The sequence below is a fragment of the Symphalangus syndactylus genome, chromosome 24 (assembly GCF_028878055.3).
Source record: "Symphalangus syndactylus isolate Jambi chromosome 24, NHGRI_mSymSyn1-v2.1_pri, whole genome shotgun sequence".
In the NCBI taxonomy this organism is placed as follows: Eukaryota; Metazoa; Chordata; class Mammalia; order Primates; family Hylobatidae; genus Symphalangus; species Symphalangus syndactylus.
In genome coordinates, this window is record NC_072446.2 from 39,772,184 (window position 1) to 39,913,754 (window position 141,571).

The 141,571-nt window shown below is 50.3% G+C and overlaps 3 protein-coding genes across 19 annotated transcripts in view; 2 read left to right on the forward strand and 1 right to left on the reverse strand.

The window, feature by feature from the left end:
* The first annotated feature begins 336 nt into the window (after positions 1-336).
* COMMD7 (COMM domain containing 7) lies at positions 337-95,409 on the forward strand. Of its 17 annotated transcripts, XR_010119415.1 has the most exons (10): positions 403-641; positions 13,854-13,907; positions 14,003-14,105; positions 34,658-34,714; positions 34,798-34,835; positions 36,553-36,643; positions 36,967-37,016; positions 37,386-37,434; positions 92,834-93,082; positions 93,646-95,409. XR_010119415.1 is itself a non-coding variant. In XM_055266780.2 (9 exons), exons 1-9 carry the CDS (start codon positions 558-560, stop codon positions 38,064-38,066), a joined length of 603 nt encoding a protein of 200 aa, XP_055122755.1. In that variant the 5' UTR covers positions 337-557; the 3' UTR covers positions 38,067-38,752. The 17 variants fall into 17 exon arrangements, 16 of the variants coding, with proteins under 16 accessions (XP_055122755.1, XP_063489895.1, XP_063489899.1 ...); XM_055266780.2 differs by lacking the exons at positions 92,834-93,082; positions 93,646-95,409 and adding an exon at positions 37,990-38,752 and having other exon boundaries at positions 337-641; XM_055266781.2 differs by lacking the exons at positions 92,834-93,082; positions 93,646-95,409 and adding an exon at positions 37,990-38,752 and having other exon boundaries at positions 355-641; positions 13,857-13,907.
* LOC129474910 (uncharacterized protein C20orf203) lies at positions 93,660-95,409 on the forward strand. Its single transcript, XM_055266784.2, is given in 3 exon segments — positions 93,660-93,794; positions 93,931-94,101; positions 94,103-95,409. Coding segments are annotated over 3 exon segments (588 nt in total). The 3' UTR covers positions 94,385-95,409.
* A 41,369-nt stretch (positions 95,410-136,778) lies between these two features.
* Positions 136,779-141,571, reverse strand: part of LOC129474449 (putative uncharacterized protein MGC163334) — a 6,812-nt gene continuing 2,019 nt past the window's right edge. The window contains 2 exon segments of the mRNA XM_055265756.1: positions 136,779-136,924; positions 136,927-137,170. Of these exon segments, the coding sequence (XP_055121731.1) occupies positions 136,779-136,924; positions 136,927-137,170 (390 nt within the window).

Consider the following 141,571-nt stretch of genomic DNA (forward strand, 5'->3'; position numbering starts at 1 on the left):
ATGTCAGCTCTCCGAGAGACACTCTAGCCTGCTTTGTTCCCTTCCCTGTCCCCAGTGTCTGGCATCGAGTAGGCGTGCCATAAATATCTGTGGAGTGCATAATAACAGCGATGATGATAATAGCAGCTAGCCATTGATTGAAGACCTCTTGTGTGCCCGTCTCTGCGTTAAACATTTCTGGAGGCTTAACTCATTTAAGGAGCTACCCCAGCCATCATTTTCTCAGATGGTGAAACTGAGGTTCAGAGAGGCCAAGCGCCGTACCCAAAGGTCACTCAGCAGGAGAGCCGGCAGGAAACCTCGCGTCTGCCGGTGCCGGCGCCGCCCCCGCCCCTCCCCGGAGCCCGGCGGCCGCGCGTGTCCGCGGCCCTGCGAGGGCTCCCCGGCTCCGGACAGCCCAGGGCGGCCGGGGGAGGAGCGCGCTGCAACGGCCGTGGCGAAAGTGCGGTTGTGGATGCGCGGAGAGGCCGGCGGCAGCGGCAGCGGCAGCGGCAGCGGAGGAGGAAGCTGAGCAGGGCGGCGGCGGCGGCGGAACCTGCGGGGCTGGGGCGCGAGCCATGGGCCGCCTGCACTGCACTGAGGACCCGGTGCCCGAGGCCGTGGGCGGCGACATGCAGCAGCTGAACCAGCTGGGCGCGCAGGTGGGCCTGGCGGCAGGGCGTGGGGCGCGGGGCCCAGGTGATTCCAGGAGCGGGGCCTGGGGGCGGGGGACGTCCGGGGGGTGCGCGGGAGTTGGGAGAGACTAGACAGAGCGGCGTCTGGTGGGCGTTTGGGGTGTGTGAGGTCGGTTCGGGGCGAGGCTAAGGGGAGCTGGGGTCTGAGGAGAGTGTGGGGAGCCAAGGGATCTCCGGAGGCCTAAGGGCCAGCTGAGGGGTCCGAAAGGCTTTGTGGGGTCTCAGAGATGGGACTACGGGACCTCTGCGGGGTCCTGGGGCCGAAGAGAGCTTTTGGGGTCCTAAAAGAAGGATGGAGGGGAGTCTAGATGAGGCTGAAGGAGTTTGGGGAACTGAAGGAACAGACCAAGGGCGTGGGGAGTTTTGGGGAGCAGTGGGGTCCAAAGGGAGATAGATGTTTGGCAGGGAGGCCGAGGAAGCCTGAGGGGAGTGGGAGGGCCCGAGAATCCGAGGGGGCCCGGGGAAGCGCGGCCTGGGCTGCCGTCTTACATCTCAGTGTGACATGAGTGTCAGTAATAGCCAGGCCCCACTGGGGCTCTGTGGGCCTGAGGGGCTCGATCTGGGACAAGGCTGATGACACCTTCCACCTCCACCCAGTTAAGGAGAGTCACTGGGATTCACATGGAAAGAAACCTTATACACTGTGTACAGTGAGGGTCCTCATCCTTGATGGTAAGGGAGCTAGCAAAGCCCTTTTCTCCCCCTTCAGGCTGCAGGTGCCAACTAAGGCAGCCTTGGAGGCATCCTGCTTCTGTGCTGGTTGGGATGCCTTTTCATACCACCAAGGCTGCTGAAATAGGTGAGAATGACACTTCTCACCCCCACTGGGAAGATACATCTATTTCCCCCACTAGGTTGTCACTTTCCAGGAGGTAGCGCCCCTCTCTTTCATCTCCATACCCCCCACAACTTTCCACACAGTAGTGCTGCTTTCCAGATAAAAACCAAACTTAGAACTTGTAACAACAGGGAGGTTCTAAGTTTGAGCTATGCAATAGAAAAATTTGCAAGCCACATTTCTAACTTTGCATTTTGTAGTAGCCATATTTAAAAATTAAATAGAAATGGAAATTCTTTTTTTTTTTTTTTTTTGAGACATAGTCTCATTCTGTCACCCAGGCTGGAGTGCAGTGGTGCGATCTCGGGTCACTGCAACCTCCGCCTCCCAGGTGCAACCAGTTCTCTGTCTCAGCCTCCCGAGTAACTGGGACTACAGGCACACGCTACCATGCCCAGCTAATTTTTGTATTTTTAGTAGAGATGGGGTTTGACCATGTTGGCCAGGCTGGTCTTGAATACTTGACCTCAGGTGATCTGCCGGCCCCAGCCTCCCAGAGTGTTGGGATTACAGGCATGAGCCACTGTGCCCAGCCCTCAGTTCATCTTATGCAAGCATCCTGAAGTTTATTTACACAAACCTACTACACACTAGGATATATGGTATAGCCCATTGCTCCTAGGGTACAAACCTATACAGCTTGTGACTGTACTGAATACCATAGGCAACTGCAACATAATGGTAAATATTTGTGTGTTTAGACAAATCTAAATAGAAAAGGTACAGTACAAATACAGTATAAAAGATAAAAAATAGGCCAGGCACGGTGGCTCACACCTACCCTAGGACTTTGGGAGGCCAAGGTGGGCAGATCACAAGGTCAGGAGATCAAGACGATCCTGGCCAACATGATGAAACCCCGTCTCTACTAAAAATACAAAAATTTGCTGGGTGTGGTGGCACACCCCTGTAGTCGCAGCTACTCGGGAGGCTGAGGCAGGAGAATTGTTTGAACCTGGGAGGCGGAGGTTGCAGTGAGTCGAGATCATGCCACTGCACTCTAGTCTAGACAGAGTGAGACTCCAACTCAAAAAAAAAAAAAAAAAAAGAGATAAAAAAAATAACACACCCCTATAGGGTACTTACTATGAACGACACTTGCAGGATTGGAAGTTGCTCTGGGTGAGGCAATGAGTGAGTGTGAAGGCCTAGGACATTACTGTACAGTATTGTAGACTTTATAAACCCTGTGTACTTAAGTTACACTAAATTTATGAAAAATACTTTCTAGGCCAGGCACCATGGCTCACACCTGTAATCCTAGCACTTTGGGAGCCTGAGGCAGGTGGATCACAAGGTCAGGAGTTTGACACCAGCCTGGCCAGTATGGTGAAACCCCGTCTCTACTAAAAATACAAAAATTAGCTGGATGTGGTGGTGGGCACTTATAGTCCCAGCTACTCTGGAGGCTGAGGCAGGAATCGCTTGAACCTGAGAGGTGGAAGTTGCAGTGAGCCGCGATTGCACCACTGCATTCCAGCCTGGGCAATAGAGCGAGACTTCGTCTCAAAAAAAAAACAAAACTTTTTTTTTTTTTTTTTTTTTTTTATGAGACGGAGTCTTGCTCTGTCATCCAGGCTGGAGTGCAGTGGCGCGATCCCGGCTCACTGCAAGCTCCGCCTCCCGGGTTCACGCCATTCTCCTGCCTCAGCCTCGCCGAGTAGCTGGGACTACAGGTGCCCGCCACCATGCCCGGCTAATTTTTTGTATTTTTTTTAGTAGAGACGGGGTTTCACCGTGGTCTCGATCTCCTGACCTCGTGATCCGCCCGCCATGGCCTCCCAAAGTGCTGGGATTACAAGCGTGAGCCACCACGCCCGGCCAGAAAACTTTCTAGTTGGGTATGGTGGCACAGCTACCACAGTAGTCCCAGCTACTTGGGAGGCTGAGACAGGAGGATCACTTGAGCCCAGGATTCCAAGGCTGTAGTAGTGCACGATGATTCCACCTGTGAATAGCCATTGCACTCCAGCCTGGGCAGCATAGTGAGACCCCCATCTCTAAAAAACAATTTTTTTTTTTCTGTTTTTGATAAGTTGACCTTAGCCTACTGTCAGTTTTTTGTTTGTTTGTTTGTTTGTTTGTTTTAGACGTAGTCTTCCTCTGTCACCCAGGCTGGAGTGCAGTGGCGTGATCTTGGCTCACTGCAACCTTCACCTCCTGGGCTCAAGTGATTCTTTTGCCTCAGACTCCCAAGTAGCTGGGACTACAGGCGTGCACCACCATGCCTGGCTAATTTTTGTATTTTTAGTAGAGATGGTTTCACCATGTTGGCCAGGCTGGTCACGAACTCCTGACCTCAAGTGATCTGCCTGCCTCGACCTCCCAAAGTGCTGGGATTACAGGCCTGAGCTGTGCACCTGGCCAACTGTAACTTTTTACTTTATGAATGCTTACCTTTTTTTTTTTTTTTTTTTTTTTTTTTTGAGGCAGGGTCTCACTCTGTCACCCATTGCTCACTGTAGCCTCGATCTCCTGGGCTCAAGCAATCCTCCCACCTCAGCCTCCCAAATAGCTGGGACTATAGGCACGTGCCACCACACCTGGCTAATTTTTGTATTTTTTGTAGAGACAGAGTTTTGCCATGTTGCCCAGGCTGGTTTTGTTAAACTTTTTGGCACTTTTGTAGTAACACATAGCTTAAAACACAAACGTGGCTGGGTGTGGATTTCTGTGACAATCACTAGGTAACAGGGATAATATTTCACTTCCATTATAATGTTATGGGACCATCATTTTTTTTTTTTTTTTGAGATGGAGTCTCGCTTTGTTGCCCAGGCTGGAGTGCAGTGGCTCAATCTCGGCTCACTGCAAGCTCCGCCTCCCTGGTTCACGCCATTCTCCTGCCTCAGCCTCTCCTAGTAGCTGGGACTACAGGCGCCCGCCACTACGCCCAGCTAATTTTTTTGTATTTTTAGTAGAGACGGGGTTTCACCGTGGTCTCGATCTCCTGACCTCGTGATCCGCCCGCCTCGGCCTCCCAAAGTGCTGGGATTACAAGCGTGAGCCACCGCGCCTGGCCTTGGACCATCATTTTATATATAGTTCATCATTGATCAAAATGCCATGCTTAAATCTACAATATCAAAATATTTTTCAATATCTAACCCATATACAAATATCAATGACATTTTACTTTTTGGTACAAAGTTTTCTAAATCTGGTGTTTTACACTTACAGCACATCTTAAAGTAGATTAGCCCTTTTCTTTTTTTTTTTTTTTTGAGATGGAGTCTGGCCCTGTCGCCCAGGCTGGAGTGCAGTGGGGTGATCTCCGCTCACTCAAGCTCCGCCTCCCGGGTTCATGCCACTTTCCTGCCTCAGCCTCCGGAGTAGCTGGGACTACAGGTGCCTGCAGCCATGCCCGGCTGATTTTTTATATTTTTAGTAGAGATGGGGTTTCACCGTGTTAGCCAGGATGGTCTCGATCTCCTGACTTCATGATCTGCCCACGTCGGCCTCCCAAAGTGTTGGGATTACAGGCGTGAGCCACCGCATCCGGCCAGCCCTTTTCTTTTTAAAGACAGTCTCGCTTTGTTGCCCAGGCTAGAGTGCAGGGATGTGATCTCGGCTCACTGAAACCTCTGCCTACAGGGTTCAAGTGATTCTCATGCTGCAGCCACTCAAGTAGCTGAGATTACAGGCGTGCACCACCATGCCCGGCTAATTTTTTCTTGTATTTTTAGTAGAGATGGGATTTCGCCATGTTGGTCAGGGTAGTCTCGAACTTCTGACCTCAAGTGATCCACCCACCTTGGCCCCCCAAAGTGCTGGGATTACAGGAGTGAGCCACTACCCCTGGCCAGATTAGCCCTTTTCAAGTGCTTATGTGGCAAGTGGCCACTGGACAATAGGGATCTAAGTGCTTTTATGTTTTTTTGTTTGTTTGTTTGTTTGTTTTTTGAGAAGGAGTCTTGCTCTGTCACCCAGGCTGGAGTGCAGTGGTGCAGTCTCGGCTCACTGCAAGCTCCACCTCCCGGGTTCACGCCATTCTCCTGCCTCAGCCTCCTGAGTAGCTGGGACTACAAGCACCCGCCACTACACCCGGCTAATTTTTTGTATTTTTAGTAGAGATGGGGTTTCACCGCATTAGTGAGGATGGTCTCTATCTCCTGACCTCGTGATCTGCCCACCTCAGCCTCCCAAAGTGCTGGGATTACAAGCGTGAGCCACCGTGCCCAGCTTATGTATGTTAACTCATTGAGTCCTTGCAATCACTTTTATAGGTAGTTGCTGTTATTATTTTAAATTGAGACAGGGTCTCCCTATGTTGTCTAGGCTTGTCTTGAACTCATGGTCTCTGGTAATCCATCTTGGCCTCCCAAAGTGATGGAATTACAGGCATGAACCACTGCATCCAGCCACTTATTATTATTCGCATTTTACAGACAAAGAAACTGAATCACAGAGCAGTTAAATGAACATAGCTATTATATGATATTAATATATTGAGCATGCACCATGTGGCCAGGCACCATTTTAAATGTATGCATAACAACTCTAAAAGGAAGGCACTATTATTATTCCCATTTTACAGTTAGGAAAGATGGTTCAGAGAAATAAATTGACCTGTTTAAAGTCATGTAGACAGGAGTTCAAGACCAGCCTAGGCAATGTAGCAAGACTCCGTCTCTACAATAAGATAAAAAATTAGCCAGGCATGGTGGCACACACCTGTAGTCCCAGCTACTCCAGAGGCTTAAGTGGGAGAATCACTTGAGTCAGAAATTGGAGGCTGCAGTTAGCTATGATCATGCCACTGTACTCCAGCCCAGAGAACAGACTAGACCCTGTTTCAAATAAATAAATAAAATCATGCAGAAAGCCAGGCAAGGTGGCTCATGCCTGTGATCAAGCACTTTGGGAGGCAGAGGTAGGGAGATCACTTGAGGCCAGGAGTTCAAGACTAGCCTGGGCAACACAGCAAGACCCCATCTCTACGAAAACATTTTTTTTTTCTTTGAGATAGTCTCAATATTGCCCAGGCTGTAGTCCAATGGCATGATCTTGGCTTACTGCAACCTCCGCCTCTCAGGTTCAAGTGATCTCCTGCCTCAGCCTCCCAAGTAGCTGGGACTACAGGCGTGCACCACCATGCCCGGCTCATGTTTGTATTTTTAGTAGCGATGAGGTTTCACCATGTTGGCTAGGCTGGTCTCGAACTCCTGACCTCATAACCCGCCCACCTCGGCCTCCCAAAGTGCCGGGATTACAGGTATGAGCCACTGCGCCTGGCCAACGGTTTTAAAAATTAGCTGAGAGTGGTGGTATGTGCCTGTAGTTCTAGAGACTTAAGTGGCTGAGGCAGGAGAATCCCTTAAGCCCAGAAGTTTGAGGCTGCAGTGAGCTATGACCATGGCATTGCACTCCAGCGTGGGTGAGAAAATGAGACCCTGTCTCAAGAAAATAAATAAATAATGTCGGGCAGCCAGGAAGTGATGGAGTCAGGAATTTAGGATCACGTGTTTGGCTTCAAAGCTTATGGAGGTAGCTTAGCTTTTACTTGTTAATGTATCAGTGTTCTCTGGAAGATATCTATTTGGAGAATAAAAAAAGATTCTGCTACTAACAAAGTTTTTTTCTTTTTTTTTAAGATACTGGATTGTATGATCTGTAAAATTACCTCCAGCTTGGTATTCGTAGAAAATACAAACCACTTCCTTTGAGATCAGCACTTGACTCATTTTCTTTTCTTTTTTTTTTTTTTTTAAGACAGGATCTCACTCTGTTGCCAAGGCTGGAGAGCAGTGTTACAATAATGGCTCACTGCAGTCTTGAACTCCTGGGCTCAAGGAGTCCTCCTGCCTCAGCCTCTTGAGTAGCTGGAACCACAGGCATGTGCCACCACACCAGGCTAATTTTTTATTTTTTAATTTTTTTATAGCAACACGGTCGCTGTATGTTGCCTAGGTTGGTCTGGGCCTCCTGGCCTTAAGGGATCCTCCCACCTCAGCCTCCCGAAGTGCTGGGATTATAGGTGTGAGCCACAAAACCCAGAGTTGACTCATTTTCTTTTCTTTCTTTCCTTTTTTAAAATTTGAGACAGGGTCTCATTCTGTCACTTAGGCTGGAGTGCAGCCTCGACCTCCCAGGCTCAAGTGATCCTCCTACCTCGGCCTTTCTAGTAGCTGGAACTATAGGCATGTGCCACCATGCCTGGCTAATCTTTTTTTTTTTTTTTTTTGAGACGGAGTCTTGCTCTGTTGCCCAGGCTGGAGTGGAATGGCACGATCTCGGCTCACTGCAACCTCTGTCTCCCAGGTTCAAGCAATTCTCTGCCTCAGCCTCCCGAGTAGCTGGGATTACAGGCACGTGCCACCATGCCCGGCTAATTTTTGTATTTTTAGTAGAAACGAGGTTTCATCATCTTGGCCAAGCTGGTCTTGAACTCCTGACCTTGTCCTCCACCCGCCTTGGATTCCCAAAGTGCTGGGATTACAAGCGTGAGGCACGGCACTTTTTTTTTTTTTTTTTTTTTTTTTTGAGGCAGAGTCTCGCTCTGTTGCCCAGGCTGGAGTGCATTGGCTCGATCTGGGCTCACCATAAGCTCTGAACTCCCGGGTTCACGCCCTTCCCCTGCCTCAGCCTCCCCTGTAGCTGGGACTATAGGCGCCCCCTACCACGCTTGGCTAATTTTTTTTTTTTTTTTTTTTGTATTTTTAGTAGAGATGGGGTTTCACCGTAGCCAGGGTGGTGGTCTCCATTTCCTGACCTTGTGCTCTGCGTGCCTCGGCGTCCCAAAGTATTGGGATTACAGGTGTGAGCCAGCCACCGCGCTCAGCATTTTTTTTTTTTTTTTTTTTTTTTTTGAGAGGAGTTCCACTCGTCTCCCAGGCTGGAGTACCATGGTGCGATCTCAGCTCACTGCAACCTCTGCCTCCCAAGTTCAAGCGATTCTCCTGCCTCAGCCTCCTGAGTAGCTGGGATTATAGACACACACCACCACGCCTGGCTAATATTTATTTATTTATTTATTTATTTATTTATTTTTGAGATGGAGTCTTGCCCTGTCGCCCAGGTTGGAGTGCAATGGTGCAGTCTCAGCTCACTGCAACCTCCATCTCCCAGGTTCAAGCAGTTCTCCTGCCTCAGCCTCCCAAGTAGCTGGGATTATAGGTGTGTGCCACCACACTCGGCTAATTTTTTGTTTCTTTAGTCGAAACGGGGTTTCACCATGTTAGCTAGGCTGGTCTCAAACTCCTGACCACAGGTGATCTGCCCGCCTTGGCCTCCCAAAGTGCTGGGATTACAGGCGTGAGCCACCACGCCAGGCCATTTTTGAATTTTTAGTAGAGACGGGGTTTCGCCAAGTTGGCCAGGCTGGTCTCAAACTCCTGACCTCTGGTTATCCCCCCACCTCAACCTCCCAAAGTGCTGGGATTACAGGCGTGAGTCACCACGCCAGACCATTTTTGAATTTTTAGTAGAGACGGGGTTTCACCAAGTTGGCCAGGCTGGTCTCAAACTCCTGACCTCTGGTTATCCCCCAACCTCAACCTCCCAAAGTGCTGGGATTACAGGCGTGAGCCACCGCGCCTGGCCTGTTTTTTTGTTGTTGTTTTTTAAACTGAACAATGTATCCTGACTATTTTCTCCCTTCAATACGAACAGATCTACTGCATTCTTTTTTTTTGAGATGAAGTCTCACTCTGTCGCCCAGGCTGGAGTGCAGTGGCACGATCTCGGCTCACTGCAAGCTCCACCTCCCGGGTTCACGCCATTCTCCTGCCTCAGCCTCCCGAGTAGCTGGGACTACAGGCACCCCCTACCAAGACTGGCTAATTTTTTTATATTTTTAGTAGAGGGTTTTGAGACAGGGTTTCACCGTTTTAGCCAGGGTGGTCTAGATCTCATGACCTCATGATCCGCCCGTCTCGGCTTCCCAAAGTGCTGGGATTACAGGCTTGAGCCACCGCGCCAGGCCCCTTTTTTCTTTTTAAGTTTAAATGTATTATTATGATTTGTAGAGATGGACTCTCACTATGCTGTCTGAACATAATGCTTGTCTCCTGGGCTCAAGCGGTCCTCCTGCCTCAGCCTCCCAAAGTGCTGGCATTACAGGCATGAGCCACTGTGACTTGCCAAAATAATTACTTTTTGGAACATACCTAAAGGATATACTTCACGGAATGGAATTACTAGGTCAAGGGGTATAATCATTTAAAAATTTGATGCCGGTTGGCTGTGGTCGGTCATACCTATAATCCCAGTTCTTAGGGAGGGTGAGGCAGGAGGATTGCTTGAGCCCAGGAGTTCCAGATGAGCTGGGGCAACATTGTGAGACCCTGTCTCTACAAAATATAAAAAAATTGGCCCAGTGTGGATGTGGTGGTGTGTGCCTGTAATCTCAGCTACTCAGGAGACTGAGGTGGGAGGATTGCTTTGAACCCAAGAGGTTGTAGGCTCCAGTGAGTCGTGATTGCGCCACTGCACTCCAGTCTGGGCGACAGAGCCAGATTCTGCCTCAAAAAAAATACAAGTTAGATGCACATTGTGAAATTGCCCTCTAGAAAGGTCACCCCAGTGTATCCTATCATCAGTCATGCAGGAACCTGTCTGCTTCCTTGTACTTTCACCAGCACTGGTGTCCTAGTCAAACTTTTGGGTTTGCAGATCTGATAAGTGAAAAATAGTATCTTCTGGTTTTACTGATTTGCATTTCTCTAGTCTGGAATGACCTTGTGCATCTCTTCCTAAGTTTACTGGGGAGAATCCTTAAGATTTTGAGATGCATGCATAGATAGCCATGGGTGGGTGAGCATTCCAGAGGGAGGCACCTATGCAATTGCAAAGGCAAAGCATGGGGGGAGTGTTTAGGAAAGATTTATTCAGCAAATACTTACTGTGCACTTACAATATTTAAGTTGCTTTGAAGCTGCAATGCCATATAAGGAAGCTTCTCTTCTAAGACATGTTTGTGTTCCTTATCAGAGTTGAAAATTCTAGGTGGCCCCAGGGAGCCTCACAAGTTGAGAATCTGGGTAGGTCCCTTTCTTGTTGGGAGTGTCATGGTTTCTTGGCAGGGCTTTGGAGGATAAGGAGGGCTTGGGAAGAGAGAGATAGGGATGAGGGATCAGTAAGACATTCTTGCATTGTCGCTCAGGCTGGATTGCAGTGGCGCAATCATAGTTTGCTGCAGCCTCAAGCTCCTGGGCTCAAGCAATCCTTCCACCTCAGCCTCCAGAGTAGCTAGAACTACAGGTGCATACCACAACGCCTGACTAATTTATTTTTATTTTTTGAGCTAGGATCTTGTTCTGTCACGCAGGCTGGAGTTCAGTGGTGTGATCATAACTCACTGCAGCTTGGAATGCCTGGGCTGAAGCAATCCTCCTGCCTCAGCCTCCTGAGTAGCTAGGACTACAGGAGCATGCCACCTTGCCTGCCTAATTTTTAAATTTTTTTATGCAGATTGCCCAAGCTGGTCTCGAACTGCTGGCCTCAAGCAATCCTCTCACCTTGGCCTCCCAGAGTGCTGGGATTACAGGCACGAGCCACCACACCCAGTTTCATTTTCTTTTAAAATAGAATACATTTTTGAATAAAACAATACAGAGGCCTGACAGATGTGTAGAGTTTAATGTGTCGTAGCAGAAGGGATAGGTGCATTTAACATACTACACATACAACTTTGGGGGTTTTAAGCTGAAGTATCTGCCTATAATCTTTTTCTTTTTTTATATATTGCTTCTAGAAGGTGGATCAAATGGTATAGTGACTCTACTTATGGCTCTAACTGTACCTACCATTTGTTTAGCATCCAGCTTCGCTCTGTGCTAGAGGCTCTGCATGTGTTTCTGTTAGTATTGGAAGCTGTGTATTCTTACCTTTGTTTTCCTTGTGGGGACTGGGACACAGATGCTAAATGGCTTGACCAAATTCACAAGAGTAGTCAACGGAGAACACTGATTGAACTGGGTCTTTTAAACCCTGGCATCCTGGTTTTCCCCACTATGCCATACACAATGGGCTTTTTGTTGTTGTTGTTGTTTTTTGAAACGGAGTCTCGCTCTGTCACCCAGGCTGGAGTGCAGTGGCACGATCTCCGCTCACTGCAACCTCCGCCTCCCGGGTTCAAGCAATTCTTCTGCCTCAGCCTCCTGAGTAGCTAGGATTACAGGCACGAACCACCACGCCTGGCTAATTTTTGTATTCTTAGTAGAGACGAGGTTTCACCATGTTGGCCAGGCTGGTCTTGAACTCCCGACCTCAAATGATCCGCCAACCTCGGCCTCTCAAAGTGCTGAGATTACATGCGTGAGCCACCGCGTCCAGCCCATACACCCTGTTCACAGGGAGGGACATGAGAAAGTAATGATCTGTGTCTCAGTCAGCTCAGGCTGCCATAACAAAATACCTGGGCAGCTGGTATTTTGTTAAGGCAAAATATCATAGACTGTTTGGCTCCAATAGCAGACATTTCTTTCATTCTTTCCCTCCTTCCTTCTTTCCTTCCTTCCTTCCTTCCTTCCTTCCTTCCTTCCTTCCTTTCTTTTGAGACAGAGTCTCGATCTGTCATCCAGGCTGGTGTGCAGTGGCATGATCACAGCTCACTGCAACCCCTGCCTCCTGGGTTCAAGTGAGTCTCCTGCCACAGCCTCCCGAGTAGCTGGGATTACAAGTACACGTCACCACGCCTGGCTAATTTTTTTTGTTTTTTGTTTTAGTAGAGACGGGGTTTCACTATGCTGGCCAGGCTGGTCTCAAACTCCTGACCTCGTGATCTGCTCACTTCAGCCTCCCAAAGTGCTGGGATTACAGGCGTGAGCCACTATGCCCAGCCCAGACATTTATTTCTAACAGTTCTGCTTGCTCGGAAGTACAAGATCAAGTGCTAGCCAGTGTGATTCCTGGCTGGTAGATGACTCCCTCCTTCCTTTTTTTTTTTTTTTTTTTTAAGAGATGGGGTCTTGCTATGTTGCCCAGGCAGATTTCAAACTCACAGCCTCAAGCAATCCTCCCATCTTGGCCTCCCAAAATGCTGGGATTACAGGCGTGAGCCACTGCACCTGGCCTCTTCCTCTTCTTATAAGGGCCCCAGCCCTAGGCTGGGTGCGGTGGGTCATACTTATAATCCCAGCACTTTGGGAGGCCAAGGCAGATGGATCACTTGAGGTGAAGAGTTCGAGACCAGCCTGGCCAATATGGTGAAACCCGTCTCTACTAAAAATACAAAAATTATCCAGGTGTGGTGGAGCACCTGTAATCCCAGCTGCTCGGGAGGCTGAGGCAGGAGAATTGCTTGAACTTGGGAGGTGGAGGTTGCAGTGAGCCAACATCACACCACTGCACTCCAGCCTGGGCAACAGAGTGAGACTCCATCTAAAAAAATAAAATAAAATAAGGGCCCCCAGCCCTATGGGGCTACGGTCTCACTCTTATGACCTCATTTAACCTTTATCATCTAACAGGCCCTGTCTTCTAATATTGTCACAACGGAAGTTAGGGCTTCAATATATGAATTTTGGGGAGACACAAACATTCAGTTCCTAACAACACATTACCAGTAAAGAGAAAAGATTAAGACACACAAAACTGTAAGCGTCTGTTCTAGGTGCATAATAAAGTATTACAATTTATTGTTATCTTACACAAGTAATGAGATATTTATGGGTGGGGGGAACCCAAGAAAATATGAGGCCAGGTGCATGGCTTATGCCTGTAATTCCAGCACTTTGGGAGGCTAACGTGGGTAGATCACTTGAGCCCAGGAGTTTGAGACCATCCTGGGCAACAAAGTGAGACCCTGTCTCTACATTAAAAAAAAAAATTAGCCGGGTATGGTGGCATGTGCCTGTAGTCCCAGCTACTCTGGAGGCTGAGGTGGGAGGATTGCTTGAGCCCAGGAGGCAGAGGTTACAGTGAGCCGAGATTGCATCACTGCATTCCAGCCTGGGCGACAGAGAGACCCTGTCTCAGGGAAAGAAAAAAAAAAGAAAGAAAGAAAATATGGATAGGTAAAACAGAAGAAAATAAAAATCATACAAAGTGGTAACTGCTTTTAATTTTCTGACGATTTTCCCTTTGTGCGTGCGTGTGTGTGTGTGTGTGTGTCTGTGTCCTAGAGATATATGTGTGCATCTGAGTGTGTATGCTTACGGTCTCTCAATACATGTCTGCTAAGTATCCCAATAAACGTGTTTTTCAGATGATGTAGTGACACAGGTATATTGACACTGGTCGTGGGTATTGTGAACATTTGTAACTGTAGGATGATCAGAACAGGCATAGCACCTGGCTGTTACTGTTCTTCCCTCTCAAGGCTCTGCAGTTGCCTGGGGTGGGGCAGGCTGACCCAGGAGTAGAAATTGTACTGAGGTTCTGTGTTGTTTTCTTCACAGCAGTTCTCAGCCCTGACAGAGGTGCTTTTCCACTTCCTAACTGAGCCAAAAGAGGTAAATAAAACATTCTGTGTTAGGGAGAGTGGGTCCGTGGTCCCTGAGATGCTTAGAAAGTGAAGGCCCGGGTTTTCACTGTTCTCTCTCTGCAGGTGGAAAGGTTTCTGGCTCAGCTCTCTGAATTTGCCACCACCAATCAGATGAGTCTTGGCTCCCTCAGAAGCATCGTGAAAAGCCTCCTTGTGGTTCCAAATGGTGAGTAACCTCTCTTAGCAGCTGTGGCCAGAGACATTAACTTGAACATTCCTTTAGTCCATGGAATCACTGAAGCATGCTCCATGGACCAAGCCAGAGCATTCGGTAATGAGCCAGACGTGGGTGGGACTCTGTCTCCAGAGGGAGCCCACGTAACAGGTGAACATAGTATAGTGGAATAGTAGTGCGCTGTGGTGCAGCACAGCTCAAAAGTTCAGTCTGCATCTTGAGTTATGTCCCCAGAATGTCCTCTTGTCCTCTCTATAATAAGGACAGAAATTGAGAATAAGCATTTGGAAGCTTTTATAGCAATTTGACAACGTCCCTTGAATCTAATACTTTTTTTTTTTCTTTTTGAGACAGAGTCTCTCTCTGTCACCAGGCTGAAGTGCAGTGGCACAATCTTGGCTCACTGTAACCTCTGCCATTCGAGTTCAAGTGATTCTCCTACTCAGCCTCCCGAGTAGCTGGGATTACAGGCATGCGCCACCATGCCCAGCTAATTTTTTTATTTTTAGTAGAGACCGTGTTGGCCAGGATGGTCATGATCCCTTGACCTCATGATCTGCCCGCCTCGGCCTCCCATAGTGCTGGGATTACAAGCGTGAGCCACTGCGCCCGGCCCGAATCTAATAATTTTTTTAAATGGAGCATTTTTTTTTTGACAGGGTCTTGCCCTGTTGCCCAAGCTGGAATACAGTGGTACAGTCATAGCTCATTTCAGCCTCAAACTCCTAGGCTCAAGTGATCCTCCTGCCTCAACTCCCCAAGTAGCTGGGACCACAGGTGTGCACCACCCTGCCCGGCTAATGTTTTTTGTGTGTAGAAATAGAGTCTCTCTATGTTACCCAGGCTAGTCTCAAACTCCTAGCTTCATCTGTCCTCTTGCCTTGGCGTCCCAAAGTGCTGGGATTGTAGGTATAAGCCACCATGCCCAGCTTCAGTTCAAGTGTATTAGAAGTTGGGGGTTTAATTTGTTTGCTTCTGTTCAGCACCTTCCTATATCTTAGTAAAAGTTCTTTCCTTTGCCCTGTACTGTGCTCCTGAGGTTCTGGGGGCTTGAACTAGAACATTCCAGAGATTTTCAACTGTGAAATTTTCTGAGCCTCGTGTTTTTGTGATTCTTGCCTTCTTTGCTGTCATGACTTGATAAGAATTTGAGGGTTTTTTTGTTTTGTTTTGCTTTTGAGACGGAGTTTCAATCTTTTTGCCCAGGCTGGAGTGCAATGGCGTTGTCTTGGCTCACCGCAACCTCCGCTTCCTGGGTTCAAGTGATTCTCCTGCCTCAGCCTCCCAAGTAGCTGGGATTACAGGTGCCCGCCACCACACCCAGCTAATTTTTTGTATTTTTAGTAGAGACAGGGTTTCACCATGTTGGACAGACTGGTCTCAAACTCCTGACCTTAGGTGATCCACCCACCTCAGCCTCCCAAAGTGTTAGGATTACAGGAGTGAGTCCCTGTGTCTGGCCTTGAAGTCTGTTGTTTGTTTTTTTGAAACAGAGTCTCGCTCTGTCGCCTAGGCTGGAGTGCAGTGCGGAATCTTGGCTCATTGCAACCTCCGCCTCCCAGGTTCAAGCGATTCTCCTGCCTCAGCCTCCTGAGTAGCTGGGATTACAGGCACAGGCAAGCGCCACCATGCCTGGATAATTTTTGTATTTTTAGTAGAGATGGGGTTTCACTATGTTGGCCAGGCTGGTCTTGAACTCCTGACCTCATGATCCACCCGCCTCGGCTCCCCAAAGTGCTGGATTACAGACATGAGCCACTGTACTCAGCCAAAGTCTTTTTTTTTTTTTTTTTTTTTGAGATGGAGTCTCGCTCTGTCGCCCAGGCTGGAGTGCAGTGGCGCAATCTCGGCTCACTGCAACTTCTGCCTCCCAGGTTCACGCCATTCTCCTGCCTCAGCCTCTCCGAGTAGCTGGGACTACAGGCGCCCGCCACCACGCCCGGCTAATTTTTTGTATTTTTAGTAGAGACAGGGTTTCACCATGGTCTCAATCTCCTGACCTCGTGATCGGCCCGCCTCGGCCTCCCAAAGTGCTGGGATTACAAGTGTGAGCCACCGCGCCTGGCCAACCAAAGTCTTTTTATATAGGAATACATTTTTTTTTTTTTTTTGAGACAGGCTTTTGCTCTGTTGCTCACACTGGAGTGCAGTGGCATGATCTCAGCTTACTGCAACCTCCGCCTCCTGGGCTTAAGTGATCCTCCCACATCAGCCTCTGGAGTAGCTGGGACTACAGGCATGCACCACCGCCTGGCTATTTTTTGTATTATTATTATTATTTGTAGAGATGGGGTTTTGCCATGCTGGCCAGGCTGGTTTCAAATTCCTGAGCTCAAGCGATCTGCCCTCCTCAGCCTCCCAAAGTGTTAGGAGTACAGGTGTGAGCCATTGCACCAGCAGGAATAAATTTTCATTTTAAACTTTCAAAAACAGTACAGAGCGGCCAGGTGTGGTGGCTCACGCCTGTAATCCCAGCACTTTGGGAAGCCAAGACGGGCAGATCACGAGGTCAGGAGATCAAGACCATCTTGGCTAACACGGTGAAACCCCGTCTCTACTAAAAATACAAAAAATTAGCTGGGCGTGGTGGTGGGCGCCTGTAGTCCCAGCTACTCAGGAGGCTGAGGCAGGAGAACGGCGTGATCTCGGGAGGCAGAGCTTGCAGTGAGCTGAGATCGCGCCACTGCACTCCAGCCTGGGCGACAGAGTGAGACTCCGTCTCAAAAAAAAAAAAAGGCGGTATAGTGCTATAGAGAGTCAAAAGTAAAAATCCTCTTTTACTCTCCTCCTACTTTTGTCCCTAGGGATAATCACAATATAATTTTGGACTATGGCATTTTATATTTTTATGTACACTAATGAACATATTCATGTAGCTTTGTTTTTCATAAATGGTAGCAAACCGTAAAAAGTGTCCTGGAACTCACATTTTTTCGTCATACCTGGTATATCATGGAGCTCTTTCCATATCACCTTCATTCTTTAGATGGACATAATATCCCATAGACTGAATATATCTCCTTTTAGTTAATCTATATCCTGTTGTTGGATATTTCTGTTGTTCCCATATCTCACCCTTACAAACAATGCCACAGTGAACATCCTTACAACCACTTCTTACTCACAAATATGAGTATTTTGAGACCAGCCTGACCAACATGGTGCCTAAAGTGCAGAACCGCAAGTCTTTATTATTATTATTATTTATTTATTTTTGAGATGGAGTCTCGCTCTGTCACGCAGTCACAGTCTTGCCCTGTCTGTGCAGCGGCGTGATCTCAGCTCACTGCAAGCTCTGCCTACCAGGTTCACACCATTCTGCCTCAGCCTCCTGAGTAGCTGGGACTACAGGTGCCCACAACCACGCCCAGCTAATTTTTTATATTTTTTAGTAGAGATGGGGTTTCACCGTGTTAGCCAGGATGGTCTCAATCTCTTGACCTCATGATCCACCTTCCTCAGCCTCCCAAAGTGCTCAGATTACAGGTGTGAGCCACTGCACCCGGCCAAGTCTTTTTTTTTTTTTTTCTGAGTCTCACTCTGTCAGTCAGGCTGGAGTGCAGTGGCGCGATCTCGGCTCACTGCAACCTCCACTTCCCGGGTTCAAGTGATTCTTCTGACTCAGCCTTCTGAGTAGCTGGGATTACAGGCGCCCACCACCATGCCTGGCTAATTTTTGTATTTCTAGTAGAGACCAAGTTTCACCATGTTGGCCAGGCTGGTCTTGAACTCCTGACCTCAGGTGATCTGCCGGCCACGCCTCCCACAGTGCTGGGATTACAGGCATGAGCCATCACACCCGGCCAGAACCATAAGTCATTATTCTCATTCTCTGGCCTTCATCTTTGGAAATGGGTTTATCTGAGGGCTGAGACCTGTCTACCAAACACCTGTTATGGGCACTAATTTTCAGGAGACCTCTGTCTAGTGTCCCTGCCCCCAGTCTTCCCTGTCTTCCTCACCCCACCACACTGTATCCTTTTTTTTTTTTCGAGACAGAGTTTTGCTCTTGTCACCCAGGCTGGAGTACAGTGGCAAGATCTCGGCTCACTGCAAACTCCGTCGACAAGGTTCAAGCAATTCTCCTTCCTCAGCCTCCCGAGTAGCTGGAACTACAGGCATGCACCACCACACCTGGCTAATTTTTTGTAGTTGTATTTTTATTTTTATTATTTATTATTTCTTTTCTTTTTTTTTTTTTTTTTTGAGATGGATTCTCACTCCGTTGCCCAGGCTGGAGTGCAGTGACGTGATCTCGGCTCACTGCAACCTCCATCTCCTGGGTTCAAGCGATTCTCCTGCCTCAGCCTCCCAAATAGCTGGGAATACAGATGCATGCCACTACACTCAGCTAATTTTTTTTTTTTTTTTTTTTTTTTTTTTTTTGAGACAACGTCTTGCTCTGTCTCCCAGGCTGGAGTGCAGTGGCATGATTTCGGCTCACTGCAAACCTCCGTCTCCCGGGTTCAAGCAATTCTCCTGCCTTAGCCTCCCGAGTAGCTGGCATTACAGGCGCCCACCACCATGCCTGCCTAATTGTTTTTTATTTTTTGTATTTTTAGTAGAGATGATGTTTCTCCATGTTGGTCAGGCTGGTCTCGAACTCCTGACCTCAGGTGATCTGCCTGCCTTGACCTCCCAAAGTGCTGGGATTACAGGCGTGAGCCACTGTGCCCAGCTAATTTTTTTTTTTTTTTTTTTTTTGGAGACGGAGTCTCGCTTTGTCACCCAGGCTGGAGTGCAGTGGCGCAATCTTGGCTCACTGCAAGCTCCGCCTCCCGGGTTCACGCCATTCTCCTGCCTCAGCCTCTCCGAGTAGCTGGGACTACAGGCGCCCGCCACCACGCCCGGCTAATTTTTTTTTGTATTTTTAGTAGAGACGGGGTTTCACCGTGGTCTCGATCTCCTGACCTCATGATCCGCCCGCCTCGGCCTCCCAAAGTGCTGGGATTACAAGCATGAGTCACTGCGCCCGGCTAATTTTTTATTTTTAGTAGAGATGGAGTTTCGCCATGTTGGCCAGGCTGGTCTTGAACTTTTGACCCCAAGTGATCCGCCCACCTCAGCCTCCCAAAGTGCTGGGATTATAGGCATGAGCCGCCCTGCTCAGCAATTTTTTGTACTTTTAGTAGAGATGGGGTTTCACCATGTTGGCCTGGCTGGTCTCGAACTCCTGACCTCAGGTGATCCGCCTGCCTTGACCTCCCAAAGTCCTGAGATTATAGATGTGAGCCACTGTGCCCGGCCTATTATTTTAAAAATAAATAGAGTCAGGATCTTCCTATGTTGCCCAGGCTGGTCTCCAGCGATCCTGGGCCCAAGCGATCCTCCTGCCTTAGAGTCTGAAAGTGCTGGGATTACAGGCATGAGCCACCGCACCTGGCCCCCCACTGTGTCCTGGTAGATTGCCTTCAGCCTTGAGCTCCAGCCCTGTGCTGCCTCAGAAAGCCTTCCCAAATCACTTGAATTCACAGTGACCTCCCCTTCTAGCATCTGAGATATGTTTTTTATCTGTAACTATCATTTTGGTCAGTACTAATTTACAGGTTTCTATTGTTCCTGCTGTTTTGTTTGTATCTGATGTATCTGTCTCATGGCTCTAATAGATAGTTCCTCAAACTCGGGGGTGAGTCTTGTTCTTTCCTAAGCCATGGTTAGAAGCAAGGTAATGGCATAAAGCAGGTGCTCAGTACATGCAGAGCGAATTGAATAGAATTTAGGAGATGCTGTGACCCTCCCAAGGGACGTTGAGTCTATATTTTCCTTCTTTTTATTTATTTATTTATTTTGGGACAAGGTCTCACCCAGACTGATCATCATAGCTCACTGCAACCTCCACCTCCAGGGCTTAAGTGATTCTTCTGCTTTAGCCTCCTGAGTAGCTGGGGACTACGGTGCACCAACATACCTGGCTAATTTTTGTATTTTTTGTAGAGACGACGTTTTACCATGTTGCCCTGGCTGGTCTTGATTCTTGGGCTCAAGCGATCTGTCTGCCTTGGCCTCCCAAAATGCTGGGATTACAGGCATGAACCACCATGCCCAGCCTAGTCTATATTTTTCTTTCTTTTTCTTTTTCTGAGACAGAGTTTCACTCTTGTCTTCCAGGCTGGAGTGCAATGGCTCGATCTCGGCTCACTGCAATCTCTACTTCCCAGGTTCAAGTGATTCTCCTGCCTCAGCTTCCTGAGAAGCTGGGATTACAGGCATGTGCCACCATGCCCGGCTACTTTTTGTATTTTTAGTACAGACAGGGTTTCACCATGTTGGCCAGGCTGGTCTTGAACTCCTGATCTCAGGTGATCTGCCCACCTCAGCCTCCCAAAGTGCTGGGGTTACAGGCGTGAGCCACTGTTCCCGGCCTATAGCAGATCATTTTCTATAGATACAGAGAAAATTGAGGAACTCAGCATACCAGTGAAGAGATGGGCTTTTCAGGCTCACTCTGATTTGAGTTTTGGTCCCATCACTGAATGTAGCCATTTGGTTCTGGACAAATCAGCCTTGTAGAACCTCAGTTTCTTATCTGAAAAGTAGAATAATAATAGCAGCTTATTTCGGTGTTAGGAATGAATAGATGAATGCCTGTAAAGTACTTAACCCAGTGCTTGCTCAACTGTAACCTTTGTTTTGTTGAGGCTTTTGTTGAGCCAGGGTCTTGCTATGTTGCCCAGGCTGGTCTGGAAGTCCTTGGCTGAAATGATTCTCCTGTCTTAACCTCCCAAGTAGCTGGGAGTATAGGCATGTTACTGTGCCCAGCTGTTATGGCCTTTATTTATTGATAGAGCAGCTAGTGTTCAGTCCTATTCCTTTATGTCAAATTATGGGATAAAACTTTTACCTAATAATGAGTATGTGAATGTATGTCTGGGCTAGTTAATGCCCCAAAGCCTTCTAAGTTTTATTATTTTATTATATATTTTTTGAGATGGAGTTTTGCTGTTGTTGCCCAGGCTGGAGTGCAAAGACGCCATCTTGGCTCACTGCAAGCTCCGCCTCCCAGGTTCAAGCAATTCTCCTGCCTCAGCCTCCTGAGTAGCTGGGATTACAGGCACCCGCCACCACACCTGGCTAATTTTTTGTATTTTTATTAGAGATGGAGTTTCACCTTGTTGGCCAGGCTGGTCTCGAACTCCTGACCTCAGGTGATCCACCCCACCTTGGCCTCCCAAAGTGCTGGGATTATAGGTCTGAGCCACTGCTCCCGGCCTTCCTGGCCCTTTCTTTTTTTTTTTTTTTTTTGAGTCGGAGTCTCACTCTTTCACCCAGGCTGGAGTGCAGTGGCGCAATCTCGGCTCACTGCAAGCTCCGCCTCCTGGGTTCACGCCATTCTCCTGCCTCAGCCTCCCGAGTAGCTGGGACTACAGGCGCCTGCCACCACGCCCGGCTAATTTTTTATATTTTTAGTAGAGACGGGGTTTCACTGTGTTAACCAGGATGGTCTCGATCTCCTGACCTCGTGATCCACCCGCCTCGGCCTCCCAAAGTGCTGGGATTACAGGCGTGAGCCACCACGCCCGGCCTCCTGGCCCTTTCTTATCCTTTGTCCTTGTGCATCCCTTCTTTCTAGTCCCAAAGGCTGCCATCCCAGAACAGTTTCTTAGCCTTTCGTGCCTAGTTATGGCAGTTACATCTCCACCTCCATTCTCCCATCCAGACTCCAATTTGCCCTGGAGCACGCTTACTACAGCACAACTTATATCATGCTGCTCCTGTCAACTGTTTACCTTGCGTAATGAAGTCTGTAGGCCTCAGTTTGGCATTCAAGGCCTTTCCTAATCTAATCTGCAATGTAAGAGCCTCCAGGCCCTCATCAGTGTCCTCTTCCTTTGGCCTGGTCCTGCCTATGCAAGAAGCTCTTATTGTAGAAGTACAGTTTGTTAGAGCTGAAGTGACCTCAAGAAACCACCAGATCAGTCTTCCTCAAATTCGTGTGTCCAGAGTCAGAAATACTCTCCCCCCAACCCCAGCCTCGGAACCCTGGAGATTCAAGCACACATTGACACATCTCAGGTTCTGAAAAGTCCTGCAGTAAAGAAACTTGCTTAACCAGTATCTGTGAAGCACAGTTAATGATGGAACTTTTTGGTTTCTTTTTTCCTTTTTGGCAGGGGGAGAGTCAAGTAAAAGCTTTGTAAAGTACTGATCTTTTTTGCCATTTTACTTTATTTTATTTGTGTATTTATTTGAGACAGAGTCTCGCTCTGTTGCCCAGGCTGGAGTGCAGTGGCACAGTCTCTGCTCACTGCAACCTGCGCCTCCTGAGTTCAAGCGATTCTCCTGTCTCAGCCTCCCAAGTAGCTGGGATTACAGGCCCATGCCGTCATGCCCAGCTAATTTTTTGTATTTTATTAGAGACGGGGTTTCACTGTGTTGCCCAGGCTGGTCTGGAACTCCTGAGCTCAGGCAGTCCACCTGCCTTGGCCTCTCAAAGTGCTGATTACAGGCATGAGCCACTGCGTCCGGTCCCTTTTTATTTTATTGATTTATTTTTTCTGAGAGGCAGTCTTGCTCTGTCGCCGAGGCTCAAGTGCAGTGGCACGATCTCGGCTCACTGCAACCTCCACCTCCTGAGTTCAAGTGATTCTCCTGCCTCAGCCTCCTGAGTAGCTGGGATTACAGGCACACACTACTACGCCAGGCTTTTTTTGTTTGTTTGTTTGTTTGGTCGGTCAAGAGGGGGTTTTACCATGTTGGCCAGGGTAGTCTCAAACTCCTGACCTCAGGTGATCCACTCACCTCAGCCTCCCAAAGTGCTGAGATTACAAGCATGAGCCACTGTGCCCAGCCTTTTTTGCCATTTTTTTTTTTTTTTTTTTTTTGTAGAGATGGAGTCTCGCTCTGTCGCCAAGGCTGGAGTGCAGTGGCGCGATCTCGGCTCACTGCAAGCTCTGCCTCTCGGGTTCACGCCATTCTCCTGCCTCAGCCTCTCCGAGTAGCTGGGACTACAGGCGCCTGCCACCACGCCCGGCTAATTTTTTTGTATTTTTAGTAGAGACGGGGTTTCATCGTGGTCTCGATCTCCTGACCTCGTGATCCGCCCGCCTCGGCCTCCCAAAGTGCTGGGATTACAAGCGTGAGCCACTGTGCCCCGCCCTTTTTTGCCTTTTTTAAAAAATGTTTTTCTTGTACTATTTAGTATGTAATTCTTTAAAATACCTGACTTCAGCCAGGCACAATGACTCATGCCTGTAATCCCAGCACTTTGGGAAGTCAAAGGGGGAGAATCTGTTGAGGCCAGGAGTTGAAGAACAGCCTGGGCAACATGGTGAGACACTACCTCTACAAAAAATGAAAAAAATTGGCCAGGTATGGTGGCTCACACCTGTAATCCCAGCACTTTGGGAGGCTGAGGCAGGCGGATCACTTGAGGTCAAGAGTTTGAGACCAGCCTGGTCAACATGGCAAAACCCTGTCTCTACTAAAAATACAAAAATGAACTGGGCGTGGTGGCACATGCCTGTAATCCCAGCTACTTGGGAGGATGAGGCGTGAAAATCACTTGAACCTGGGAGGCGGAGGTTGCAGTGAGCTGAGATTACACCACTGCACTCCAGCCTGGGTGACAGAGTGAGACTCTGACTTAAAAAAAAAAATAAAATAAAAAAATAACTGGGCATGGTGGTGCACACCTGTAGTCTCAACTACTTCAGAGGCTGAGACAGGAAGATACTTTGAGCCCAGGAGTCCAGGCTGCAGTGATCCATGATTGCACCACTGCCCTCCAGTTTGCACAATGGAGGAAGATCCTGTCTCTAAAAAACAAACCAAAGAAAATCCTTCAAAAGTTATTAACCCGGGCTGGGCGCGGTGGCTCACGCCTGTAATCCCAGCACTTTGGGAGGCCGAGGCGTGTGGATCACGAGGTCAGGTGATCGAGACCATTCTGGCTGATACGGTGAAACCACGTCTCTACTAAAAATACAAAAAATTAGCCGAGCATGTTGGTGGGCGCCTGTAGTGCCAGCTACATCGGAGGCTGAATCCAGGAGGTGGAGAGCAGAGTTCCCAACACTGCACTCCGGCCTGGACGACAGAGCTGGAGTCCATATTACGAAAAAAATAAAAGTTACTAACCCATGGCCAGATTGATTCATGTGGACCCCACCCATGGCATCTTACTGCTCTCTGAACTGGATTACTTTAGTTTAGTTTAGTTTTAGAGATGTGGGGGTCTTGCTTTGTTGCTTGAGCTAGTCTCAAACTCCTGGCCTCAAGCAGTCCTCCCACCTCAGCCTGCTGAGTAGCTGGGATTACAGGTGTGAGCAACATGCCTAGTGCAAACTGGATTATGTTTTTTTTTTTTTTGAGACGGAGTCTGGCTCTGTCACCCAGGCTGGAGTGCAGTGGTGCGATCTTGGCTCACTGCAAGCTCCGCCACCCGGGTTCATGCCGTTCTCCTGCCTCAGCCTCCCGAGTAGCTGGGACTACAGGCGCCTGCCACCACGCCTGGCTAATTTTTTGTATTTTTAGTAGAGACAGGGTTTCACCGTGTTAGCCAGGATGGTCTAGATCTCCTGACCTCATGATCCGCTCGCCTCAGCCTCCCAAAGTGCTGGGATTACAGGTGTGAGCCACTGCGCCTGGCCCAAACTGGATTATGTTAAAGGCAGTATCAGACATACTTTATTCCTGAATACCTAGTTGTCTATCTCTAAAAGAAAAAAAGGAATTTCCCCCTTATCAAACTACAATGCCATTATCATATCTAAAAGGAAAATACAAGGTCAGTATTAATTTCCTCATTGTCTCTTGTATTTTGTTTGTTTGGAATGGGTTCCCATCAGGATCTAGATAGGACTCCAGTCTGGCATGGCTGCTGGGTGGCCCTCCTGTGCTTGCTTACTCACCAGGGATTTAACAGCTCTGAGACCCAATGGTACCTGAGAACTAATAGTAGACTCATACTTTTATTATAAGGATAAAGATAATAAATGTAATAAGGTGCTCACTTCACTAAGTGGTAGCACATTGCTGCTAATATTATGATTGTCATTATTAGTATGTGTTATCTCCTAGCTGAGATTATGGATAACTTGGCAGTAGGGCCACTATTTAAGCCTGTTTTTAATTAATTAATTTATTTATTTATTTTTGATTAATTTATTTTTTTTGAGACAGAATCTTGCTCTGTCACCCAGGTTGGAGTGCAGTGGCGTGATCACAGTTCACTGCAGCCTTGACTACCTGAGCTCCAGCAAGCCTCTGACCTCAGCCTCCCGAGTAGCTGGGACCACAGGTACATGCCACCACTCCTGGCTGATTTTTGTATTTTTGGTAGAGACAGGGTTTCGCCATGTTTCCTAGGCTGGTCTTGAACTCCTGAGTTCAAGCAGTCCACCTGCCTCAGCCTCCCAAAGTGCTGGGATATAGGCATGAGCCATCACGCCTGGCCGCCTGTTTTTTTATTTTATTTTATTCTTTTTGTTTGTTTGTTTTTTTGTGACTGGGTCTGGCTGTGTTGCCCAGGCTGGAGTGCAGTGGCACAGTCTCTGCTCACTGTAGCCTTGACTTCCTGAGCTTCAGTGAGCCTCCCACCTCAGCCTCCCGAGTAGCTGGGACCACAAGCGCATGCCACCACTCCCGGCTAATTTTTGTATTTTTGGTAGAGACAGGGTTTTGCCATGTTTCCTAGGCTGGTCTTGAACTCCTGAGTTCAAGCAGTCCAACTGCCTCAGCCTCCCAAAGTGCTGGGATATAGGCATGAGCCACCTAGCCTGGCTGCCTGTTTTGTTATTATTATTATTATTATTTTTTGAGACTGGGTCTGGCTGTGTTGCCCAGGCTGGAGTTCAGTGGTGCAATCTCTTTTTTTTTTTTTGAGGCAGAGTCTCGGTCTGTCGCCCAGGCTGGAGTGCAGTGGCGCAATCTCGGCTCACTGCAAGCTCCACCTCCCGGGTTCACGCCATTCTCCTGCCTCAGCCTCTCCGAGCAGCTGGGACTACAGGCGCCCGCCACCACGCCCGGCTAATTTTTTTGTATTTTTAGTAGAGACGGGGTTTCACCGTGGTCTCGATCTCCTGACCTCGTGATCCGCCCGCCTCGGCCTCCCAAAGTGCTGGGATTACAAGCGTGAGCCACCGCGCCCGGCCAGTGGCACAATCTCTTACTGCAGCCTCAACCTCCTCAGGCTCAGCCACCCCGCTTGGTCGCCTGTTTTTATTTCATTTATTTATTTTTTTTTTTTTTTGAGACAGAGTCCCACTCTGTCATCAAGGCTGGAGTGCAGTGGCACGATCTCAGCTCACTGCAACCACTGCCTCCCGGGTTCAAGCGATTCTCCTGCCTCAGCCTCCTGAGTAGCTGGGATTACAGGCATGCACCACCACACCCGGCTAATTTTTGTTTTTGTTGTTTTTTGAGATGGAGTCTTGCTCTGTTGCCCAGGCTGGAGTGCAGTGGTGCGGTCTCGGCTCACTACAGCCTCCACCTCCCGGGTTCAAGCAATTATTCTACCTCAGCCGCCTGAGTAGCTGGGACTACAGCCATGCACCACCGTGCCCAGCTAATTTTTGTATTTTTAGTAGAGACAAGGTTTCACCATATTGGCCAGGCTGGCCTTGAACTCCTGACCTTGTGATCCGCCCACCTCAGCCTCCCAAAGTGCTGGGACTACAGGTGTGAGCCACCGTGCCTGGCCTTAATTTTTTGTATTATTAGTAGAGACGGGGTTTCACCATATTGGCCAGGCTGGTCTCGAACTCCTGACCTCAAGTGATACGCTTGCCTCGGCCTCCCAAAGTGCTGGGATTACAACCACCGTGCCCGGCCCTATTTTTATTTTAATACTTAGCAAGATATCTGGCCCCTGTGGGTGATCTGTAACTGATTTTTATTTTATTTTATTTTATTTATTTTATTTTATTTTTTATGAAAAGGAGGTAACTCCCCTTCCCCGCTCCCCAACGAGTTCTTTCTAGCAACACACACACAAAAAAGAATAATTGGCAATGAAGTGTAGTCATAAGTGGTATTTAATCAAACATTGAACTAAATTCCCCAGGACTGCCAGCCTCATGTGCCACCCTACTATTTTTCTCCATGACACTTTGCCCCTTCTTTTTTTGGGTTGTTTGTTTTTGTTTTTGTTTTTGTTTTTGAGACAGAGTCACACTCTACTGCCCAGGCTGGAGTGCAATGGCACGATCTCGGCTCACTGCAACCTTCACCTCCCGGGTTCAAGTGATTCTCCTGCCTCAGCCTCCCAGGTAGCTGCAATTACAGGCGCTCACCACCACGCTCGGCTAATTTTTGTATTTTAGTAGAGATGGGGTTTCACCATGTTGGCCAGGCTGGTCTTGAACTCCTGACCTTGAGATCCACCTGCCTCAGCCTCCCAAAGTGCTGGGATTACAGGCGTGAGCCACCACGCCCAGCCTCCCACTTCTTATACCCTGTAGGGCTTATGTTTTACGTTATTGCTGTGGTCTTTCTCCTGCCAGTAGAATGGAAGCCTCATAAGAGCAGAGATTGTTGTCTGTTCGGTTCATTGATGTTTCCCAGCATCTAGCACAGTGCGGGCACATGGCAGCGCTCAGTAAATGTGCATGTGTGACTGCGGACCTCTGTTGTCTGTGAGCCTCACAGGGTGGCTTCAGCTGGTCAGCCTTCCGGGTCAGTAATGACTGGATGAAAGCAGCTCTCCATCCTCTCCCATCTGCTTCCTCCTCCAGGAGTTTTCACCAAGCCTGTATCCATTCCTTGGGCTCCCATTTGTACAATCAATAAGAACAATGTTTGCTGTTTTTCCAACCGTCTTGGCAAAACTGAAATCGTCACCCTCACTTCCCTTTGTTTTATCCTTCATATTGTTTGACAGCTTTGAGGGTTTGGCTAAGGCTGCAGTTCTGGTGAAAATTGGTGCCTGTTGCCGGGCACATTGGCGCATGCCTGTAGTCCCAGCACTTTAGGAGGCCGAGGTGGGTGGATCACCTGAGGTCAGGAGTTTGCAACCAGCCTGACTAACATGGTGAAAACCTGTCTCTAGTAAACACACAAAAAAAATAGCCGGGCATGGTGGCGCATGCCTGTAATCCCAGCTATTTGGGAGGCCGAGACAGGAAAATCTCTTGTACCTGGGAGGTGGAGGTTGCAGTGAGCTGAGATTGCGCCATTGCACTCCAGCCTGGGCAACAAAAGTGAAACTGTGTCTCAAAAAAAAAAAAAAAGAAAAGAAAAAAGAGGCCAGGCACAGTAGCTCACGCCTGTAATCTCAGCACTTTGAGAGGCCAAGGCAGGCGGATTGCGAGGTCAGGAGATCGAGACCATCCTGGTTTCTACTAAAAATACAAAAAATTAGCGGGGCTTGGTAGTGCGCGCCTATAGTCCCAGCTACTTGGGAGGGTGAGGCAGGAGAATCGCTTGAACCTGGGAGGCGGAGGTTGCAGTGAGCCAAGATTGCACCACTGCACTCCAGTCTGGGGGACAGAGTGAGACTCCATCTCAAATAAAAAAAAAGGACCATCTCAAAGTTATCTGTGTTTGAAGAAGGATGTTCTTAAATTTCCCCACATATCATGTTTTGCTGACTGCAGCTGTTGGAGTTTACACAATTTTCTTTTTTTTTTTTTTAAGCTCTGGGGTACATGTGCAGGGTGTGCAGGTTTGTTACATAGGATGCCATGGTGGTTTGCTGCACCTGTCAACCCATCACCTAGGGTTTTTTTGTTGTTGTTGTTGTTTGTTTGTTTTTTTGAGATGGAGTCTTGCTCTGTCGCCAGGCTGGAGTGCAGTGGCACGATCTTGGCTCACTTCAACCTCTGCCTCCTGGGTTCAAGTGATTCTCCTGCCTCAGCCTCCTGAGTAGCTGGGACTACAGACGCATGCCACCATGCCCAGCTAATTTTTATACTTTTTAGTAGATACGGAGTTTCACCACATTGTCCAGGATGATCTCAATCTCTTTTTTTTTTTTTTTGAGACGGAGTCTTGCTCTGTGGCCCAGGCTGGAGTGCAATGGCACGATCTCGGCTCACTGCAACCTCCGCCTCCCGGGTTCAAGCAATTCTCCTGTCTCAGCCTCCTGAGTAGCTGGGATTACAGGTGCCCGCCATCACACCTGGCTAATTTTTGTATTTTTAATAGAGATGGGGTTTCATCATGTTGGTCAGGCTGGTCTTGAACTCCTGACCTTGTGATCCACCCGCCTTGGCCTCCCAAAGTGCTGGGATTACAGGCATGAGCCATCGCACCCAGCCGTCAGTCTCGATCTCTTGACCTCACGATCTACCTGCTTCGGCCTCCGAAAGTGCTGGGATTACAGGCATGAGCCACTGCGCCCGGCCCATCACCTAGGTATTAAGCCCAGCATGGATTAACTATTTTTCCTAATGCTATCCCTTCCCCCACCCCACCCCCCAAGAGGCCCCAACACAATTTTCATTCTGTCTGACATAGGGTCAAATGTTGCAGGTCTGTCTTGTGGCTGGCATTTGCTTAGGACAAAGGAATCACCACAGGAAAAAGCTGAAAAAGAAGTTAAGAGCTTGAGGCCTAGCATGATGCCAATCCATGTTTCAAGTCTGGCCTCTGCTCTCCCGAGGTAACTTCAGGATGGAGAGCTTGCTCTTCGGTCCCTGCAGCTTGGTTGCCTTCATTGTCAGCAACTGTCGAGGCATTGCTTGATACCGCAGCACCAAGATAGCGTCTGAGAGTGACCTAGTGTAGAAAGAACTTGGTGTGGGGACCCTCTGGCCTATAAGCCACTTAGCTCTGTCATTTGCTGACTGTTGTGGCCTTGTTCCTTTAACTGTTTCCTTTTTTTTTTTTTTAAGTAACAATTTTTTTTTTTTTTTTTTTTTTTTAAGACAGAGTTGTCCAGGCTGGAGTGCAGTGGTGTGATCTCAGCTCACTGCAACCTCTGCCTCCCAGATTCAAGCGATTCTCCTGCCTCAGCCTCCCAAGTAGCTGGGACTACAGGCATGTACCATCACGCCCAGCTAATTTTTGTATTTTTAGTGGAGACAGGGTTTCACCATGTTGACCAGGCTGGTCTCAAACTCCTGACCTCAAGTGATCCACCCGCCTCAGCCTCCCAAAGTGCTGGGATTACAAGCGTGAGCCACCGCGCCCGGCCTTTTTTTTTTTTTTCTTTTTTTTTGAGATGAGGTCTCACCCTGTTACATAGGCTGGAGTGCAGTGATGCAATTATGGCTCACTGTAGCCTCAACCTCCTGGGCTCAAGCCATCCTCCCACTTCAGCCTCCTGAGTAGCTGGGACCACAGGCCTGTGCCACCTTGCTGATTTTTTTATTTTGTAGAGATGGGGTCTCCCTGTATTGCTCAGACTGGTCTTGAACCCCTGGGCTCAAGTATCCTCCCACCTCAGCCTCCCAAAGTGCTGGGATGACAGCACTTGGCCTTACATAATTGTTTTAAAGCCTGGATAGCAATCCATTGTAAGGATTCTTGCATTCAACGTGTTTTTATTGAGTGCCAACCAATATACTTTGCCAGGCATTTCTCTCAGAGCTTGGGGACACAGCAGTAGACAAAATGAGCCTAGTCTTTGTTCTTATCAAGCTGGTCTTCTAGTGGAAAAATTGATAATGAATATATCACATAAAGTTGGGTAGTTATAAATGCACTGCAGAATATCCCACAGCATTATACGAGTATAAGTAAAGGGCAGTGCTGTTTAAATTGGAATGAGGCTGGGATTGGCAGCTCACGCCTGTAATCCCAGCATTTTGAGAGGCCAAGGTGGGAGTATTGCTTGAGGGCAGGAGTTCGAGACTGGCAAAATAGTGAGACTCTATCTCTAGAAAAAAAATTAAAAATTAGTCAAGCATTGTGGAGCATGCCTGCAGTCCCAGCTACTTAGGAGCCTGAGGTGGGAGGATCCATTAAGCCCAGGAGGTCAAGGCTGTAATGAGCCGTGATTACACCACCGCACTCCAGCCTGGGTGACAGAATGAGATTTAAAAAAAAAAAAAAAAAAGTAAAAAAAGAAAAAATGTGAAATAGAATGGTCGGGAATCCTTTCTGAGGAGGTAAGAGTCAGGCAGAACCCTGAATGAAGCGAAGGGATGAGCTATGTGCAGAGAACTGCAAGGGCAAATGGCCAGGGGTAGAAAGCTACCTGGCATATTCTAAAAATAGCAGAGTAAGCAAGGGAGAGAGCCTAGGGGTTCTAAGAGGAGGCCAGAGCATGCAGGGTATTGTACAACCTTTGGATTTTACTGTGAGTGAAATAGGAGATAGTAGAGGGTTTTGAGCAGAAAAAAAAGCATGGTCTGACCTGAGGTTTTTGTTTGTCGTTTTTGTCGTTTATTTTTAAGATGGAGTCTCGCTCTGTCTCCCAGGCTTGAGTGCAGTGACGGATCTCAGCTCACAGCAACCTCCACCTCCCAGGCTCAGATGATTCTCCTGCCTCACCCTCCTGGCTAATTTTGTAACAGGCGCCCAGCCTGTTTTTTTTGTTTTTTTGTTTTTTTTTTGAGACAGAGTCTCGCTCTGTCGCCAGGCTGTAATGCTGTAATGCAGTGGCGCCATCTCAGCTCACTGCACCCTCAGCCTCCCGAGTAGCTGGGACTACAGGCGCGTGCCACCACACCCGGCTAATTTTTGTACTTTTAGTAGAGACGGGGTTTTGCCATGTTGGCCAGGCTGGTCTCGAACTACTGACCTCAAGTGATCCACCCACCTCAGCCTTCCAAAGTGCTGGGATTACAGGCATGAGCCACCGTGCCTGGTGTCTCCATGACCTTTCATCCCTACCATCCACCTTGCTAAAGAGCTTCCCCTGTATGTCTCAGTGTGCTTTTGGGTGCAGCTTGGTTGGGTGAATTCTTGGCAGTACAATTCTTGACTATCTGCATTTGCCAAATATTCTCCCAAAAATGCTTAATCTTTTCCTGGTAAATTAAGTTAAAATAATAGCTGGGCATGGTGGCTCATGTCTGTAATCCCAGCACTTTGGGAGGCCAGGGTGGGTCGATTGCTTGAGTTCAGGAGTTTGAGACCAGCCTGGGCAACATGGCAAGACTCTGTCCCTACAAAAATTCAAAAAATTAGCTGGGCGTCGTGGCACATGCCTGTAGTCCCAGCTATATGGGAGGCTGAGGTGGGAGGATTGCTTGAGCCCCACCCACCCACCCCAGGGTGGTAGGAGGTGAGCTGAGATTGCCCAACTGCACTCCAGCCTGGGCAATAGAGTGAAACCCTGTCTCACTGTCTCAAAAAAAAAAAAAAAAAAGTTACAATAATAAAGCCCAGTGTTTGGGGATTGTCAAATAAAGCATTGTGTTTGAACTGGATATAAACTAAGATGCTGTATTCATGGTAGTTAGGAGTTAATTGGATTGGCTGGGAAGTAGCCACCTTCTCAGAGGGCCTTTATGGCTAAGGTTTCCTGGGGTCTTGCCTTTTTTATTCCGTGTGGCTTCCTTGCTCAGTCTGATTTTGGAGATAAAAGATTTCCTCCCTTTGTTTATATGGTTGATTTTACCGGTACAACAGCCTTTAGGATTGTTTTTCTGGAGTGAGGTGGGGGTGGGGACTTGGGTTTAGCGTATAGGTTCAGGGCCTTCCCTTGATGGTGGTGGGCATCTTCCTATTCTTTAATTAGTCATTTTCTGGTGACCTAAAAAGTGGAAAATTTGAGAGTGGTTGCCAAATTGTGACTGGGGATGTAGCCTGCAGGTTAAACATTGAGAAGCCCAGATTGCTGGCTTTGTTTTCAGGAATTGGAGCCTAGCAAAACAAGGTGGCCACCACAGGGGGTGTTCCTAGGGCTTCTGAGAAGTTTTGACAGCCCTTCTAGAAGTGACTTGTGAATTGTAGAGGTTAGTCTGTTTAGTCCATCCTGGCATACTGCGTGAAAGCTAATTTCCTAGGACAACACCATCCAATAGAACTTTCTCTGCAGATGTAAATGGTCTGTAATCTTCAATGTTCAGTACAATGGTCCCTGGCCTTGTGTGACAGTTTGACACAGGAAAGAGCTAGTGAGACTGAGGAATGGAATTTTAAATTTTATTTAATTAAAATTTGCATAACCACATGCAATAGTGGCTACATAATGCATTGTGGAGCTCTAGGTGGTTGCCCCCTATGCCCAACCTGACATTACACTCCCCTGACTCTTGCTCCAGGAATTCGTAGCCTTACTCATTCCTCAGACCAGTTGCTCCATCCCCAAGTCCGTGAAGTCTTTTCTGTTGTCTCTGACTTCTCTCACACTTGCTGGAGGGATAAATAATTGTGTTGTACAATTAAAAAAAAATATGTGCCAGGCATGGTGGCTCTCACCCCTTTAATCCTAGCACTTTGGGAGGCCGAGGTGGGCAGATCACTTGAGGTCAATAGTTCGAGACCAGCCTGGTCAACATGGTAAAACCCAATCTCTACTAAAAATACAAAAATTGGTTGGGTGTGGTGGCGCATGCCTGTAGTCCCAGCTGTTCAGGAGGCTGAGGCATGAAAATCACTTGAGGCCGGGCGCTGTGGCTCACGCTTGTAATCCCAGCACTTTGGGAGGCCGAGGCGGGCGGATCACAAGGTCAGGAGATAGAGACCACGGTGAAGCCCCATCTCTACTAAAAATACAAAAAAATTAGCTGGGCGTGGTGGTGGACGCCTGTAGTCCCAGCTACTCAGAGAGGCTGACGCAGGAGAATGGCGTGAACCTGGGAGGCGGAGCTTGCAGTGAGCTGAGATTGCACCACTGCACTCCAGCCTGGGTGACAGAGCGAGACTCCGTCTCAAAAAAAAAAAAAAAAAAAAAAGAAAATCACTTGAACCCAGGAGGTGTAGGTTGCAGTGAGCCGAGATCGCGCCATTGCACTCCAGCCTGGGCGACAGAGCAAGACTCCATCTCAAAAAATATATATATATATTTTGAGATATATATATATATTTTGAGATAAATATATATATTTTGATATTTTGAGATAAATATATATATTTTTTGAGATAAATATATATTTTGAGATAAATATATATCTATTTTGAGATAAATATATATAGAGAGATAAATATATATCTATTTTGAGATATATATATAGAGAGAGAGAGAGACAGAGAGACAGAGTCTCGCCCTGTCACCCAGGCTGGAGTGCAGTGGCGCGATCTTGGCTCACTGCAAGCTCCGCCTCCCAGGTTCGGACCATTCTCCTGCCTCAGCCTCCGGAGTAGCTGGGGCTACAGATGCCTGCCACCACGCCCGGCTAATTTTTTTTTTTGTATTTTTAATAGAGACAGGGTTTCACCATGTTAGCCAGGATGGTCTCGATCTCCTGATGTCGTGATCCGCCTGCCTCGGCCTCCCAAAGTGCTGGGATTACAGGCTTGAGCTACTGTGCCCGGCAAAAATAAATATATTTTTTAAATAAAATAAATAAATTTTAAAATGTACTGTCTTTCTTGTTTTCTGGTCATTTCGGATGCTCTTTCCCCGTGGCTGGATTGAGATCTTCTTGAAGCTGGCCAGTCTTTGGGTGTTCCTTTTGTCCTTTAGGTCACATAGGTTGTGCCCATTAAATACTTATTACCGACTAATTCACTGGTCTGCCTTTCTAACTGATTTCTCCCCTGCCTCCCAGGGGCTTTGAAGAAGAGTCTCACAGCCAAGCAGGTCCAGGCGGATTTCATAACTCTGGGTAGGTCATTGGCCAAGGCTGCTCAGGGTGACTGGCTTCTGAGGCTTTTTATTATGTTAATATCTCCTTCTGTTCTCTTATAGGTCTTAGTGAGGAGAAAGCCACTTACTTTTCTGAAAAGGTATAATTCCTCCTAATCAAGGTTAATGGTTAATTAAGATCCCTTGCGTTTCTTTCTTTTCTTTTTCCTTCCTTCCTTCCTTCCTTCCTTCCTTCCTTCCTTCCTTCCTTCCTTCCTTCCTTCCTTCCTTCCTTCCTTCCTTGCTTTCTCTCTCTCTCTCTCTCTCTCTTTCTTTTCTTTCTTTCTTGTCTGTCTCATTCTGTCCAGGCTGGAGGGCAGTGGCAGTGCATGATCTCGGCTCACCACAACCTCTGCCTCTCGGGTTCAAGTGATTCTTCTGCCTCAGCCTCCCAAGTAGCTGGGACTACAGGCACATGCCACCATGCCTGGCTAATTTTTTGTATTTTTAGTAGAGATGGGGTTTCACTGTGTTAGCCAGGCTGGTCTCGAACTCCTGACTTCATGATCCACCCACCTTGGCCTCCCAAAGTGCTGGGATTACAGGCATGAGCTACCGTGCTCGGCCTCTTTCTTTCTTTCTTTTCTTTTTTTTTTTTGAGGCAGAGTTTCGCTCTTGTTGCCCAGGCTAGAGTGCAACGGCACAATCTCAGCTCACTGCAACCTCCACCTCCTTGGTTCAAGCAATTCTCCTGCCCCAGCCTCCCAAGTAGCTGGGATTACAGGCATGTGCCACCATGCCTGGCTAATTTTGCATTTTTAGTAGAGACAGGGTTTCACCATGTTGGTCAGGCTGGTCTTGAACTCCCGACCTCAGGTGATCCACCCGCCTCAGCCTCTGAAAGTGCTGGGATTACAGTCGTGAACCACCATGCCCAGCCCCTTGCTTTTATATCATGAAGAGAGAAAACAATGGGAAATGCCAAGTAAGGCCAAACCATCTATCAGCATCATCATTTCCCCAGCCTAAGGTTTTCATTTCGCTTCAAGCGCATGTCATACACACAGCTTTAACCAGCACTATTCAGTGCATCTCTAATCATTTCTCCTGATTTGACCCAGTCAAAAATCTGCCCATTTTCACGGATCAGGAGAGGACTTACTTGTAAAAATATACCTCCTACTGGCCAGGCCTGTTGGCTCACGCCTGTAATCCCAGCACTTTGGGAGGCTGAGGTGGGCGGATCACGAGGTCAGGAGATCGAGATCATCCTGGCTAACACGGTGAAACCCTATCTCTACTAAAAATGCAAAAAATTAGCCGGGTGTGGTGGTGGCGTCTGTGGTCCCAGCTACTTGGGAGGCTGAGGCAGGAGAGTGGCGTGAACCCGGGAGGTGGAGCTTGCAGTGAGCCATGATCACGCCACTGCACTCTAGCCTGGGCAACAGAGCAAGACTCCATCTCAAAAAAAAAAAAAAATATATATATATATATATGCCTCCTACTTTCTCCAATTCACCGCTCTCAGATGTCACTATGACAAAAAAAGAGAAAAATAACAAGTGACTGATTGAGAACTTACCCTGAAGACCCCAATCTTGCAATTGTCTAGTAGAAGCCATGTGGGGGCCAGTATGATGGCAGCACCGTTTTTTTTCCAAGATGGATTAAATCTTGGAATGAAAAATACAACATTAATGTTGTGGTCTGCCATTCTGTGCCCTCCTCCATCCCTAGGTATGTGCATATAGACTGAGCCCTTCATTCTGCACCCTCCCCATTATCTGTGTCAATGCTAAATATTGCAATGTTTGGGGCAGGATGGAGAGGGGGAGATTTTCCTATTGTAATTGACTTTGGCTTTTGCTTTTGTTCCAGTGGAAGCAGAATGCTCCCACCCTTGCTCGATGGGCCATAGGTCAGACTCTGATGATTAACCAGCTCATAGATATGGAGTGGAAATTTGGAGGTAACTAGTTACAACCAGTCCTGGGTTATTTGGGTGGTACAGGGTTGGGGTGCAGAGGCTGTGACACAGCCACTATGGGGAAGGCATGACCTAGTCCCCAGCACTGTTGGGGCAGTAGCTGCTGTTTTGTATTCTGTCCACATTCAGTAGCTGTTTCCATTCATGGCTCTGGATAAGTTGACTTTCCAAGAGCACACCTTGCTGCCCTCATACTTGCCCCCACATGGCTTCTGCTGGACAATTGCAAAACTGGGGTCTTCAGGGTCAGTCCTCAATCAGTCACTTGTTATTTTTCTCTCTCTCTCTCTCTTTTTTTGTCACAGTGACATCTGGGAGCAGCGAATTGGAGAAAGTGGGAAGTATATTTTTACAAGTAAGTCTTCTCCTGATCCTTGAAAATGGGTAGATTTTTGACTTGGTTAAAAATTATCAAATCTACATTGGGTTAAATGGATATTTAAATGGATGTTTTACTGAAGTACCTTATATATCTCAGAGCAGTGTGGCCAGCTAAAGATGTGGTCACTAACTTGCCTACTTTCAGATGAATAGATCCTAGTGTTATTCATTGATGCGTGATTGTTCCTGTAATCATGAGAATTGTTAGAATTTTTGGTGGTGGATGATCCAGACTGTTCCTGTATGACTCAGGTTGGAAGCTTAATTAAGTCAAAGGGTTTTAAGAATTTCTTTGCCCAGTTGTCATCATTTTAATTTAAATTATTTCTTTTTCTTTCATCAGCTAAAGTTGGTGGTTAAGAAAGGAAATCAAATCGAAAATGTGTATATAGGTGAGTCTGAATTCCCACTCGAGCCTCTTCACGTTTTCTGTGTTCTCTGCAGTCAGGGGCTGGTGATGCTCACCACAAATCATGTCTTCTATAAAAACAGTCATTGCCAGCTGTGGAGTAGCTGTTCCACTGCCTTTCCTCTCCTGAAAGATGGCACAAGGAGTGTTAGAAAGCCATTGGCAGGTTGGAGCCCCCACAGTTGAAGAGCCGTTTTGAAAAAGGGAAAGGGAGGGAACGGAGTGGCTGGGATTGAAGAAGAAGGTTGACGAGCAAGAAGCTCTTGCCATAGAAGTCACATTGAACATCCCGAATGATACCCTTTCATCTCTTTGTGCCATGGAGCTGTGCCATTTGAACACTCACTCCCCTTTTTTTTTTCCTTTGGAGCAGAGAACCTTCTGCATTCAAGTCTCTCAGTTCTTTATTATGATCAATTACCCATCAAGAGCTGCTTAGATGTATTAAGCCAAAAAAAAAAAATCCTCTGGGTGGAAATTAATTTTCTTGGATGATTCTGTGGAGTTGGAAACATTTATCTGAATTTTCTCTCCCCAGAATTAACCTTGCCTCAGTTCTACAGCTTCCTGCACGAGATGGAGCGAGTCAGAACCAGCATGGAGTGTTTCTGCTGACTTCTGTCCCTGCATCTCCTCTGGCCCCGTTCCCTGCCCTCTTCCCTTCCCTGGGTGACTGCTCTGAGAGGCACTTCACTCACAGGCCTGTGGGACGCTCTATGGGGCCCTGCTGGCTCCATGGGGCCCAGGTACAAAGGGTTTCTGAAAAACAGCAGGATTAAGTACTGAAAGAGCCCAACACAATTACCCCATAAACTCTCTGTTAGGGCAACCACCACCACCTATCTGTCTTCCAGGACACATTTTAGATACTCTGACAGGCCACTGCATCTCAGATTCAGGGGAGAAAATAAGTTGTCACCTCCCCTTCAAAGTTCCAGAGTAAATAAATGGTGCCATCATTCAAGATAACATGCTGATCACCCTCCTCCCAAAAAGCAAGAGCTTGTTTATGGCTGAGGAATCGGCAGATTGTCTGAATGACACATGTACAGAGCCCCCACGGATTTCTGCACACTCTGGGTCTGTGCTGGTGGAACATTGCCAATCAGTTCTTAATGAGGCACCTGTGTATAAATACATGCTTGGTCTTCTCTGCAGAGAACTGAGGCTAAACTCTGTCAATACTTCTGGTTTTGCCCTGTCATGTTGTAATGAGGCAGGCCTTTTGAGGCCATTTTAGTTTGAGTTCAAGCCAACCACCTCTGTTGGTTAGATGATGAATAAAAAGGTTCTGAAGAAAAGGTCTGGATCCAGTTGTCTTTCTGCATAGATTAAAGAGTCATGTACCTTGCAGAGAGCTAGCACTTGCTCTTGTCTTTAAAAATTATCTTCCTGGTTTTGTGACGATCCTGGGTCTTCAGTGAAATTGGGTCTGTTCCAAAGTTGGAATTTGTAAGAGCAATTCCGGGGAAACTCAGGTTAAAAGCCACAGGAAAAAGCATAACATGTGAAATGCTTTGTGTACAGATGGCTTTAGCCCCCACCCTAGCATGTGACTTTTCCTGCTCCTCCTCTTCCACTACCCCTCCTCCTCAGAATTTTTTTTTTTTTTTTTTTTTGAGACGGAGTCTTGCTCTGTCACCCAGGCTGGAGTGCAATGGCGGCATCTCGGCTCAGGGCAAGCTCCGCCTCCTGAGTTCACGCCATTCTACTGCCTCAGCCTCCTGAGTAGCTGGGACTACAGGCACCCGCCACCACACCCGGCTAATTTTCTGTATTTTTAGTAGAGAGGGGGTTTCACCATGTTAGCCAGGATGATCTCGATTTCCTGACCTTGTGATCTGCCCGTCTTGGCCTCCCAAAGTGCTGGGATCACAGGCATGAGCCACTGCGCCTGGCAAATACCTCCTCAGAAATTTTATAAAGTTTTGAATAGATAAAAGATACCCATGATTCAAAAGGTACAGTGTAAGGTAATAACCCCTCCCCACCACCGTTTCCCAGTTACCCCGTTCTCCTCCCCAGAGGTAGCCACTGTTATTAGTTTATTCTGTGTTCTGGAGACATTAACTGCATTTGCAAACGGATATGCATATAGTTTCACTTTTCTTCCCACACAAATGGTAGCATTATGTACCCACCGTCCTGCACCTTTCTTTTTTCCATTCAACTTGGAAATCGTTGCATATCAGAACACAGAGAACTGCGTCGTTCTTGGTAACAAATGCACCGTTTTACTTCAAATGGATGATTTATTTAATCAGTTTCTTGCTGATGGGTGTCTAGGTTGTTCCCATCCTTTTTCTCTTACAAATAATGCCACAACAGAATATCCTTGTATATATGTCGTTTTGCACATATGGAAGTATGTTTATAAGGTAATTACATGGGTATGGAACTGCTGGGTCATAGAATATGTACATTTATCAAAGAGTATAAAAAAGAGTAAAATAAAAGGTTTCTTCTCCCTTGTCTCCCATTTACTTAATTCTCCCACTGGTCTGTTCCAATAGATAACCTCTGTTGTTAGTTTCTTAGGTACCCTTCCACAGGTTTTTTTTTTTTCCCCCACATAGAAACAACAGGGCCAGTCATGGTGGCTCACACCTGTAATCCCAGCATTTTTGGAGGCCGAGGCAGGAGGATTGCTTGAGGCCAGGAGTTTGAAACCAGCCTGGGCAACATGGGGAGACCCTGTCTCTACAAAAAATTTAAAAGTTTGCTGAACATGGCCGGGCACAGTGGCTCACACCTGTAATCCCAGCACTTTGGCAGGCTGAGGCAGGCGGATCACGAGGTCAGGAGTTCAAGACCAGCCTGGCCAACATGGTGAAACTGCATCTCTACTAAAAATATAAAAATTAGCCGGTTGTGGTGGCAGGCACCTGTAATCCCACCTACTCAGGAGTCTGAGGCAGGAGAATTGCTTGAACCCGGGAGGCAGAAGTTGCAGTGAGCCAAGATCGTACCACTGCATTCCAGCCTGGGCAACAGGCAAAACTCCGTATCGGGAAAAAAAAATAATTGCTGAACGTGGTGGTGTGTGTCTGTTGTCCCAGCCACTTGAGAGGCTGGGGCAGAAGGATTAGTTGATCCTAGGAGTTAGAGCCTGCAGTGAGCTGTGATCAGTCATACCACTGCACTGCAGCCTGGGCGACAGAGTGAGACCTTGTCTCAAAGAATGAAAAAATAAACAACGGGAATTTTTATTTTTACACCCTTTTTTGTTTACACAGATAATTGCACACTCTACATACTTTTGTTAATACATCTAGGAGATCTTTCCATATCATTACATAAAGAGTCTGCATCCCCTCCCTGTGGCCGTAGCATATTCAGTTTTGTGGATGGATTATAACCAGCATGAGCAGTGTTTTTTTTTGTTTTTTTGTTTGTTTGTTTGTTTGTTTGTTTTTTTGTTTTTTTAGACGGAGTCTCGCTCTGTCACCCAGGCTGGAGTGAAGTGGCACAATCTTGGCTCACTGCAGCCTCTGCCTCTTGGGTTCAGGCGATTCTCCTGCTTCAGCCTTGTGAGTAGCTGGGATTACAGGTGCACACCACCACACCTGGCTAATTTTTTTGTATTTTTAGTAGAGACGGGGTTTTGCCATGCTGGCCAGGCTGGGTCTCGAACTCCTGACCTCAGGTGATCCACCCACCTTGGCCTCCCGAAGTGCTGGGATTACAGGCATGAGCCACTGCGCCTGGTCCAGTATGAGCAGTTTTGATAAATGGTGCCAGTGTTAATCACAGTTCTCAGAGAACAAAATCAACAGGATGTATGTGTACATATGTATATGTATATGTATATGTATATGTATATGTATATGTATATGTATATGTATGTGGGGAGAGAGATTTTTATTTTAAAAGATTGGCTCAGATGATTACAGTGACATGGTCAGTCTTCAGAGTAGACCAGCAGGCTGGAGATGCAGGAAGAGCTGCAGTTCAAAGGGTATCTACTAGCTAGGTGCTGTGGCGCACACCTGTACTCCCAGCTTCTTGGGAGGCCAAGGCAGGAGGATCACTTGAGCCCAGGAGTTCAAGACCAGTCTGAGCAATGGCGTGAGACTTTGTCTCTAAAAAAAAAAATAGGAAAATAAAGGCTGTCTGCTGTCAGAATTCCCTGCTGGGGAGGAAGGGATAGGATGCGAGGCTTTTTTTTTTTTTTTAAGGCTTTAACTGATTGGATGAGGCCCACCCACATTATGGAGAGGAATTTGCTATACAATAGGTCCCCCCGTATCCATGTTTTCATTTTCCCTGGTTTCATTTACTCACAGTCTGAAAATATTAAGTGGAAAATTCCAGAAATAATTTATAAGCGTTTAAATTTAAATTGCCTACCATCCTGAGTAGCATGATGAAATCTCGTGCTGGCCCACTCCATCCTGGACATGAATTCATGTTGTGGGACGGGAATCAATCCTTTCTCCAGGGTACCCATGCTATATATGCTGTTAATCACTTAGTAGCGTGTACTGTTGTCAGATCGAGAAAAACATGTATAGGGCTCAGGACTATCTGTGGGTTTAGGAATCTGCTAGGGGTCTTGGAACATATCCCACATGGATGGGGGGTGCTGTACTTAAAAGTCCACTGATTTTTTTTTTTTTTTTTTTGAGACAGAATCCCACTCTGTCGGCCGGGCGCGGTGGCTCACCCTTGTAATCCCAGCACTTTGGGAGGCCGAGGCGGGCGGATCACGAGGTCAGGAGATCGAGACCATGGTGAAACCCCGTCTCTACTAAAAATACAAAAAATTAGCCGGGCGTGGTGGCGGGCGCCTGTAGTCCCAGCTACTCGGAGAGGCTGAGGCAGGAGAATGGCGTGAACCCGGGAGGCGGAGCTTGCAGTGAGCCGAGATCGCGCCACTGCACTCCAGCCTGGGCGACAGAGCAAGACTCTGTCTCAAAAAAAAAAAAAAAAAAAGAATCCCACTCTGTCGCCCAGGCTGGAGTACAATGGCACGATCTCAGCTCAATGCAACCTCCACCTCCAGGGTTCAAGCAATCCTCCTGCCTCAGCCTCCTGAGTAGCTGGGATTACAGGTGTGTACTACCACGCCCGGCTAACTTTTGTATTTTTTTTTTTTAGTACAGACAGGGTTTCACCATGTTGGTCAGGCTGGTCTCGAACTCCTGACCTTGTGATCTGCCCGCCTCGGCTCCCCAAAGTACTGGGATTACAGGCGTGAGCCATCGCACCTGGCAAAATCCACTGATTTAAATGTTAGTGTCGGCCGGGCACGGTGGCTCACGTCTGTAATTCCAGCCCTTTGGGAGGCTGAGACAGGTGGATCACAAGGTCAGGAGTTCAAGACCAGCCTGGCCAAGATGGTGAAACCCCATCTCTACTAAAAATACAAAAATTAGCCAGGCGCAGTGGCAGGTGCCTATAATCCCAGCTACTTGGGAGGCTGAGGCAAGAGAATCTAATTGCTTGAACCCAGGGGGCAGAGGTTGCAGTGAGCCGAGATTGTGCCACTGCACTTCAGCCTGGGTGACAGATTGAGACTCCAACTCAAAAAAAAAAAAATTTAGCGTCATCCATAAACACCTTCAGAAAAACATCTAGAATAGTGTTTGACCAACTCTGTAAGCACTGTGGTCCAGCCAAGTTGACACAAAATTAATCCTCACAGTGCCAAGTTGACCTCTACATTCTTTCAATTTCTGCTTCCACCAGCAAGTTTACTGTCCAAAAGTTCCAAAGAGGAACAGATGAGTGCCTTTGAACAGTATCCAGATGTGTTCATGAGTTTTCAGAGAGCCTCATGTAGCTTGAGACCATGAGAATCTAATGTATTAATAAAAATTCACAAAAAAAGAAGTAAAAATAAAAAATTAGAAAAAAAAGTTCACAGAAAGTCAGAACGGAAAGGTACCTAAAATACAATCAATTTATTTATTATTTTTTGAAATGGAGTCTTGCTCTGTTGCCCAGGCTAGAGTGCAGTGGCGTGATCTTGGCTCACCGCAACCTCTGCCTCCTGGGTTTAAGCGATTCTCCTGCCTCAGCCTCCCGAGTAGCTGGGACTACAGGCACATTCCACCATGCCCGGCTAGATTTGTATTTTTAGTAGAGATGGGGTTTCACCATGTTGGCCAGGCTGGTCTTGAACTCCTGACCTCAGGTGATCTGCCTGCCTTGGCTTCCCAAAGTGCTGGGATTACAGGTGTGAACCACTGTGCCCGGCCAATACAATCTGTTTAAAACTCACTCATATTACAGATGGGGAAACTGAGGCCTGGAGACTGAAACTGTGGTCACTGGCCAGGGGTCAGACAGTGCTGTCCTGTGATCCATGGGGTCCTGCTTGATTCAGAAATGGGCTCCTGAGACTAGAAGGGCCTCCAGCACGCCAAGCCATCTGGTGCAGGTCCAAGTCCGGGTGCTGTGTAAGAGTTGCACCCAGCTGGCCACCGGACAGATTCTGACCAGGGAGCTCCTTGCCCTGCCCAATTCAGCCACTGCTGCCCCACCTGGATCACAACATTGGCTTCCTGATGGCCCCCCTGGAGTCTTCAGCCTCACAGCTTCCACAGTCCAGCCCATTACCTGTGTGACCATTCTTATGCACAAGTCTCATGTCACCTAACAGATCCACTGCTCAGGGTTCTGCCAGGTGTCCAGAGGAAAGTCAGAACTCCTTAGAACACCCAGCCCTGACAGCCTGGCCCTGCTGACCTCCTCCAATGCTCCATCTCCACTGCCTCCTAGCCAGGCATCCTACTGGAGCATCTAGACTACCAGGCTGCTTACAGCCAGCGAGCCATGATGCCATCTGCCTCTCCTCCCCTTGGGCTCACAGTGCTGCCCCCCATTTCTAAAGGCCTCTCCTGATAGTTCTTGGCCATAATAAACACACCTTGGGCCCTCATTCCTCTGCTTCAGGGGTTAAGAGTGCAAGCTCTGAAGTCAGACTGCCTGGGGTTTCTTTTTTCTCTTTGTAGAGAGCAGGGAGGCGGGATGGTGGGGGTTGGGGGAGCGGTCTCACTGTATTGCCCAGGCTGGTCTTGAACTCTTTGACTCAAGTGATTCTCCCGTCTCGGGCTTCCCAAAGCATCAAGATTACAGGTGTGAGCCACTGCACCCAGCCCTGCTTGGGTTTCAATACTGGCCTTTCTGCTTATTAACTGTGTGACTTTGGGCAAACTCCTTAACATCTGAGAACCTTAGTTTCCCCGTTTGTAACAGAGTTATAATTCTCACCTCACAAGGTTATTGGGGTAGATCACTTCACACAGAGCATGCTTAACTAACCAGTGAGCTACTTATTATCAAATCATTGTAATTATTTGTTCCCAGGATTCTCTTTCCCACTAGCCCCTGAGTTTCTTTCTTTCTTTTGTGTGTGTGTGTGAGTGTGTGTGTGTATGTGTGTGTGTGTGTGTGTGTGTTTTGTCTTGTTTTTGAGACAGAGTCTTGCTCTCTTGCCCAGACTGGAGTCCAGTGGCGCCATCTTGGCTCACTGCAACCCCCACCTCTGGGGTTCAAGCGATTCTTGTGCCTCAGCCATCTAAGTAGCTGGGATTACAGGCACCTGCCACCACACCCAGCTAATTTTCTTTTTTTTGAGACGGAGTCTTTCTCTGTCCCCCAGGCTGGAGTGCAGTGGCGCGATCTCGGCTCACTGCAAGCTCTGCCTCCCGGGTTCACACCATTCTCCTGCCTCAGCCTCCCGAGTAACTGGAACTACAGGCGCCAACACGCCCGGCTAATTTTTTGTATTTTTAGTAGAGACGGGGTTTCACCGTGTTAGCCAGGATTGTCTCGATCTCCTGAGCTCGTGATCCGCCCGCCTCCGCCTCCCAAAGTGCTGGGATTACAGGCTTGAGCCACTGCACCCGGCTAATTTTCATATTTTTAGTAGAGAAGGGTTTTGCCATGTTGGCCAGGCTGTTCTCAAACTCCTGTGCTCAAGCGATCTGCCTGTCTTGGCCTCCCAAAGTGCTAGAATTACAGGCATGAGCCACCATGCCCAGCCCAGGAGCTTCTTGATAGGAGACTTGCTTTTCAGCTCAATCACCCCTACAATCAGCATCATTTAGCCCCACTCCTCTTCCCCAAGCCAGCCTTGGAACAGGTCCTGCCCTTTGTTGAAATGAAATCAGGCTGAGTGTAGAGCCTCCATGGAAGCAATGTTAACAAACCTCCCTGGCTTTAGAAGAAGAAATCCAGGCTGGGTGTGGTGGCTCACGCTTGTAATCCCAGCACTTTGGGAGGCCGAGGCGGGTGGATCACGAGGTCAGGAGATCGAGACCACGGTGAAACCCTGTCTCTACTAAAAATACAAAAAATTAGCCGGGCGTGGTGGCGGGCGCCTGTAGTCCCAGCTACTCGGAGAGGCTGAGGCAGGAGAATGGCGTGAACCTGGGAGGCGGAGCTTGCAGTGAGCCGAGATCGCGCCACTGCACTCTAGCCTGGGTGACAGAGAGAGACTCCGTCTCAGAAAAAAAAAGAAGAAGAAGAAATCCAGGCCAGGTGTGGTGGCTCACACCCGTAATCCCTGCACTTTGGGAGGCCGAGGCAGGCGGATCACCTGAGGTCAGGAGTTCGAGACTAGCCTGTCCAACATGGTGAAACCCCATCTCTACTAAAAATACAAAAACTTAGCCAGGTATGGTGACTCGTGCCTGTAGTCCCAGCTACTGCAGAGGCTGAGACACAAGAATTGCTTGAACCTGGGAGGCGAAGGTTGCAGTGAATTGAGATCACGCCACTGCACTCCAGCCTGGGCGACAGAGTGAGGCTCTGTCTGAAAAGAAAAAAAAAGAAGGCCAGGGAAGTTGTTTTGATTGTGGGTCAGTTTTAACATAGATCACAGATAGCTCCACAGTGTAAGGGGGCCCTCTTCCCAGAGCAGTTGACTATCCTGCTCCCTGACTCCACCAACATTCTTGGAGCGCCTCCTACGGGCAAAGGCTTTGCTAGGCCCTGGGGGAGGGAGTGATAAGCCCTGAACACAGATAACTGACAAGTTGTTTCTTCTTTCTTTGTTTGTTTCTTTCTTTTCTTTTCTTTCTTTCTTTTTTTTTTTTTTTTTTTGACGGAGTCTTGCTTTGTCACCAGGCTGGAATGATGTGGCGTGATCTCCGCTCACTGCAACCTCTGACTCCCTGATTCAAGCGATTCTCCTGCCTCAGCCTCCCCAGTAGCTGGGATTACAGGCACGTGTCACCACACCCAGCTAATTTTTGTATTTTTAGTAGAGGTGGAGTTTCACCATGTTGGCCAGGATGGTCTCAATCTCCTGACCTTGTGATCTGCCCACCTCGGCCTCCCAAAGTACTGGGATTACAGGCGTGAGCCACCGCGCCTGGCCAAGTTGTTTTTTCTATGTAAGAGTAGATTATATCCTCACTCCCATTTACAATAGTTCAGAGCCCATTATGAACTCCAGAACTACTACAGTTCCTTTGCTGGATTGGAATTTTGTCTCGAATATACTCTGTTGAATAAGGGGCATTGATCAGGCTCTGCAGACTGTCAAGGGGGATTTTGCTGCAATGCTGGGGGATTTGGGCAGGATTTTTCTTACTGTTAGCACTGCACCTTTGCATCGATTCACTCTTCTTCCAATTCTGTTTAGAAATCTGCTGTCTGGTAATCTCACTTTTGATTGCAGTTTATTTGCTTTTGGAGTATAGTGTTCATTAGGATGGTAATGGTCTGGCCTAAGAGGAGATGAGCCAGAAATACCTGTATTCTTTCCCTGGAGGGAAGAGGACTGGCTTGGCTGGGATGGGAAGATCAAGTAGGGGGAGGGGGTGTTGACTGTTCAGTTCTTTTTTTTTCTTTCATTTTTTCATTTTTTGGCCTATCATGCTTGTTTCCTATAACTGTTCAGTTCTGACACTATTGTTTATTTTTACTATAGTGGCATTAAAAAAAGAAGCTGGGGGCCGGGCGCAGTGGCTCACGCGTGTAATCCCAGCACTTTGGGAGGCCGAGGTGGGTGGATCACAAGGTCAGGAGATCGAGAGCATCCTGGCTAACACAGGTGAAACCCCGTCTCTACTAAAAATATAAAAAATTAGCCGGGTGTGGTGGCAGGCGCCTGTAGTCCCAGCTACTTGGGAGGCTGAGGCAGGAGAATGGCGTGAACCCAGGAGGCGGAGCTTGCAGTGAGCAGAGATCACGCCACTGCACTGCAGCCTGGGCGACAGAGCTAGAGTTCGTCTCAAGAAAAAAAAAAAAAGAAGCTGGGCCTGGCACAGTGGCTGGCTCACGTCTGTAATCTCAGCCCTTTAGGAGGCCAAGGCAGGAGGATCATGTGAGGCCAGGAGTTCCAGACCAGCCTGGTCAACATAGCAAAACCCTGTCTCTACAAAAAACTTAAAAATTAGCCAGATGTGGTGGCATGTGACTGTAGTCCCAGTTGCTCTGGAGGCTGAAGTGGGAGGATTGCTTGAGCCTGGAGTTAGAGGCTGCAGCGAGCCATGATCTGTGCCACTACACTCCAGCCTGATATTTTAAAAATAAAAAAGCTGATGATGTTGTGGAAAGTCCTCAAATAGCCCAAGTGGTCAACTGCTCCCTTGTGGGACCAGCAACCTCACACATGAGCATTTGCAAGAGTGGAAAATGGCCTTTCTGAAAGACAGAACACTCAACAACAAATATTTTTCTAAAGGATACTTGGTCTTTTCCAAGTTGCTTTATTTTTTTTTTTGAGAGAGTCTCATTCTATTGCCCTGGCTGGAGTGCAGTGGTGTGACCACGACCCACCGCAGCCTCGACCTCCTGGGCTCAGGTAATCCTCCGTGGTAGCTGGGATTACAGGCATGCGCACTATGCCCAGCTAATTTTTTTTTTTTTTTTTTTTTTTTTTTTTTTTTTTTTTTTTTTTTTTTTTTTTGTCGAGACAGGGTCTCACTCTGTTGCCAGGGGTGGTCTCAAACTCCTGGGCTCAAGGGATCCTCCTGCCTTGTTCTCCCAAAATGTTGAGATTACAGGCATGAGCCACCACACCTGGCTGGGGTTTCGTTTTTGTTTTTTTTTAACATTTGTCACATTTCACAAAGGTATTTCAGAATCTCTTAGAAAAGTGCTATAATGTCTAATGATACTTTATATTTGGACAGCACTTTCGTTTGTTTTTTTGGCAGGGGGGTGGGAGCGGTCAAGTAACTTACATACAGTGAAATTTACCCTTCTTGAGTATACAGTTCAGTGAGTTTTGATAAATGTGTAATGGTAGTGTAATCACTACCACAGTCAAGACATGGACGATTTTCATTACCCCACAAAGTGCCCTTGTGTGTGGTTAGAGTCAGCCCTCCCATCAGCACAGTCCTGGCAGCCACTGACCTGGTTTCTGTCCCTACTGTTCTGCCTTTTCCAGAATGTCATGTAAGTGACATCATTCATTATGGAGACTTGTTTTATTTTTTATTTTTTGAGAGGGAGTCTCGCTCTCGTTGCCCAGGCTAGAGTGCAATGGTGTGATTTCGGCTCACTGCAACCTCCGCCTCCCGGGTTCAAGTGATTCTCCTGCCTCAGCCTCCTGAGTGACCACAGGCATATACCACCATGCCCGGCTAATTTTTTTTTTTTTGAGATGGAGTCTTGCTCTGTCACCCAGGCTAGAGTGCAGTGGCGTGATCTCGGCTCACTGCAAGCTCTGCCTCCCGGGTTCATACCATTCTCCTGCCTCAGCCTCCTGAGTATGCCCAGCTAATTTTTGTATTTTTAGTAGAAATGGGGTTTCCCCATGTTGGCCAGGCTAGTCTCAAACTCCTGACCTCAAGTAATCCGCCTGCCTTGGCCTCTCAAAGTGCTGGGATTACAGGTGTGAGCCACTGCGCCCGGCCCATTATGTAGCCTTTTGTGTCCCACTTCTCCCACTTAGCATAATGTTTTTGAGATTCATCTATATTACTAGTGCATCTGTAGTTCTTTCCTTTTTATGGCTGGATTGTTTTGTTTTTTTTTGTTTTTGTTTTGTTTTTGAGACGGGATCTCACTCTGTCGCCCAGGGTGGAGTGCACTATCGCAGTTCTCCGCAACCTCCACCTCCCAGGCCCAAGATATCCTCCCACCTCAGCCTCCTGAGTAGCTGGGAATACAAGTGCGTGCCACCATGCCTAGCTAATTTTTCTTTTCTCTTTTTTTTTTTTTTTTTTTTTTTTTCAATTTTTGTTGGAAGCACCATGGAGCCGCCTGAGCCCGGATGAGCCTAAAAGCCCTGTGGTGCATGCCTGGCCAATTTTTGTATTTTTTAGTAGAGACGGGATTTTGTCATGTCGCCCAGGCTGGTCTAGAACTACTGGTCTCAGGTGATTCTCCTGCTTCGGCCTCCCAAGTAGCTGGGGTTACAGGCATGTGCCACCATGCTCAGCCCTCCCGTCAGCACAGTCCTGGCAGCCACTGGCCTGGTTTCTGTCCCTACTGTTTTGCCTTTTACTGGTCTCCATGCTCACCTAAATTTTTTTGTATTTTTTGTAGAGACAGTTTCTCGCTATGTTGCTCAAGCTAGTCTCGAACTCCCGGCTTCAAGCAATTCTCCCATCTCAGTCCCCCAAAGTTCTGGAATTATAGGCATGAATCACTGTGCCAGCATTGGATTCCAAAGCATGGATACATCACAGTTCTTAAAATGTTTACCAGTGTAAATGGCCCTTGTTTTAATATGAGAATAACTAATGTTGAAGAGAGTGCTACAAAGAGGATCATGGTCATGATGTGTAGACACAAAAATGAGGTTAGAAGACAGTAAGGTGAGGGCTGGGCACAGTGGCTCATGCTTGTAATCCTAGCACTTTGGGAGGCCCAAGTGGGAAGATTGCTTGAGCCCAGGAGCTGGAGACAAGCCCAGGCAACACAGTGAGACCCTGCCTTTATAAAAAAATTTAAAAAAAATTTTTTTTTTTTTTTTTTGAGACAGAGTCTCGCTGTCGCCCAGGCTGGAGTGCAGTGGCGCGATCTCGGCTCACTGCAGGCTCTGCCCCCCAGGGTTCACGCCATTCTCCTGCCTCAGCCTCCCGAGTAGCTGGGACTACAGGCGCCCGCCACCTCGCCCAGCTAATTTTTTGTATTTTTAGTAGAGATGGGGTTTCACTGTGTTAGCCAGGATGGTCTCGAACTCCTGACTTCATGATCCACCCACCTTGGCCTCCCAAAGTGCTGGGATTACAGGCGTGAGCCACCGCGCCTGGCCAAAAATTAAAAATTAAAAAAGCGTTGGCACAGTGGCTCACGCCTGTAATCCCAGCACTTTGGGAGGCTGAGGCGGGTGGATCACGAAGTCAGGAGTTCAAGACCAGCCTGGCCAAGACGGTGAAACCCTGTCTCTACTAAAAATAATAAAAAAAAAATTAGCCAGTCATGGTGGCGGCACCTGTAATCCCAGCTACTCAGGAGGCTGAGGGAGGAGAATCTCTTAAACCCAGGACGCGGAGGTTGCAGTAAGCCAAGATCACACAACTGCACTCCAGCCTGGGCGACAGAGTAAGACTCTGTCTCCAAAAAAAAAAAAAAAAAACAGGCCGGCGCAGTGGCTCATGCCTATCTATAATCCAAGCACTTTGGGAGGCCAAGGCAGGCGGATCACAAAGTCAGGAGTTTGAGACCAGCCTGGCCAATATGGTGAAACCCTGTTTCTGCTAAAAATACAAAAAATAGCCGAGTGTGGTGGCAAGCGCCTGTAGTCCCAGCTATTCAGGAGGCTGAGGCAGGAGAATCGCTTGAACCCAGGAGGCAGAAGTTGCAGTGAGCTGAGACTGCACCACTGCACTCCAGCCTGGGCAACAGAGCGAGACTCTATCTCAAAGGAAAAAAAAGCCAAAACATAGTAAGGTGAGGGTGAAACTTCTCTTTTAAAAACTGTTTACATAGAAAAAACTAAGTGGATAAAATGGATATAAACAAAAATGTTATCAGTGGTTATTTTTGAGCAGTGGAATTACAGGTTTTTAATTTTTTTCTTTTGCCTATTTATAGTTTCAAAAATTTTCAATTTAAATATAAATTAATGTGCTCTATTTATAGAGACAATACATGAAATATACATAATAAAAATTCAAATGTTATAGAACTGAAAAAGATGAAAAGTAAAAACAACCTATTCCCCAGAGGTAGCCACTGTCCGTAGTTTCTATTTTAGATTCTTACCTTTATACAAGATTATTATAGCTTCTATTTTTTGGTGTATGAACTGTAGTTCTAGAGGATTTTATTAGTTATGAGTTCTATAACTAAGATCCATCATCTTAGTTGCTAAGAACGTAGATACTAAGAACATTTAAAAGAACATTTTTTCAAGCAGGGAGTGGTGGCTCCCGCCTGTAATCCCAGCACTTTGGGAGGCCAAGGCGGGCAGATTGCTTCAGCTCAGGAGTTCAAGACCAGCCTGGGAAACATGGTGAAACCCCATCTCTACTAAAAATAAAAAATTAACTAGGCATAGTGGTACACACCTGTACTCCCAGATATTTGCGAGGCTGAGGTAGGAGAATTGCTTGAACCCAGGATGTGGAGGTTGCAGTGAGCTGACATCAGGCCACTGCACTCCAACGTAGGTGACAGAGAGAGCCTCCGTCTCAAAAAAAACAAAAAAAATCCACATTTTTTCCAGCCAAAACAACTGAACTTCCTCCCCACTGACCACCTCAATTATTTCTAGATGCCTTGTCGCTGTCTAGACTGTGGTGATTCTCTCGGCTGATCTAAGCCAGTGGCCTGAGTCATTTGCAGTTCCTCTAGCAGGTGGTCCCCCATGTCATGTCCCCTGTGGAACCAGTTCCTTACCATCTCTGTTCATCGCTGCTCCCTAAGTTAGGCCCTGCATGTCTTGAGGGTAGGTTAGATTCAGAAAAGCTTTGGTTGCATCACTGCTTTCATAAACTCAAATGAGAGGGAGGGAGGGAGGGAAGGCAGGAAGAAGGGAGGGAGTCCTTTCTCTCCCACAGTGTGCATTACCTCATGTAACACTTCCTGCTAATGTGGTAGAATGTGTTTGACTTTGAATGAGACTTGGGTTTATTTTTATTTATTTATTTATTTATTTTGAGATGGAGTTTCACTCTTGTTGCCCAGGCTGGAGTGTAGTGGCACAATCTCTACTCACTGCACCCTCTGCCTCCCAGGTTCAAACGATTCTCCTGCCTCAGCCTCCCAAGTACCTGGGATTACAGGCGCGTGCCACCATGCCCAGCTAATTTTTGTATTTTTAGTAGGGACGGGGTTTCACCATGTTGACCAGGCTGGTCTGGAACTCCTGATCTCAGGTGATCCACCTGCCTCGGCCTCACAAAGTGTTGGGATTACAGGCGTGAGCCACCAGGCCTGGCCTGAGACTTAAATCCATCTCTTTTCTTCTTCTGCTTTTTGAGACGGAGCCTTACTCTGTTGCCCACGCTGGAGTTCAGTGGCGTCATTTTGGCTCACTGCAACCTTGGCCATCTGGGTTCGAGCAATTCTCGTGCCTCAGCCTCCTGAGTAGCTGGCACTATAGGCACATGCCACCACGCCCGGCTAACTTTTTTGTATTTTTAGTAGAGACAGGGTTTCACTATGTTGGCCAGGCTGGTCTCGAATTCCTGACCTCAGGTGATCAGCCCACCTTGGCCTCCCAAAGTGCTGGGATTACAGGCATGAGCCACCATGCCCAGCCCACCACCTCCTTTTTTTAAAATTAATTAATTTATTTTCTAAAGATAGGGTCTCACTCTGTCACTGAGGCTGGAGTGCAGTGGCACAATCATAACTCACTGCAGCCTCGAACTCCTGGGATCAAGAGCTCCTCCCACCTCAGCCACCAGAGTAGCTAGGACTACAGGTGCACACCACCATGGCTGGCTAATTTTTAAATTTTTTGCAATGATGAAGTCTCACTCTGTTGCCCAGGCTGGTCTCAAACTCTTGGGTTCAAGTGATCTCCCGCCTCAGCCTCCCAAAGTGTTGGGATGACAGGCGTAAGCCACCACGCTCAACCTAAATCCACCTCTTATTGTTTATATTCATGGATGCACCAGTTCAGTGAGAATATGTTAGCCGCCCACTGTGCCCCAGCCCCTGTGCTAAGCAGCACGTAACCTGGAGACTTGTGTCACCTCTCCATACCTTTGAGGTTCATCTATAAAATGGAGATAGTGTATTCTCTGAAGGTGATTCTGAGGACTGAATGCAGTGCCTGCTTCAGAGTTGTACATCATCACCTCTATCACTCATCTTTGGGTGTTTAGTACTAAGCCATAGTACTGAGTACTTCTGAAGAAAATGATAAACCAAGCAAATTTATTGGTGGTAGGTAGCTACCTGATCCCCCTGCAAGTTCTACCCAAAGACTAAATGAATGGCTAGACCAATGGTTCTCTTTAAAAAAAAAAAAATTCTATTGGCTGGGCACGATGGCTCACACCTGTAACCCCCGCACTTTGGGAGGCCAAGGCGGGTGGATCACCTGAGGTCAGGAGTTCGAGACCAGCCTGACCAACACAATGAAACCCTGTCTCTACTAATAATACAAAAATTAGCTGGGTGTGGTGGCAGGCACCTGTAGTCCCAGCTATTTGGGAGGCTGAGGCAGGAGGATCACTTGAACCCCATCTCAAAAAAAAAAAAAAAACAGTTGGGGCTGGGCACGGTGGCTCACACCTATAACTCCAGTACTTTGGGAGACTGAGGTGGGCAGATCACTTGAGCCCAGGAGTTCAAGACCAGTCCGGGCAACATAGCAAGACCCTGTCTCAACAAAAAATACAAAAATTAGCCAGGTGTGGCCGCACACACCTGTAGTCCCAGCTATGTGGGAGGCTGAAGGGAGGATTGCTTGAGCCTGGCAGGTCAAGGCTGCAGTGAGTCATGATCACACCACTGCACTCCAACCTGAGTGACAGAACAAGACCCTGTCCCCCACCAAAAAAAAGAGGAACTCTTGGGCAACATACAGGAAATCGTAAATCTATGTAGCAAGGCTGTGAGTTATGGAGGAGGACGCTGGGTTATAGTGCCTGGGGAGGAGAGTTAGTGAGTCGCCAGAGGAGGTCCCTCTGCTTGGCTGAGCCCCACAGGGCTGGCTCAGGGCTAGGGAGTGGTCTGCTTTGCCCTGCTAGGCCCAAAGACGGGGAGTCTCAGTGTCTCCAGGCAGGCGTTTGGGCCACACTTTCCCTTCACGTGGAGTTTGTATAGCAGGAGATCAATATGCTGCCTCTGGCCTCTTTGGAGAGACCCGTTTACCTACTGTTGACTAAATAAAGGCTTAGAGAGGCTTATGGAATAAGGCGGCTTTCACATCAAAGGGCTCTTACAAAACAGCCCGGTGATGAGTTAAGTACGAATGAATCAGAAACAGATGGACTCAATTTCCTAGAAAATACCCCTGGGCTTCAACAAGAAGAGGGAAAATGCGCGGCCAAAGGCATTGTGGGTTTTTGCTGATCCTAAAATATGCTCGACGATTTTGCCTGAAATGAGCTGAGATGTTGGGAATATGTCGGCTCCAAGTCATGAGAAACTCTGGGCTGGAGCTCTGCCAGCACATCAGCTGATTTCCAGCAGCTCTCCAGCTTGCCTTGCGGGGCCTGAAGGAGACCTCACTGACTTGGGGCCACTCTGGGTTTGCAAGGCCTGGACAGAAGGTTCTGGCAAGACCTTTCTTTCTCTCTCTCTCTCTTTTTTTTTTTTTTTTTTTTTTTGTTGAGACGGAGATTTACTCTTGTTGCCCAGGCTGGAGTGCAATGGCGCGATCTCGGCTCACCGCATCCTCTGCCTCCCAGGTTCAAGTGATTCTCCTGCCTCCGCCTCCCGAGTAGCTGGGATTACAGGCATGTGTCACCACGCGCGGCTGATTTTGTATTTTTAGTAGAGACGGGGTTTCATGGTGTTGCCCAGGCTGATCTCGAACTCCTGACCTCAGGTAAACCACCCGCCTCGGCCTCCCAAAGTGCCGGGATTACAGGCGTGAACCACTGTGCCGACAAGACCTTTTTTTTCCTGCATCAGTTTCCTGATGATAAAATGCAGGAATCGTTTTTGTTTGTTTCTTTTTTTTTTTTGAGACTAAGTCTCATTTTCTTGCCCAGGCTGGAGTGCAGTGGTACGATCTCGGCTCATTGCAACCTCCACTTCCTGGGTTCAAGTGATCCTCCTGCCTCAGACTGCTGAGTAGCTGGGACTACAGGCACTTGCCACCACACCCGGCTAATTTTTGTATTTTTATTAGAGACAGGGTCTCACCATATTGACCAGGCTGATTTTTTTTTTTTTTTTTTTTTTTTTTTTTTTTGAGACAGAGTCTCACTCTGTTGCCCAGGCTGGAGTGCAGTGGTGCAATCTCGGCTCACTGCAAGCTCCGCCTCCTGGGTTCATGCCATTCTCCTGCCTCAGCATCTCCAAGTAGCTGGGACTACAGGCGGCCGCCACCACGCCCGGCTAATTTTTTTGTATTTTTAGTAGAGATGGGGTTTCACCGTGGTCTCGATCTCCTGACCTCGTGATCCGCCCGCCTTGGCCTCCCAAAGTGCTGGGATTACAAGCGTGAGCCGCCGCGCCCGGCACCACCAGGCTGATCTTGAACTCCCGACCTCAAGTGATCCATCCCCCACCTCCCTCCTGCCTTGGCCTCCCAAAGTGCTAGGATTACAGGTGTGAGCCACCGCACTCAGCCAAAATGCAGGAATTGATTTAGATTCAATTCAAGGCCTTTTCAGTACTGGTGTTCCATGAGTAATAATAAAAGTAATAATTGCCAACATTTACTGAGTGATTCCTTGTGTTAGGCACTGCATTAAGTGCTTTATGTACATTAGCTTATTTTTACTGCTTTTAGCAACCCCGAGTTAGAACTATAATTATCTTCATTGTACAGATGAGGAAACTGAGGCTCAGAAAGGTTAAATAGTTTGCCTGAAGGCCCACAGCTGGTACATGGCAGAGTCTGAATTTTAACCAAGTGGTAAAGATCTCCTCATGATTTCTAGCCCATCAGCTCTTAGATTTCCACTCCTTCTAGTGTCTAGGTTGTTATTAAATAGTCTCCTCTCAGCCCTGCCTGAATCCACTACAAAATCTTTCTAACCCAGAGTAATCTGGAATTGCTTGAATCCAGGGGGCAGAGGCTGCAGTGAGCAGAGATTGCACCACTGCACTCCAGCCTGGGCAGCAGAGTGAGACTCTGTCTCAAAAAAAAAAAAAAAAAAGTAATATTCTAGAAACACAGCTTGCCCTTGCTTACCCCCTGCTCCCCAGCCTGCATGCCAAGCTCTGTGTTAGATGCTGGGTGTGCAGAGCCTGCTCTCAGGGAGGTGGACAGTGACTCCAGCGCCGTGTGACAGATGCCCACTCCCTCTGACCCAGAGCAGGGTGAGGCACAAGTGGATCATGAGGCACCTGCAGGGGTGAGGCAAGCAGGCACAATGGGGGACGGCACATGGCACTGCTGAGTGGGATGCCTTCACCTCTACAGGGAGTGAGAAGGAGGATGGCCCAGAGGCTGGGGGTGAGTGTTGGGCAAAAGGAGAGGAGGCCAGGGAGTTAGTCAGGGGCCAGAGCCTACCAGACGATCCTTAGGCTGTGGTCCTAAAGGGAGTCATGGCCGTCTGTGCAGCAGGGTAGTGGCAGGAGCATCCATGCCCTGCCTTCTGGTTCTGCCCTCCTGCTCCCAGGTCGTGGGGAGTGAAGGACTGAAGGGCAGAGCAGGGAATGTAAGTGCTTGTTGAGGGTTCACTGGTGACGTGGTTGGGTGGTCTTGACCCTAAACATCCACCTGCCACAAGATGATCCAGATTGGCTAGGCGCGGTGGCTCACGCCTGTAATCCCAGCACTTTGGGAGGCCAAGGCAGGTGGATCACGAGGTTAGGAAATCAAGACCATCCTGGCCAACATGGTGAAACTTTATCTCTACTAAAATACAAGAAATTAGCCGGGCATGGTGGCGCATGCCTGTAGTCCCAGCTACTCAGGAGGCTGAAACAGGGGAATTGCTTGAACCCGGGAGGCGGAGGTTGCAGTGAGCCAAGATCGCGCCACTGCACTCCAGCCTATGGGACAGAGCAAGACTCCGTCTCAAAAAAAAAAAAAAAAAAAAAAAACCATCTTCTGATTGGGTCAGCTAGAATAGTCTAGAAAGGAAGCATCTGGGCCAGTGGGTTTTCACCCTGGCTGCACAACAGTATTTGGGGAATGCTTGAAAAATTTCACTGTTAGGTCTCCAGGCCAGGCTCTTTAAGATGAGGATCTCTGATAGCAGAGGGGCCTGGCATCCTTGTTTGCAGAAGCTCCTCAGGGAGTTCCCCTGCATGGCCAGGGTCTGGAATCACTGACCTAGGCCAGGGGTTCTCAGTGTTTGGTACACATCACAATCCCCTGGAAGCTCTCCTTGCCCCAGCCTGGACCCGTGAAATCAAAATAGGATGGAATTTTTTTGTTTGTTTGTTTGTTTATTTTTGAGATGGAGCCTTGCTCTGTCGCCCAGGCTGGAGTGCAGTGGTGCAATCTCAGCTCACTGCAACCTCTGCCTCTTGGGTTCAAGTGATTCTCCTGCCTTAGCCTCCCGAGTAGCTGGACTACAGGCGCATGCCACCACGCCTGGCTAAGTTTTTGTATTTTTAGTAGAGACGGGGTTTCACCCTGTAAGCCAGGATGATCTCGATCTCCTGACCTTGTGATCTGCCCACCTGGGACTCCCAAAGTGCTGGGATTACAGGCGTGAGCCACCGTGCCCAGCCCATCTGTGCTTTTAACAGGCTCCCTGGGTGACTCTGATATGCATGTACGTGTTGAGAACCCTAGATCATACACTTTGGTTATATTTGCCTGGGCTTCTAATGGAAGTCTGGGTCCTGGTGGCTGCTTTGTAAATGCTGATCAGAGATTGCTAAGAAGGGTGAGACCCTCCTTATGAAGCAGCAAGTGTTTGAGGACCTCCGACACTCTTGGCTCTCCTCTTCACAGAGCAGAACAGAAATGATGGCAAGGCCGGGCACGGTGGTTCACGCCTGTAATCCCAGCACTTTGGGAGGCCGAGCGGGCAGATCACTTGAGGTCAGGAGTTTGAGACCAGCCTGGCCAACTTGGCAAAACACCATCTCTACTAAAAATACAAAAATTAGCCAGGCGTGGTGGTGTGCACCTGTAATCCCAGCTACTTGGGAGCTTGGGAGGCTGAGGCAGGAGAATCACTGGAACCTGGGAGGCAGAGGCTGTAGTGAGCTGAGATCACGCCACGGCACTCCAGCTTGGGCAACAGAGTAAGACTCTGTCTCAAAAAAAAAAAAAAAAGGGCAGCAGTTTATGGAATGTCTTACTGAATGTTCCCATCCACCATCAACAGGCCCCTGCCCTCTGGGAGTTCACCTGTGTGGTGGGTGGAGCAGCCCTGCACCTGTACTGCAAACTCCTAGCTCCAGCCTCACCCTGCAGTGCTCTTCTGAGCCTCTCTCTACTGAGCATCGTAAGAAGGAACAAATGAAGAAGAGGTGTGCTGATCGTGTAACTGGTTAACTTTGTGCTATGGTCAGAGGATAGAGGTGCTTGAGTGCTAGCCTGAGTGTTGCCGATTGCTTACAGTGAGAAGTCATTTAATTATTCATTTAACAAATATTTTCTGAGGATCTACCTTGTACCAGGCCTTGGGAACACCAGGGTGAGCAAAATCAACCTTGTGGGTTGACTCTGCCTGGGGAGACAGACAGTAGCTGGGCAAAGAAGTCCATAATGAACTTGTTCTATGAGTTAGGATGGGAGCTGTCTTCATGAAGGATGCAGGGATAGGGAATAATGTGTGTGTGTGTGTTGCGGGAGGTGGATTCTTTTTTTTTTTTTTTTTTTTTTTTTGAGATGAAGTCTCACTCTGTGGCCTAGGCTGGAATGCAGTGGTGCGATCTCAGCTCATTGCAACCTGTGTCTCCCGGGTTCAAGTGACTCTCCTGCCTCAGCCTCCTGAGTAGTGGGGACTACAGGCATGTGCCACCACGCCTGGCTAATTTTTGTATTTTTTAGTACAGACGGGGTTTCACCATATTGGCCAGGTTGGCTTCAAACTCCTGACCTCGTGATCCACCCACCTTGGCCTCCCAAAGTACTGGGATTACAGGCGTGAGCCACCGCACCCGGCCAGGGGGAGGCAGATTCTTTTTTTTTTTTTGAGATGGAGTCTTGCTCTGTCCCCCAGGCTGGAGTGCAGTGGCGCGATCTCGGCTCATTGCAAGCTCCGCCTCCCGGGTTCACACCATTCTCCTGCCTCAGCCTCCCGAATAGCTGGGACTACAGGCGCCCGCCAACACGCCCGGCTATTTTTTTGTATTTTTAGTAGAGATGGTGTTTCACCGTGTTAGCCAGGATGGTCTCGATCTCCTGACCTCGTGATCTGCCCGCCTCGGCCTCCCAAAGTGCTGGGATTACAGGCTTGAGCCACTGCGCCCGGCCCGGGAGGCAGATTCTTAAAGTGGTCAGGGAAGGTCTCTGAGGAGCTGACAGTTGACCTAGTCCTGCAGGGTGCAGAGGAGCCTGACATGTAATGATGGAAGACAGAAGGGAAGGCACGTGCAAAGGCCCTGAGGTGACAGCATGTTTTGTGAGTTTGAGAAATGAGAAGGCCAGAGCGGCTGGTGAAGGAGATCAATGGGGAGCGATATGAGGGCCGAGGTCACAGGCCCAGACATGCAGGGCTGTGATTAGGATGTAACATCTTCAGCAGGAGAGCAGCCTGCATTTTATCTCCCAGATAAGAGAGTGCATCAGGGTTTGAACGAAGGGAAGTAAGAATGACAATATGGGCCAGGTGTGGTGACTGATTCCTGTAACCCCAGCTACTCGGGAGGCTGAGGTGGGAGGATCACTTGAGCCCAGGAGGTTGAGGCTGCAGTGAGCTGTGATGGCGCCGCTGCACTCCAGCCTGGGTGACAGAGCAAGACCCTGTCTCTGAAAAAAAGAACAAAATGGAATGTCGTCTACATTTTGGGGACATGGACTTAAAGTTTTTTTTTTTTTTTTTGAGACAGAGTCTCACTCTGTCGCCCAGGCTGGAGTGCAGTGGCACAATCTCGGGCTCACTGCAACCTCTGCCTCCCGGGTCCAAGCGATTCTCCTGCCTCAGCCTCCCGAGTAGCTGGGGTTATAGGCACATGCCATCACACCCGGCTAATTTTTTGTATTTTTGGTAGAGACGGGTTTTCACCGTGTTAGCCAGGAAAGTGTCGATCTCCTGACCTCATGATCCGCCTGCCTCAGCCTCCCAAAGTGCTGGGATTACAGGCATGAGCCACCGCGCCTGTCCTGACATGGACTTAACGTTTGACCTCATGTGTGACCTGTGTAAGTCACCGCTGCTCTATGGACCCCCTTTGTGGGAGGACTGGCCCAGTTATCTGTGTCTAGCCGTGTGTCTAAGGAGCCTCTGGCCATCCACACAGAAACTGAATGTAAAGAGTGTCCGTCACGCACGTGGCTGGGACAGTGAGAACCTCTGGAAGCTGAGTCGCAGATGTTTGTTCATCACTGAGTGAAGTGGTTGCTCTTCTTGACGCTGCTATTGTCCCCAGGGCAGCCGACCCGTAAATACCGTAAATACCGAGCTGGCCTTATTTCACATCAGTCTCATTATTCTTCTTCCCAGGAGAAAGAGAAAGAGAAAGAGGTCTGCCCTGTACAGTGGCTGGGAGGAGGTGGGAGGGAGGCGGCAGGAGGCAGTGTGGCTATGTGGCTGGAGACTGGCTGGTGAGGCTGGGCGCTGGGCTCTGGGCAGGTGTCATTTTTATGAATGATTTCCTGCCAGGTAGAGGAGCTGACTCAGCCGGTGGCCTCCCATGGGCTGGTGCAGGCCTGCTTTTCCGGAGCCCAATGCTAATCTGCCTGGGGCAGCTGGCTCTGGGGAAGGAAGGGCCTCCCACAGAGGGGAGGGCAACTGTGCATCTTGGCAACTTTTCTCCCCTCAGAGCTTTTCTTAGCTTGTCGGGGTGGGCCGTGGGGAAGGGAGTACAACCCACCCAGTCTCCCCTCCCCCTTTTCGCTCCCTTTCTCCTGCTCCCCTCTCCAGCCTGCTGTCAGCCGGTTGCAGCTCCACTGCCTGCACTGCCTTCAGCAGATGTGGGAGCGGGTGAAGGCTCCCTGAGAAAACCCCTCCACCCAGCAGGTCTCTGCAGCCACCCCTGGAAGCCAGGAGGCTCCTGGGGTGGGCAGTGTTGGGGGTGGCAGCAGTGGGGAGGGATTCCACCTTTCCACCCATGCACCAGCTCCTGGAGCGCTCTCCCCAGAGATTCCTAGTGCTGGCTCTGTCATCTCCTCCAGGTCAGAGCAATCATTCCAGAGAGAAGCTCTTCTGTGCTTGTGGCCAGCGTGGGAGGGTTTTCAGGCCTGTCTCAAAGCCCAGGCAGAAGATGTGTCTCTGAGCTTGGGTGTATTTGGCATCAGAGAGGGAAAGAGGGAGGGGGATTTGTGGAATGTCTGACAACCTTTTAGCCTTCAGGAATGCCTGTCTTCAGTCCCTTGCCTGCCTGGGGCCTTTACAGAGCTCTCTATCCTGTGGACACCTTAGTTCATTGAATTCTTACATTAAGAAGCAGTTATTATTTTCCCCATTTTACAGATTAGGAAACAGGCCCAGAGAGGGAAACTCATTTGCCCAAAGTTACACAGCAACCAAGTAGGGGCATGCGGCTCCAAACCAAGTCTGCCCAGCCCCAAAGCCATTCTGTCCACTTCCCTGGCTCCTGGAGGCAAAGCCTATGAAGCAGGTGAATGTGTAGGAAACTACTCTGTTGTCAGGCACCAGAAGAGAAGTAGGGGATGGGGAGTCAGGGGCTTGGGTCTAACCTGCTAACAATCTTGGGCAGACTCTGTTCATCCTCTGCTCCTCTATGACCCCATCTGTAGCACGAAAGGCTTACATTGGGTGCTTTTTTTGGTTTGTTTTTGTTTTTGAGACACAGTCCCCTCTGTCACCCAGACTGGAGTGCAGTGGCGCCATCTTGACTCAGTGCAACCTCTGCCTCCCGTTTTCAAGCAATTCTCCTGCCTCAGCCTCTGGAGTAGCTGGGATTGCAGGCGCGTGCCACCATGCCTAAGGCTGATTTTTTTCATTTTTAGTAGAGACAGGGTTTCAACATGTTGGCCAGGCTGGTCTTGAACTCCTGACCTCAGTCTCCCAAAGTGCTGGGATTACAGGCATGAGCTAACGCACCTGGCCTACACTGGGTGCTTTTGAGATCCCTGTTAGTGCCAACATTCTTTCCTTCTGAAATGACCTCACCAAGGCCCAGAGTTCTCCAGGGGGCTGGACACTGGCATGCGTGGGCAATCTGACCTGCCAGAGCACCTTCCAGTGGCTCCTCTTTCACTCGCCCTCTGAGGCTTGCTCAGCTCAGAAAAGGAAAAGTGCTACTGGTTATCGGTGGGTGCTGAGCTGAGCAGGAAAAGCTGAGCCCTAATCCCAGTATTCCCTGGAAGGGTCTGCATGACCTTGGGCAAGTCACTAGCCTGCTCAAGAGAACAGGGACCATGTCCCACCTCTTGCCTCCATCCTAGGGGATCAGGGGAGACGATGGATGTTAGTGGGCTCTGGGATAAGCTTACGGAAGGAGGACCTTCCAGTTTCCTCCCTCTCAGGTGTTGATGAGATTGGGCCTGCTATAATTATCAACACTTCTAAGCAATTTGCAGGCGGCTGCAGGCAGTGGGAGCTGAGGGGAGGAGGTAGCCTCTGGAGGGCCTAGAAGATCTTTTTGCTAGATTTAGAGCAACTGGGTCCAGGTCTCCTCCTCCTACCAGTCTTGTCTGCAGGCCAAGCCATGCCTGCTCCTGCATCCTGGTCTTTGCCTCTGAGAAGAGCTCTCACCCTACTAGCCCAGAGCGGGAAGGAGCAGCAAGGTGGCTGGTGATGCTGAAAATAAGGTTGAATGTCCTCATATGACAGCAGTTTGAACAGATCAGCAAGTTCAACCACACAGAAGAGCCTGGAAGCCCCTCTCAGTGATACCTAAGAGGGAGGTCTCTGGAACCAGCCTGCCAGTTTCCTCCCTCCAGCCCTACTCTTACTGCCTGGGGGCCCATGGGCAAGTCTCCCTGCCATGGTTTCCCCATCTCTGAAATGGAAGCAGTGGCAACTCCGGGGCTGGAGGAGTAAATGCAGCAAAGCATGTGTGTTTGGCACCCACAGTGAGCCACAGTCAACGACAGCCAGCACCGCTGGGGGTGGTTGCTGTCATCGCTGGCATTATGCCTCACCCAGCCCATTTCTTGCACTATGTTGGACACTGTCCCAGGATGGAGGCAACCATCTCTGTCCCCGACACAGTGCCCTGACAGGCCTTCCCATCTGAGCACTGGATGCCTGCACTGCACTTTTTTTTGTTGTTTGTTTTTTGTTTTTTTGTACACAGAATCTTTTTCTATTCCCCAGGCTGTAGATGCAGTGGTGTGATCTTGGCTCACTGCAACCTCTGCCTCCTGGGTTCAAGTGATTCTCCTGCCTCAGCCTCCTGAGTAGCTGGGATTACAGGCACCTGCCACCATGCCTGGCTAATTTTTGTATTTTTAGTAGAGACAGGGTTTCACCATGTTGGCCAGGCTGGTCTTGAACCCCTGACCTCAGGGGATCCGCCCACCTTGACCTCTCAAAGTGCTGGGATTATAGGCTTGAGCCACCGCGCCTGGCCACTTCTATTTATTTTTTTTGAGACCGAGTTTCACTCTTGTTGCCCAGGCTGGAGTACAATGGCGCCATCTCGGCTCACTGCAACCTCTGCCTCCCAGGTTCAAGCAATTCTCATGCCTCAGCCTCCTGAGTAGCTGGAATTACAGGCACGTGCCACCACGCCCTGCTAATTTTTATATTTTTAGTAGAGATGGGGTTTCACCATGTTGGCCAGGTTGGTCTTGAACTCCTGACTTCAGGTGGTCTGCCTGCCTCAGCCTCCCAAAGTGCTGGGATTACAGGCATGAGCCACCGCGCCCAGCCATTTCTCTCTCTTTTTTTTTTTTTAATAGAGACAGTCTCACTATTGAGACTGTTGCCCAGGCTGGCCTCGAACTTCTGGGCTCAAGTGATCCTCCCACCTCAGCCTCTCAAAGTGCTGGGATTACAGGTGTTAGCCACCACACCCAGCCTGCACTGCACTTCTCTATGCATCTGTCTCACCGTCTGGATGGTGAATTCCTGGAATTCTGGGCTTCCAGAATTCTGATGCACCCCATGGCTGACACCGGCTGACATTGCTGGAAGGACATGTTAACAGTCTTAGAAGGGTGTGGAGGGGAGGCAGGGCTCCTCCCCCTGCACTACGCTGTGCTTTCTCCTCTACCTCCGGTTTCTCCTCAGAAGAGTGGGGAGCTGTGGTCATTTCACAAACCCTGTAACACTGAGAGAGGCGGAATGTGACTCAGACTGCCCAGGGAAAGAGGGGCTGCCAACCACGCCCTTCCTCTTTCATTCGCACCTGCACATCCTGAGCCGGTGGTTTGTGCTCCTCTGTGAGAGCTGATAAACTGGCCTATAGGGAGGCCCAGAGCCATTCCCCATCGCATCTCCCCAAGTGGGGCTTTCTAAAAGATCCCGAACCTAGGAGGTGCTTGATAAGTGATTGCTTGATACATGCTTATGAGGTGGGGTTTGCTTCTCCCAGGCACTGACAAAGTAGATAGAGCTGACAAGTAATAGCCTCTGAATTGCCAAAGGCGATGTCAAGCTTCCACCATTGAGGTTTGAGCTAGAGGGGTACAAATCAGAGGTGAAACAAATGTGGGGAGCTAAGAGTCAGGGCTCTTTGGGGGCACACAGTGCTGTCAGCACTGCTGAGACTTCACATTTCTGCACGGACTCTTTTTTTTTTTTTTTTTTTTTTTTTTGAGACGGAGTCTCGCTCTGTCGCTCAGGCTGGAGTGCAGTGGCGCAATCTCGGCTCACTGCAAGCTCCGCCTCCCGGGTTCACGCCATTCTCCTGCCTCAGCCTCTCCAAGTAGCTGGGACTACAGGCGCCCGCCACCACGCCCGGCTAATTTTTTTGTATTTTTAGTAGAGACGGGGTTATCACTGTGGTCTCGAACTCCTGACCTCGTGATCCGCCCGCCTCGGCCTCCCAAAGTGCTGGGATTACAAGCGTGAGCCACCGTGCATGGACTCTTAGCAGTGAGGGCCAGAAGACGCAATGGGCCTGAATGAGATTCACGTGCTGCAAGACCAACCATGCTGGTTCAGTTAACACTCAGGGAGCCATGTGGTCAAGGGCAGCATTGGGGCCTACATCCTGGAGATACCAAGATCCAATAAAGCAAGCGTTTATTAAACACAATACACCAGGCCCTGGGCCTCTGAGACGGAGATGATGCAGTCTCTGCCCTGGGTAACCCCAGGTGGACACATGCCAGACACCAGGTGATTAAGAACCATTTGAGGCCAGGCGCGGTGGCTTATACCTGTAATCCAAGCACTTTGGGAGGCCAAGGCAGGTGGATCACCTGAGATCAGGAGTTCAAGACAAGCCTGGCCAACAAGGTGAAACCCCATCTCTACTAAAAATACAAAAAATTAGCTGGGCATGATGGTGGGCACCTGTAAATCCCAGCTACTCGGGAGGCTGAGGTAGGAAAATCACTTGAACCCAAGGAGGCGGAAGTTGCAGTCAGCCAAGATTATGCCATTGCACTCCAGTCTGGGCGACAAGAGCAAAATTTCGTCTCAAAACCAACAAAAAAAATGGGTTCCTTTGTTCCACTGCGAAGAAGAGCAGTGCAGGCATCCCATGCTCAGATGGGAAGGCCTGGTTCCTGGGGTGGGTGGCACTTAGGAAGCAAGCATCTAACTAGTTGCAGGGCCATGTGTGAGTCACCTGTTTCCATGCCTCAGTTTCCCCACCTGTCGTACAGTCTTGCATGATCCAGCCTCTGTTTCTCCTCTTGCCTCGTATCTGGCCAGCCTCTCAGTGCCTGCACTCCCTCTGCTGCTGCAGCCTCCAGTGGCCTCCCAGGCTAACTCCTCCTCATTAGTCACGTCTCAGCTCAAGCATCACCTCCAGGAGGCCTTCCCTGGCCACCTGGCTCTGCATCCTCTCACACCCCATCATGCCTTATGACACTTGACATCATGTGCAACGTGTATTTATCTGTTGCCCTTTTTAGTGGCTTTCTCTTCTTGGCCCAAAGGCTGGCACTGAATAAATATTTGTTGAATGAATGAATGAACTAATGAATGAACAAATGAGCACGTGTGCTGTGGGACTCAGATGACCCCACAGCTGGGACTCAGTGCCCTAGGAGGGGAGGGACACAATGTGTTCCTAAGCCATGGGCCAGAGTCAGGGAATCCCACATAGAAACTGGCTTCCCCTGGGCTTCCGGAGGCTGCCAGGGAGCACCACTGCCTTGGGCCTCCCGCCCAGAACAAGAACAGGCCCTTCCTGGAGCCACTATTGTGGTCAGCATTGTCGTGGTCCTTGCTGCCCTCACAGCTGTGCTCCCTGGAACTCCCAGGTGGCTGTGTGTGTGTGTGTGTGTGTGTGTGTGTGTGTGTGTAGTGGGGTGGGCGTGGGAGAAACCTGGAGCCCTGACCCTGAAGCCACCTGCCTCAGTGGGTTGGGCAGGGAGGCTTCTTGAAGATTGACCCCCAACCTGAGTCTTGCCAGCGGAAGGGGAATTAGGCTGGTGGGGAAGGTGGGGGGATGGGCGTGGTGTATTCTAGGCTCAGGGATCCCAGGGCTGCGGGAGGACGGCCAAAGCTGGAGCGCCAGTCGTGCAGGCCAGAGCTAATGGGGCTTTGCCTACCATGCCAGGCGCTGCTTCTGGAGGGTGGGGCAGGCAGAAGGATTTGAAATGAGGTAGCAACAGCACAATCAGAATTGTGTTGTTCAAAGGCCTTCCTGTCACGGGGAGAGGATAGGCCACCACAGGTTCTTTCCTATCTCCCCCTTTCCCCTCTAGACCTTACCCCCTCCAAAATGGAGGCATTTTGTTTGTTTTAGCTCAGAACCCAGTTCCTCATGCACTGTCATTGTAAACAGACCGGAGGCCAGAACAAAGGAAGATTCTTTTTTATTATTTTTTCCTCCTTTAAAGACTTGCTTAATGAGAACTGCCGACATGGGGTAAAGTAGAGCATGCCCAAGCTGTGAGAGGTGTGGGGGTCCCCTAGACTGGGGAACTGAGGCCCAGGGAGAGGCACTGCCTGGCAAGGAGCATCCCTCTGCATCCCAGGTGGGGTGGGCGCTCCATACACCAGTGTGATGGGAAAAGTGGAGGTGATGAGTGTCCTCACCTGGGCATAGCCTGGCCCTCATGAGATGGAACGTGCAGGGAGCCTTTTGGGGGAGGGTTCAGGAGGAGAACTGGGTGGTTTGCCCAGGAACTCAGAAGGAGTATTGCCTAGGCGGGTGGGTAGTGTGTGGAAGGACACCTGAGGCAGACAGAACACACAGAGACCCAAGGGAGAAAGAAGAACGGCTGGGTTTAGAGACATGGACGTAAGCGAAAGGGCAGAGCCAAGGAGGTAGCAGGACAGGAGGGAGGGGCTTAATAACACACCTGAAGCCCATGGTCCAGGTTTGATTTCATTTAACTTAGTTTACTCTGGACCCCCAAGTCTCTCTCAAATTGGAATGGCCTTTTTTTCCTTTTGAAGGGGGATTCTTTAGGAGGAAGGGCAGAGAGGGCACCAAGCAAGTAGATATTGTCTCTAATAAAAGTTTTGGTCATGGCCAGGTGCAGTGGCTCACTCCTGTAATCCCAGCACTGGGAGGCTGAGACAGGAGGATCGCTTGAGCCCAGGAGTTCAAGACCAGCCTAGGCAACATGGCAAGATCTCTATCTCTACAAAAAAAAAAAAAAAAAAAAAATACAAAAATTAGCTAGGCATGGTGATGTGCACCTAGTCCCAGCTACCTAGGAGGCTGAGGTGGGAGGATTGCTTGAGCCTGGGAGGTCGACGCTGCAGTGAGCTGTGATTGCACCACTGCACTCCAGCCATGGCGACAGAGTGAGACTGTCTCAAAAAAAAAAAAAAAAGTTTTGAGGGTGAGATGAAGTAAAAGACTGGAATGTTCTTCGAAACATTGGGCTAGAGATTGTCATTTGTTTTTGCCACTTAAATCCAGGTGCTCTGGGCTAACCTGATTGGGCCCCTGACGCAAAAGCGCCTCCTGGTGGGTGGTTCTGAAAATACTGAATACTTTCCTCCCCCTGCCACCCAGTAGCAATCTTAATAATACAAATACAGCTTTTTTTTTTTTTTTTTTTTTCCTGCAGAACAAAATTCCTAGAAGCTGAAGGGCTGAGTTGCTGAACATGAGCATTTTACTTTTAGGCGGATTACATCAAAGTCTCTTTCCAAAAACGTTTGCACCAATTTGCACCCCCTTTTTGATGCATTTAAATATTAAACACCAAGATAAGACTGGGTGGATCCCTCCCCTGAAGTGTCCTGTCCATAAATGAAAGAGCTGGGGCCGAGCTCACGGTGGCTCACGCCTGTAATCCCAGCACTTTGGGAGGCCAGGGTGGGAGGATTGCTTGAGCTCAGGAGTTCGAGACCAGCCTGGGAAACATAGGGAGACCTCCGTCTCTTAAACAAACTTAAAAAAAAATGGCTGGATTAAACAACAACAGTTTCAGGGACCCAGTCTTTTCTGAACAGTGTCTCCCCTGCTCAGCTCTCACAGACCATTGAGGTGGGCGGGGTTAGACCCATTTACAGGTGGACCTGCAGGGCCAGGTCACATAGCCAGTGGGTCTGAGCCGGCTTTTCTTCCCAAGCCTGTCTGATCCCCCAAACCCTTGGCTGCCCCCACTCTGCCCCCCGCCTCCCAGCCCTTCCAGCTGCAGCCTTTTCACTCATTACACCACCACTCAGCTCTGAGTGGCTACCCTGGCGGGCTCTCTGCTTAGCGTCGGAGACACCACAGTGAGCAAAGACATATGTTTTATGTGCCCTTGAAGAGTCTCCCAGACAAACGTGTCATTGCAATCAGAGCCAAATGACCAGGGGCAAGTGGCACAGATGAATGCCGGGCAGAGGAGCCTGCAGGTGGGTGGAATGCAGCCTGTCTCTGTGGTGAAAGTGTGGGGTGACCCTGGGGTTTTAAGCAGGGGATGGTGACCAAAAAAGCCAGCAGAAAGACCAGTGTGTGGTTTTGAAGCTGCTGTCCTAGCCTCCCTGTGCCTCATGTGTCCCTTGGAGCTACACCTGGGTCTCTGTGCCCGCGGGGCTGCGGTGAGGCTCCCCGAATGTGGGGACCGTGTGGCCGTTGAGCCCTTCTCCGGCAGCTATGGCTGAGGTGCCAGACACTTCCGCCCTGTGCTCTCTCTGTGGTTGGCTACGGGGGCTGAGACACCTCCGGCCAGTCTTGAGGGGAGCAGGAGGAGGCTGCTGGACTGTCCCCACGGTAGCCGCAGGGCCTCTTCACTCCCTCCTGTCTCTGTGGCTCCAGGGGCCCAGCTCAGCCTCTTCCTGCCGTTTGTCCAAGCCCTGGGGCTCCTCAGGAGGGCGGGCTTGTCGCTTGTTTCCACCCCCACCCGCACCTCCCCACTTCCTCTCCTCACCCGCCCCAGGATGTGAGGTGGGACACAGAGAGATGCCCAGCCCTTACTACCAAGGAGTCTTGGGGCTTGAGGGGGCTTTTTTTATGGCCACTCATTTCAGCCCCTAGATCCTGCCGGTCCCATATTCTTCACTGCCTGAGGCCTTCTGGCTCTCAAAGCCAGAAGTCTAGTGCCTTCCTACCAGCCATCTTCACCAGGCCCCTCTCCTGCGCTAGGTCTGTTTAGATGCAGGGGCACAGGGAGTAGGAAAAGGCCTCTGCTGCCGGAGCCCACAGCCCTGTGGGAAGACAGCAGGGCCAGGCGGCAGTCAGGGAGAGAAGCACTTTTCTGGAACTGTGTGAAATGCTGTGGGCTTGGGGGAGGCAGGGGAGGGAGTGGGGGGAGGCAGGGGAGGGAGTGGGGGGAGGCAGGGGAGGAAGAGTCCCAGAACACAAAGGCCTGGTGTGGTGAGAAATTCGGGAGGGAATAAAAGGGAACAAGAGCAAGAAATAGAGACAGGCACACTGTGGTTCATGGTTTTTCCCACAAAACTAAGCTATTTAAATTGAAGAAGTACTTTTTTTTTTTTTTTTTGAGATAGTGTCTCGCTCTGTCACCCAGACTGAAGTGTAATGATGCAATCATAGCTCATTGTAACTTTGAACTTCCAGGCTCAAGCAGTCCTCCTGCCTCAGCCTCTTGAGTAGCTAGGACTACAGGCATGCGCCACCACACCCAGCTAATACATATATATGTATGTGTGTATAATATATATGTAATATACATTATGTGTGTGTGTATATATATTTTATTTTATTTTATTTTTTTGAGACAGTCTCGCATTGTCGCCCAGGCTGGTGTGGTGTGGGATCTTGGTTCACTGCAACCTCCACCTGCCAGGTTCAAGCGATTCTCCTGCCTCAGCCTCCTGAGTAGCTGGGATTACAGCTAGCTACTGTAATAGCTACTGGGCGCCCACCACCACTCCCAGCTAATTTTTTGTATTTTTAGTAGAGACGGGGTTTCACTGTGTTGGTCAGGCTGGTCTCAAACTCCTGACCTTGTGATCCGCCCGCCTTGGCCTCCCAGAGTGCTGGGATTACAGGTGTGAGCCACTGCCCCGGCTCCTCTTAAATTTTTAAGTGCACACTACAGTATTGTTAACTATAACTATAACCACAATGTTGTGCAGAAGACCTCCGGACATTTTTATCTGTGTGACTGAAACTCTATACCCATTGAACAGCAACTCTCCATTCCCCACTCCCCCTCAGCCCCTGGCAATCCCCATTCTACTTTTTTTTTTTTTTTTTTTTTTTTGGAGACAGAGTTTTGCTCTTGTTGCCCAGGCTGGAGTGCAATGGCACGATCTCGGCTCACCTTAACCTCCAACTCCCGGGTTCAAGCAATTCTCCTGCCTCAGCCTCCCAAGTAGCTGGGATTACAGGCATGCGCCACCACGCTCGGCTAATTTTGTATTTTTAGTAGAGACAGGGTTTCTCCATGTTGGTCAGGCTGGCCTCGAACTCCCAACCTCAGGTGATTCGCCTACCTCGGCCTCCCAAAGTGCTGGGATTATAGGCTTGAGCCACTGCACCCGGCTCATTCTACTATTTTTTTTCCCTTTCTTTTTTCTACTTAAAATTTATTTTGTCTTTATTTTTTTTCTTCTACTTTGTTTCTACTTTGGATTCCTCATATAAATGGAATCATGCATTATTTGTCCTTCTATGACTGGTTTGTTTCATTTAGCATAAAGTCATCAAAGTTCATCCATGTGGCAGCACATGACAGGCTTTCTTTATTTTGATAGCTAAATAATATTCCATTGTGTGTACACACCATATGTTGTTTATCCATTCATCTGTGGATGGACCTTTAGGTTGTTTCTACCTCTTGGCTATTGTGAATAATGATGCAATCAATATGGGAGTTCACATATCTCTTGGAGATCCTGATTTCAACTCTTTTGGAAAAATACCTGCAATTGGGATTCCTGGATCATATGGTAGTTCTATTTTTAATTTTTTGAGAAACCTCCATACTGTTTTCTGTAGCAGCTGCACCATTTAACATTCCCACTAACCATGCACAAGGGTTCAACTTCTCCACATCCTTGCCAACACTGTTGTCTTTTTTTTTTTTTTTTAAATAATGGCAGTCCTAACAGGTGTAAGTTGATGGCTCATTGTGGTTTTGATTTGCATTTCTCTGATGATCAGTGAGGTTGAGCACTTTTTCATGTTCTTGTTGACCATTTGCATGCCATCTTTGGAGGGATGCCTATTCAAGTCCTTTGCCTATTTTTTATTTTTATTTTTATTTTATTTTTATTTTTTGAGACGGAGTCTCGCCCAGGCTGGAATGCAATGTTGAGATCTCGGCTCACTGCAACCTCTGCCTCCCGGGTTCAAATGATTCTCCTGCCTCAGCCTCCTGAGTATCTGGATTACAGGTGCCCGCCACCACACTCAGCTAATTCTCATATTTTTAGTAGAGAGAGGGTTTCTTTTTTTTTTTGAGGCTGGTCTTGAATTCTGACCTCGTGATCCGCCCTCCTCGGCTTCCCAAAGTGCTGGGATTACGGGTGTGAACCACCGCACCCGGCATATTTTTATTTGTTTATTTTTTATTTATTTTTATATATTTTTTGAGATGGAGTCTTGCTCTGTTACCCAGGCTGGAGTGCAGTGGCATGATCTCAGCCCACTGCAACCTCCGCCTCCGGGGTTCAAGCAATTCTCCCTGCCTCAGCCTCCCAAGTAGCTGAGATTACAGGTGCCTGCCACCACACCTGGCTAATTTTTGTATTATTTAGTAGAGACGGGGTTTCACCATGTTGGCCAAGCTGGTCTTGAACACCCAACCTCAGGTGATCTGCCCGCCTCAGCCTCCCAAAGTGCTGGGATTACAGGCATGAGCCACCGAGCCTGGCCTATTTGTTTATTTTTTGGGATGCAGTTTCATTATTGTTACCCAATGGAGTGCAGTGGAGTGCAGTGGCACAATCTCGGCTCACTGCAACCTCCGACTCCCACGTTCAAGCAATTCTCCTGCCTCAGTCTCCTGAGTAGCAGGGATTACGGAATTACAGGCCACCACGCCCAGCTAATTTTTGTATTTTTTAGTAGAGACGAGGTTTCAGCACATTGGCCAGGATGGTCTCGATCTGACCTCGTGAATCCACCCTCCTCAGCCTCCCAAAATGCTGGGATTACAGGCGTGAGCCACCGTGCCCGGCCGGATATTAACTTCTTATTACATATACGGTTTGCAAATATTTTCTCCCATTCAGTAGATTGCCTTTCACTCTTGTTTCCTTTGCTGGGCAGAAACTTTTTAGGTTGATGTAGTCCCTCTTTTCTATTTTTGCTTTTCTTGCCTGTGCTTTTGGTGCCATATTCAAGAAATTATTACTAAGGCCAGTGCTATGAAACTTTTCCCCTATATTTTCTCCTGTAAATTTTATAGTTTCAGGTCTTAAGTGTAAGTCTCCAATCCATTTTGAGTTGATTTTTGTGTATTGTGTAAGGAAAGGGTCCAGTTTCATTCTTTCGCATGTGGATATCCAGTTTTTCCAGAGCCATTTGTCGTTTGGTTCTAAGGGCCTTCCTTGGCAGAATAACAACTTTCAGTCCTTTGCAGGTTCCCCGGAGTTTCTTTGGAAATGTTACTGGTCTGTGAAATGGATGAACTAAACTCTCATGACTTTATTATAGTGACAAATTATATTTTAAAACCCAGGATGTGTGATCAAGTACACACATGGCTCTTATGAAGGGAGCAGGTCAGCCAGAAGTGTTCCAGGAAAATTCGGGCCATAGGATCTGTGTCCTTGGAGGCATATGCCTATAGTTCTAGCTACACCTCCCAGCCTGCCTGGCAATCGGCTGTGCATACTTTGGAGTCAGGGTCTGGGCCTAGAGTCCGCCCCCAGTTAACACAAGTTCAGCACACACAAGGGCACTGAGTCCCAGAGAGGCCAAGCCCCTTGCCTGCATCACAGAGCAAGTTGGGCAGAGGCTGGGGCACCCCAGGATCTCCTGGTTCTTCAGCCAGCACTGTTTTAATTGCCCTGTTACCAGCACACGACTCTCTGCATGCGCTAAGGCTTCCTCCCCTGTGGCCAAGAGTGTTTGAGAAAGAGCTTTTCCTTCTGAACTGGAAAACTTCGATTTTGTAGAGATGAGGCTTGCACCATCTTAGTGTCTCCCCCAAGCTGTGGACGTGGTGCCAGCACATGGCAAGAACATGGTCAATGTCTGGGTGAAGGGACAACCAGCAAATTTAGTTGAGAGGCAGCTCTGTGTAAGAGCCAGAATTAAACATTTATTTATTTACTTAGAGACGGACCCTCACTCTGTCACCCAGGCTGGACTACAGTGGGGCGATCTTGGCTCACTGCAACCTCCCGAGTTCAAGCAATTCTCCTACCTCAGCCTCCCTAGTAGCTGGGATTACAGGCATTACAGGCATGCGCCGCCACACCCAGCTATTTTTTTTTTTTTTTTTTTTTTTGAGACAGAGTCTCACTCTGTCACTCAGGCTGGTGTGCAGTGGCGCAATCTCGGCTCACTGCAACCTCCAATTCCTGGGTTCAAGCGATTCTCCTGCCTCACCCTCCCGAGTAGCTGGGACTGCAGGCACCCGCCACCACACCCAGCTAATTTTTGTATTTTTAGTAGAGTAGAGATGGGGTTTCACCATGTTGGCCAGGCTGGTCTCAAACTCCTGACCTCAAATGATCCACCCACCTCAGCCTCCCAAAATGCTGGGATTACAGATGTAAGCGACTGTGCCCCACCTCAGAAGTTAAAAATTTAGATTCTGCTTCCTGCTGTGCTTCAGGTTTGCTGTGTAACATTGGATACGTCCCTTCCTATCCCTGGGGCTCAATGTTCTTGTAGGTTAATAACAGTGGCAACATCAACAATAATAGATAACAGGAGTGCCCTTGGTGTAATCACTCTTACAGACCTGTTTACCCCTCCCAGTCATCCCAAGAGATACAGATGATTAATGCTCTGGTGTGCGGATGAAGACATGGAAGTCCAGAAGAGTTAAGTATTTCGTGCAAAGTCACATAGCTAGTTAGAGGGGCAGCAGGGATTCACACCAGGCAGGCTAGCCTCAGAGACCACCTAATCACTATATGATACTGAGTGGCTAGAAGATTTCTAGGCCTGGCGCCGTGGCTCACGCCTATAATCCCAGCACTTTTGGAGGCCAAGGCAGGCAGATCACGAGGTCGGGAGATCGAGGCCATCTTGGCTAACACGGTGAAACCCTGTCTCTACTAAAAATAGAAAAAAATTAGCCGGGTGTGGTGGCACGCGCCTGTAGTTCTGGCTACTCAAGAGGCTGAGGCAAGAGAATTGCTTGAACCTGGGAAGTGGAGGTTGCAGTAAGCCAAGATCGCACCACTGCACTCCAGCCTGGGTGATAGAACAAGACTCTATCTAAAAAAAAAAAAAAAAAAAGATTTCTTGCTCAGAAATGCAGTGATTCTATGAGCTACAGAAGGTGGCAGATATTTCAATTCTAGCCCTTGGCAAAATTATTCTGGTTGGGTTCTTCTAGGCTTTGTTAAATAGCAGCTGCGCAGATCTCTTCCTGGAAGGAAGGCAGCTATAGGAACAGGGTTACATGGATGGAATTTTGGTCAAAGAGAGGGAGAGGAAAAGCAGACGGCCAGGCCTGCCTCCGTCTCACTGCCTGTCCACAGCCTTGTCAGTATTCCCTGAAGCTCTTCTGCAGCTGTCATCAACGCAGCTGTAGGCCACCTTCAGCCCACCTGGGTATCTCAGTGGGCAGCCAATCTCACCTGCTCTGAAGCCCTCCAGGCAGCAGCCAGAGTCAGCTTCAAAGACAGTAGTCAGATCACATGATGCCCCTGCCTAAAGCCCTCCCATGACCTCGAAGCTCTTGGAATAAAATCCCAGGTGACCCTTTCCCACTGCTTCGACCTTACCTCATATCTCCTCCCCTTCACTCACTGTGCTCTGCCCCAGCGCAGCCCCAGCCAGTGGCCACTGACCATCTGTGGCTGCTGAGTACTTGAAATGTGGCCAGTCTATAAAATACACACCAGATCTCAAAGCCAGAGTGTCAAAAAAAGGATGTAAATCATCTCATTAATTTTTGTATTGATTATATTAAAATGATAATATTTTAATTACATTGGATTATATAAAATATATCAAATTGGGCATGGTGGCTCATGCCTGTAATCCTAGCACTTTGAGAGGCCAAGGTGGAAGGATTGCTTGAGGCCAGGAGTTCGGGCAACAAAGGAAGACCCCATCTCTAAAAAACAAAACTATATATATATATAATTAAAATTAATTTCATCTTGTTTTTTTTTTTTGAGATGGCGTCTCGCTCTGTCGCCCAGGATGGACTGCAGTGGCGCAATCTTGGCTCACTGCAACCTCTGCCTCCTGGGTTCAAGCGATACTCCTGCCTCAGCCTCCTGAGTAGCTGGGACTACAGGCACGTAGCCACCACACCTGGCTAATTTTTTGTATTTTTAGTAGAGATGGGATTTCACTATGTTAGCCAGGATGGTCTTGATCTCCTGACCTTGTGATCTGCCTGCCTCAGCCTCCCAAAGTGCTGGGATTACAGGTATGAGCCACTGCGCCTGGCCTTTTTTTTTTTTTTTTGAGACAGGGTCTCACTTTGTCACCCAAGCTGGAGTGCAGTGGCACAATCTTGGCTCACTGCAGCCTTAACCTCCTGGGCTCAAGTTGTCCTCCCACCTCAGCCTCCTGAGTAGCTGAGGCTATAGGCATGTGGCACTATGCCCGGTTAATTTTTGTATTTTTTGTAGAGATGGGGTTTTGCCACATTGCCCAGGGTGGTCGTGAACTCCTGAGCTCAAGAGATGCTCCTGCCTTGGCCTCCCAAAATGCTTGGATTACACATGAGCCACCACACTCAACCAACTTTATCTTTTTTTTTTTAACTTTATTTTTTATTGAGACAGGGTCTCATCCTGTTGTTCAGGCTGGAGTGCAGTGGTATGATAGCTCACTACAACCTCTGCTTCCTGGGCTTAAGTGATCCTCCTGCCTCAGCCTCCTGAGTAGCTGGGACTACAGGCATGCGCCAGCACACCCGGCTAATTTCACTTCATCTTTTAAAAAAAGTAGTTTTTTTGTTTGTTTGTTTTTTTGAGAAGGAGTCTCACTCTGTCACCCAGGCTGGAGTGCAGTGGCATGATCTGGGCTCACTGCAAGCTCTGCCTCTCGGGTTCAAGCGATTCTCCTGCCTCAGCCTCTGGCTAATTAAAAAAAAAATTTTTTTTTAAGTACAGACTGGATTTCACCATCTTGGCCAGGCTGGTCTCAAACTCCTGACCTCGTGATCCACCCTCCTTGGCCTCCCAAAGTGCTGGGATTACCGGCATGAGCCACCGCACCTGGCCTTAAAAATCCTTTTACGTCGTGGCTCCTGGAAATATTCAAACTCCCTGTGTGGCTCACACTTGTGGTTTGCATTGTTTTCCACTGGGCAGCGCTGTTCTAGCCACACCAGCTTCTGTCTGGTTCCTGGACTGCGCCATGCTCTTCCCAGCCTTGGGCAGGGCCTCGTCTCCCTCCCATCTCCTACAGTGTTTCCGGCCTGGTCACTGGGCCTCCCCAGCACTGTCTCCAAAAGCCCTTTCCCGTGCATGTTTATGTCTTCCTTCCCTGGGTGGAGTGGAGGCTCCTGAGCACAGGCTGTCTGCTCTTGGTCTGGCACCTGGCTGGGGCTGGCCAGAAAGGCCACCTGCTCCCTGTCAGGTGTCTGGAGGAGGGTGGATGGGAACTGGCCCGCATTCTGCAGCTGGAGCCTGGGGCAGCCTTCAGCCAGAGGGCCCCATCTGCTGCTACTTAGGATTTAGCCCAAACAGGGATAGGTGATCAGAATCCTCTGAGCAGAACCCACGGGCCATCAGAGAGGGGCTTTGGGCCTTGTGTGGTCCTAGAAACCTGGGACCTTGCTGTGTGGGTAGAACCAGGGCACAAAGTCTCCCCCAGGCTCCATCAGGGGAACTTACTTGGCAGCTTGGATCAGGGACCAGACACCCAGTGGCCACCAAGGGCAGGGTCCTGTGTAAACACCAGTGCAGCCAGAATGGATTTTGGCTTTGCTGGGGCAGCTCCAGAGTCCATCTCAGCCCTGCTGCACACTAGCACGGTGACCTTGGCCGGTCACTCAGCTCTGCTGTAAATGAGGATCGACTCACTGCCTGGGGCTCGTGGAGACTGGATTGAGGGCCTTGTGTGCAGCACCCATGGGGCACAGTGTAGGGATGCGTGAGTGCTCAGGCACCCAACGCCCTGTGACTGGCTCTCCTCCCTGCTGTCAGCCACGTCTGCAGGACCACTGGCTGGGATAGAGTGGGTGGCAGCACATGGCCTCAGTTCCTGAGAGAGGAGGGGCCCCACACTGTGGGGGACTGCCAAGCCACTGCCTGTCCTCTCTTCTTACGCTGAGGAGCCTGCCTGTGGCTGCATCTAGAGGAGGGGGAGATACCACCAGTTCTGTAGAAAAGGCCTGCGGGTTTCCATTGACCTTAAGCTCACAGCAAGCCAACGGGGGACCTGACTGCTAAAATAGCCCAGGAGGAGGGCAGGAGCTTCCAGGACCCCAAGGTGGGGTGGCAGGGCTGGGGCTGGAAGGACGTGAGGGCACTGTTCTTGAACTTGCCCAACTCTACGGCTGGCTCTGGCAAGCAGGAAGCCCCTTCCCTGGAAACCTGTGCGGGGATCCAGGCTGGAGACCACTGGCTTCTCACCCTGTGCTGAGAAAGAGGTGGGGGCATGAGGAGACCCCGGCAGGAGGCCGGCCTGGATCTCACTGTCAGTGCCTTTCCAATGCTGCTTTTAAGTGAACTCAGTTGGCTTCCCTAAGACGCAGGTCAGCACCCAAGGCCCTCACCTCCCAGGTTAGAAGAAACCCAGAGCGCTGGGATCGGAAAGGCCAAGGAGACCAGACCAGCTGGGTGCTCCACTCCCACATGGGGAGGCTGAGAGCCTGCAGGGCCACAGTGGGAGGGTGACAAAGGCCAGCTCTCCCCAGCCCACCTGCTGCACTCAGCCGTCCCAAGCAAAAACAAGGAACAAAGAAGATGGCTTCTCTCGTACAGCAGATAATGAATGTTCTGATTCTCAGCCCTGAGCGTTCATTTCCCAGTGTCCCCAGCCAGGACATTTATGGCCTACAAGTGACCCTCCAGAGGGCCCCGGGCAGGGGTTGGATTCCTCGAGGGCAGTGTCCCATGGCTGGTCCCTCCAGGGACGGTGTGGTGCGGGCCGTCGTAGGCCTCTTGTGGCCTGGCTGGGCCGGCTGGTGAGGACAGAGCCCAGTGCCCAAGCAGCTCCATCCTGGCTGTGGAGGGGATGAACTTGGGCTGGTGAAGCCTCTACCCTGCCATCCAGCCCCAGCCCAACTCATGCTTTTTTGGTTTATGTCTAATTATAAATGCAATTTGTACTCATTGTAAAATTTGGAAACTACAAAAAGGTAGAAAGGAGAAAATGAAAATCATCTGTCATCCCACTACCCGGAGATAACTATGGTGCTATTTTGTTACATTTCTCTCCAGGCCTGTTTTTCTATATAGATCACATATATATGTATATATGTGTGCATTTTAATTGTAATCATACTCTGTAGCTGTCTTCCCCCAACATTACGTGGTGAACATTTTCTCAGCATTAACATTTTCTTTAAAGTTATTTAATGACTATAAAATATTCTATTAATAATTTATTTAGCCATTTTTTTTTTCTCATTCTCTTATTTTGACTCTCATTTCTACCAAGGGAATTCAGTAGTTTTTAAAATTCCACATAAAAATATAAATCTGGCTGGGTGCGGGGGCTCACGCCTATAATCCCAGCACTTTGGGAGGCCGAGGTGGGTGGATCACGAGGTCAGGAGTTCAAGACCATCCTGGCCAGCATGGTGAAACCTCGTCTCTATTACAAATACAAAAAAATTAGCCGGGCATGGTGGCGGGCACCTGTAATCCCAGCTACTCAGGAGGCTGAGGCACGAGAATCACTGAACCCAGGAGGCAGAGGTTGCAGTGAGCCGAGATTGAGCTGCTGTACTCCAGCCTGAGCGACAGAGTGAGACTCTGTCTCAAAAAAAAATCTATATCTATATCTATATCTATATATATAGCTGTTCATTTCTTTCTTTTTTTTTTTTTTTTTATAGAGATAGAGTCTCACCTGTCACCTAGGCTAGAGTGCAGTGGCGCGATCATAGCTTTGAGCTCCTTGGCTCAAGCAATTCTCTTGCCTCCTCTTCCCAAAGTGTTAGGGTTACAGGCATGAGCCACCATGCTTGGCCAAGCTGTTCCTTCCTGACTGCTGAGATGGCGGCAATTCTGGGATTTCCTGTCAGCCATTCACACTGAGAAGGGCCCCTCAGTTTAACATCTCAGGGTGATTGCAAAGGTTTAACAGAGATTTGTTTGTTTGTTAATTTTTTTGAGACAGAGTCTCACTTTGTTGCTCAGACTGGAGTGCAGTGGCGTGATCTTGGCTCACCACAACCTCCATCTCAGGTTTAATCAATTCTCCTGCCTCAGCCTCCGGAGTAGCTGGGATTACAGGTGCCCACCACCATGCCCAGCTAATTTTGTATTTTTAATAGAGACAGGATTTCACCATGTTGGCCAAGCTGGTCTTGAACTCTGGACCTCAGGTGATCTGCCTGCCCCCTTGACCTTCCAAAGCGCTGGGATTACAGGTGTGAGCCACTGTGCCCAGCCTGTTTGTTTATTTTTAACTCTATAGCTCCTTGCAAAGCAGGGCTAACCCATCGGCAGTGTGCCCAGAGTCAGCCAGGTTTAGCATTTAGAACAAGCCCCCAAAACAAAGAGTAAACCCCCATACCACAGGGGAAGCTTAGGAAAAGAGTTTCCCTTTGCGCCCCTGGCTCCTGCTGCTCCCCAAGGTTGGGTGCCATCATCCTGCGTCGCCCCCACCAGGCTGGATCTGCCATCCTGGGGCGTGAGCGGGTGGTGGAAAGTGCTGGGCAACCTCCAGTTCTGATTCTGCCTGTGTCTTGAGTGGGTGGTGCTCTTGGGCAAGTCCTTTTGTGGCTGTGTTTCTCCATTTCCTGGGCTGGGAAATGGGCCTTACGCTGACATGGGCCTCCCCGGGGGCTAGGATGGAGTGAGCTAGTGCTACCTATGAGCTGATGCTTCTGTCTGTGGGGAGCACAGGTGTGGAGTGGGGGGCTTTGGGCAAGTCACTTCCCTTCTGTTAGAGCTGTGGCCCATCCTGACTGAGATCCTCTGCTGGGTCTCCAGCCCCATGGGTCTGTGGCTGCATCCTGAATGGGTGGCCCTTGCTGACCGTCCAGTAGTCCAGATGACCCCTTTGCACAGCTCTGGCCTCTCAGGGCCCTGATTTAGTCCCCAGGAAAGGCACTAATCAGGGTCCCCTGCTCTCCCAGACAAATTCCCGCTCAGCACCCCAGAACCAGGCCCAAGGAAGATTCATGGAGAACCCCTAGATTTGCTGCTTCTCCCAGTCTTTCCAGGGAAATTCTGCCTTGTGTTCAGGGTTCAGGGGTCATGCAAGCAAGGTTTCTGGAGGACCAGGGCTGGACACCACTAGAGCACATCCTTCAGAAGGGCAGGGGCCTTGAGCTTCTCACTGACTTGGTCCCTTCAGTGCCCAACACTGAGCCTGGCCTACTTAGACCTTTTATATATACAGACCAAGGCAAGTGATGTCTGCCCATCTGTTTCCCTTTCCATTCTGCCCTGCTGTCATGAGCTTTGTGAGAGCAGAGATGAGCCTGGTTCACCTCTGATCCCTCAATGCCCAGCAAAGAGCCTGGCACCCGGAGAAGGCCCAGAAATGTATGAATGAGTGGAGAACAGGTGGGCTGATGACTAAGTCGGGTCGTGAGAGAGTCAGAGCTGGTGGCGCAGGCCCTCCTTTCTTGCCGCCTCCCGCACAGTGGGTCTCTTTCCTCCCTCTGAACACCTTTGATTGTCCCTTCCTCTTTTCCTCCTTGATATGGTTTGGCTGTGTCCCCACGCAAATCTCATCTTGAATTATAGTTTCCATAATCCCCACATGTCGTGGGAGGGACCCAGTGGGAGGTAATCGAATCGTGGAGGCAGTTACCCCTATGCGGTTCTCATGATAGTGAGTTCATTCTCACGAGATCTGATGATTTTATAAGGGGCTTTTCCCCCTTTGCTTGACACTTCTCTCTCCTGCCGCCATGTGAAGGATGACATGCTTGATTCCTCTTCTGCCACGATTGTAAGTTTGCTGAGGCCTTCCCAGCCATGCAGTACTGTGAGTCAATTAAACCTCTTTCCTTTATAAATTACCCAGTCTCAGGTATGTCCTTTTAACAGTGGGAGAATGGACTAATACACACACCTTCTTGGTGGAAACTGGCCACCAGGAAACTATGAGGCTTCCTGTCCATGTGACTTTGGACAAGTCACTTGATCTCCCTGAGCCTTCACTGTCTCCTCTGTAAAATAGGGCCATTGAAAGCGTTTTGTGAGGCTCAGTGCTGACGGCCCAGCACAGTCAGTGCCGATGGCCCAGCACAGTCAGTGCCTGGCAGGTCATGGGCACTCAGGGAGAAGCAGCCCCTCTTTTCAGCAGCAGTGTGGCCTCTTGAAGGTGTGAGCTCCCTGGCATGAGCTGGCCAACTGATTGACTAGTGAAAGGGCGTGGAGTAACCTTGGGCCTGGACTGGCTGAGGAGGCAGTTACAGATCCCCTGAAACCCTGGTTGCTGTTCCTGGCACCTTGGCCCTGTCATTCAGTGTCCTTTCTCCTGCTGGGAAGGGCACATCCTGTGGCTGGGTGGCTCAGCTGGGAGATGGACCCAGATCCTCTGGAGAGCTGCCCCCCAACCTCCTTGCAATGGGAAAGGTGCTTACCACACAGCCTCGGAGAGCTTCCCACTGGGCTGCCCTGTACAGGACAGGAGTGGCAACTGTGCACCAGAGGTGTAGTCCCCATGTGGTCTGCTCCCTGGGCCTTTAAAATGGGGGGAAATAAAGTCAGAATGAAGACTTATAGATCTGCTGAGAAGAACAAATGCGCTGGCATACAGGACAGCACACTGGCCACGACACACACTCCCCAGGTTACAACACAACTGTGTTGATGTGGATGATGATGATGATGATGTTAATATAATACATTTGATATAATTATATGTCATAATAACTATTGCTATTATCTATTATTATTAATTGATATTACTAGTGCCAGCCACGGAGGTGGGGAGCGTGCCCTTGGCCCCTCGCAGGTGAAAGAGGCTGTCTGGTATGGCAGCTGAGAGCACAGGCCCTGGCTTGCGCCTATTCCTGCCACACAGTCACTGTGGGACATGGACAAGTGGCTTTCCCCTCTCATTCTCAGGGTCCTCATCTGGGAAATGAGGGAAGGCACCCTTCCTGGGATCCTGGCAGAATTCACTGAGGTCCACCCATGAGGGGTCCAGCCAGGTCCAGTCTCAAAGATAGTGGCTGCTGCAGGCACCTTCACTTTGAGCACCTGGGTCCACTCACGTAGGTTCCCTGAGCCTCAGTTTGCCCATCTGTACAATGAAGATGGTGATCCCACCCGTCACTTCAGGTCATCTGGAGGAGGAAATAAAATGAATCACGTACATCACCTAGCAGGACTGCCTGATGCGTAGAGAGTGTTCATTGAGCTGTGATAATGTTTTTGTGCTGGTAGTAGGCAGGATGAGAACCTGCCCCCAGCCCCAGGCCTCCTGCCCAGGGCTTCTCCTCCTTGGTGAATTGTACAGCCAGAAACAGGGTGACCTTCATCAAGCCAGGATTGCATTCCCACTGTCTTTGGAGCATGGGGCAAGGGGGTTGGCTGTGCAGCAGCTGCACCAGCTGCCCTGAAAGAGAAGGGGTCTTAGGTCGGGCGTGGTGGCTCATGCCTGTAGTCCCAGCACTTTGGGAGGCCAAGGCAGGTGGATCACTTGAGTTTGGAAATTTGAGACCAGCCTGACCAACATGGAGAAACCCCATCTCTACTAAAAATACAAAAAATTAGCTGGGCTTGGTGGCACATGCCTGTAGTCCCAGCTACTCGGGAGGCTGAGGCAAGAGAATCGTTTGAACCTGGGAGGCAGAGGTTGTAGTGAGCCGAGATAGCGCCATTGCACTCCAGCCTGGGCAACAAGAGCAAAACTCTGTTTAAAAAAAAAAAGAAAGAGAAGCGGGTCTGAGTCTCTGGGAAACCGCAGTGGGGGCTAGGCCTTGAATCAGCCCTGGACGCCAAGGCGGGAGGACGCTGAGCCTTGGTCTTCTCCTGCTCCATCTCACTGTAGCTCCAGTGTCGTTCCCCACCTACCCTTTCTGCTCACACAAGGATTGCTTGCAACACAGCAAAAAGCTTTATTGTTTTTTCTGGCTGTAGAAGTAATTATTGTCCATTGCAGTAACAAAAATTGGAAAATTCAGTAAAACATAAATTAAGAGTATCCTAGATTGGGTGTGGTGGTTCACTCCTGTAATCCCAGCCCTTTGGGAGGCTGAGGTGGGAGGATTGCTTGAGCCCAGGAGTTTGGGACCAGCCTGGGCAATATAGTAAGACCCCATATCTAAAAGAAAAAAATTCAAAAATTAGCTGGGCATGGTAGTGTACACCTGTAGTCTTAGTTACTTGAGAGGATTCCTTGAGCCCAGGAGTTTGAGGCTGCAGTGAGCCGTGATCCTGCCACTGCACTCCAGCCTGGGTGACAGAGTGAGCCCTGTTCTCCAAAAATTTTTAAAAAAGAGTACCCTAAATCCTAAATTTCCAGGTATTTTTGTTATACACATATAGATACAGATTTTTTCATAAGAATGGAATCCTATTATGCTTGTTTCTTAAAAATCAGAATGCCAGGTGCCAGCTAATTTTTGTATTTTTGGTAGAGTTGGGGTTTCACCGTGTTGGCCAGGCTGGTCTTAAACTCCTGACCTCAGGTGATCCGCCTGTCTCAGCCTCCCAAAGTGCTGGGATTACAGGCATGAGCCACCGTGCCCAGCTGAAATTTTCTCTTCTTAAAGTCTCTTAAGTACCTGTTTTAATCTACATGCTTTCTTTTTCTTTCTTTCTTTTTTTTTTTTTTTTTTGGTTTGGGGGCAGACAGAGTCTAGCTTTGTTGCCCAGGCTGGAGTGCAGTGGCACAATCTCAGCTGACTATAACCTCCACCTCCCAGGTTCAAGGGATTCTTCTGCCTCAGCCTCCTGAGTAACTGGGATTAGGGGTGCCCGCCACCATGTCTGGCTAATTTTTGTATTTTTAGTAGAGACGGGGTTTTGCCATATTGGCCAGACTGGTCTGGAACTCCTGATATCAAGTGATCCTCCTGCCTTGGCCTCCCAAAGTGCTGGGATTACAGGCAGGAGCCACATCGCACAGCCTACAGGCTTATTTGTGAAACTTTTTTTTTCTTTTGACTTGGTGGTATATCTTGGACCTCATCGATGTTAGTAAATGTGACTCCTTTTTATTTATTTTTAAAATTTTGTTTTAGAGATGAGGTCTCACTATGTTGCCCAGGTTGGTCTTAAACTCCTGGGCTCATGCAATCCTCCCACCTCAGCCTCCTGAGTAGTTGGGGCTGTAAGTTTCTCCATCATTTTTAATGACTCCATTGTTCCATCGCAGGGATGGACATAACTGACCTGTCCTCTGCTGATGGACACTTAGGTTGCTTTCATACTTTTGCTGCTACAACCAATACTGTAATGAAAACCTTTTTTTAAAATTTTTATTTTTGAGACAAGGTGTCACTCTGTCACGCAGGCTGGAGTGCAGTGGCATGACCACCACTCACTGTAGCCTTGACCTCCTGGGCTCGGGCAATCCTCCCACTTCTGCCTCCCAAGTAGCTGGAACTACAGATGTATGCTACCACGGCTGGCTAATTTTTATTTTTTATTTTTTTAAGACATGGGGTCTTGCTATGTTGTCTAGGCTGATCTTGAACTCCTGAGCTCAAGAGATCTGCCTGGCTCAGCCTCTCAGAGTGCTGGGATTACAGGTGTGAGCCATCATGTGTGGATGAAAATCTTTTTTTTTTTTTTTTTTTTGAGACGGAGTCTCGCTCTGTCACCCAGGCTGGAGTGCAGTGGCGCAATCTCGGCTCACTGCAAGCTCTGCCTCCCGGGGTCACGCCATTCTCCTGCCTCAGCCTCCTGAGTAGCTGGGACTACAGGCGCCTGCCACCACGCCCGGCTAATTTTTTTTTTGTATTTTTAGTAAAGACGGGGTTTCACCGTGGTCTCGATCTCCTGACCTCGTGATCCGCCCGCCTCGGCCTCCCAAAGTGCTGGGATTACAAGCATGAGCCACCGCGCCCGGCCGAAAATCTTTATACATATGTCCTTGTACACATGAATGATTTCTAGAAAAAATTTCTAGAAATAGAGTCATGGGTCCAAAGGACAGGCATTTAAAAAATAACAGCTTTACTGAGATATCATTCATATACCGTATAATTCACAATTCAAGGTTTTTATTATATTCACAAAGTACAAGCGTCACCACAACCAATTTTAGAACATTTTCATCACTCCCCAAAGAACCTTATACCCATTGCTCCTCAACCCTCTTCCCCAGCCCTAGGCAACGACTAATCTGTTTTCTGCTTTCTGTCTCTATAGATTTGCCTATTCCAGACATTTCATATAAATGAAAAAGTGAAAGCTTTTTTTTTTTTCCCCAGAGACAGAGTCTTGCTCTCTTGTCCAGGCCGGAGTGAGTGCAGTGGCGCAATCATAGCTCACTGCAGCCTCCAACTGTTAGATTCAAGTGATCCTCCCACTTCAGCCTTCTGAGTAGCTAGGACCACAGGTGCATGCCGCCATGCTCAGCTCATTTTTTATTTTATTTTATTTATTTATTAATTATTTTTTGAGACAGAGTCTCACTCTGTCTCCCAGGCTGGAGTGCAGCGGCATGATCTTGACTCACTGCAGCCTCTGCCTCCTGAGTTCAAGCAATTCTCGTGCCTCAGCCTCCTGAGTAGCTGGGACTACAGGCACCTGCCACCAAGCCCAACTAATTTTTGTATTTTTAGTAGAGACAGGGTTTTGCCATGTTGGCCAGGCTAGTCTCAAACTCCTTTGTTTTTGTTGTTGTTGTTTTGGAGACGGAGTCTCGCTCTGTTGCCCAGGCTGTGGTGCAGTGGTGAGATCTCGGTTCACTGCAACCTCCCCTTCCTGAGTTCAAGTGATTCTCCTACCTCAGCCTCCCGAGTAGCTGGGATTACAGGTGCCTACCACCACGCCTGGCTAATTTTTATATTTTTAGTAGAGACAGGATATCACCATGTTGGCCAGGCTGGTCTGGAACTCTTGGCCTCAAGTGTTCCATTCGCCTCAGCCTCCCAAAGTGCTGGGATTACAGGTGTGAGCCACTATGCCCAGCCTCAGCTTATTTTTAATTTTTTTGTAGAGAAGGGGTCTACACCTGTGGAGCAGGCCTCAGGAAGCTTCCAATCATGGCACAAGGCAAAGGGCATCATGGCCCCAGCATGATGTTTTTAAGGTTTTTCTATGTTACAGCATGTGTCAGCACTTTAGTCCTCCTTTTTATTGCTGAATAATATTCCTTTGTATGAATATACCACCTTTCATTTATCCATTCATAAGCTGATGGACATTTGGGTTGTGGTTGTTTCTACTTTGAGGGAATAATGCTGCTATGACTAGTCATGTAAAAGATTTTTTTTTTTTTTTTGAGATGGAGTCTCACTCTGTTGTCCAGGCTGGAGTGCAGTGGTGTGATCTCGGCTCACTGCAACCTCCACCTCCTGGGCTCAAGTGATTCTCATGCCTCAGCCTCCTGAGTAGCTGGGACTACAGGCACATGCCACCACACCTGGCTATTTTTTTTCTATTTTTAGTAGAGACAGGGTTTCACCATGTTGCCCTGGGTGTTCTTGAACTCCTGAACTCTGACAATCCGCCTACCTTGGCCTCCCAAAGTGCTGGGATTACAGGCATGAGCCACTGCGCCCGGCCTTATGTAAGTTTTTATGTGAATACATGCTTTCATTTCTTTTGGGTATATACCTTTTAGGTGCAGAATTGCTGGATCATATAACTCTATATATAACCTTTTGAACTGCCAGGCTTTTTCCAAAACGTTTTACATTCTTACCAGCAGTGTATGACGGTTCTGATTTCTTCATATTCTTGTCAACACTTGTTATTATCTGTCTTTTTTATTATAACTAACCTAGTGGGTACAAAGTGGTATCTCATTGTGGTTTTGATTTGCATTTTCCTAATAACTAATGATGTTGAGTGTCTTTTCATGTGCTTATTGGCCATTTGTATATCTTCTTTGGAGAAATGTCTATTTACTTCCTATGCCCATGCATTAGTCTGTTTGCATTGCTATAAAGGAATAGCTGAGACTGAGTAATTTGTAAAGAAAAGAGGTTTATTTGGCTCACAGTTCTACAGGCTATACAGGATGCATGGCACCAGCACCCGTGGAGCAGGCCTCAGGAAGCTTCCAATCATGGCAGAAGGCAAAGGGCAGCCATTGTGAACAAGAGAGGGAGTGGGAGCTGCCAGCCTCCTTCAGACAACCAGCTCTCTTGTGAACTAACAGAGCAAGAACTCTCTCATTACTGTGAGGAGGGCACCAAGCCATTCATGAGGGAGTCACCTCCATGACCCAAACATCTCCCAGCAGGCCCCACCTCCAGCATTGGAGATCACATTTCAACATGAGATTTGAAGGAGACAAACATCCCAACCATATCCGCCCGTTTTTATTTTTATTTTTTAAATTTTGAGATGGAGTCTTGCTCTGTCACCCAGGCTGGAGTGCAGTGGCGTGATCTTGGCTCACTGCAACCTCCGCCTCCTGGGTTCAAGTGATTCTCCTGCCTCAGCCTCCTGAGTAGCTGGGATTACAGGCGCCTGCCACCACGCCTGGCTAATTTTTGTATTTTTAGTAGAGATGAGGTTTTGCCATATTGGCCAGGTTGGTCTTGAACTCCTGACCTCAGGCAATCTGCCTGCCTCAGCCTCCCAAAGTGCTGAGATTACAGGAGTGAGCCACCACACTTGGCTCAGCCCATTTTTTAAACTGGGCTATTTGTCTTTTATTATTGAGTCATAAGGGTTCTTTATATATGCTGGTTAGAATCTGTTATCAGATATATGATTGTCAGCTATTTTCTCCTATCCTGTGGGTTGTCTTTTCACTTTTTTGATAGTGTCCAGTCTCAAGCAATCCTCCTGCCTCAGCCTCCCAAAGTGCTAGGATTTCAGGTGTAAGCCACCATGCCTGATGCAAAATTTTAAATTCTGATGAAGCCCAGTCTATCTATTTTTTCTTTGGTTGCTTGTGCTTTTGGTATCATATTTATGAAACTATTGCCTAATCCAAGGTCATGAAGATTTATGTCTATGTTCTCAGAGTTTTATAGTTTTAGCTCCTACATTTGTTTTCATCCACCTTAATTTTTGTGTATGGTGTGAGGCAGGGGTCTGACCTCTTTTTTTGCAAGACTGTGTTTTCCCCATTGAACTTCACCATTAAATATGTTCAGGTCTTGCAGGTGAACCATATGTGAGGGTTTATTTCTGGACTCTCAGGGCTCTTATTTATATTTCATTGATCTCTATGGCTGTCCTTATGCCAGTACCATATTGTCCTGATTACTGTAGTTTATTATAGTAGTTTTTGAAATTGGAAGTGTGTGCACTCCAACATTGTTCTTTTTTTCTTCTTCTTTTTTTGGGGAAGGGTCTTGCTGTATCACCTGGGCTGGAATGCAGTGGCACATTTTTGGTTCACTGCAATCTCTACCTCCAAGGTTCAAGTGATCCTCCCACCTCAGCCTCCTGAGTAGCTGGGACTACAGGTGCATGCCACCACACCCAGCTAAATTTTTGTAGAGATGAGGTTTCACCATATCACCCAGGCTGGTCTCAAACTCCTGGACTCAAGTGATCTGTCCACCTTGGCCTCCCAAAATGCTGGGATTACAGGCATGAACTACCACACCTGGCCCACCATTATTCTTTTTCAGGACTGTTTTAGCTTTTCTGAGTCCCTTAAATTTCCATATGAATTTTAGGATCAGCCTGTCAATTTCTGTAATTTCTGTAAAGAACCAAGTTGGAATTTTGATGGAGATTGTGTTGAATCTGAAGATCAATTTGGGGAGTCTTGCCATCTTAACGGTATTGGGTCTTTAGATCCATGAACATTGGTATTTTTCCATTTATTTATGGCATCTTTAATTTCTTTAAACAATGTTTTGTAGTTTTCAGATTATAAGTTTTGTACTTCTTTTTTTTTTTTTTTTTTGAGATGGAGTCTCGCTCTGTCACCCAGGCTGGAGTGCAGTGGCGCGATCTCGGCTCACTGCAAGCTCCGCCTCCCAGGTTCACGCCATTCTCCTGCCTCAGCCTCTCCGAGTAGCTGGGACTACAGGCACCCGCCACCACACCCGGCTAAATTTTTTGTATTTTTAGTAGAGACGGGGTTTCACCATGGTCTCAATCTCCTGACCTCATGATCCGCCCGCCTCGGCCTCCCAAAGTGCTGGGATTACAAGCGTGAGCCACCGCGCCCAGACGTTTTTTTTGTACTTCTTTTATTCCTAAGCATTTTATTCTCTTTGATGCTAGTATAAATTGAATTATTTTCATAATTACATTTTGGAAGTGTTCATTGCAAATGTGTAGAAGCTCAATTGATTTTTGTATATTGATCTTGTATCCTGCAACTTTGCCAAACCCATTTATTAGTTATAACATTTTTTTTAGTGGATTCTTTAAGATTTTCTTTTCTTTTTTTTTTTTTTTTTTTCGCTCCATCACCCAGGCTGGAGTGCAGTGGCGTGATCTTGGCTCACTACAACCTCTGCACCCTGGGTTCAAGCAATTCTCGTGCTTCAGCCTCCTGAGTAGCTGGGGTTACAGGCGCACACCACCACGCCCAGCTAATTTTTGTATTTTTAGTAGAAACAGGGTTTTGCCATCTTGGCCAGGCTGGTCTTAAACTCCTGACCTTAGGTGATCCACCTGCCTTGGCCTCCCAAAGTGCTGAGATTACAGGCATGAGCCACCGTGCCCAACCAGGATTTTCTATATATAAGATCATGTCATCTGCAAATAGGGATAGTTTTACTTCTTCCTTTGCAATCTGGATGACTTTATTTTCTTGCCGTTGTACCCAGTACAATGTTGAATACAAGTCGTGAATTCAACTTTGCCGTAAAAGTGGACATCCTTGTCTTGTTCCTGGTCTTGGGGAAAGCACCCAATCTCTCACCATGAAGTATGATACCAGCTGTAGGAATGTTCTTCTCAGAATTCCCCCAAAAGATTGGCTGGTTTACACCCTCAGTTCCAGCAGTGTACAAGCAGGAGGCCTAGTCCCCCATCCCTTGCCAACACAGTAACCCCAGGCTTTAGAGGCAAAGAACCCAAGCCTGGGAGGGAAGTGCTGCATGCTATGTCACACAGATACTCAGCGACCTACAGTTCAGCTGTCCATAGGCACTGGGAGTGAGCCCTGGACACTCAGCCTTCCCTCCCCTAGGGTGAGATGCCTTGAGACCCCCTAAAAAAAGCATTGGTACAGAGGAACTTCTGGGTTCTGTTCTTATATTAGTCACTGGCTGTGCAACTGTAGGCAGGTCACTTCCCTCTGGGCCTTGGTTTTCCCATCTGTGTAGTGGAAAGAGTGGTCCACCTTGAAATCTTCCAACTCTGACCATCTGCCCCACCCACCCTTAAATTCACAGTGGCTTCAGCATCCACCACTGCCCAGAGGAGCCACCAGAGGGCGCCCCAGACCATCATTTGGCCCAGCTTGGGTGCAGGGTGCCCTGGGGAGGCTGAGAGCAGCGCCTATTTTCCAGGAGCTGCTAGCTGTGCTTGCACAGATTTCCTGTGGCTAGACCCGCCCGCTCCTCTGGCTGAGCTCTGACCTCCAGGAAGGGAGTGATGGAGGCACCATCCCCAAGGCCAGTGATCTAGCACTCACCCTGCCCGCTTTGGGTTGCCGCCTGAGGCTCAGGCTTGGCAGCATCAGGGCCAGCAACCTTGCGTCTCTCAGCTTCGGGAGGCTTCTACCGTCTCTGAGAGGGCCTCTCACCGGCGCTGCATCCTCTCCCCACCAAACTGCCCAGCAGCAGGAAGCCCCCCAAACTGGTACGTGTCTGGCCACCTGGAAGGGGTACCTCACTGTCCTTTGTGGACATGAATGTGTTCATGCTAGGGGCCTGGACAGTGTAGTCTCCAAAACCACAGCATCTGGGACTCCTAGATACCTCCAGGATAGATCCCAGAACCTTCAAAGCAGGAATCACAGACGTCAGGGACCACACAGAACTTCCCAAAGAAGCCAGAGGAGAGCTCCATCAGCACCCCCATGACCCCCAGGGCTGATTTTATCCTTCAAATAAAATCAAAACCTTTGCTTTGCAAATTGAGCTCCAAGACACAGCAGCATCTCCCTGCCATCCCAAGAGTCTCACCCCAGCCCCTTGCATGGAGGGCTGCTGGGCCCCCTCTGATGCCAGGGGTATTTGCTTTTTTTTTTTTTTTTTTTTGAGATGGAGTCTTGCTCTGTAGCCCAGGCTGAAGTGCATGATCTCAGCTCACTGGCGCGATCTCAGTTCACTGTAACCTCTGCCCCACCAGGTTCAAGCGATTCTCGTGCCTCAGCCTCCCAAGTAGTTGGTACTATAGGCGTGCACCACCACGCCCAGCTAATTTTTGTATTTTTAGTAGAGACGAGGTTTTGTTGTGTTGGCCAGGCTGGTCTCGCACTCCTGATCTCAAGTGATCCTCCTGCCTAGGCTCCCAAAGTGACAGGTGTGAGCCACTGCATCCGGCCACATTTGCTTTGCATTCTAGTTATTTGTATGTGTGTTTTCTCTCCCCTTCCAGACTGGGGTCTCCTTAAAGGCAGAGTGAATCTCAGATTCATCTTAGTCCCTTCCTGGGGTCTTGTTCAGCACCCTGCATCCAGTAGATGCTCAACAAATGTCAACATAGGAATCCAGGTCCCATCCTCTCCTCACTCAAGGGATCCAAGGCTGCCTCTTCCTCTTCCGTAGCGGTGTGGCTTTGCGGAAGTCACTTAAGCTCTCTAATCCTTCTCCTCAGAGTGCCAGACTGCAGCTGCCACATAAAGAGGTAAGACTCGGACAGGCTAGGTGCCAGGTCACCCCCCAGTTCCCCAGACCTTTCAGATGGCAGTGGCTGGCTATTCAGGCCAGATCAGTTGCTGTGCTGGACGCTTCAGCTTTGTTATCTCCCCCAGTCTTCTCAGAGGCCCTTTGAGGTGGGCACTGTTGCCATCCCCAGCCTTGCAAACGGGCAAACCCAGGCATGTGACAATGAGCTCCCCTTGCCCGAGGTCACGTTGGTTGGCAAAGGTGTCTGAGCCTACAGCCCTGCTTTGAAGCAACTTGGGGCAGGGATGAGCAGCTTCAGGGGGTTTTCTTGTCCACCCTGTAAGAATCTTCAAGGCTCAGAGATCATTTGCTCCAATTTTCTCGTTTCTTTTCCTTTTTTTTTTGAACAGGGTTTTGCTCTGTTGCCCACTTTGGAGTGTAGTGGGGTGATTATGGCTCACTACAGCCTCAACCTTCTGGGCTGAAGTGATCCTCCCACTTGAGTAGCTACCCCGTGAGTAGCTGAGACCACAGGCACAAGCCAACACACCCAGCTAATTTTTTTTTTTTTTTTTTTTTTAGAGATAGGGTCTCCTATGTTTCCCAGGCCTGTCTTGAACTCCCAGGCTCAAGTGATTCTCCTGCCTCAGCCTCCCAACATGCTGGATCACAGGCAGTAGCCACCTCACCTGGCCAATTTTCCCTTTACAAAAACTGGAATGCTGAGCCCAGTAAGAAGTGCTGTCCCTATCTCCCACACCTGGGCTGACACTGGGGACTGTTGGGAAATTAGGGAAGACCTAAAGCCCCTTGTGAGTCTCAGGTACTAAGATTCTATGATCTTCTTGGGGGCCTTGTTCCCAACAGGCCACGTCAGTCTTGGCTGGACTCACTGCCCACCTCTGGGACCTTGGCGGTGGGGTGGGAAGGAGGACCTCAAAGGCTCAGCGAGTCCACCCCCAGCCCAGCCACCAGCGCTGGCCTCCTCCTCCGCAACACCCAGGCCCTTATCAGGAAAGGATTTGGGTTGGTGGGGAGAGGCGGGGTGGGGGAAGTCGGAGGCCCCAGGCTCAGCAAGGTGGGTAGGAGAGATAGGGAAGTGGGGAGGGGGCTGCGGGCCCCTGCTGGGCGGGGGAGGGCAATGGGAGGGATGCCCAGAATGGGCACGGTGGGGGACTTTGGCTAAGCTCTGTCCTCGCTGGGCTGGCCCTCAACATGGTTCCAGGACTTCTGCCTCCCATCCTTGCCAGGCAAGTTGCCTGCACCTTTAATTAGCAAGCAGCAGTTTCTCTCCAATTCATCACGGTCGCTGTTTAATTAGCCGAGCCCAGGGCGCCCCCACCCCCAGCTCTGCCTGCCTGTCTTACCAAGGCCACCACCACCTCAGGGTGTCCCCTGTTACCACCCCCCACACTTATTCTGCTCCCCAGAATGGAGGATGGGCCTGGCATGCCCAGCTGAAACCTCAAGGAGATTCTGGGCACCGGCGCTTGTATTCAAGGCATCCAGCAAACATGATTAGGGACCGAGGCTGCGCCGGGCTGGCTCTGGCTAGAACCCCAGCCAGACACGCGGGGCAGGCTCTGGTCCTGTCCAGCTGCTGGAGAATGGCTTCTCCCTTGGCAGGCGCTGAAACGTCTCTCTGGCTTGGTCCCTGGGTGCTGGGAAGAGGCTGCAGTACTCCTGTGTGTCACTCCCACCCCACATCCGGAAAGGGACACCATATCTTCCTCTTCCTCTCTCTTCCAGAGCCCAGAAAGCTCCTCTGAGAATGCTGGACCTCAGGCCAGGGGCCCATGCTCTGCACCCGGCCCTCAGCAGCCAGATCCTAGAGGCCTAGTCCAAGCTGTGGGCCAAGGGAGGGGGGCGGGCTGAGGCCTGCTTTGTGTCGGCAGGGTCTGGGGAATCGGGAGCACTGGCGGGAGCCCATGGTCTGGGGCTGAACCAGGCCTCTTCTGTTTCCCTGAAGAAGAGTGAGGCTGAGGGCCCTTGGAACAGAGCCCCTGTGTCATTCTGTGCAGGGCCAGGGTAGCCACTAGTCACTGTGGGCAGAAACATGAAGCAGAGTCCCAAGCCTGTGCTCCTGCTGGGCTGTGGGAGGTGTGACCCTTCTACTGTTTCGTGGACTGAGAACATGAAGGGACTGGCATTTGCTATGTTACCCTGTGGTGCCATCAGCGTGTTGTGACAGGGGCAGGAGGAGTGTGCTAGAACCCACCCACTCTGGTACTGCCCATCTCTGTGGCCTGGGCCAGCCAGCAAACCGTACCATGCCTTAGTTTCCCTATGATTCATAGCTGCTTCATGGGCTGATGTGAGGATTAAATGGCTTGCAATGTGTTTGGATTTGGTTTTGTTTGGATTTGTTTTGTTTTTTGAGACAAGATCTCACTCTGCTGCTCAGGCTGGAGTGCAGTGGTGCAATCACAGCTCACAGCAGCCTCGACCTCCCAGGCTCAAGTGATCCTCCCATCTCAGCCTCCCTGGTAGCTGGGACTATAGGCACGTGCCCCCGTACCTGGCTAATTTTAATTTTTTTGTAGAGATAGGGTCTCACTATGTTGCCCAGGCTGGGACTTACAGTGTTTAAAGCACTTAGGAACACTGTGTGGCAGGAGTCCTTGATAGTCATTGGCTGTTTTTGCCATTCTTTCCTCTCCTTTATCCAATCAGCACTCCTTGCCAGGTATGAGGGAATTGATGTCAGTGGGAGAGGCAACCTCCCTGCTTTTCAGAGTTTGCCTCCTCAGCGGAGGGGCAGCTGAGAACAAAGGAGTAAGGAAGAACACGGTTTCATCGGAGTAAAGCCTGCAGCTCATCAGTGTAATGTACCAACGTCACTTTCTTGGTTTTGACCACTTACCATGGTTAGGTAATAGGTCGACATAAGAAAAAACTTGGTGAAGGGCCAACAGGAACTCCCTGTACTATCTGTGCAATTTTTCTGTTGCAAAATAATTTCTAAGTTATTCCCTAAAGAAAGTTTATTGGCCCGGTGCAGTGGCTCACACCTGTAATCCCAGCACTTTGAGAGGCCAAGGCGGGCGGAGCACGAGGTCAGGAGACCGAGGCCATCCTGGCTAACATGGTGAAACCCTGTCTCTACTAAAAATACAAAAAAAAATTAGCCAGATGTGGTGGTGGGTGTCTGTAGTCCCAGCTACTCGGGAGGGTGAGGCAGAAGAATGGCATGAACCTGGGAGGCGGAGCTTGCAGTGAGCCGAAATCGCGCCACTGTACTCCAGCCTGGGCAACAGAGCGAGAGTCCATCTCAAAAAAAAAAAAAAAAAAAAAAAGGAAGTTTATTGTAAAAAAAAAAAAAAAAAAAAAAGACAGTTTCAGGCAATGGTTAGTGCCATGAAGCAAACAATCAGGAGCAAGAGACAGAGAGAATAGGGATTGGGGCATTTCAGGAGGGGTGGTCCGGGAGAGCCTCTGAGGGAGGCAAAGCTGAGCAGAACCTGAGTGATGGGAAGGGCAGGGAAGGAGGAGGGAATGGCGAGTGCAAAGGCCTGGAGGCAGGATGGGCTTAGGCTGTTTGAGGAAGCTGGGGAGCCTGGACTCCAGATCCCACACCCCTGGCCACTGCACTGGACTGGGAGAAAGGACCCCAACTCCACAGTCAGCGAGACTCGGGTGTGATACCCACTGTTGCCTCACTGTGTGGCCTTGGGCAAGTAGCTGCCCCTCTCTGTTACCTGAATCTGCTGCCAGGGATGGAGGAAGAAAGCCTGCTCCTCAGAGGGCACAGAGGGTGAGAGAAGTGGGTAGGAGTTAACTTGCCTAGGGTGCTGTAGGTGCCATCAGTGGATTGGGGAGATACTGTGAGGGACTTGGTGCCCTCTGAGCCTGGAAGGGTGGGGGAAGGCGTTGCCCCCTGCCGTGGGTGGTGGGGCTGGGGAAGGAGCTGGGACCAACACTCCTGCACTCTAGGCTATGTGCCTGACCCTGAGCAATCCCCCAACCCGTGGTAGTTTCACCCTTTCAACTCTGGGTGGGGAACTGTATCTAGCACTTTCCACACATTAGTTCTCCATTTTACTTTTTTAGACACAGGGTCTTGCTCTGTCACCCAGGCTGGAGTGCAGTGGCATAATCTTGACTCACTACAGCCTCAATCTCCTGGGCTCAAGCAATCCTCTCACCTCAGCCTCCTGAGTAGTTGGGACTACAGGCGCGTGTTAAAATACCCAGCTAATTTTTTAAATATATTGTAGCAACAGGGTCTTCCTATGTTGCCCAGGCTGGTTTGGAACTCCTGGCCTCAAGTGATCCTCCCACCTTAGCCTCCCAAAGTGCTGGGATTACAGGCATGAGCCACCAAGCCAAGCCCTAGTTCTTCTTTTTTTTTTTGAGACGGAGTTTCGCTCTTGTCTCCCAGGCTGGAGTGCAATGGCAGGATCTCAGCTCACTGCAACCTCCGCCTCCCAGGTTCAAGCAGTTCTCCTGCCACAGCCTCCCCAGTAGATGGGATTACAGGCGTGCGTCACCACGCCTGGCTAATTTTTGTATTTTTAGTAGAGATGGGGTTTCACCATGTTGGCCGGGCTGATCTCAAACTCCTGACCTCAGGTGATCCAACCACCTCGGCCTCCCAAAGTGCTGGGATTACAGGCGTGAGCCTCTGTACCTGGCCCTAGTTCTTCATTTTAATCCTTTTAGCTACCCTGGGGGAGGCATGAGCCTCTCCACTTATGGGTGAGACAGTGGAGGACGGAGACTCACATTAAGTGTCATGTGCTGAGTGACCAATGTGTGCTAGATAGAGAGACCCTCCTGGCCCTCAAGGCTGTGCCATGGTCTTGCTGGGAGACATGGGGTAGTTGAAAAGGGCCTGGGCATGGCATGCGTGTAGCTGTGGAGGGGTGGGCCAAGCAAGTGGTAGGAGCTGGCCTGGGCACCCAAGGCATGCATGGGGCCTCTGGCCAGCATGAGTGCGTGTGTCAGGCCAGCGGAGCAGCTCTGTGCAGTCATCATGTAATCAGCTGTGGTAACAGTAATAATGCATGACTGCAATACACAATTCTGAAGGTGCCAGACAACCTATGGGGACAAGTTAGGGCTCCCACCCTTTCCCCAGCTGTTTCCCTCCCCAGAGAGAACCTCTGGGGCCTATTCCTTGTGTTTCCTTCTGGAGTCAGCCTAGACAGCCCCGTCTTGACCACAACAGCAGACCATCGGTGTGGGCCTTCTAGACACCACCTGCCAGGAAGCCCTTGACACACAGTTTAATCCTCATACTAGGCCAGACGTGGTGGCTCATGCCTGTAATCCCAGCACTTTGGGAGGCCAAGGCGGGTGGATCACTTGAGGCAAGGAGTTCAAGACCAGCCTGGGCAACACGGTGAAACCCCATCTCTACTAAAAATACAGAAATTAACAAGGCGTGGTGGCATGTGCCTGTAATCCCAGCTACTCAGGAGGCTGAGATGGGAGAATCGCTGGAACCCAGGAGGCAGAGGTTGCAGTGAGCTGAGATCGAGCCAGACTCTGTCTCAAAAAATCGAGCGAGATTCTGTCTCAACAAAAAGATCGAGCAAGACTCTGTCTCAAAAAAAAAAAAAAAAAAAAAAATCCTCATACTGACCCTTGCCTTAGGATACAAGCGCTCTGTTTTAAGTTGGAGAAAGCAGAGACACAGACAGGTTAAGTGACTCACCCAAGGCCACACAACTTACACAGAATTTGAAGCCAGGGACTCTCTGATAGCACTGTGTAGATGGAGAAACTGAGGCACAGAGAAGTTGAGGTGTCTACCCCAAGTGACCCAGTGAGGAAGCTGGGGAGCCCAGGCTCCAGATCCCACACTAATAGTCTAACACTTCCCCATCCTCCACACTGCTGGCCACTGCACTGGACTGGGAAAAAGGACCCCAACTCTGGAGTCAGCCAGACCCAGGTGTGATGCCCACCGCTGCCTCACTGTGTGGCCTTGGGCAAGTAGCTGCCCCTCTCTGTGACCTGGATCTGCTGCCAGGGATGGAGGAAAGAAAGCCTGCCTCTCAGACAGCCTGAAGACGGGTGGTATGGTGGAAAAGCTCAGAGGGCTTGAAGATGGGCAGTGTGGTGGGAAAGCTCGGAGGGCTTGGTGCTGGCTCTCTCTCCTCTCCAATGTCTGCTTCTGTGCTGGGCAGGAGGACGTGCAGCAGTGCAGGGGAGAGGTCTCACAGGAGAGGAGTGCGGGGACCTGGCTCCTGCCCGCAGCCACTCAGCCAGTCTGTTTGCTGACCCAGAAATTCTGGGAAGTCCCAGTTTGGGAGAATATCCCCCCAGGGGGGCAGGGTCATCAAGGAGAGGAATAGGGGTTTTGCAGAGAGGTTTGTATGATGGGCCCCCCTCCCCTCCATACACCCCCAGCCTGAGTGCCACGATTTTGGAAGGTCAGTGAGCCAGGCGGGATGCCAGGCAGGAGGCTGCACCTGAGGGCAGCTGGGAACGATCACAGCATTCAGACAAAGACTTAGGCATGGCCTTTGGCTTAGCATACCCAGAAAATGGATTTCTTTACCTGCCTTCCCTGAACGGATGATCAGAGTACTAGAGGCTGAAACAGCTCGATTCTCCAGGACATCGAGCGACAAACCCAAGTGCCAGTTTCTCCACAGTGTGGGCCAGGCTGTTAGGGGCCAGATCACATTAGCCCTGCAACCAATTCCTCTCATATCTGAGGCCCTGAGAACCTGGCTTAGGAATGGGAAGGGGGCCTGGAGAGCGAGGTGTGGCACAGGGTTTCGGGCATGTGGTGGCACTGGGGCTGGCGAGCCAAACCCAATCTTGGAGCTTGAATCCTAGCCCTGCTGCATCCCTCAGTTTCCCCCATCTGTGAAGAGGGATTATTATCAGAATTGAGATCTCACCGTACAGGTACATGATGCGTGACACATCATTGGTGCTCAATAAATGTCAGTCTCCTCCCTTGACTAGCTGATCAAGCTCATTTTCCAAACCTCGCAGGGCCTAGGGAAGAATTTTGGCCCTTGTCCTGTGCTCAAGAGGCCACTCTCTGGGAGATGTAATCTGGTTGCTGGATGTTAGATTTGCTGAGATGTTTACAGGGAGATGTGAGGGGCTACTTGAATGGGGCACTTTCCCAATTAATTAGGCTCGGGGTCACAGGGCCTCCTCTGCAGGTGCCCCCAGGGGACTCCTGATCCTCAACATCTCCCTTGCCTGAGGCTGGGCTGGCTCAACCCACAGGGCTTCTTTTTGGAAACTCCTTTTTCTTTTGTGTTTTTTTTTTTTTTTTGAGACGGAGTCTCACTCTGTCCCCCAGGCTGGAGTGCAGTGGTACGATCTCAGCTCACTTCAATCTTTTCCTCCAGGGTTCAAGCAATTCTCCTGCCTCAGCCTCCCGGTAACTGGGACTACAGGTGTACGCCACCACACCTGGCTTATTTTTTGTATTTTAGTAGAGACGGGGTTTCACCATGTTGTCCAGGCTGGTCTTGAACTCCTGAGCTCAGGCAATCCACCCACCTCGGCCTCCCAAAGTGCTAGGATTATGGGTGTAAGCCACTGTGCCTGGCTACAACTCCTTTTTCTAGAAGGCTCCTCGCAGACGCCACCTTCTGTCCTGACAACCTTCTGGGTGTTCTGTCTGGTTTGGGGGAGCCAGAGGCAGCTGTGTGGGGTGGAAAGGGACTTGGGCCAGTCCTGGCTGGGCAGTCGTGGGCGTGGGGTATCCGTGGGGTGTCCTTCCCACTCTGATCCTGTCTGATCCCTGTGGCAGGGCTGAGAGCGCCCCATAGGTCCATGATGCTTTCATGGTGGTGAGTGTGAAAGGGTTTTAAAAACAGAAAGGCACTTCTCCTAGGTGATGATGATGATTTTTAGCAAATCTTCCCATCTTTTCTGTGATTCACGGAAGCTGCAAGATAGAAATGACCTTGACCATCATTGTTTTCTAGGAGGATGTTAAATCGACCTTGGGCAGAAAAGGGTGTTCATCATCAAATAAATTTGAGAAACAACAACGCAAACATCCACAGGGCTCTTCACTTCAGGGTTTCGCAGAAACTTTCACGTGTGTGTGTGTGTGTGTGTGTGTGTGTGTGTGTGTGCGCGCGCGCGTCTATTTCCAGGAAGTGGCTGGGTCTACACCAGCACCCAGGCCTATGTGACAATGGTGCCCTTTTTTATTTTCCTGGAGCATCCTGTGAGTTAGAAGTCTATGGGATCCACTTTGGGAAATGCCAGAATAGTCTAACACTTCCCCGTCCTCCACATAGCCCAGCTGGAAGAATCCAGGGGAATATGGGAGAATCTGGGGTTCAAAGAAGTTAAATGAATTCAGGAGATGCTCTGGGCTTTATTTTAAGGCTAAGATTTTAACTGGCAATTTTACCTCTATTAACCCATTTAATCTTCACAGCCACCCTATAAAGTAAGCATGACCATGATCTCCGTCTTCCAAGGGATAAACTGAGGCACAGAGAGGCCAAGTGCCTGCCCAAGGTTCACAGCTGGTAAAAGATAGAGTAGGACACTGATCCCAGGCTGCCTGAGTCAGAGGCTGCCCTGGCACCCCCTCCCAGCCTGTCTTTACCACACAGGTTCTTGGAGCTGCCCCCATCAGCAGCCACATTCTCACAGCACTGGGCCGAGGTGCACCTTCCTGCGGTGGCTGGTCTCAGGAGAGTCTGTGACTCCATTTCACAGGGGGACAGGCTCTGAGTCCAGGGCCTGGGGATGCCCTGTGGGTGAGCCCTCCTGCCCACTGTCTGTAGCCTCCCACTGGCAGCCTGGCCCCACCAAGACACAGCCTTAGGGTCTCATTTCGTTCCCACTCTGGTTGTCTCCATTCTACAGGTGAGGCTGTGAGTGAACCGAGGCCCAGAGATGGAGAGTAACTTGTCCGTAGTGACACAGCAAGGAGATGGTAGGGCTGGGATTCAAACCCAGGTAGTCAGAATCCAGAGCTGGGTGTTCAAGATGCAGGCGCCCTTGGTGATGAAGCAGTGAGTTTCTGGGGCCAGAGGCGGGCAGGGACGTACCCCACCAGTTCCCTGCCCGCCTCTGACCAGCTGCCCCCCTTACAAGCCCCTAGACAGATAGGCTCATGGGTTCCCTGCTAATCTCCCTGGCCTCTGCTTCCCAGCCTCAGACAGGCCAATAGTCAGTCACGTAAAAACAGGCCAGATAGATTACTGCCACCAAGGACACGAGAGGCAGTTGCCTGGTGGCCTCTCGCCGCGCCAAAAGCGTTATCTCTACCTCCTGGAGCCGGGCCTCAGCAGTTTCTTCCTCCTGGGGTGTGGACTTCTTGGTCTGTGTGTTTTTTCTTCCCCTTTGGCTTACTCGTTCCTAGAGATATACTTGTCTGTCTGTCCATCCATAGACATTCACTGGGCACTTGTTGTGGGCCAGGCCCCAGCAGGACTTGCTCTTCCACCTGCTCAGAGCAGGGCCAAGTCCACAGGGGGCTTCAAGATGTCCCTGGCGGAGGGGCATGTGCCATGGGGGTGTGTGCAGTGTCCACTGTTTGATAGTAAAGCAAGAGCCAGACCTGGCTCTAAATCCTACTTCCAACAACTTAATAATAAAGACACAAATAATTTTGGCTGGGCACAGTGGCTCACACCTGTAATCCCAGCACTTTGGGAGGCCAAGGCAGGAGGATTGCTTGAGTCCAGGAGTTTGAGACTAGCCTGGGCAACATGGAGAGAACCCATCTCTACAAAAAATACAAAAATTGGGCGTGGTAGTGTGTGCCTGGTGCCTGTAGTCCCAGCTACTCGAGAGGCTGAGGTGGAAGGATCACTTGAGCCTCGGAGGTGGAGGTTGCACTGAGCCGAGATCGTGTCACTGCACTCCTGCCTGGGCAGCAGAGTGAGACTCTGTCTCAAAAAAACAAAAACAAAAACAGAAACAAAACAACAAAAACAAATAACTCAATTTTTAAAATGGCGATAGGATCTAAACATATATTTCTCCAAAAAAGATGTATAAATGGCCAATCAGCAAATGAAAGGTGCTCAATATTATTGGCTATCAGAGAGATACAGATCAAAACCACAATGAGATACCACTTCACATTCATAGGATGGCCAGAATAAAAAAGACAAATAAGAACAAGTGTTGGTGAGGATATAGAGAAATTGCAACCCTCATACACCGCTGATGGTAATGTAAGATGGTGCAGTCATTTTGGAAAACAGTCTGGCACATTCTCAAAAGTTTAAACATAGAATTATCGTTTGACCCAGAAATTCCACTCCTAGATATATAATTGAGAGAATTAAAACATATACCTACACACAGACTTACACAAATGTTAATAGCAGCATTATTCCTAACAGCCAAAACGTGAAAACAGCCCAGTTGTCCTGAATGTCTGTTTCTTTCTTCCTTTTTTTTTTTTTTTTTTTTTTTTGAGTTTTCGAGTGCTCTGTCACCCAGGCTGGAGTGCAATAGTGTGATCACGGCTCACTGCAGCCTTGAACCCTCAGGCTCCAGTGATCCTTCCACCTCAGCCTCCCTAGTAGCTGGGACTAAAGGCTGCTCCACACATGCACCACAACACCCAGATAATATTTTGTATTTTGTATTTTGTAGAGATAGGGTCTCACTGTGTGTCCTAGGCTGGTCTCGAACTCCTGGCCTCAAGCAATCCGATCACCTTGGCCTCCCAAAGGGTTGGGATTACAAGCATGAGCCACCACACCCAGCCTGAATGTCTTTCAATATGATGAATTGACAGATATAATATGGATATTATTGGCCATGAAAAGGAATAAAATACTGATCCATGCTACAATACAGATGAAGCTTGAGAACATTATGCTAAGTGAAAGGAGCCTGTCACAAAGACCACATATTGTGTGAATCCATTTGTATGCAATGTCCAGAACAGGGAAATCCATAGAGACAGAATACGGTTTCCTAGGGCTGGAGAGGGGGGTTATGGAAAATGGGGAGTGACTGCTAAAGGGTCGGAGGTTTCTTTTGAGAATGATGAAAATACTCTAAAGTTTGTTGTTTTTGTTTGTTTGTTTGTTTTTTGTTTTGAGACAGAGTCTTGCTCTTTTGCCCAGGCTAGATGGAGTGCAGTGACGTGATCTCAGCTCACTGCAACCTCCACCTTCTGGGTTCAAGTGATTCTCCTATCTCAGCCTCCTGAGTAGCTAGGATTACAGGTACGCCACCATGGCCAGCTAATTTTTTTACTTTTAGTGGAGATGGGGTTTCACGGTGTTGGCCAGGCTGGTCCCAAAACTCCTGACCTCAAGTGATCTGCCCACTTTGACCTCCCAAAGCGGTGGGATTACAGGTGTGAGCCACTGTGCCCGGCCTGAGAATGCTCTAAAGTTGATTATGGTGATGGCTTCACATACTGTGAGTATGATAACCACCATTGAATTGCATGCATTAAACAGGTGAATTGTATGTGATGTGAATTATATCTCAATAAAGCTGTTATTAAAAAATTAGAAAATATGGATAAGCAGAAAAAAAAGAAAAGAATTGTAAGGCCCTTGATCCTATCACCTAGGGATAACTACTGTTAATATTTTAATGATACTCTCCCAAATTATACTCTGTTGGCCTATGGACTGCTTTTCATTTAATAATATATTGTAAACATCTTTGATGTCAATAAATACATATCTACATAAAAACAAATTCTACTTCCACCACTCCCTGGCTGTGGGACCTCTTGGAGCCTCAGTCTCTCCATTTATAAATTGGGGTAACCGAGGACCCACCTCCACCGGAAGTCATGAGAATGAAAGGAAGCAGGCCGCCCATGAACGGCACATGGTACAGACCCCAACCCTCGGAAAACACTCAGGAATCCGAGGGCCTGTTATGATTACATGTGTGCCAGAGTGGAGTGCTCCGACCGGGCACAGCTCATTTCTGTGTGTTCTGTGTGCTTCAAACATATGATGATTTATATAGCCATAGTTTCAAAGTAGGGGGCCAGTGGCCAAGGTGGCCTTGGGAGAGCCCTGGAGGTGGCCATGGGGCTCAGTGGACAGATACACCCTCCCTGAGCACACCCACTGTGTGCCTGGCACCGGCTCTTGTTGTCTCCTTTAATCCTCACAATGACTTTTTTTTTAACTATTCTAAAAAAGTATTGTTATGGGGTCTTGCTATGTTGCCCAGGCTGGACTCAAACTTCTGCGCTCAAGCAATCCTCCAGCCCTCACCTCCTGACTGGCTGGGACTACAGGCCAACACCACCATGCTCCTCATAATGACAGTTATGAACCCCATATTACAGATGAGGAAACTGAGGCTCAGGGAGGTGCAGTGATTTGCAGGGTGGAGCTAGGGTTCGTTTCCAGGTTGGCCTGGTTGGAAGCCCATGTTCTGCCCACTTCTTGGCCTTCCAAGGAGGGGCAGCTTTGAAAAGTGTTTGTACCGTCCAACTGAGACTGTTATTGTTTCCCAGACTTGGGCAGAGGGAGAAACATCCAAAGGAAGAAGTCACTGTTCCCATATCTCAAAGAGCAAGGATGGTTTTCAGCTGAGCCTGCTGTGTGCCGAGCCCTTTGCTGGGCTGTGGAACACTGTGGGTGGTGTCTGCTGTCAGGGACTACACAGGCTCGTGGCGGGGAGCCAGGCGAGCCAGGCGAGCCAGGGGAGCCAGGGCTCTGCATCCTGGGTAGGGGCTACAGGCACAGGCTCTGGAGCCAGATAGTTGGGGCTGGTACCCTCCCTCTGCTGGTGGCTTGGGCAGCTACCTCGCTGCCTGAACTCTGTTTCCCTGGTGGAACTTGCTGGGTGTAGGAATTAAGTAAGTCAGAGCATCTTGAGTTGCACAGCGCAGCTCCTGACACAGAATACACACTTGGTATCACCAGGTGAGTCAGGCCGACATTGCCGGGAGCGCAAGAGGAGGGGCCTGGGACAGGGGCTGCTGCCCGTCCCCACTTTCTGCTTCTCTCCAGGGCCAATGCATGGCAGCCAGCCCATGTGGAGGCCTGAAGACAGGTGGTCCACGGCTTCTGTGGCCATTTTTCAGGAGAGAAGAGGAAGCAAGGACAGCTTTGCTGAGAAGTTGGCCTCCATCTCCCCAGTCAGACTTGGTCCCTCCTGTCCTCCAGTTCTGTGCAGCTGTTTTGCATTCAAGCACAGCTCCTGCCTGGCCCTGGGTCTCTGTCCTCTTCCCCTTGATTACCCTCACCTCTTCCAGGGTGGCCACCAAGTGGGACCTCAGCCTCCTCTGGTGTTCTGGACCTGCTGTAAATCTCAGCAGACCACCTCTGTGACCCTGGGCAAGTGACTTCACCTCGCTGATCCTCCTTCCTCTTCTGCAAACGGAGTCTCCAGCACCAGGGTTAGCAGCACCCTCCAGAGTCTGACTGTGACCCCCACTTTCTCGCTGTGGTCCCCTGAGCAAGTCACTCAGGCTCCCCAGCCTCATCTGCAAAATGGAGACAATTACATGTCAGAGATTTGAGAATTAACTGAGAAAACATACATGAAGCACACAGAACAGTGCTTGGGACATAACAAGTGTTCAATATATGTTGGCCGTGGTTATTACAATCTAGGCTTTCTTTTAAGGCTGTTGCAAAGAGCTCAGGGTCCTGCCCCAGAGACCCCATCCCCAAATGCCAGGTCCTTGGCTTCATATACAACCAGGCATGATGGCTCTTTGAGTCCTTACCCTGGCCTCTGCCCCTCCTGCCATCAGATTGGGCACTCTGCTTTGTATACACACACACACACACAAGCACACATGCAAACACACAAGTACACAACGCACATACATGCACAGACACACGGGCGCACACACACGCCCATGCATGCACCTGCACACACACAAACACAGGCACACACACAGGCACATGCACACACACCTACACCCACACACATGCACATGCTTGCATGCACACACAGTGACGCAGAGGGCACTGGATGTCTGTTGAACAAATTAAACAAAAGACCAAATGTGTGAGAAGAAGGCCAGGAGGCTCCATCTTTTGCAGGAAAGCAAGGATTCATTCATTCAATGAATTCTTACCAAACACCTATTATTCTAAGCATCAGAAATACCTCAGTGATCAAAACAGTTAAAAACTCCTGCCCATGTGGAGCTGACACTGTAGTCCAAGAGATGGACCCTAGTGAAAGTGAACAAATGACATGGAGAATGTCAGTCGGTGATACATGCTAGGGAAGCCTGTAAAGTGGGGGTGGGGAGTGGGGAGGCTATCATCTGAGATGGCAGTCAGGGAAGGCCTCATGGAGGAGGTGACATCTGAGCAGATTTGAAGGAGGCAAGATTACTGTTTCTTTGTCTACTCATTCGTTTCTCTCTCTTTCTTTCTTTTTTTCTTTCTTTCTTCTTTCTTTCTTTCTTTCTTTCTTTCTTTCTTTCTTCCTTCCTTCCTTCCTTCCTTCCTTCCTTACTTTCTTCCTTTCTTTTCTTTTCTTTCTTTCATTTTGAGACAGTCTCGCTCTATCACCCAGGCTGGAGTGCAGCAGTGGCATGATCTTGGCTCACTGCAACCTCCTCTTCCTGGGTTCAAGAGATTCTCCTGCCTCAGCCTCCCCAGTAACTGAGACTATAGGCAACTGCCACCACGCCCAGCTAATTTTTGTATTTTTAGTAGAGATGGGGTTTCACCATGTTGGTCAGGCTGGTCTCAAACTCTTGACCTCAGGAGATCCACTTGCCTTGCCCTCCTCCTAAAGTGCTGGGATTACAGGCGTAAGCCACCACACCCAGCCCTGTGCTCGTTCATTTCTTCTTTCCTCTAGGCAGTGAGCCAGTGTCAGCAAGCCTGTCCTTGGGCCTGTTCTGTGGCCTGGCCTTGGCAGGGTTGGGGAGGTAGAGAGCAGCCCAGCCCCTGCCCCTGGTGACTCTCAGGCTGCTGTCTCCCGGCAGTGGGAGTGTGAACATGTCCTGCCCACCCAGTGAGAGTCAACAGAAGCCAGGGTGACCAGTCCTCTTGGTTTGCCCAGGCCTGAGGAGTTCCAGGACACTGGACTTTCATTGCTAAAACTGGGCAGTCCTGGGCAGACCCGGATGAATGGGTCACCCCAACAGAGGCTGCCCTTGGTGCCAAGGGGCAGAGGAAATATCAGGGAAGTCCTCCACTTCTCGGAGGATGTCAGGTTTGCAAGGGACATGGAAGGGATGTGTGCCCTCCCTGGGTGAGCGGGGAGGACAGAGGTTCCATGGCCCAAGTCCAGCGGCACATGGGGGGCGCAGGTGGGTGTGAGGACAAGGCTGTCTTCCAGGGCTCAGTGAGCGATGAGGCAGGAAGGGATGACAGGGGCCTTGCGTGTCTGCAGAGGGGCTGTGCTGACTGTTGGCAGCCAGCCTCCAAGTAGGTGGGCAGCTCCTCTGTGTTAGCATTTTAGAAAGGCCAGCGCTTTGCTGTGCAAGGTTATCCACTGGGGCCAAAGGCAGAGGGGAGCAGCGCCGTGTCCTTGCTCTCCCTTTCGTTGATTCCAGCAGGCGTTAAGCACCTTCCAAATCCCCAGCCCTGGCCAAGTGTTCAGATGTCTGCACTAATTCAGCAAGACAAAGTGAGAGAGAAAAAGCAAATTGTGGCAAATCTAAGTGAAGGGTGTTCATTATACCATTATCTTTGGTTTGGACATTTTCGAAATAAGATATTGGAGGCAGGAAACAAATAGAAATAAATCCTGGGCCCTATAAAGCCCCTGGGGAAGAAAGAGGTAAGGCAGCTCCTTCCCCCAACAGCTCACCATCCAGGCAAGTATCTGGGTGTGCACACCCGTTTTTCAGTGGCAAGGGTGCTCGGTGTGCATGACCTCCCCAGTGGAAGGACCCTGAGGCGGGCCTGGGGGCTGGGGGAACTGTGCCAGATGGAGAGAGAAAGCAGAGGGCATTCAGACAGGAACGGCAGGAGTCAGAGCACGTGGGCTCACTGTACACAGGATGGGAGGGCCACAAGTCATTCCGGGCGGCTCCCTCGGGGTTTTTGCTGGGCCGGGAGGCATGGCTCAGAAGGAGGCTGGAAAGAGAAGTTGTGGCCTCATGGAGTTGCCTCCTAGAATCTGTCTCTGAAAATGAAAATGTGAGACTGGCCCACCATTACAAAATCAGAGAACACAGGAATGTTTCTTTTAGACAAGGTCTTGCTCTGTCACCTAGGCAAGTGATCCTCCCACCTCAGCCTCCCGAGTAGCTGGGACTACAGGCACACGCCACCATGCCCAGCTAATTTTTGTATTTTTGTAGAGACAAGGTATCCTCATGTTGTCCAGGCTGGTCTTGAACTCCTGGGCTCAAGCAATCCCCCCACCTCAGCCTCCCAAAGTGCTGGGGTTACAGGCATGAGCCATGGTGCCCGGCTGATGAAATTATTATTATTTATTTATTTATTTTTCTTTTTGAGATGGAATCTCACTCTGTCGCTCAGGCTGGAGTGCAGTGGTGCGATCTCGGCCTTCTGCAACCTCCGTCTCCCGGGTTCAAGCAATACTGCCTCAGCCTCCCGAGTAGCTGGGATTACAGGCATATGCCACCATGCCTGGCTAATTTTTGTATTTTTAGTAGAGATGAGGTTTCACCAAGTTAGTTGGGCTGGTCTTGAACTCCTGACCTCATGATCTGCCCGTCCTGGCCTCCCAAAGTGCTGGGATTACAGGCGTGAGCCACCGCGTCTGGCCCATTTTTATTTATTTATTTATTTTTTGAGACAGGGTCTCACTCTATTACCCAGCCTGGAGTGCAGTGGCGCAATCTTGTCTCACTGCAACCTCCGCCTCCCAGGTGATTCTCCTGCCTCAGCCTCCTGAGTAGCTGGGATTACAGGCATGCACCACCATGCCCGGCTAATTTTTGTATTTTTGGTAGAGACAGAGTTTTGCCACGTGGGCCAGGCTGGTCTTGAATTCCTGGCCTCAAGTGATCCACCCACCTTGGCCTCCCAAAGTGCTGGGATTACAGGTATGAGCCACCGCGTCTGGCTGAAATTATTTTTAAAAAGGAAATACAACCCCCAGGTTAGTCCATCACCAGAGATAACCACTGTGAAGCATTTGACACATTTCTTCCTAGTATCGTTTCATATATATATATATGCATATGTAGATCGCCTAATAAAAAATAGTTTGCCTCTTGCTTTTACCTACAGTTACATCAGATGCATTGTCTGGTGCCTTTAAGTAGTCTCTGAAATCTGACTTCTCAGCCTTTTGGATAACTCCAGCCAGTGATGGCCCTTTGACAAGTGTGGCCCCTTCTCATGGCTAGGCACAGAGGCTGTTTCACTTGTTTTCTGTGATAAAAACACCGCAGTAAACATCCTCCATCCTGTGTAACCTCATGTCCACATTGCTGATTGTTTTGTTTTGTTTTTTCTGATAAATTTCTAGGCATGAAATTCTCGGAAGCCCTGCTGGGCCCAGAGCTGGCTAGGTACTCAGGGGAGGGTGTTGGGCTTCCCAGAGCCACGTGTCCACACCTGGGGACAGCTTGGACCCAGCTGTAAGGAACAACGTGCACTTCTTGAATGTCTCACGCTGTCTTCCACCGCTTTGTCCATGATGTCACAGTACCCCTCGCCTCCCCTCCCAATGCCTGTCTTGCTAATTCTTATCTTTCCAGACTCCAGCATAACCTTCTCCAGGAAGCTTTTCCAGAGCCCCCAGGCTAGGAACCTCCCCCCAACCCCTGAACTCAAGCCCCCGCAGCCCGTGCCTGCGCCATCTCCATCAGAGCTGCATCTCTCTGGGTCTCTGGGTAACAAGTGCCATTTCTTTGTTGTTTGCTGTGTCCCCCAAGGACAAAGCTCAGGCTGGATTCATCTTGGAATTCCCAACACCAGGGGTAGAACTGGCTCATTTCAATTTCAGTCAATGTTTGTTGAGCAAAGGAGTGAAGAGTTGGACAAATGAATGAACGCATGAAACAGTCCGGAGTGGGGAAGCTGAAGCTCAGGCATTGGGATCTGGGAGAAGCATCCCGTCCAGGTGGACGGGGTGGAAGGTTCAGAGCAGGGGCCCCAAGTCAGGAGTGGGGAGGCAGAGACAGCAAGACCTCCTTCCATGAAAGGAGACTGGGACCAGGGGGCCAGGTAGTGCAATACGGTGAGGGGGTGGCAGGGGGACTGGCCAGACGAATCAGAGGCAGGAGGCACCACCGGGTTACAGACAAGGACATTCTATGAGAGGGAAACGTGTCATGGGCTCTGGAGCCCCTGTCCAGGTTCAAATTGTGACCCTGTGCCAGGGACAGCTTCTTTGTGCCTCAGTTTTTCCCATAAAATGAGGATAATAATACTTCATTCATGCATTTTTTTCCCCTCAACAAACATTTGTTGTATGTCTGCTGTGGGACCAGGACAGGAGGCTGAGAGGGAGCTGACCACGGTGGTCACACAGCCAAGCCCTGCTGCTGAGATCTGACCCCAGTTTGCCTGTCACAAGTTCTATTTGTGCCCCATTGTCTGCCTCCTGGGGCTGTTATGAGGGCTGAAGAAGGGGCAGGCACAGAGGAGACACTTACTATATGATCATTGTCCTCCTGGAGTATCGTCACCATCAGGTGGACTTCAGTGGCCATCCCAGGCCTCCACGGATCAACCACAAGATCTTGGAGAATGTCCTTACCCTCCAAGCCTCAGTTTACCTTTAGGGTGACCATCCTGGTCTGTCCAAAACTGAGGGTTTTCCAGGCACAGTCCCAGGCAAACTGGGATGGTGAGTCACTGATATAGTTTGGCTCTGTGTCCCCACCAAATCGCACCTTGAATTTTAATAATCGCTATGTGTCAAGAGCGGGACCAGGTAGAGATAATTGAATAATGGGGGCAGTTTCCCCCATGCTGTTCTCATGATAGTGAGTGAGTTCTCACGAGATCTGGTGGTTTATAAGCGGCTCCCCCCTTTGCTCAGTATCACTCTCTCTCCTGCCGCCCTGTGAAGAGATGCCTTCCACCATGATTGTAAGTTTCCTGAGGCCTCCCCAGCCATGCAGAACTGTGAGTCAATTAAACCTCTTTTTATAAACTACCCAGTCTCGGGCATTTCTTCACAGCAGCATGAGAACGGACTAATCCAGTCACCCTGGTTTCCTCATCTCTAACACAGGGACCACCTGCCTCCCAGGGCTGTTGTGCAGAACAGAAATAAGCCTATGGAAAACGCAGAAAACCATGGAGCCAGAATTCTAGATCTGGTTACATGAATACTAAAGACTTTTGCATGCCATGGAATTCCAGGCATGAAAAAGAACGCGGTGGTCCCGTGTACTGCTGTGGAAGAAGCTCTGAGATACATGTATTTTTGTGAAAAAGGCCAGATATAGTGCACTTTGTGGGGAGTGCTTCTGTTAGTACCAAGGAGGGGACAGGAACACGCATGCACGTGCTCCAATGCACACATGGGTTTCCCGGGAGGGGACTGGGGCCTGAGGAGAAAAGACTTGCTTTTCACTGTACATCCTTTTGCTTTGTTTGAATTATTTTACTCCTTTGTTTTCAGTAGCTGGCCGAAAAACTTCCCAAGCTTCCATGTGTCAAAAAGAACTCACTGAACAAGATTAAAAGGCCAGAGTTAGGGAGTAGGAAATGTGCCTAGCTCAGGGCCCAGCATCTAAGGAGCGCTCCATGAAAGGCCTTCTCCCCCTCCCACTCCTGACCTTGCTGACTGCTGGGAGTGCAGGGGCACAGACGGGCTGTTGCCTCCCCTAGTGCGGTATTTGTGAGGCTCAAATGCAAGCCCAGGCTGGGGAGACTGCCCTGGGTTCCACGAGGCATCCTGCCTAAGCCCTGGGGGTCCTAGAAGTCACTGGCTCCCTTCCCTGCCCTGCCTCAAGGAGCAGAGGTGGCAGAGGTGGGCCCACCGTACAGGGTCAATGTCCCGGTTTCACATATCTCCATATTGCAGGGACCTGCGTATGCTGCTGCGGCTGCGGAAACCAGTTCTCTGTGGTTCTGGCATTGGGGAGAGGGAGCCACAGTTGATTTAGGAAGAGGCTCCAGATGCAGAGTGAGACTACCAAACAGGCCTGACCCCCACAGACCCTGCCTCTTGTGAGCGCCCAGACTCAGCCCTGCCTCAGGCTCCCAGCCATGTGGCCAGCCGCTTTTCTTCTTTAAATTTTAGAATCAGACGAATATTTCAGGAAAATATTCTCATTGTAAAATCTCGAACATTAATAAAATGTAGTGAACAAAAGGCCAAGCAATTCCTCTTTACCTCCTGAGCCCCATTCTGTTTAAACCATTGTTTTCAGCTGGTCAGTGTATATGTGTACCTATGCCATGCCTATACCAATACCTATACCAATATCTGTAACTATACCTATGTCACTACCTATACCTGTATCGTGCCTGTACCAACACCTATACCTAGACTGTCTATATCTGTTTAGATGTGCATATTGTGTTTAGGTATGCTTCTCACATGAGTAGTAACATTCTGTTTGTTTTGTTCTACAAGATGCTTTCTTTTTCTTTTTCTTTTTTTTTTCCTCAGATAGAGACTCATTCTGTTGCCCAGGCTAGAGTGCGGTGGCTCGATCCCAGCTCACTGCAACCCCTGCCTCCCAGGTTCAAGCGATTCTCATGCCTCAGCCTGCCAAGTAGCTAGGATTACAGGTGCACGCCACCACACCCAGCTAATTTTTGTATTTTTAGTAGAGGCGGGGTTTCACCATGTTGGCCAGGCTGGTCTTGAACTCCTGAGCTCAAGTGATCCATCTGCCTTGGCCTCCCAAAGTGCTGGGATTACAGGCGTGAGCCACTGAGCCCGGGCTATTTTTCCCTCCCTCCCTCCCTTCCTTTCTTTCCTCTTTTCTTTTCTTCAAACAGGGTCTCACTCTGTACCCCACGCTGGAGTGCAGTGGTGCGATCTCGGCTCACTGCACCCTTGCTTTCCCAGGCCCAAGCGATCTTTTTACCACAGCCTCCAGGTAGCTGGGACTACAGGCACACACCACCATGCCTGGCTAATTTTTGTATTATTATTATTTTTTTTGTAGAGATGGGGGTCTCACCATGTTGTCCAGGCTGGTCTCAAACTCTTGGGCTCAAGTGATCTGCCCGCCTCGGCCTCCCAAAGTGCTGGGATTACAGGAGTGAGCCACCGCGCCTGGCCAATGCCTTATTTTTCACTGAACAACATGTCATGGACATTTCTGAGTCAGTGCTTACAGACCTGCCTCCTCCTCTGTGCTGTGCAGTATTCTGTGTGTGAGCTGGTCCATCCTTTATTTGCCCCCTGGCCTATGAATGGACATTTCCATTATTTCACTCCTACACATAGCCCTGAGCAGGCCTCTCTGTGCACTCCAGCAGTTTCTCCAAGATAGGTACCCAGCTGAACCCCTGGCACTACTGAAGAGGACGGGTACCAAATTTGTGATCGGTCTTATACTAAAAACTTGCCCTCTGGGAAGTCCAAACTAAGCTCTCCTTACTCTTGGACTTCCAATCACTCTGTTGGGTTGGCTTTTAAAGCTGGGCCAAGGAGAACTTTTCAACCATCTTGGCTTGCCCTGTTGGTGGGTGGGAGACAGGGTCCCCGGCCTGGGGCAATTTCAGGGAGAAGGGGAAGAACTCCCCCAGTCCCCAAATTTCTCTCCCATCTAAATGCCCCCCGACCTGAAAATGGAGATAATAATAGAGCTTCCCTCACAGAGTCATTCTGGGGACACTGTGAAAAACAGCCAGGATGGAGATCTGGTGCAGAAGGACGAGGGCAGTAACAGTCGCGGTGCGACGTCCGGAAGCCTCGCCACGCCTCCCGGAAGTCTCGCCACGCCGCCCGGAAGCTTCACCACGCTCCAGGCAGTCTTTGGAGGCCCCACCACCATCTTCTCCCTTATGGTGCCTGACACACACCACTGTCATCATTTGCACTAATGCGAGTCCTACCAGTGGCTGGTGCCGGTTCTCACATGCTCCTCTGCATCACGCCTGATCCACATCGCTCTAACCCAGTGGCCTGTGAGTCCCCATGGCTGACATTAGCTGCAGGGCTGGCCCAGAGCTCTCTCTTCCAAATTTGCATTCAGAATCCTTCCCCAATATTCCCAATGAAAACCCCAAATGCTGTGTGGACAGCTGGATCCAAAAGAGCTCTGGGATCAGTGGGCCTTACTTACCCAGTCTCAGCTACTCCAAGATCTGGGAAACAGTGGGTTTTTTGGGCCAGGCCAGAGCCTCCGTTTCCCCATCTGTAAGATAGAGGTGGTTGCAGTCAGACTGGATAATTCCAAAGTGCATTTTTGTTTGTCTCGGACCTCCTGCCCTACCCTCTCCAGCTTATATTCTCAGAAAACATGCTGCTAAAAGGAATGGCCCAGTCTTGGCTCCTGTTAGCCTCTGTCTCAGGAGGACAGGGGTCCCCAGGACCAGGGAATCAGTCGGAAGTTCAAATTCTACTCCTGACTTCAAGTTCTACTCTCTGCCTTCTAGCTGCAGCCCCAGGTGATGTTTGCAAAGGCCTCTGTAACTTAGTGGGTGCTTAGTCATGGTCCCTCCCCTTTCCCTGCCTGGGCAGATCTCTGAGCCTCACTTCTCTGAGCCTCGGTTTCCTCACCTCTGCAATGGCTGTGCCTCCCTGCCTGGCCCAGTGCCAGGGCTGTTTGAAGTTAGCAGAAGATGCTGGATGGAAAGAGCTTTGCAGGTAGAAAACCCTGGCCTGTTGGCAAGATTTATTGCTGGGACTGAAAGTGGGAGGTCCAAAGGCCATTGAGGCCGAGACAGTCCCTACCCAGAAGGCTGTGCCAGGGACCAGGCTGCTCTCCCTCCACCCGCACTAGCTGAGCAGAAGGCCTTCTCCCTGAGGTCTTAATGTCTGGTGGTGAGCAGGGGCCGGGCTCTCTTTCAACAGATATTTACCCTTTTATTTTAGCGTGTCTGTCCCCCAAGCAGGACTCTGGTCAGCGGCTCAATGCCGAAGGCCTGGGGAGGGGCACAGGCAGCCTGAATCCTTCCCTTGCTCTCATCCCCTATGTCCTGTGGACTCTCCTTCATTTTCCTCTCTCACCTGCAGCCCCAGGGGACCCTTGCCTCGCCCGTGGCCCCTTGCTGCCCCCGCCACCTTGTCCCCCTCCTTTGTGCTCCCTCCACTTCCACTCTGGCCACCAGGATTCTGTGTGTGTGTGTGTGTGTGTGTGTGTGTGTGTGTGTATGTTTGAGATGAAGTCTTGCTCTGTCACCCAGGCTGGAGTGTAGTGGTGTGATCCCGGCTCACCGGGAGAATCTCCCGGGTTCAAGCAATTCTCCTGCCTCAGCCTCCCGAGTAGCTGGGATTACAGGCACATACTGCCACGCCCAACTAATTTTGTATTTTAGTAGAGATGGGGTTTCGTCATGTTGGCCAGGCTGGTCTCGAACTGACCTCAAGCGATCCACCCACCTCGGCCTCCCAAAGTGTTGGGATTACAGGCGTGAGCCACTGCGCCTGGCCTCTGGATTCTTTGGAAAATAAGATCTGAGCAGTCTCTCCTGCCGAGTGCCAGCCTGTGCAGGGCCCTGAGGGGCAGTGGAGCCAAAAGGAAAGGAGACGGTGTCCCTGCGCTCTGCACTCTGCTGACCCCCGGCCACTGCTCCCTAGCCCATGTCCTGCTGGGGTGCACCCCACATTCTACCACACAAATCTGTTCCGGCGCCAGACCACGCTTCCTCTCTCTCCCCTTGGTGCCTCCCCTCCCCAGCCTAGACCCCTTCCTTTCCCTCCACCCTGACGCATCCTGCTTCCAGGCTGGGTGAGGGGAGTCCTGGTCTGTGTTTTCTCGATCGAGTTAGCTCCTCAAATAATATCTGTGTGTCTCCTGAGGGGTCCGCAAGTCCCACAGGCAGAGGCACACCTGCATCACAGCGGGGGCCTTGAGCTTGGCCCTCCTAAGTGGCTCCTGAAATGCTCTCTGGACGCCTGAATGCATGCCCTCCCCTGGCCACCCGGGGCAGTTGGGAGTGTGAGACCTCAGGCTTGGCCTGGTGGAGCTATATTTAGACACCAGGGCCAGGGCGAGCTTCTGAGGCTGAGGAGGTGGCGGGGCCCACGGTGGGGCCCCAGGGGAACCGCCTCATCGAGGGGACCGTCCCTAGGTGAGAGGCCAGAGCCCATTCCGGCTGCTTTGGCTTCCACTGCCCCCAAAACGGCAGAGGAGGGATTCTGTTTGAACAAAGGAGGCTCTCTGACTGGTTTGGTGTGTGTATTATAGCTGGAAAAAATAAGTTCTGGGCCGGCTGGTCAGCTCCAAGGGTGGCCCAGGGCTGGGGAGCCAGGGCGAAAGTGGGGGTTTCCTGGCCAGCCCCTGGGCCGGCTCCTGTCTGCTGCAGCAGCCTGCATGGCTGTCCTCCCCTCCGTACCTCGGGCAGGCATTGTGCCAGACCAGGGTGCGGCTGCCTGGCGGGTGAGGAGGGGCTGCCCTGGCCCCGCTGCTCGCTGCCCGGCTCTTGGGGCGGGCTGGAGGCAGGATGGATGTTCACAATAATTACCCAGCTGCAGCTTCCCCAGAGCTGCCGCCATAGCAACAGTGCCGGGCGCCCCAGCCGGCCAAGTGGCAGGAGGGGGATGTGGGCGCTGTGGGCAGGTCGGGGAGTGGGGTGGCACGAGCCCCAGGCACAGCCCCACTGGCTCCCTTTGTCAGCTCCCTCACTGGCCCACCCCTTCCCCGGAGGCCGGGGGAGGGGGGATCTGTCTGGGCATAGGGAGGTTGGCACAGCCCAGGAGAGGCTCCAGCAGACGCCCCATTCCCACTGCCAGGGCCCATGTGGCAAGGGGGAGCAGGTGTCAGGAGGGCTGGGAGCTCTCAGGGTTCAGCGGAGGGTGTGCTGTGCCCCACCTGGTGGCCCACCACACACCCCGGGTCCCCTAGTCCCATTGCACACAGCGCTGTCTTCTTTCTCTAGAAGGGAGTGTGTGGGCACTGGGCACTCCCCGGGAAGGACTCCACTCACCCTGCCTTGCAGGGGTCCTCTTGGAGCAGGCCTTGGGCAGAACTGGCTTTGGGTGGGGCTTTACCTGTCGGGGAGGCCCTGGGGACCCCCATAATCCTGCCCTCATGGTACCCATCCCCTCTCTCTCTACTAGGAAGCCCTGACAGTCCCTCCCTCTTGTGAACATTCAGTCTGATGAAGAGACTGTGGTTAGCTCCACTTTCCAGATGGGGAGACTGAGGCGAGAAAGGTCTAGGACTTATCTGGGATCACAGAGCTCAAGTCTGTGGAGCCCCAACCCCGTCCAGTGTTGCCACCACGGTCACCCGGCAGCACAGCCTAGTGGTGACCCAAGAGTGCAGGGCCTGCGACCCAGGGGCCTGGCCAGCCTCGCCCAGCTTCAGTTTTCTCCTCTGTAAGATGGGGATGGAATTGGAGCTCTCTGTATGGGGTTGTTGCGTGGATTCGAGGAAACTGCATGGAATGCGAAACGCCTGGCACGTGGGCAGTGTTAGCTGCTGTTGTTGTTGGAAATATTATTTTTTATTATTGTTGTTACAACACGTGGGGGCGGACCTTGATGCTCACCAAGGTCCCTTTTGGCTCTGGTCTCCTGGGGCGCTCCAGGTGGGCTCCAGTCACCACAAGCATGCTGGGAAGTGGGAAGCTCGCAGCCTACTGAGAAGGTGGGTGTTAATCCCCTGATCCCACAAGTGCGTCTGGGCGTGGGCTGGGTGAGAGTGAGGTAGGAGACACAGGACTGAGGCGGAACCCGTGCTGTAGGGGTGAGACCCTGTTTATACAGAGTGACAGGGGCCTGTCCTGGGGGTCGTCCTGGAAAGGTCAGAAGAAGGGCGTTCTAGAAGGTGGTCTTGCTTGAGGAACCAAAGGGGAGCCAGAGTCCTGGAGCACAGAGAGGGACAGAAAGGGACGGGGAGACTGAAGGTGGAGCGGTTCACTAGGGAGAACTGGGTTCCTGGGGCTTTGAGGGCCACCCACGGAGAAGAGGGTTGTTTTTGAGACAGAGTCTTCCTCTGTCACTTAGGCTGCAGTGCAGTAGCATGATCTCGGCTCACTGCAACCTCAACTTTTTGGGCTCAAGTGATCCTCCCGCCTCAGCCTCTCAGGTAGCTGGGACTACAGGTGTGCGCCACCACACCTGGATAATTTTTATATTTTTTGTAGAAATGGGGTTTTGCCATGTTGCTCAGGTTGGTCTCTAACTCCTGGACTCAAGCGATCCTCCCACCTCGGCCTCCCAAAGTGCTTGACTGCACCTGGCCGAGAGATTTTGGAGTGATTCTAGAAGCTGGGGAAAGCTAGCAAGGGGCTTTAAATAGAGTAGGTCAGTATGCATGTGTTGAATGAATGGGTGAATGAACAAATGATTGAATGAATGAGAGCTTTATTCTGCCTTGGCCAACCACAGAGCCCCTCTCCCTCCACCTTTCCCTCCTTCCTGTCTCATACCCCCTCCCTCATCACCCCAGCCCTCCCTGGCTGGCTCAGTTTTGTCATTTATAGCCGCTGCCCCTAGGAACCCACAGTCATGTGGTGGAAGATTGACAAGTAAAGAGAAGAATTCTAGTGCAGCAATCTAGCCAATATGGAGGAGTGTTCTGAGAAAGGACAGCTGACACCGGGCCAGTCAGGGCATTGCCTGAGAGGGGTGTTGAAGGATTAATAGGAGTTCACTAGGCTGCCGAGGCAGAGGATGCAGCATCAGCATAGGCTCCGCAGAGTATGCTGTGGGAGATTTTTAGTCGTTTCATGGGGTGGTGACAAATAAGGATAGCTACATTTATTGAGCACCCACTGTATATCCTAGTCTAGTGCTACACACATGAGCTTATTGGAATCGCACAATTGAAACCCTGCTCCCCTTGTGGCAGAGACCTATTTCACTTTCATGGATGAGAAATCAAGGTTCAGATAAGTTAAGTAACTTGCCCAAGGTCACGCAGCAACCACAAAGCCTATGCTCTTAATGACCCAGGGAGTGGTAAGGAGTGGGTTAGAGAGACAGGCCAAGTTGGAACAGGAAGGATCCTGAAGTCCAGACTAGGGTGTCAAGACCTAATCCTGGGGCCACCAGAGGCCCATGGGAGGGTTTTGAGTAAGGGCAGGAGGTCTGGCCTGTGTTTGAGACAAAGACTCTGTGGCCTATTTGGAGGGTGTACAGGGTAGCTGAGACTAGCCTGGAGGCTACTGCAATAGTCCAGGCAAGGGCTGACCCCAAGGGGGACGTGCTTGGGGAAGGGGAGGAAGGGATGTCTTTAGGGGAGACAGTGAGACAAACGCAAGACCAGGGGAGTGGGCTGAGGCCACTGGCTGAAGTGCAGATCGAGATCGGAGTTCGAGTCCGATGAGTCTAACAGGGAGTTTGGGTCCGATGAGTCTAATAGGGAGTTGATGCTCTTTCCTGCTTTCCAGCCAGTTATTATTTCCTTGATATGTAAAAGACTTCACATTTTCTGGCTGAGCGCGGTGGCGGGTGCCTGTAATCCCAGGTACCCAGGAGGCTGAGGCAGGAGAATCACTTGAGCCCGGGAGGTGGGGGTGTAGTGAGCTAAGATCGTCCAGCCTAGGGGAGAGAGGAAGACTCAATCCCCTCCCCCGCCAAAAAAAAAAAACTTCACATTTTCTCCTTTGTAAAATTATAGGCATTTTTTTAAAAGGTAAGTGGGAGAGGGCAGTTCTTAACCCACAATGGCGACAATGGCGCTGGCTGCTGGTGGCTTTTGAGCCCAGTGGTGCCACTGGGGTTTTCTCCAGAGTCTCCAAGGCCCCCAACAGGCCGAGGGCAGAAGGCCTTGCTCGTGGTGGCAGCGACCTTCAAGTGTGCATATGGGACCCGGCATTTGTGAGGGGTCCAGCAGGGGTCAGACTGCCCTAGATCCGTACCAAAAGTTGCTGGGGCTGCAGAAATTGGAGAAGCTTCTGGAAGCCTGGCAGCAGCACACTTGACCTCTCTTTCTGGGCTCCCCGAGGCTGGGCCGGTGAACTGAGGCCCCCTGGCCTGCCTGCTGCTCTGGGAATATTGTCACCAGCAGGCCAGGCAGGTGGCGGCTCGTGCTGCAGGTGCCGTGTCACCTGAGCCGGGGTCATGGCCACTCCACAGGGAGGAGGGAGCCAGGCTCACAGCACAGCCTGCCCGCCGGCCCTCTTCCCCACTGCCACAGAGGAACCACAGCCAAGAGCCTTTCCTGGCCCAGAATCTGGAATGAGGATGCTGTTTTCTCTACCCTACCCACACCCAAGCCCCTACAGGGGTCAGGTGCCAGTGGGAACTGGGACTGGGGAGAAGGTCCAGCACCTACGAGGCATGGCCCATCCTGGCTCACTCTACTGCCCCCCTTTGCTGTTGCTCAGACATTTCAAGTACGAGCCCACTTCATGCCTTTGCACCTGCTGTTCCCTCTGCCTACAATGTCCTTGCTCGGTGTCCCGAGGGCAAACTCCACACTGCCTTTTTTTTTTTTTCTTTTTTTGAGACAGGATCTCACTCTGTTGCCCAGGCTGCAGTGCAGTGGCACAGCCATGGCTCACTGCGGGCTTGACCTTCCTGGGCTCAAGTGATCCTCCCACCTCAGCCTCCAAGAGTAGCCCTGGATTTAACTTCTGGCTTTGCTATTTAACTCTCAAGTGGCCTTGGACAGTCACCATTTTCAGCCTCAGTTTCCCCACCTGTCAATGGGGGCTGGTAGAAGACAGAATGAGATGTTGAGTGTTGGCCAGCCCAGAAAGAGTAGACAGGAAGCTTGAGCTCCTTTCTCCTCTCTTTTCCCTGTCCTCTCCCTTCCCTAGGAGAGGAGTGGGGCCAAACCAAACCAAACCAAAACCAAACAAAATTGCTGGAAGCCTGACAGGTCTAACGATGGTTTGTAAGATGCCCTGCTTGAGCCGGATGTGCTGTCAGCTTGGCGTCCAGATGGGCACCCCAGAGCAGGGCACGCCTGGCCAGCGCAGTGCACAGATGGTGAAAGCACAGGAGGCCACAGCCAGGCCTCCAGAGCCAGAGCCAGGACTGCAGCGACGGGCAGTGGAGGTGGCAGTGGCCCCTCGGCCTCCAGGCCATTGCTTCCTCCTGGTGGGCCTCAGCTGCCCGGGTCAGGCTCTGCCACTGGCAGCTGCACTGTGGGACACCAAGCATCGCCAGCCTTCAGGAATCCTTCTCCCTCCCTGACCCTGTCCCCCTGTGACAAGGCAGACAGCAGAGGTCCCAGGAGCAGACAGTCTTGAGCTCTGTGCCTGGGAGGTGGTAGAGTCAGGACATGAACCCCAGGCTCTGTCTGCACTGCCAGGTCCCCTCCAGAACACCCAAGATCCTTGCAGGGTGGGGCAGTCCGTCTGGCCTCAGCACTCTGGGATTTTCTTCTCCCAGAATCTTGCAAGGCAGCCTGTGCAGCTTAGGCCGCCACAGTTCGCACCCCACAGATGGTACAGAGCACAGCTTCGTTCGCTTTAAACCTTGTTCGGAGCATGTTAAGCCCCTGCTCAGAGCCCTCCATAGCGTTCTGCTGTCCCCGGAGGAATCCAGCACCCACGAGGCATGGCCTAGCCTGGCTGCGTGTCCCCCTAGCTCACTTTACTGCCCCTCTTTGCTGTCGCTCAGACATTTCAAGCACGAGCCCACCTCATGCCTTTGCACCTGCTGTTCCCTCTGCCTACAATGCCCTTCCCCCAATGTCCCCAGGGCAAACTCCACACCGCTTTTTTTTCCCTCTTTTTGAGACAGGATCTCACTCTGTTGCCCAGGCTGAAGTGCAGTGGCACAACCATGGCTCACTGCAGCCTCGACCTTCCTGGGCTGAAGCGATCCTCCCATCTCAGCCTCCAAGAGTAGCTGGGATCACAGCGTGCACTACCACGCCCGGCTTTTTGGTAGATGTGGAGTCTCTCTGTTACCCAGGATGGTCTTGAACTCCTGGCCTCAACGGATCCTCCTGCCTCAACCTCTCAAAGTGCTGGGATTACGGGCACCCAACCCACACTTCTTCAAGTCTCTACTCTCACATCCCCTCCTCCTCCGAGCCCTCCCTGACCATCTGAAGGCAACTCCCCTCTCAATTGGTCTGCTCTCTTCTTCTTAGTGCTCATATTATACATATCTTGATTGCCTGTCACACCCCTGCGCCCTGAGAATGTGAGCTCCAAAAAGGTGGGAGCTTTCTCTTGTTCAAGGCTGAATCCCAGGGCCTAGCACCATGCCTGGCACAGAGGAGTCACTGATACATTTGTTGAATGAATGAATGATCAAATGAGCAAATTCATCACTCAGCAAATATTTATGAGCACCTACTGTGGTCAAGATCTTGCTGTAGGTACAGGACCCAGGGAACCAAATCCCTCATACCGGGGCCTCAAGGGGACACAGAGCCGAGAACAGAAGGGAGGTAATGAGGACCCTGATGGGCCTGGGTTCTCATCCAAGCCCATCCACCATTTCCCAGCTGAATGGTCTGCGGCTTGGCATTTGGCCTGTCTGAGCCTCACAGTCCTCATCTATAAAGTGGAACTGAAAATACCTCCCCACCTCCCCAGCCCAGCCTCCTCCCCAACCTAGTCTCCTCCCTACCCCAGCCTCCTCCCCATCCTAGCCTCCTCCCCACCAACCCACCCCAGCCTCCTCCCCACCCTAGTCTCCCCCTTCCAGCCTCCTCCCCACCCTAGTCTCCCCCTTCCAGCCTCCTCCCCACCCTAGTCTCCCCCTTCCAGCCTTCTCCCCATCCTAGCCTTCTCCCCATTCCAGCCTCCTCCCCACCAACCCACCTCAGCCTCCTCCTCATCCCAGCCCCCTCCCCACCACCCCAGCCCAGCCTTCTCCCCACCCTAGTCTCCTCCCCACCCCAGCCTCCTCCCCACCAGCCCACCCCAGCCTCCTCCCCACCCCAGCCTCCCCACCAACCCACTCCAGCCTCCTCCCCACCTCAGCCTCCTCCCACTATCCCACCCCCAGCCTCATTCCCAGCAACTCACTCCAGCGTCCTTCCCACCCCAGCCACCCTGGCGAATCCATAATCCATTATCCACACGGCAGCCAGAGGGGCCTTTCTTTTTCATTTTCTTTTTTCTTTACTTCCAAAAAGTATTTATTTATTTATTTTTGACTAGGTAACAAATTTGCATGGTTCAAAATTCAAAAGGTGCAAGAAAAAATGTAGAAACGATCCCTCCCACCCAGTCCAGCCAGCCAGGACTCCTCCTCACAGGCAGGCAGCTTCTCCTATTTTCATCTATCATGCCAGAGATAATTTTATGCATATACAATGAATACCTTTTTTTTTTTTAAGCTGACAGTAGCATACTGTGCATGTGGTTCTGTCCTGCTCATTTTTCATTTGACAATTTAATTTGGAGACTTTTCAGAGGGTCTTTTATTTTTTATTTTTTTGTAGAGACAGGGTCTTGCTCTGTCGCCCAGGCTGGGGTGCAGTGGTGTGATCATAGTTCACTGCAGCCTCAACCTTCTGGGCTCAAGTGATCCTTCCCACTCAGCCTCTTGAATAGCTGGGACTACAGGTGTGCACCATCACACATATCTTTTTTTTTTTTTTTTAATTTGAGACAGAGTCTCCCTCTGTCACCCAGGCAGGAGTGCAATGGTGCGATCTCGGCTCACTGCAACCTCTACCTCCTGGGTTCAAGCAATTCTCCTGCCTCAGCCTCCTGAAAAGTAGCTGGGAGTTTAGGCATGCACCACCATGCCCGGCTAATTTTTTTTTTTTTTTTTTTTTTGTATTTTTAGTAGAGATGAGGTCTTGCCATATTGGCCAGGCTGGTCTCGAACTCCTGACCTCAGGTGATCTACCTGTCTTGGCCTCCCAAAGTGCTGGGATTACAGGCATGAGCCACTGTGCCCGGTCACATATATAATTAAAAAACATATATAAGAGACAGGGTCTTGCTATTTTGTCCATGTTGGTCTCAAACTCTTATCCTCAAGTGATCCTCCCATCTCAGCTACTCAAAGCACTAGGATTACAGGCACAACCCACTGTGTCTGGCATTCAGGGGATCTTTTTAAAATAGATAACCAATCCAATAAATAGATAAACCAATAAAATAGATAACCAATCCATCCCCTGCAAACCAGCCCTGTGGCGGATCTTCATCATTCTTAGAATAAAATTCAAACGTCTACAGGGTCTCCCAGGAGCTGGCCGCTGCGGTCCTCTCCGACTCCTCCTCCCACCTCTCTCCCGCTGGCTCACTGTGCTCCACCCACACTGGTCCCTCTCTGTTCCTCCAATACTGCAGGCAAAGCCCCTCCCAGGGCCCCTGCACTTGCGGTTCTCACTGCCCTCTTCCTCTGAAAGCATCTCAGCTCCCTCTCTGTTTTTCCAGGTCTGTCATCAATTGCCACCTGCCCAGGGAGGCTCTCCTTGATTATCCTAACTGAAATCTCCCCCCTTTCCCCTGTCCCTTTACTCTTCTTTGTTTTCTTGATATACCAATTACCATTTTTGAGGAGCTATATTTGGTCACTGTCTGACTCTTCCACCAGACCGAGTTCCATGAAGTGAGAGCACTGGGTCTGTTTCGGTTACCGTCCATCCTAACACCTGGATTTTGACAAATACTCTGGCTGGGCACAGTGGCTCATGACTGTAATTCGAGCTCTTTGGGAGGCCGAGGCAGGTGGATCACCTGAGGCCAGGAGTTCAAGACCAGCCTGGCCAATATGGCGAAACCCTGTCACTACTAAAAAATACAGAAATTAACTGGGCGTGGTGGCAGGTGCCTGTAATCCCAGCCACTCGGGAGGCTGAGGCAGGAGAATTGCTTGAACCTGGGAGGCAGAGGTTGCAGTGAGCCGAGATCACATCACTGCACTCCAGCCTGCGCCACAGAGCGAGACTCCATCTCAAAAAACAAAACAAAAAAAAAATCAAGTACTCCATAAATATTTGTTCTCTGAGCTAATACGTGGGTGCCCATTTTACAGATGAGGAAACTGGAAGTGCAGAGAAGGGGAGTCCCTTGCCGAGAGTCAGGGTGGAGTCACTGAAAGTCAACCAGCCCAACCTGGGTTCCCATTGGAGCTCCAGCCTCCATTTCCTAGCTGTGTGGTCTGGGTCTGGACTTTTGCCCCCTCTGAGCCTGCCAGTCCTCACCACCCATCCTGGGGTCTGTGAGGAAAATGAGATGGGTGTCCGTGGTGTTTTCCTGGGGGACCACCAGGAGCCCCACCCAGCTGGCCCATTAATGACTATCTAATACAATGAGAAGGTTGCTGGCCATTAACAGTATTTTTAAGCAACAGTCCCAAGGAAATATTTTTTAAATCCCGAGGCGTGCTAGGGAACAGCTCTGAATTATTAACTGTCCGGCTGCCCTGCTATATTTCTTGACAGAGTTTATTCTGACATGCACTATTTTCTTCCTGGTAATTTATGAAAAGCTCATTCTCTTCTTCAGGAAATTGCACCTCATTCTCTTGAGCATCCCACCCCAACTGGAATGTATACTGGGTAAATTCAACAAACTTTTACCCTTTTTATTTATTTTTTATTTTTTTATTTTATTATTATTTTTTTAAGAGACAAGATCTCACTCGGTTGCCCAGGCTGGAGTGCAGTGGCGTAATCATGGTTCACTGCAGGCTCAACCTCCTGTGTTCGAGTGATCCTCCTGCCTCAGCCTCCCAGGTAGCTGGGACTACAGGTATGTGCCACCACACCTGGTTGATTTATTTTATTTTATTATTTTCTTTAGAGATGAGGTCTCGCTGTGTTGCCCAGGCTGGTCTTGAACTCCTGGGCTCAAGTGATCCTACTGCCTCAGCCTCCCAATGCGCTGGGATTACAGGCTTGAGCCACTGTCCCTGGCCCAACTTTTATCTTTAAAGAGTGTCTGCTGTCCTGCCTGATATCAGAGGACATTTCCCAGTGCACTGCAACCATGTTTTCCAAAATGCACAGCCTGGGGCTTTTAAGGAATTCAATAGAACCTTGTCAATTAGGATGAATGAATCACTGGAATAGTTTCACCTGTATCCCCAGCAATACCCCCACACTCTCATGCCTGGTGGGGAGATCTCTCATCTGCTTCATATCCAGGTGGTCCTGGGTTCAAGCCCCAGTGGAGAGCTCATTTCTTGGGATCCAGCTGCTCTGGCCTCTTCATTGCCCACCCTATCCCAGGCTGAGGCCTGTCAGGGATACAGACAGAGTCAAATGAACTGAGATTTAGAGGCAGAGGCCCTAGGTTTCAGTCTTGTCAGCATCACAGGCTAAGCCAATCATCCTTGGGCTAAGTCACCTAACCTCTCTGATCCTGTTTGTTTGTTTGTTTGTTTTGAGACGGAGTCTCGCTGTGTCACCCAGGCTGAAGTGCAGTGGCATGATCTCGGCTCACTGCAACCTCCGCCTCCCGGGTTCAAGCAATTCTCCTGCCTCAGCCTCCCCAGTAGATGGGACTACAGGTGCCCGCCACCATTGCCAGCTAATTTTTGTAATTTTAGTAGAGATGGGGTTTCACCATGTTGGCCAGGCTGGTTTTGAACACCTGACCTCAGGCAATCTGCCCACCTTGGCCTCCCAAAGTGCTGGGATTACAGGGATGAGCCACCATGCCCAGCCTCCATTTTTTTTTTTCTTATTCAGTTTTTTATTCCATCAAACAGGGAGTGACAATCTGAATTCAAAGAGATAGGATCCAAATTCAAGAGATTCAGGCATCATCTCTGCAAACAGAGGGAGACCACCCTGTGCTGCCTCAGGGGAGATCCAAGCTAGGACTTGCCCTCAGGGAGCTCGTTCTAGATTGAAAGTCAGACCAACTGAACACACAAATAAACCAAAGAAATGGCAGATGCTGTTAGGAGCTATGGAGAAAATAAAGCTGGGAGCCAGGGTGGGAAGTGTTGGGGTTGCTGTTTTCAGTAGGGGTCTAGGACAGAGGTCTCCATCCCTCCTCTCCCTGCAGTAGGGAAGACTTTGTCCCCCAGGAGACCTTTGGTAGTATCTGAAGATTTTGGTATCACCACTGCGGGTGGGTGCTACTGGCGTCTAGTGGGTAGAGGCCAGGGATGCTGCTAAACGTCCTACAGTGCCCAGGACAGCCTGCACAACAGAGTCATCGGCCCAAGTGTCACTAGTGCTGGGGCTGAGAATCCCTGAGGTAGGGCCTGTGAACCATCACAAGGCCTTGAGCTTTTCCTCTAAGTGATCTAGAAGCCAGGAGAGGGCTTGAAGCAGAGGAAAGACACCACCTGTTTTAGAAGAACCCCTGTGACTGCTGGGCAGGAAATGGGCTGTACTGGGGAGCAGGGGTGGCAGATGTGTCCTCAGACGCCAGTGTAGAATCCACTCGCCACTCACTGAACTCAGCACTAGGTGCTGCGTACACAGCCACAAACAAGATACCAGGGCCTGCCCTCCCTGAACTTATGTTCTACTCAGGGGAGAAAGACAGACAAAGCCTTGCTCTGTCCCAGGCCCTTGATTGGCTCCTCCCATCACCCTTGGCTCTGCTGACCCCTTGCTGGCCTCTCCAGTACCCTGCTCCTCCTCGCTTACTCCTGCATCCTCTGGTTGTGCCAGATGTGTGCTGGCCCCGGGTGGGGCAGGTCCTTGCAATGCCGTGTCCTCTGCCCCAGCGCTCACAAGGCCCCTCCCTCCTCCCCCTTGATGCTCTCTCTCTCTCTCTCTCCCTTTCTGTCTCTCTCTCTTTTTCAGACAGGGTATTGCTCTGTGGCCCAGGCTGGGGTGCAGTGGCACAATCATGGTTCACTGCAGCCTTGAACTCCTGGGCTCAAGTGATACCCTTGCCTCAGCCTCCTGAGTATCTGGGACTACGGGTGCGCACCAGTACGACCGGCTAAGTTTTTCATGTTTTGTAGAGGCAGGGTCTCACTATGTTGTCCAGCTGGTCTCTAACTCCTGGCCTCCGGCAATCCTCCTGCCTCAGCATCCTAAAGTGCTGGGATTATAGGCGTGAGCCATAGCCCATTGCCCCCGATTCTTCTCAGATGTTACCTCCTTTGAGAATGGCTCCTCCACCTCCAGCCACCCTGTGAAAACAGCTTTTCCCTCACCCTCTCCCTTCTGGCTCCTTACTCTGCTTCTCTTCATCCATCCTTCACCCTCCCATTCATGCAGGCTTCCATCTATTCATTTGTTCATTCATTCACTCAACAAATACAGGGGCTCACATCTGTAATCCCAGCACTTTGGGAAGCCGAACAGGGAGGATCTCTTTCTTTCTTTTTTCTTTTTTTGAGATAGAGTCTGGGTCTATCACCCAGGCTGAAGTCCAGTGGTACGATCTTGGCTTACTGCAACCTCTGCCTCCCAAGTTCAAGTGATTCTCCTGCCTCAGCCTCCCGAGTAGCTGGGATTACAGGCGTGCGCCACTGTGCCTGGCTAATTTTTGTATTTTTAGTTGAGATGGGGTTTCACCATGTTGACCAGGCTGGTCTTGAACTCCTGACCTCAGGTGATCTGCCTGCCTTGGCCTCACAAAGTGCTGGGATTACAGGCATGAGCCACTGCACCCAGCCAAGGGAGGATCTCTTGAGCCCAGGAGTTCAAGACCAGTCTGAGAAACGTAGTGAGACCCTGTCTCTACAAAAAAAAAAAAAAAAGTAAAAAAATTAGCCAGGTATGATGGCACATGCCGATAGTTCTAGCTACTTGGGGGGCTGAGGCAGGAGAATTTCTTGAGCCCAGAAGTTTGAGGCTACAGTGAGCTATGATCACACTATTGCACTCCAGCCTGAGTGCAGTTTATTTAAAACCTTTATATTTAAAATAAATAAACTAATACTCAATGAGCTTGACTTAGTTCCAGATGCTGTGCTAGGTACAGGGGCCTAGGGGGGAATGGGACAGACAGAGCCCCAGGCCCATGCCGGTTTGTGTCCTGGGGGACAGATGTTACTAATCATGCAAGCACATGCCTGCAGCTGTAAGAAGAGCTATAAAATAAAAGTCCAGGCTGGGGGTCAAGGAGGGCTTCTTTGTGGAAGCGGCTGCTGACTTGAGATCTGAAGGGGAGTAGGAGGTAGGTGGGTGAAGTGTGAGTGTGTTGGCTCTGAGGCTAGGGATGGGCTGCAAAGGAGTGTTCTGTCTTGGAGTGGGTAAGAGCATGGTGCCTGTTGGGGACAGCAAGGAGACCACTTCATAGCAGAGCACAGAGGGATCAGAGATGGCGTGAAGGCAGTGGAAGATGAGGTCTAGAGGTAACTCAGTCCCAGTTAGGAGCTCCAGGAGAGCCAGTGGGAGATTTGAGGCCGTGGGAAGTGGGTGCTAATTTACATCGTAACTCCTCCTACTGCCCTCAGGGAATGACCTGAAGTAGGGTCTGGAAGGCAGCAGGGAGCCTAGTGAGATGGGTGCTGTGGTGTCCGGGCTAGAGGGGATAGTGGCCTTTGTTGGGAGGTGGTAGGGGAGTTGGAGAGAGAGTTAGAGGTAAAATAGATGGGCCCTGGGAGTAGAGTGTATATGAGAACTGAGAGCAAGGAAGGAGTGAAGGACTCATTTGCCCATTAAATTGCCCTTTACCTAAGTGGAACCAGGCAGAGCACATGCTGGGCACTAAGGAGTCTACCAGTTCAGGGACCCTTCTCTCCATCCATCCATTCACCCATCCACCCTCCCATCCACCCTCCCATCCATCCATTCACCCATCCACCCTCCCATCCAGCCTCCCATCCATCCATTCACCCATCCACCCTCCCATCCAGCCTCCCATCCATCCATTCACCCATCCACCCTCCCATCCAGCCTCCCATCCATCCATTCACCCATCCATCCTCCCATCCATCCATTCACCCATCCACCCTCCCATCCATCCTCCCATCCATCCATTCACCCATCCACCCTCCCATCCATCCATTCACCCATCCACCCTCCCATCCAGCCTCCCATCCATCCATTCACCCATCCACCCTCCCATCCATCCATTCACCCATCTACCCTCCCATCCAGCCTCCCATCCATCCATTCATCCATCCATCCATTCACCCATCCACCCTCCCATCCATCCTCCCATCCATCCATTCACCCATCCACCCTCCCATCCAGCCTCCCATCCATCCATCACCCATCCATCCTCCCATCCATCCATTCACCCATCCACCCTCCCATCCAGCCTCTCATCTATCCATTCACCCATCCACCCTCCCATCCAGCCTCCCATCCATCCATTCACCCATCCATCCTCCCAGCCATCCATTCACCCTTCCACCCTCCAATCCATCCTCCCACCCATCCATTCACCCATCCACCCTCCCATCCAGCCTCCTATCCAGCCAGCCCACCAGCTGGCCAGCCAGTCAGCCTCTCATCCATCCATCTATTTGTCCATTCATCCAGCCATTCACCCATTAATCCATCTAGCCTCCCATCCATTCATCTGTCCATCCATCCATTCATCCATCCATCTACACATCCACCCATCTGCCCATTCATCCATCCATCCATCCATCCATCCATCCATCCTCCCATCCATTCATCAGCCAGCCTCCTGTCCATCCATCCATCCATTTATTTATTCATTCATTCACTCATTCATTCATTCATTCATTCATCCATCCACCCATCCGTCCACCCACCTATCCATCTCAGCCTCCCATCCATTCATCCACCCAGCCTCCCATGCACCCTCCTATCCATCCAGCCAAATGGCCAGCCAGTCAGCCTCTCATCCATCCATGCATTTGTCCATTCATCCAGCCAGCCATTCATCCATCCAGCTTCCCATCCTTTCATCTATCCACCCATTCATCCATCCAGACTCCCATCTGTCCATCCATCCATCCATCTATCCATCCATCAATCCATTCATGCAGCCTCCCATCATCCATCTATCCATCCATCTATCCATTCATCCATCCATCCACCCACCCTCCTGTCCATCCATTCATTCATCCACCCATCCATCCAGCCAGCCTCTCATCCATCCATCCATCCATCCATCCATCCATCCATCCATCCATGCATCTATCCATCCATTTGTTTATTCATTAATTCATCCATCCATTGATTCATCCACCCACCCATCCATTCATCTATCCATCCATCCTCCCATCCACCCTCCCATTCATCCATCCATCCATCCATCTTTCTACTGTACATTCCTCAGCATCTACTCTATCAGGCTGAGTGTTGAGACGCAGGGACCAGAAGGCCTAGGATTCAGCCAGCTAACACTGGGAATCTGGAAGACTGGTTTCAGTCAGTGGATCTTAGCAAGGCTAGAAGGGGGCTTAGCGGTTGCAGAGGCCAGATACCATTGTTCTAGGGACACTGGGGAAGCTCAGGGGCCCATCTGAGATTACTGACTAGGCAGCAGGAGGATCAGGCCTGGAACCAGAGAGGCCTCATGCCTCCCACTGCAGCCCTTTCTCCATGTGTCTTGGTAACTATGCCTGGCACCTATAGATCCCCAAGGAAGCCCTGCAGCTGGCAGAGGAGCAGCCTTCCTGTGCCCAGGCCCCTTCTTGCAGGCCTCCTTGTCCCACCCCCACCCTCACCCCAATAGCTGCAAGAGAGACCTGGCTGGGAAAATGCTTCTGTGTTGCCCAAAGGGCCCTGGGATGCTGATTCATGGCTCATAGGAGCTGCCTGTTAAATATGTGGAGCTTGGCTATAGCCTGTGCCTGTCTCTTTAAGGAGGCCTTGGGCCTCCTTGCTCAGCCAACATTTCCTAAGGAACTGGGCAGGTCTGATGGCTCCCCTGGCATAGGCCTACTGACTTCAACTTGTTAAGGCAGCCTGAGGCGGGGCCCACAGGTCCTTGGGTGGGGCAGGGAGGACCAGGGGCTCAGAGGAGCCCTCCCTTATCTAAGATCCTAGTCTTTGGAAGGGAAGGAAATTGGATCCTAGACCAGGTAGCTGGACCCCAAAGCCTGGGCTTGTGGCACTTGGGAGGTCCTGGGTTAGGGTGACCAGCTGTCCAGCATGCCTGAGACTGAGGGGTATAAACTGTGGTGGTCCCAGGCAAACTGGGATTCCATCAAGAACAAAGCCATCCCTAGGCCGGGCGCGGTGGCTCACGCTTGTAATCCCAGCACTTTGGGAGGCCGAGGCAGGCGGATCATGAGGTCAGGAGATCGAGACCACGGTGAAACCCCATCTCTACTAAAAATACAAAAAATTAGCCGGGCGTGGTGGCGGGCGCCTGTAGTCCCAGCTACTCGGAGAGGCTGAGGCAGGAGAATGGCGTGAACCCGGGAGGCGGAGCTTACAGTGAGCCGAGATTGTGCCACTGCACTCCAGCCTGGGCGACAGAGGGAGACTCTGTCTCAAAAAAAAAAAAAAAAAGCCATCCCCATGCCTGGGGCAGGCAGCCTTCTCTGCTGACCGAGCTCTGTGGGGTGCAGAATTCCTGGATTCCAGAGGCTGCCCCACCTGAGACGTAGCTGTGTGACCTTCCACAGGGCTTCTCATATCTCTGAGTTTTCATTTCTTCAGCTATAACATGAGGGTGCGGCCACTGCCCTGCCCCTTTCAGGCCAATGGGAGAGTGCTGGGAGGTAATGGCTGCCAGAGTAACTTCATCCTTCATTTGAATCTCTGTGCCCTGGGGCAGATGTCTTTTGAGCCCCTGGATAGCCCAATGTGGGGAAGAGGGTTCATTGATTCACTCAGCACAGGGCCCAGCGCCTGTGCTCAGTGCATATTGAATGAATGCATGCGTGGAAAGTTAAACGTGCATCCATGCCTCCTCTGTGCACAGAGCTGGAGAAACAGAAGAATAAGACCATCTTGGCTCTCAAGGAGGTCATCTTTAGTGGGAGGGGGAAAGAAAAGGAGTCAGTGTCCAGAGTGGCCCTGTTTGGAGCTTCTGGGCTCTGCTACTTCCCAGCCAGGAGAACTTGGGAAGCTCTCTTCACTGCTGCATGCCTCAATAATCTCCCTGTGAAAACAGCATTAGAAATGGCACCCTCCCTGTAGGTTGTTAAAGGAGTAAGCCGTGTGCACACAGCTCAGTGCCCGGCATGGTGTCAGTTATTAGGACTGCAATTGTTACGTGAGGGAGGCAGATGGGAGGAGGGAAGTTGCCAGGAGAGGGGGCAGCAGCATGGGGAAGAGCCAGGAACCTGTGAGGGTGACCTTGGGGAGGGTGCCCGGCCTCTGTCTCACTGGTGGTTACAGAAGGAGTTGGAAGCCAGCATCTCTTGGGCCTCTGGGCTCTGCCAGCTTGTGAGTGCACTGAGCCTTCAGGAAGCTCAGCTCCCTACCATGGCGAGGCTGGAGGAGGTGGGATGGAAGGGCTGGCCCTCCCAGGTGCAAGCCCCTCTGCCTGCCCACAGCTTGGCTGGGCAAGGGTTGGATCCAAGCACAAATCATGCAGCTGGTTGCTGTGCCGAGCAATCTCCAGCCCTTCCACGGGACCACAGTCTAAATCCACGGCAGCTTAAGGTTCCCCAGCCCCTGCTGAGCAAGGTTGGGGCAACCATTTCCTGTCCGAGAGCCACCTCTTCCCCAGGCCCTATCCAGACAGACCTCCTTCAGCTCTGCCAGGGAGGCCCTCTCATCCTCCATGAGCAGACGAGGAAGCTGAAGCATCCCTGCAAGCAGGCAGAGCCGAGAGGGCAGGACGTGGGCAGTCGGTCTCCGCCCGCTGCCTCCTGGGCTCTGGCGCATTCACGGGCCAGGGACAGATGACAGGGCTTCTCCCCTGGGGGAAGACACAGTGGCACCAGGGCATTATCTAGCCCACCACCCGTGCCAGCAGGCCTACAGCCCACAGGCTCCGGTGCCCAATGCTGCTGGTGTCTGCCCTGCTCCAGGATTCACTAGGGGCTCTGTAGCCAGACTCACTCATGACGCAAAGGCCAAAGTGGCCCCAGCTGACTCCTCTGCTAGCTCAGGAGCTCAAGTCCAGGGCCAGGGACACCACAGTGAACCAGTGGGTAAGGGGCCCACAGCCTGCCACTGCACTGGGCGGGCAAGGGTCCCGAGCCACTTCCGGGCACCCGCTCACTCGTTCGGCGGCGTTTGCCATAATTATCCAGCCATCCCCTTCAAGTGTATGGCAACCATAGCAACAGACAGATGTTCTGTCCCAGCCACGGTCCACAGCAAGGCAGGAGCCAAGCACAAAATTTAACCCTTTCCAGCTCAAGCAGGCAAGGATGAGAGTGGACCATGGGCCCAGAGGCCCAGAGGTCCCAGGCCAGGCACCCAACCTTGCTGGAATCTGTTACATGGGACTACAGGAATCCCAAGCACCCGTTCACCTGTGATACTTACTCTCCCTTGTTTGCCCCCTTCCACCTCTTCTACTTACATTTTCTTTCTTCCCAGGACTGAAAGATGGGGATGAGGGATAAAGGTTGTATCTGAAAGGCTGGGGTGAGGCTGGTTGAGCTCTGAGTGCTAGTTATGGTGTAGGCTGAAGAGCACTGGATGCAGAGTCAAGTGAGCTGAGCCAGGCTCTTGCTGTGGTTCTGCCTCTGGTTTGCTGTGTGACCTTGGGCAAGTGACTTACCCTCTCTGAACCTCAATTGCTGCTTTTATACAATAAGCGGGGTAGACGCTCATGTTCTCATTCCACAAATATTTGTTAATAATCTACTGAGTGTCAGGCCCTGTGCTGGGCCCTGAGGAGACTTCAGGGAACAAGATCCACGGGGTGCTTACACCCCAGTGAAGGGACAGGGCATTGACAATAGACAGGTCCACAACACATGTGATGCCTGGTATTTTTGTTAAATACCATGAAAGACCTTAAAGGTCCCTCAGATGGAGAGTGAGAGGGGGTGGGAGCAGGGCTGCTTGAGACAGGCGGTTGGGGGGCCTTCTGAGGAGGTGACCCTTGAGCTGGGGTGCAAGTAGGAGCGGAAGCCGGCCGCACAAGGATTAGGGGAAGTCTCTGGCAGAGGGACCAGCCAGGGCAAAAGGCCTGTGGAGGGAGGGAATGAGCATGGCCATCTGGGAGCAGCGGGAGTGACCCACAGGCAGTGAGCCGGGGAGGGGACAGGAGTAGTTGGAGTCCCAGCCGCAGAGGGCAGGGCATCGCGGCCGCCTGCTCTAGACTCTGGGAAGGTTCTAGCAGGGGCAACCTGGCCCAACTTCCCCTTGGGCTCTAGGCCCCTGGTGGGTAATGGCCCAGCCAGTCAGCCCCGACCCCAGCAAATCAGGCTTCCCCCAGATGCTGATGGCCCAGCTCTAGGGAGACCAGGGCTCCAATCGTTTCCCAGCCGGTCCCACTCACGGGCTCACTCACTGGGCTTTGCCCCAGAGGTCACTGGGCTGAGCCTAAACCTGGGGCTTCTGACCCAGCGGGGCCCCACCTGGGTTAGCTATTAACGAGTAGAGTGTGGGTGAGTCCCAGGGTGCACAGAGAGGGCCCCTCAGACCAGCAGACCCAGGACTAGCCTGCTTCTGCCACTCCTTGTTTTGCGGCCTTGGACTTAGCACTTAGCTTCCCCGAGCCTCAGTTTACTCTCCTGGGAAAGGGCTTAGTAAAACTTCTCCCTAGCTCAGCCCCATCCACCCCGCTCTCCCCTGGTTCACTCAACTCTGGCCTCACTTACTGTTTTCAGAACACACACAGCTCAGCCCTGTCTCAGGGCCTTTGCCGTTTACTGCTTCCTCCACCTGGAATATTCTTCCTCCACACATGCTTTGTCCTTCACATCACTGGGCCTCAGCTCAATGCCACCTACTCAGAGAGGCCACCGGGATCAGCGCAGTCAGAATGGAGCCACCCCTCACTCCATGTGTCTGAGCTGTGCTTTATGTCTCATAGAATGTAGATTTTATTTCTTTATTCAGCAATTATTTCCTCCGTGCCTGGCACTGTCCTCGGTGCTGGGGACAGGGCAAGGAACAGAATAGCCAGCTCCTGCCTGCCCTTCCCAGAGGGTACATCCTCGTGGATGCGACAGACAAAGAAAGCAGGGAGAGGGGTGAGGAACTGGGGGGACTATGGCAATTTTAGACTTGGTGGCAGGGAGACCGCACAGAGCTGGTGACATCTGAGCAGGGAGCTGAAGGAGAGAGGCAGAGTTTGGGGATCTGTGGAAGGGGTCTGGGGAGGAGGTATTTGCCTCCCTGGCTGGAAGCTGCCTCCAGGGGTGAGGGCAAAGCATGTCTTCTTGTTCCATTCTTGTCCGCAGCACACAGTAGGTGCTTCATAACACAGTTGTCACTGCTGTTCCTGTGGGCCCTTGGAGGATTATACACAGCCCGAAGTCCTTCTCGCATGGGGCCTGTACAAGTGCGCCCCGGGAAGCACAGTGCTGTGAGGAGAGTCTGCCAGGCAGCCTGTGAGAGCGGCGCGGAGAACAGGCCACCTCCAGGGAGATGGGGGCAGATCTGCAGGGGAGGAAGAGACAGGGGAGGGGGCTGGGGCCGGGTCTCCAGGGGCCTCCATGCCACACAGGGACTCTGGACATGATCCTGAGGGGCACCGGCAGCCACTGCAGGGCTCAGGGGAGGGGGTGACATAATTAGATCCAGGTTTTTAAAGGCCTTTCTGGCATCCATTGTGGGGAACGGGGTGGGTCTGAGTGGGGCCACAGGCTGGAGGAAGGCAGGGCCAGTGAGAGCCGTGGACGGCAGTGAAGGCAGGGAGGCCACAAGCCCCACCGAGGGACTGGCAGGCATAGGCTGCGTTGCCATAGCCGCGCCCGGGCCCCGCGAGCTCTCATCCTGCATGCCCTCACTGTGCCCCTCCTGGGCACTCCTTCACCAAGAGCGGCCTGGCTCCTGGCTGCAGGCCAGGCCCTATTCTAGGCCCGGGGGAGGCAGCGCGAACACAGGCCCAAAGCCCTGCCCTCCTGGGAGAACCCACGACAAACATGGTAAACAGATGAAATAGGTGGTGTGTGAGGACAGCACAGAAGACAGGAGGGGACAGGTGGGGAAGGGCCAGGCAGTGGTCAGGATGGTGGACAGGGCACGGGCCGGGCCTCCCCAGAAGGAGACTCCTATGCCAGGCCCTGAAAGAAGGTAGGACATTTCCGCTGTTGCTGCTAGGGGAAGAACTTTCCAGGAGGCAAACACCCCTGGCAGGAGCTACAGTGGGGTCAGCCTGGCAGGGGAGGGAGACTGGGCAGGAGAAGCCATGGTCGGGGGTGTGCAGGCTCAAAGAAGATCTCTATGAGGACTGGGCTTCTCCGAGTGACACAGGAGCCACTGCAGGGCCTGAGCAGAGAGGGACGGGCCTGACTCTCCTGGGACGGTGCCCCTCTGGCCGCTGGGTGGAGAGTAGACTGCGGGCGGCATGGGCAGAAGCCCCCAGAACAGGGAGGCAGCGGAGTGAAGATGCAGGTGAGATGGTGGAGGCTGGCCCAGGGGAGGTCGAGGGGATGTGAGCAGCTCTGGGGACTGAGATGTGTTTGGGGTCAGAGTCCATGGGATTCACTGATGTAGTGATGTGGGATGTAAGACAGAGGGAGACACAGAGAGTCAGAGACAGAGACAGAGAGTCAGAGGCAGAGACAGAGAATCAGAGACAGAGTCAGAGACAGAGACAGAAGGAGACAGAGGGAGACAGAGGGAGACAGAGGGAGACAGAGAGGGACACAGTCAGAGACAGAGACAGAGAGTCAGACAGAGTCAGAGACAGGGAGACAGAGTGTCAGAGACAGAGTGTCAGAGACAGAGTGTCAGAGACGGGGAGACAGAGAGTTAAAGATAGAGAGTCAGAGACAGAGAGACACAGAGTGTCAGAGCCAAAGACAGAGAGTCAGAGACAGAGGGAGACAGAAACAGAGGGACAGAAAATCAGAGACAGAGAGTCAGACAGAATCAGAGACAGAGGGAGACAGAGAGTCAAAGTCAGAGACAGAGAGAGACAGAGGGAGACAGAGATTCAGAGACAGAGTCAGAGAGAGAGAGACAGAGATAAGAGACAGGCAGAATCAGAGTGACAGAGTCAGAGGGAGAGAGACAGAGAGACAAAGTCAGAAAGACCGAGGCAGAGAGAGAGACAGAGATGCAGAATTAGAGACGGATGAGAGAGAGTTAGAGATGGACAGGGTAAGGGGTTGAGGATGACAGCCAGTGTTCCGGCCTGGGCCAGGGGAGAATGCAGTCGCCATTCTCTGGGATGAGGAGGGTTGAGGGTGGAACCGATCTATGTGCAAGTATCAGGAGATCCTGGGGAAGCCCGGAGGAGCTGTGCAGGAGGAAGTGGATGTGTGGCTTTGGAGCTCAGGGGGGATGATATCAGTGTGGAGGGCAGCAGAGAATCGGTCTTTAAAGTCAGCCAGGGAGGAAGGCAGATGGAAAGGGACAGCAGCCCAGGGACTGAGCCCACGGCCCCCACCCTGAGAGGTGAGGGAGAGATAGGCGAAGAGGCAGAAAATGGATTGAGAAGGAGCAGCCAGGGAACTGGCAGGGAGGGTTCTTCTCACAACCAGGGGAGGACAGCATTTGAAGGAGCAGCAGGTGTTAGCTGCATCTGATGCTACTGACAGGTCCAGACGGGGAGGTCTGAGAGATGGCATTGGGCAGGTTTAGAAACGTGAAGTTTCTTTGTTTCCTCGGGAGGGGGAGGGGAGACCCTGTGGGGAGTGGATTGAAGGGAGAAGAGGCGAGAGAGACTGTGGAGACAGCGAGAATAGGTGCGTTTTCAGGGCGTTCCAGCAAAGGGCTGGAGAAAAACCGGACAGCTGGAGAAAAACGGGACAGCAGAGAAGGGAGGGGCGCTCAGAGAAGGGTTCTTTTAAAATTCAAGAAAAATGAGCACTTTGTATGGGAAGAGTTTCCAGAGCAAAGTCTCAGGGATGACAAGAAGGAGGGGGTCACTGAATCCTTCCCAAGACCCTGGACAGTGAGCAATATTATCATCCCCACTTTATAGATATGGAAACCTCAGCCCAGCGAGGTGGGTTCTCCTGCCCAACGTCACACAGCCGGGCAGTGGTGGCGAGTCCCTGCAACTCTTCCTGGGCCTGGGCTATTATCCTGTTTGACAGATTACTAGTTACTAGTCTCAGTTCACAGAGCAGGTTAGTGGCTAAGTTAGGAGGTCGATTTAACAGGCTGCGGGGGGAGAGGCTGTGGGAGGAGCCAGGAGTGACTCCTGGTGCTCAGCATAGTGGTGCCACTCCCCGGGCTGGGAACTGAGAGAGGAACAGGTTTTCAGAGCTGAGCTCAGTCACGGGTGTGCATGAGATTCCCCATCTGTGAGATGAGGCTGATCGCGGAGCTGACCTCACAGAGATCCTGTGAGACTCAAGAGAGCTGCGGTCAGTCCCAGCACACAGCAAATGCTGGGGGTCGCATGTTTGTTCTCATTTCTGAGTCTAGCTAGTTGAGTGCACAGTGGGACTTCCAGGCACCAGTGTGCACAAGCAGCTGACTCCTGGGTGAGACTCGCAGGATGAGAAGGTTGATGGGAAGTTTGGGATGACATGGACCTTCGGAGGTCCTTCCTGGAGGAGCCACACAGCTCTGAGTTTAGTTCTGGGTTTGGAGGCCCAGCCTTCAGGGGACCTTCAGGAGCCCTTAAGTAGGTCCAAGGGTGGGGCCTCGGGTGAGAAGGGTCCTGGGAGAGCCTTCCCTTCTCAAAGCCTGAGGTCTTCATCTGTAGGATGGGTGTTCTGATTCTCGCTTTGTGGAGATGCGGTGACTGTGAAATGTGCTCACAGGTGTCTAGCGATTGCTCAGGGTAGATGCGCTGAATGAACCCTGGGACTGAAAGTCAGGAGGGCTGGGCACCCTCCCTGCTCTGCCCTAATTTGCTGTGTGAACTTGGACATGTAGCCTAACCTCTCTGGGATTTAGCTGTAAAGCCTGGATGGTGTAAGGCCCCCTGCAGCATGTGCACTTCATCGTTATTTACAGCTTCCTGATTTTATTAGGTGGTAACACCTTCCCTGCCCGCCCCGCTACACCTGAGTTTTTCTGCTACAAAGTCCTGCTTCTTGCCAGGGCAAGAGAGGGGCTGGAGAAAGTAGAATGCAGATCACCTGGGCCTGAAGGGTTCCACTCTAGGGCAGCCCTGCCCCAGGCACACTCAGGTTCCTAGAGCGGCATCTTGGGTGATCCATTCATTGATCTGGGACAGAGAAGCTGTGGGTCCCATTTCTCATCCATCTTACAGATGAGAAAACTGAGATTCAGAGGAAACATGACTCACCTGCCCCTCAGAGCCGCCTCTTGCCAAAACTCCAGGCCACCCCTGAGGAGCTGGCTGTCAGGAGGCAGGGATCAGACCCTCAAGGGCATCCACAGGCCTCTGACCCTGGCTCCTTCACTAATTCATTCGGCCCATGGGTGGCACCTCCTATCTGCCAGGCTCTATCCTAGGCACTGGGGACACCAAGAAGACTCAGGTGGACTCCTGGCCTCCTCTAGTGGAAAAGACATATGTGAACAGAAACCAAAAGCAAGTGAGAGGGGGCTGGATGGAAAGGTGGCTCACGCCTGTAATCCCAGCACTTTGGAAGGCTAAGGTGGGCAGATGGCTTGAGCCCAGGAGTTTGAGACCAGCCTGGGAAACATGGCAAAATCCCATTTTTACAAAAAATACAAAAATATTAGCTGGGCATGGTGGCACATGCCTGTAGTCCCAGCTATTCAGGAGGCTGAGGTGGGAGGATCACTTGAGCCTGGGAGGTCGGGGCTGCAGTAAGCTATGATTGCACCACTGCCCTCCAGCCTTAGCAAGGGGGTGAAACCCTGTCTCAAAAATAAATAAATCAATAAATAAAATAGAAAGAAAGAAATTGAGAGGGGCTGGGGACACTGGGGAGGGAGTGATTC

Bases quoted from the DNA above. Each gene is read 5' to 3' on its own strand.
- COMMD7 (XM_055266779.2), top strand. From the start codon at position 558: ATGGGCCGCCTGCACTGCACTGAGGACCCGGTGCCCGAGGCCGTGGGC. The intron at 34,715-34,797 runs GTAGGTCATTGG...GTTCTCTTATAG, and splicing joins GGCGGATTTCATAACTCTGG to GTCTTAGTGAGGAGAAAGCC. The intron at 34,836-36,552 runs GTATAATTCCTC...CTTTTGTTCCAG, and splicing joins CCACTTACTTTTCTGAAAAG to TGGAAGCAGAATGCTCCCAC.